This window comes from Nannobrachium achirus, assembly GCF_963921795.1.
Source record: "Nannobrachium achirus genome assembly, chromosome: 9".
Taxonomy (NCBI): domain Eukaryota; kingdom Metazoa; phylum Chordata; class Actinopteri; order Myctophiformes; family Myctophidae; genus Nannobrachium; species Nannobrachium achirus.
Window position 1 is genome coordinate 39,671,290 of NC_137818.1, and position 143,821 is coordinate 39,815,110.

General features: G+C 42.1%; 10 protein-coding genes across 14 annotated transcripts in view; 8 read left to right on the forward strand and 2 right to left on the reverse strand.

The window, feature by feature from the left end:
- Positions 1–4,742: 4,742 nt before the first annotated feature.
- Positions 4,743–10,518, reverse strand: LOC308290841 (isocitrate dehydrogenase [NAD] subunit gamma, mitochondrial-like; the record flags this gene model as incomplete). Its single annotated transcript, XM_080732753.1, has 9 exons — positions 10,427–10,518; positions 10,205–10,320; positions 9,202–9,262; positions 8,786–8,918; positions 8,169–8,302; positions 6,981–7,083; positions 6,602–6,748; positions 5,733–5,888; positions 4,743–4,844 (listed from the first exon to the last, which is right to left on the reverse strand). Exons 2-9 carry the CDS (start codon positions 10,236–10,238, stop codon positions 4,743–4,745), a joined length of 870 nt encoding a protein of 289 aa, XP_080588879.1. The 5' UTR covers positions 10,239–10,320; positions 10,427–10,518.
- Positions 10,519–15,498: 4,980 nt separating this feature from the next.
- fam120c (family with sequence similarity 120 member C) lies at positions 15,499–41,603 on the forward strand. 2 transcript variants are annotated; one of them, XM_080733057.1, is made up of 17 exons: positions 15,499–17,033; positions 19,956–20,202; positions 20,478–20,560; positions 22,767–22,895; positions 23,122–23,224; positions 24,911–24,984; positions 25,850–26,130; positions 27,488–27,650; positions 28,168–28,251; positions 29,159–29,330; positions 31,887–32,136; positions 33,590–33,704; positions 34,064–34,273; positions 34,628–34,865; positions 35,112–35,247; positions 35,380–35,443; positions 35,585–41,603. In XM_080733057.1, the coding sequence occupies exons 1-17, from the start codon at positions 16,518–16,520 to the stop codon at positions 35,840–35,842; spliced, it is 3,123 nt and encodes a 1,040-aa protein (XP_080589183.1). In that variant the 5' UTR covers positions 15,499–16,517; the 3' UTR covers positions 35,843–41,603. The 2 variants fall into 2 exon arrangements, with proteins under 2 accessions (XP_080589183.1, XP_080589184.1); XM_080733058.1 differs by lacking the exon at positions 35,112–35,247 and having other exon boundaries at positions 35,585–35,723.
- Positions 41,604–44,949: 3,346 nt separating this feature from the next.
- On the forward strand, positions 44,950–51,558 carry LOC308290582 (3-hydroxyacyl-CoA dehydrogenase type-2-like). Its single transcript, XM_080732486.1, has 6 exons — positions 44,950–45,022; positions 45,715–45,879; positions 46,662–46,826; positions 46,942–47,070; positions 48,439–48,547; positions 50,825–51,558. The coding sequence occupies exons 1-6, from the start codon at positions 44,993–44,995 to the stop codon at positions 51,013–51,015; spliced, it is 789 nt and encodes a 262-aa protein (XP_080588612.1). The 5' UTR covers positions 44,950–44,992; the 3' UTR covers positions 51,016–51,558.
- Positions 51,559–53,508: 1,950 nt separating this feature from the next.
- On the forward strand, positions 53,509–58,050 carry LOC308291606 (uncharacterized protein). Its single transcript, XM_080733665.1, has 2 exons — positions 53,509–53,644; positions 54,281–58,050. Exon 2 carries the CDS (start codon positions 54,304–54,306, stop codon positions 56,071–56,073), a length of 1,770 nt encoding a protein of 589 aa, XP_080589791.1. The 5' UTR covers positions 53,509–53,644; positions 54,281–54,303; the 3' UTR covers positions 56,074–58,050.
- Positions 58,051–58,885: 835 nt separating this feature from the next.
- On the forward strand, positions 58,886–62,181 carry snrpg (small nuclear ribonucleoprotein polypeptide G). The gene is made up of 4 exons (XM_080733737.1): positions 58,886–59,008; positions 59,205–59,227; positions 61,307–61,431; positions 61,932–62,181. The coding sequence occupies exons 1-4, from the start codon at positions 58,977–58,979 to the stop codon at positions 61,980–61,982; spliced, it is 231 nt and encodes a 76-aa protein (XP_080589863.1). The 5' UTR covers positions 58,886–58,976; the 3' UTR covers positions 61,983–62,181.
- An 860-nt stretch (positions 62,182–63,041) lies between these two features.
- Positions 63,042–66,513, forward strand: plpbp (pyridoxal phosphate binding protein). Its single transcript, XM_080733497.1, has 8 exons — positions 63,042–63,167; positions 63,978–64,085; positions 64,210–64,245; positions 64,336–64,411; positions 64,520–64,660; positions 64,769–64,911; positions 65,037–65,135; positions 65,423–66,513. The coding sequence occupies exons 1-8, from the start codon at positions 63,078–63,080 to the stop codon at positions 65,579–65,581; spliced, it is 852 nt and encodes a 283-aa protein (XP_080589623.1). The 5' UTR covers positions 63,042–63,077; the 3' UTR covers positions 65,582–66,513.
- Positions 66,514–66,987: 474 nt separating this feature from the next.
- On the reverse strand, positions 66,988–70,244 carry tmed4 (transmembrane p24 trafficking protein 4). Its single transcript, XM_080733095.1, has 5 exons — positions 70,082–70,244; positions 69,417–69,517; positions 69,204–69,329; positions 68,964–69,110; positions 66,988–68,317 (listed from the first exon to the last, which is right to left on the reverse strand). The coding sequence occupies exons 1-5, from the start codon at positions 70,218–70,220 to the stop codon at positions 68,168–68,170; spliced, it is 663 nt and encodes a 220-aa protein (XP_080589221.1). The 5' UTR covers positions 70,221–70,244; the 3' UTR covers positions 66,988–68,167.
- A 468-nt stretch (positions 70,245–70,712) lies between these two features.
- Positions 70,713–84,278, forward strand: ikbkg (inhibitor of nuclear factor kappa B kinase regulatory subunit gamma). Of its 2 annotated transcripts, XM_080733325.1 has the most exons (15): positions 70,713–71,041; positions 72,204–72,338; positions 72,486–72,745; positions 72,885–72,959; positions 73,097–73,198; positions 74,053–74,238; positions 74,774–74,835; positions 76,593–76,695; positions 78,144–78,259; positions 78,896–79,048; positions 79,473–79,545; positions 80,403–80,537; positions 81,132–81,268; positions 82,088–82,170; positions 82,903–84,278. In XM_080733325.1, the coding sequence occupies exons 2-15, from the start codon at positions 72,206–72,208 to the stop codon at positions 83,064–83,066; spliced, it is 1,782 nt and encodes a 593-aa protein (XP_080589451.1). In that variant the 5' UTR covers positions 70,713–71,041; positions 72,204–72,205; the 3' UTR covers positions 83,067–84,278. The 2 variants fall into 2 exon arrangements, with proteins under 2 accessions (XP_080589451.1, XP_080589452.1); XM_080733326.1 differs by lacking the exon at positions 73,097–73,198.
- A 786-nt stretch (positions 84,279–85,064) lies between these two features.
- Positions 85,065–92,891, forward strand: sephs3 (selenophosphate synthetase 3). The gene is made up of 8 exons (XM_080733557.1): positions 85,065–85,518; positions 86,440–86,543; positions 87,561–87,668; positions 88,491–88,645; positions 90,131–90,221; positions 90,372–90,471; positions 90,883–91,095; positions 91,635–92,891. Exons 1-8 carry the CDS (start codon positions 85,233–85,235, stop codon positions 91,889–91,891), a joined length of 1,314 nt encoding a protein of 437 aa, XP_080589683.1. The 5' UTR covers positions 85,065–85,232; the 3' UTR covers positions 91,892–92,891.
- Positions 92,892–98,438: 5,547 nt separating this feature from the next.
- Positions 98,439–143,821, forward strand: part of ap4b1 (adaptor related protein complex 4 subunit beta 1) — a 50,011-nt gene continuing 4,628 nt past the window's right edge. The window contains exons 1-10 of one of the 3 annotated variants that reach the window (XM_080733408.1): positions 98,439–98,578; positions 99,660–99,789; positions 136,105–136,329; positions 137,196–137,326; positions 137,600–137,747; positions 139,646–139,931; positions 140,629–140,727; positions 141,131–141,242; positions 143,110–143,193; positions 143,581–143,684. In XM_080733408.1, coding sequence (XP_080589534.1) covers positions 99,665–99,789; positions 136,105–136,329; positions 137,196–137,326; positions 137,600–137,747; positions 139,646–139,931; positions 140,629–140,727; positions 141,131–141,242; positions 143,110–143,193; positions 143,581–143,684 — 1,314 coding nt within the window. In that variant the 5' untranslated portion in view covers positions 98,439–98,578; positions 99,660–99,664. Of the gene's footprint in view, positions 98,579–99,659; positions 99,790–135,305; positions 135,373–135,824; positions 135,953–136,104; positions 136,330–137,195; positions 137,327–137,599; positions 137,748–139,645; positions 139,932–140,628; positions 140,728–141,130; positions 141,243–143,109; positions 143,194–143,580; positions 143,685–143,821 lie in introns of those variants that run through there. The other 2 variants (XM_080733409.1, XM_080733410.1) reach the window with 2 other exon arrangements.

A 143,821-nucleotide genomic window follows, 5' to 3' on the forward strand; every position in this document is an offset into this window, starting at 1 on the left:
GTTTCTTCGTGGAGGATTCATATCCGGCCACCCCTTGCTAGATCGGAGGAAGGAAGGAACTGCAAACTCTACATCCCTCAGCTTGTACTCTGGCCGCCCCGTGAAAGCCAACTTTCCGCTCCGGCCACCCCTAGAGGAACTGTTTGATTTCCCTGAGTCCTGATGTCTGCCACATCTTGCTAAGTTGAAAATATCTTCGGTCTCGATAAACCCCATCTTCGTCTTGCTGTCCTGGCCGTCTGCCAGACAAATGCCTCGGCTGCGGCCGCCACGTCTCGGCCTCCTGGCCGCATGCCTGACACGCTGGCTTATATACACAAGGTTTCTACGTGTGACATGGCCAATTGGCCATGACACGTTCTCTTAGCAACCACTCCTTATACGGTCACTGCCATTGTACGGTTTATAATGTCGGCCCGGGAATGCATGCTGTCTATGACGCTAGTCTCAAGTGACAATGCCGTCTATGACGACAGTCCCTGAGACATGAGGGGTCCTCTCCATATATCTCCATACTGTACATAGGGTTCTCCAAGTCTCCATGTTTAGGCCAAACGGGTTCTCCAATTCTCCATGTATGGGCCAAAATGCCTAACGATGAGGTTAACACTGAAACGTTCTTAACACCCCCACTGATTCCGGATCCATCCAAAATCAATGGGGGTAAATTTATTGTTATCAAATTATTGTCTTAGGAATGCAACAGGAACTCAAGTCTCCATAGCAAGAGTAGTAATCAATATAGGAAACTACTCCTTAAAAGGACAACTTTGTTTTTTTTTACAACAAGGGTTCATATTTTAGATTGTAATAAGAAAAGATGAGTGTTAAAATGTTTTCATTTACTTCTTTCTATCGTTTTATCCATTTTAGAGAGTTTGATTTCAGTGGGTGGGGACATGCGTGCAAGTGGCTAAATATGTCTTTTTAGACACAATGAGCCGACACATTTTTTATTATTTACAGCAACACTACTACCGGTAGCTCCCATAAATCACACCTGACCATAAAAGGGAACCATATGGTGCATGTAGGGGATGTGTCTAAAAAGACACTTAGCCACTTGCACGCATGCCCCCAACCACTGAAATCAAACTCGCTAAATTGGTTAAAACGATAAAAAGAAGTAAATGAAAACATTTTAACACTCATCTTTTCTTTTCTCTAATTACAATCTAAAATATGAAACGTTGTTGTAAAAAACAAGGTTGTCCTTTAAGCCCTATTTTATACTACGGCTATACACTCACAATGCGACAATTTTTTTACTTGCAGATTGGCTGCAAGTAAAAAGTAGTTCACCCCCAGTAGTTCACCCCCAAAATGGAAAATGTTCAATTGATTACTCATGCCATGTAGCCTTGAGTTCAACATTTTTTTTTTGTATTTGTTCCTAAGCCAATAGTTTCATTACAATAAAATTACCCCCATTGATTCCGGATGGGGACCCAAATGTATGTGTCTTAGGAATACGACAAATACAAAAAATATTATTGAACTCAAATCTGCATGGCATGAGTAATCAATTGAACAAATTTCATTTAGGGGGTGAACTACTCCTTTAAGTAAAAAAAATCAGGGTACTCTTTAACAACTGCCCTTGCCCTGTACCCGCGTTCTGGCTTACCCCTTCTCCCCCCCCCCAACCTCTCTACATCTGAGAATGCAGTAATCTGTTCATTTCCCCTCGATCACACTCTCGTTAGGAAGAACCTCTAATTATGAAGGGGCCCCAGTGACCCCTGCACGCACTCTCTCTCTCTCTCTCTCTCTATCTCTCTCTCTCTCTCTCTCTCTCACACGCACGCGCGCACGCACGCACGCACGCACGCACGCACGCACGCACGCACGCACGCACGCACGCACGCACGCACACACGCACACACGCACACACAGCTGGGTGTCATGAAGTTCAGGCTTAACAGCCAAAACATTGCCAAAAAATACCAAGGCTCAGATGCTATAAGCAGAATGGGGTTCTCACAATTGGTACTTTATATCTCACAATTACAAGTCATGTTCTCACAGTATCCTGTCACACATTTATGAGCAAAAACCCTCTGCAGAGCTATAAACTTTGTGATGAGAAAAGTGGTGGAAATGGGCTTCCATATCCACATTCCAAAAATCTGTCAGGAATTGGGTCTGAGTGTGCGTGTGCGTGTGTGTGTGTGTGTGTGTGTGTGCGTGCGTGCGTGCGTGCGTGCGTGCGTGCGCGCGTGTGTGTGTGTGTGTGTGTGTGTGTGTGTGTGTGTGTACCAAGACATCGGGGACACATACTTCCCACAGATCATGACCACCCATGGAGACATGACCTATGATAAAAAAAAAACTCCCATATCTGCTGAGTGAAGTACAACAATGTGCAAACATCTCTGTGTGAGGGGTGAATGGTTGCAAGTTGTGTTTGTTTGTTATTCGGTGTATTCTTTGCCCTGCCTAATTGTCAATCTATTCATTCTTCAATAATGATAATAATAAAAATGATGATTAAAAAACAGAAATTAAGATAAGTCAAAAATAAAAAAAGCCTTCAGTAGTGCCCTCATCAGCATAAAATAAGGGCAAAAAAAAGAGATCTTTCAAGATTTCTATTTCTGTTAATCTTTAATTAGCTAATGTTTTTCTGTGTGCTCCCTGCCAGATTATTTCCTGTTTGCCTCTGCGCCAGTCTCCCGTGTGTTCTGTGTTGTGCCTGCCAATTTGGATTTGGTCACCGGGGGTTCTTTTTGAGGATTTGTTTCATGGACTTTAAGAGCTGTATTTTTGATCATTGTGATTGAAATGCTATCTCTGACTGAGAATTCATCTGTGATTCACAATTATTTGTATACATTCTCTTAAGAAGTGACTAAACTGAAACCGTAATAAATTAAAACCCTGTTCAAAGATCCTTCTGTCTTACTGCTTTTGGATCTAAAGCTTTGCTACACAGCTCATTTCAATAACATGTTTCTGAAGTCTAGAGCAGGCTATTTCTGATTATATAATTCTATTCATAATATGAACTATCCTATCTATCTGTACACCAAATCAGTATTGTTGGGAAAGACGGGGTAAAGGCAAAAAACTCTATTGCTTTTTTTGCACCCTCTTTATTTTTTATTTTATTTACAGTTTTATCATTATTAGTGTTGTTATATTATCTTTGCTGCTGCATTGTCTGAATGAAGAGACACAAAAATATGTTTTACTCTTATGTACCAGTACACAAGATGTAACAATATGAGATTCAGACCCCTGAAAACAGGAAGCTATTCTGTAAATGATATGTACAGGCCTAAGAAGCACAGGACACTGACTGCACAGGGCTTTCTGCCAGAAGAAAACAGACGTGGCCAAGTTCTTCCTTGTACTTACTTCCATCATGTGTTGGTCCAACTTCTTCCTTGAGCTTTTGCAACTATGCCTAAACCATAACATTAAACCTAACCTTAACCTTGCAAAAAAAAAAAAACTATGCCTAAAGGCAGAAAGCCTTTCTATCAGAAAGTCTTTCTTTCCTTTCTGTCAGGGGAGAGTGTCGCAGGTCTTTCAGTCCGATTGTATCAAAAAAGCAACTGGGTTAAGCACCGTTGGTCCGACCAGTTTAACATTCACCAGGACAGGTTAGCATTCACCAGCGTCGGCAGGTTAGCATTTCACCAGGTTAGAATTCACCAGCGTCGGCAGGTTAGCATTTCACCAGGTTAGATAGAATTCACCAGCGTCGGCAGGTTAGCATTCACCAACATTAGTTTTACTGAGGTTAGGGTTAAGGTTAGGTTTAGGTGTATCTCCGTCCCCCCGACTTTCGTCACCTCCGCGCAGCCAATCACAAGCTCCTCTGCCTTAACTCAGTTGCTTTTTTGATACACTCGGACTGAAAGACCTGCAAAAAACACTCTCCCTTTCTGTCAGAAAGCCCCTGATGGAAAGGGGGCAGCCCCGGAGACCTCAGGGTCAGACTTCTCCCTTCTGCCAGGACACTTGCCCCTATTACAGAGGACACTGTGGCCTCCTGGTGGTCTACCTAGGCTATTGCAATGTTAATGTGTGCAGGAACATGTGAGAACAAGACAGTGATGACAAAAATAGAGGTAATAAAGAGGTTTTATTCAGTGCACGGACCAGAATGTGTTACATTCAATAGTATAATGGTTATGTGGTTCAAAGTGGAACTTGAACAAAATAATTTACATTTCAATACACCTGAAAGAAAACCATGAATAAATATGTTGTTTATTATGAAGAAATACACACAGAATTAATGGGTGAATGAATAAAAGGGGAAACAGAAACAGGTGCATAACAAGAGGCGCATTAGCTTCTTTGGGAATTAATAATTCAACACATATTCAGAAAATGAATATTTTTCGCTGCTCACATCAAATACTTGGGGCATTGAGGGATATATAATCAACAGGTGGAGCTCTCAACATAGTTAATTTGCATTTCTATGTAATTGTTTTCAATAGATATTTAAAGAACTCAACACTATCAAACTGTTACATTAATATACAATCTTGAATATCAGTATTGCCATCAAGATGTCTGCTCTTAGTTTAACACTATGTTAATGATTAAATTGCATAGGTTAGTTAGTAATGAGAGGTATTGTAGAATACCTTTAATACACTTGCTCTGTGTGTGTGTGTGTGTGTGTGTGTGTGTGTGTGTGTGTGTGTGTGTGTGTGTGTGTGTGTGTGTGTGCGTGCGTGCGTGCATGCGTGCGTGCATGCTTGTGTGTGAGTGTGTGCATTCTAGACGCTCTGTGTCAGGGGCCCAGTGCTCTGGATGGTGCTCATGATGAACTTGACCACGTCATTTGTGCTGCCTTGTCCTCCCAGGTCAGCCGTGTGGAGCTGGGGACAAAGCAGTAAGGACGACACACAGGACAGCATGATAAATCATCCCCAAATGCATTCTCTGCAGCCCCTGTGACATATTTCATCACATAGTACTTTGCTCCTTGATGCTGCCAATCCATCTCAGATGTACAAGCTCAAACGTGGGCTTGTAGCGGGGGTACAGTAGCGGGGGCCCCACCCCCTGCAAGGAGGGGGTGGGGGGCCCTTGTAAATGATTATGGACACCTCCCCCCGCACGCGAATTGTCCGTGGAAATGTCGCGGAAATGTCAGCAAAATTTGTGGTGTTTTCCGAGTTTTGCACGCTGTAACACTGTGTAACAGCAACCATGATCACATCATAACATATATCTGACAGCACAGCACAATAACATCACTGCCAAAGTTGATATTCCATAGTTGTTTTCCAACTAAGACATGAATCAGTTGCAACTAAATATGAATCAGTCAGAGCTGCATGGGCAGGGATAAGTTAATTAATTCACAAGGTGGAAAATGTTGATTCTTACTTTATATATCAGATCAGTCTATGACCTTCGAATCTCCCCCATCGCAAAATATTTTGTTCCAGGGACCCCCAGAAGCAAAGATTTAAGTTAAAAATGTTACATTTTGGCCTATGAGGCCTTAAGCTAGATGCAGAATAGACTATATTCTATATTGCTCATTGACAAACGGCAGGTTGCGTCTGTGAGTGAGTGGGTGAGTGAGTCGGGACTGCGGAGGGCCCCTCCCCGCGGAGGCCCCCCCGCATCGTGTCGCTTGCTAACCCTCCCCTACGCCACTGGGCTTGTACATCTGCTATTTTCTGTGTGCGACACTGAAATTAGCAGTATACATCATGCTACAGACAGATAAGACATTGGACAAAAAAGTAAGATACCTGTGTCTCAGTGACGGTAGAGATGATAGCTCTGCGGATCATGCTTGCGTATCCGTGCAGCTTGAGGTGGTCCAGCAGCAGGCAGGAGGCCAGCAGCATGGCCGTGGGGTTAGCAGTGTTGCGGTTAGCGATGCTCTTCCCGGTGTTTCTGGTGCCCTGCAAGCAGCAGCAGTTCACAACATGAGTAGAGGTTGAAAGATATCACAGCACGACAAGACAGAATCATGTGTGGGCCCAGTTCGATCATTATGTCAATTCGCGATTCTGTGTATTCTAGTCCCTTTTACATGTCCTTTGATATGTGTGACATCAAAGCCGTTTATTTTCACTTGACAAAGAGTTTCACAGGGAGGACGAAATGTATGCAGATAAAAGCAATTTGACGGCCTCTAGCTACTTTGACGTCATACTTTGTACAATGCTGCTACGCTTCTGCTTCACTCCTAAGAGGAAGTATTGAGAAACCCCTGTGGTAGAAATGCAACATACAGTACATTTGGTTAGAATTAGCATATTGCCCATTTGGCACCTATTGCATGCCTGCCTGCCCAGGGGGAGGGTTCCCTGTGTTGTGATCATTCCTTGGAGTGTTTTACTTGGGAGATTTTCCTCTCCCCAACTGTGGGACAAAGGGCGAGATGTCGTTTTGTTCCTTAAAATCTGGTCCTGTAAAGCCCTTTGAGACTGTAACAGTGATTAAGGGCAATACAAATACATGCAAAATGACTTGACATGGGGAGGTTCTTCTATGGGAAAGTGTATGACACTGTATGAGGGGTTTACTATTATTATGGTTAGACTTTTCCAAGCAATCTGGACTAAAGCCAGACCCGGAGGATTACTGAAAATGCGAATGAATTCTCCCTCACCGTTTCAAACACAGCATAGTCCTCTCCGTAGTTGGCTCCAGGTACCAGGCCCGGTCCGCCCACTAGACCGGCACACACATTGCTCACCACATTCCCATACAGGTTGGGCATCACCATCACATCAAACTGCTGGGGCTTGGAAACCAACTAACAGGCATACATGCACACAGTTTTAAAATATTTGTATTTCTTGTTTGTATTATTATTATTTCCTTATGAATGCAAACATGAACGCTTTTGAGAACCAGTAGTTTGGAGAACATAGTCAAGATGTCTTGACTAGAGATATACAACTATGAAATGGTGCAATCATGGAATTGTCACAAAATGAAATAAACCATGGCATTAAGCAGTGTGTGGACTGCCACATATACAGTACCTGCATGGTGGTGTTATCCACAATCATGCTGTCAAATGCAATGTCAGTGTAACCACTTGCAACCTCCTTACAGCACTCCAGAAAGAGGCCATCAGCCAGCTTCCTACACACACACACACACACACACACACACACACACACACACACACACACACACACACACACACACACACACACACACACACACACACACACACACACAAGATTGTAGTCACAGTATCAGAAATGGCAAATGCACTAAGAGACATAATTAATTTCAGCTCTGAATGCTTCAACTTGAAAATTAATAAAGAATGGTTTGAATGTGCCTCATGTCTATAAGCCCAGTTATGCATCCTTACTTTTAAAACAAGCTATACATCATTGAACAGACATATTATTTTCTTTTATTTGTTTTGGTATCACTGGTAAATGATTGTGTGTCGCCGCGCAAGTTTTCTGGCACATACAAATGTCTAAAATGCAGATGTGAGTGCTTTGTGTAACAACAAACACATTTAGCTAAGAAGAATGATGAATCACATTAAGCTTGTGGAAATGCTTGCATTAATGTTTGAAGATAAAATATGATTGTAAGAACATTTCGTGAATGAGGCTAAATGTGTGTAAAAGTTTATTATGCCTGCCTGTGCTGCCTATTAATTGATAATTAAATACAATATCTCAGGGGTCTTCAACGTTTTCAGGCCAAGGACCCCTTAGTTGAAAAAGAGATGAAGCAGGGACCCCCACAAACTTTTCATAGATTCCATATCGTTTCATTGTTTGACAGCACAAACATCAGTGTATTTTGGATTCATGTAAATTGGTGTTTGAGATATTTAACCACTTGAACCGTCAATACTTAATAAACTTGACCTTTCACTCTGTACTTAGTCTGCTCTTTTTCACCTCTACACCAGAGCTCTTTGCCGAAAATAGTCAATCTACAAGCTCACAACGCTTCGCAGCGTGAGGCGTTGTGAGCTTGTAGAGCTGCTATTTTTTGCTAAAGTTCTCAGAATTTGGACACTAGGATTCAAATATAAAACAGGAGATAAAAAGGTTTCTATCACACAAAGATTTGGAGGACCCCCTGTAGTAACTCTGAGGATCGCCTATGGGTCCTGGTGGACCCCCTGTTGAAGACCCCTGCATTATCTCATTACCCACACACAGAACCAGGACTTGGAAAATCGAGACACTTACATGATGTTGGCTTTGTGGACGGCTGTGACTCTGCGGCGGCCTTTCTCCCGTGCCATTTTAAAGGCGTATTCAGCGATACGCAGAGATTTGGACCTGGTGATAATCTTCAGAGACTCCACAACACCAGGTACACTCTGTAGAAAGGAACAGATGGACAGAGAGGGGGAGAAAGGGGGCAGAGAACATGGGAGGAGAATTGGGAGCACGCTAATCAATCAGGTATTTTCAATCACATACAACATAACCTTAAAACAGCCCCTTGATAAGTAAGGAACAAGGTTATTATAGTTTTGCATTTTTCACTAGTTTACTTCCAGTTTCAGTTTAGTTTTTATTCGTTTTTTAAAGTGGGTTGGCTAGTTTATTTTATTTTATTTTAAAAGGACTTAAATCCGGCACAGCTTTCACTTATGTATTTAAAAGGTTTTGTTATTTTTAATTTGTATTTTGTATTCGTTTGACTACAATAACCCAGACACCCGCACACAAGCATGCACGCACGCACGCGCGCGCACACACACACACACACACACACACACACACACACACACACACACACACACACACACACACACACACACACACACACACACACACACACACACACACACACACACCTCATGCTCCAGGTTGCTGTACTCGCCCTCTGTGTTCTCTCTGATGATGATGATGTCAATGTTCTTGTGGCGAGACCTCACGCCTGGCAGAGACTGGCAGTGCATCACGTTGGCATACAGGTCCAGAGTGGTGCTGTGGAGTGGACAAACGTCATCACTGTTTCCATGTTGAAATGTTCATACTGTACATTTCATAAAACATTTGTAATAATTGTGGAAATAGCAGATCTACAAGCTCACAACACGTCACAATGTGATACTAACATTTTGATTATTGGTACTGTAACAGTCATTGTCAGTCAGTTCTTTGTATACGCTATTCCAGTCATATCTACCCTTTGCAATCTTTGTTTACAATCTATGTGTTACATTGTTCAATGTCAATGACACAATTAAATGAAACTTTAGGGACTCACCGCAGTAGGTTGTTCCTCGACAAGTAGGAGGCAGGCAGGTTGTGGTTGGTCTCAATATTACCTGGAAAAAAACAGAGAGAAAAAGAGAGAGACTAGAACTAAAACGTATGAATTCTTAAAGGGATATTATCACAATTACTAGTAGGACGCCTCAGAGCAACATGCAAGCAACAATTCTTGGCCATCTGGCCAGTGATGTATATCAGACCAGTTGATGTAATAGTGACCACTAGGCTGGTGCTTTCCCACAAATTGTGGGAATAAAAAGAAGGGCTAAAACAGACAGAAAAGGGACCTATCACTGTCAGTATGCGTTTAATTATAATTATTGTTGTTTCAATATACTATGATAATCATCAACAATTAACTGAAATGCACCTCAAAAGTGTCATAACGTCCCTTTGAGGCACATGCAGAAAGATACAAGTGCACATGGTCTCTATTTCCTTCCAATGATGAACTTTTTAATATGAAGGCGCTGAGTGCTGAGTCTTTGCAGGGCGACTGTGTCACAAACTCACCTGCAGGGCAACATAGCAGCCGGGCAGAAATTGGCATATTTGATTAAATCTTAATGTTCCATAGATCAGTGGTTCTCAAACTTTTTCATGTCAAGTACCCTGAATTTTATACTTATTAGCCTTATTTGAAAAGGTCCCCATATAAGAGAAGATTTTTATGACTCTAGCGCTGATTCTCAACCATTTAATTTCATGGACCCATGCATTAGTCTACCGACCCACATTTAATGACATTTCTATCTCTGGGACTCCCAATTTATATTGTAAAATCAACGTTAATTTAACTCTGAGAGTGAACAAATGGTACCCTAACGGGTCCTTTTGGTTCCATTTGTATACTCTCTGAGTTACAGACCCATAAGGGTCCATTAGCTGGGGAGCCCCTGGAAATCCCTAAAGGACCCCACTTTGAGAACCAATGCTATAGATTTCCAATCTGTTGTCTCTCTCTGTCCCTCTTTCTTACACATACCAAGACGTACCTTTGAGGGCTACTCCATTGCGTCTGATAGACATAATAGCGTTGTTGATGTCATCTTCTGTGGCCAGAGTGGAGTCCACATTCGTCACCTCAAAATCCACCGGGACACAACAGAACCTGAGAATATATCATTGATACAATTCATAGCTGGTACTGAGGAAGTGAGTGACCGAGTGAATGACCCACATAATGCTATACAAAGTCATATTGTGTGTTTTCTGACCTGAACAGCTCACGAACATAGTTGGCCAGCTCAGGCCCAATTCCATCCCCAGGAATTAGAGTGACAGTGTGTCTGCCTCCATACTTTGCAGGTGGAGGCTGCAAGATAAAGGCACACACTCAGGTATGTGCATGTAACAACACACTGCCACAAACATTATGTACACACATGTAATATAACATCTATCTATCTATCTATCTATCTATCTATCTATCTATCTATCTATCTACAAAACTGCTCAAAGAAATGAAGGGAACAAAATGTTCACTTAATTCTTTGAGCTTTCTTTGAGCAGTACTACAGTATACTATACTCAAATAATTTCAAATAAATTAAGGGAACATTTTGTTCCCTTCATTTCTTTGAGCAGTATATTTTAATGACTAATATCAACTAGGCCTGACCTTGATTAGTCGAATAGTCAACTAATCTATCAAGGGAGTCTTAGTCGACTACCTATCTTAGTCGAATATTTAATATTTTTTTACATGATTCGACTGATATACTGTAGTAAACAAAGGATATATATCATGATTTTTTGGGAGAAACCAAGCAAGTATAATATAAATCAGACATTAAACCCCCACCCCCGTGATCGTCTATGCTGCATAACATTATTTATGTTATGCAATCAGACTGATTTAATCATATAGTCAACTGCCAATCAGATTCGACTATACAAATCCTTAATCGGGGACAGGCCTACTATTAACTAAATGAAACATATCTATCAGCTATTCATAGATTAACTTTATATAAACATAGTCTCTATGTTTGAAAGTGGTGATACTCACTATGGTCTGGATGTGGGTGGACAAGGATAGGAGAGAGAATAGGGAAGGTTTAGTGGTCTAAAGAGAAGAGGAAGTCACACACGGATCACCGTCCGGAGATGCTAGGTGTCACCACCGCTAGAAAGGCCATCCACTCACTGGTCTTCAATACATGATACAGCACAGAGCATTAATTAAACATGAAGGTTCAGCTTTTTTTTAATTGTGTGGTTGCCTATAGGGCAACACACTATTGTTCTATTCCAACTTTATAGAGTAACACTTTATAGAGTATAGGCTAAACCCCATAACCATTTTATAGTCAACGCCAAAAACACAAAAGTCCATTGTGTTCAATGGAGGAGTGGTGCAAGCTTGAGGATTGGTCAAGCTTCACGTGACATTTTGGCCATCCAGAAATAGGCAACCACACTTGCAATTTCCCAGAATTGCATCTGTCTATTTTTGTTTTGTTTTTGTTTCTCTAGTTCTAAGAGGGATAAAACAGTAGGTTTGGCAGGGTGGGGTGAGGTGGGTGGTCACTTGACAAAGTGAGTGATGTATGTGATCATCATCTTTAAACGTATAGGCTGCTACAAATCTCTCATCCTTCACTGTTTTCTGAGACACAGTTAACGAAGAAAGGGTAGATATATCATATACATATTACATATGCATGAACTGTAGCCATGATCTGGGAACTATCGTATTTATTATTAGTATTTTGTCTTTTTTGTTGTTGTCTTGAATTGTCTTGGATCACTCACGGTGTAGGTGGACTTTTGTCTCTGGTGGCGACACGAAGTTGCACCAACCACCTGTGGTAGAATATATAAAGTGTTCGTTAAAGCCCAATAAATGGAAAGATTCTGCATGGACCTGTCAACAAAAAGGCGATATTTTTGCATTTACATTGCGTTCGGCTTAGTTATGTCAAAAGATGTCAAAGTAAAAAGATCAACTTCACAACAAATCGACCTTGTTTGTGGTCCTGAAAGGACAGCGACATTACCACGGGCTTGATGAATGCTAGCTTGGCTAACTAAGTTAGCCAACTAATCCTTTTTAGCCGCAAATTAATTAACCTGACAAACCAACAGAACTAGAAAACAATAGTAAAATAGACAGATCCCTGCGTGTTTATCAAGCTGATAATAACCAAAGTAAACAAGTCTTACTGCCCTGGAAGAGTGGGTCGACGCTGCTTTCAGCACTCTGGACAGAGACAACACAGACCTGCCCGTCATCTTTAAACTCTCTCTACAGAGGACTGCATACGGGGACGCGCTGCGCGTTCAATGGACGCGTGTGTATCGATCGGTATCGATTCGTGTACATACAGTGTAATGAGATCGAGATGAGTGGTGGAAAACGTATTTTTTTTATTTAAATAAAGGTAGACCTATCAATACAGTAGCCTACAGCAATTTAAAAAATACTCAAAAAGTCAGGAATTCTAAATGTAGGCTACTTAAAGGTACAAAGGTATTGGTGTCAAATGTAGGCTACTTAAAGTATACAAAAGTAGAAAGCTCACAATGTCATGATCAGCTATTTTCAAGTGGTTTATTTATGTTTTGTAATAATAATCAATCTACAAAGTAAGTAATAAATAGTGGAGTAAAAGTATAATATTTGGATCTGAGAAGGAGTAAGTAAAAGTAAAAGTATTTCCCGGAAATTGGAAATACTCAGTAGGCCTAGTCCTTCTTATTATAACTCTATGGCCTAGTCACATACGTCTACAGGCAAGCAGGCCAGGGACTGACCTCACCAACCACATGTCACTGCTGGTTAGTTATAGGCTAATAATTAATATGAATAACAGGTAGGCCTACTCCCATACAGACTGGTTAATATAACGTGGCCTACGTTTTTACTGAAGAAGGGCTCACACACAGATCCAATATCATTTTGGAATACCCAACAACCATTTTTATGCCTTTTTACAAGTAGGCCTATGTCACACAAACTGGTGTTCCCCCTGGCGGGATAGTTAGAACATGCCTAAAGGTTTTATTTCATATTTCTCAGTTTATGGATATCTGGAACAAGCATAACATAGACAATGTAATATCAAACTGGGAGAAGGATCTGAAAACTAAATATGAAATGGCTGACTGGAAGGCAAGCATGCTTTCCTGCCACAAAACATTTTGCTGTAATATAGACTCAAGGAAACTCAGTACAAAATTCTATAGACAGCATATAGGACGCCCTACATCTTAAATAAGTTTGAACCCTCAAGATCTCCATTATGCTCAAAATGTAAAGATAAAACTGGTGCATATATACTATTTGACTCTGACTGTCCCACAATCTCCAAATTCTGATCCTCAATTTTCAAAGAGATAAATAATATTTTTTAAATGTAAAATCAAGAAGAAACCAGGTATTTTTCTTCTTAGCCTTCCAGGCCGGACCATATCCCTGAGCTTATCCAATGTTATGCTTCTCCAAAAATTATTAGTTCTGGCCAGGAAATCCATTTAGCTTAATTGGATTATGGAAAAACCACCAGTGGCACAGTGGTACCGGGATCTATAACATCTTACCCATGGAGAGAATGAGTGCTACACTGCTAGGTCTAAAGGCAGAGAAAATGTCTTTACCAAAATATGTAAACCTCTACTTGATCACTTACCATCTGATACGGTTGCCCCCCCGATAGTTAGTGAATAGTGATTGAAGTGACATGTCTGTCTGTCTGTCTGTCTGTCTGTCTGTCTGTCTGTCTGTCTGTCTGTCTGTCTGTCTGTCTGACTGACTGACTGACTGACTGACTGACTGACTGACTGACTGACTGACTGACTGACTGACTGACTGACTGACTGACTGACTGACTGACAGACAGACAGACAGACAGACAGACAGACAGACAGACAGACAGACAGACAGACAGACAGACAGACAGACAACCTATATGTTGGCAGTGATCCATGCCGTTCTGTCTTTGTAGACCACTGTATAGCTGATGTGACCCCTTTTTGTTTTGTCTATTATAGTTGATTTACATTTATTTATTTTACATTCTGTAGCAATTGTTTTTGTGCTTGTTGTGTCCACCTTTGTTTTATGTGTAGGTATTTCTTTTAGTTGTTTGTCAAGAAAAGGGAAACAAGGGATACACATTATCTTGCTTAATATATTGATGTATTACCTACTTATTGTAAATTGCTTTGGATTAAAAGCGTCTGCTGAATGCCTAAACTGTAACAAAGGGACACAGGGATCACATTTTGATGCAAATGCAAGTGCTATTATGATATATCATAATATTTAACCTGCTGTACCCAAATAAATACACACACACGTCTCTTTCTCTCTCTCTCTCTCTCTCTCTCTCTCTCACACACACTGACACACACACACACACACACACACACACACACACACACACACACACACACACACACACACACACACACACACACACACACACACACACACACACACACACACACACACACATATAAAATACATTTCAAATAGGCCTATAGGCCTATGTCCGGATTGCAGCTATAATAACACTGAGGAGTGGCTGTGTAGAGACAGAGAGACAGAGATAGATAGAGACGATATCTTTGCTTATTGGACTTTTTTTAATGTAGAGAAAATGTGAGATTGCTCGACTTGCTTCTTCCCACATGTTCGTGTCACCATGGCGACGCGGTGACAGTGACAGTGCACTCAGGCTCAGCAGCAGGCCACGGTTGGCCTAATTTCTGTTTTTGCACTTTTCCCTCCAGGGATCACTGTGTACCTGTCGTGCTGAAAACCACCACCGAGAGGCGACATTACATACAGAAATCAACGTGACCGAGACCTACGGTTCTACCTGTTACACTTACTACAGTGAAAATATGTCATTGCAAAGAAATCCGTAACTCTAGTACGGTTTATTGGCTTGCATTCAGTATATCAACGCAAAAGGTTTGCTGAGATGGTAGAGAATGTCACATACCATAATGAGAAGATTAGTCAAAAGTTAATGATCATAGTCTCCATGTCAGTAAGTGTACAATATCAAATACTTTTATCAGTTTAGCTTCTGTAAAATGTAAAAAATAGCTATATTTATGCTGGAAAATCACTTATTTGTGCTGGACCAAAGCAACTCTCCAGCACCCCCCCATCCAAACCGTTCATCACCTGTAGCTGGTAGTTAGAGTCTTTTCAGTTTCTCGGAAGCATCTTCCTGGGAGAGGACAGTGGAGTCTTTGAACTACATTTCCCAGCCGGGCCAATCGTCTCCTCCCTCCACTCCCTTCGCTTTCCTCCCACTCTGTCGGTCCGCGAGGAAGTCGCAAGATGGCCGATGTCGCCTGGAAGTACGCTCCCCTCCGCAACATGAAGTCGTGAGCGTGGAAGAAAGCGAGGGAGGCACCATCGGGCTTTTGTTTTTTGTTTTATTATTTTAGTTACTTTTCTTTTTCTTTCTTCCAAACATCCATTTCATTCCGCGTCGTGTCGGACCCCGGACTTGTCTTGGCGAGTTGACGCGTCAATCACGCCGGGGACCCTGCCAGCAGCTAACACCAGCTAGCCACTGTTAGCTCGACACTTTAGCTTTATTTGACATCACAGCACATGCAAGCTGACAAACTGCCACGACATACTTGCTGACATTTGTGCTAGATTGTGCAATATTTACGTCGGATCATTAAACCGTCACGTAAAAATAGCGAGCTTACTAAGGTGCTGGATTTACTATCATGTCCGCTAGCTAGCCAGCCAGTTTATAGGTTGCTCTCTAATGCGCAGTATTGCATCTCATGTGCATCACTCACTTAGGATTATTATTTTTCAAGCATTGGTTTATAACAGCCACTAAGCTACCTGCGTCATAGTTACCGGTTGTCAGCTGCATTTCATGATTTGATTTGCAAAACCAGTTCACTAACAGCCAAGTTATGGGGGTGGGCAATTTGGTCAACTTTTTCTAGCTGTAGCAGGCCAGACTGGCCTTGCTGGCACTTCACCAAAAATCTCCAGGGATGGACACTAGATTCTCAACTCACGACCAAATCTGAAAGATCCAACGTTGGGAACCTGGGGGTCTAAAACGTTACATCTTCAAAATTCAATAGTATTTGAAAAGGCAGCGCATGATCGATCCGTTTGCGTGTCTAGGGGTAGCAACTAAGTTTTAACAAGGTTATATAGTCCTACAGTTAAGTCATTATTTCAGAGACAAGTTAGCTTGCCGACAGTGCACAGCTAGCTCTCGTCTCTGACCACATCACGTTACAACCACGGCGTACAGAACGTATCCAGAGCCTGCTCCCGGCCAGACCCACCGGCTCAATAACACCGTCATGGGAGTTCAGGGTTTCCAAGAGTACCTAGAGAAGCGGTGTCCCGGGGCCGCGGTCCCCGTGGACCTGCTGAAGCTCGCCCGCACCGCGGGTCGCCACCAGCTCCCTCACCACCATCACCCCCACCACCCACATCACCCCGGGCCCATGCCTCCCCCGCCGCCGCCCGCCCGGATCCTCATCGACGCGGACTCCGGCCTGCAGCGCCTCTACGGCGGCTACCAGACGGATTGGGTGTGCGGGGGCGAGTGGAACGCCATGCTGGGCTACCTGGCCGCCCTGTCGCAGGCCTGCCTGTACCAGGGTGGCCTGGAGCTCGTCGTGGTGTTCAACGGCACCCTGGGGAAGGAGCGCTGGCCCGAGTGGGCGCGGCGAGCTCAGGGCCAGCGACAGACAGCGCAGCTCATAGTCAACCACGTCGGCAGCAAGGCCACCCCGCCTCCACGGGCATGGTTCCTGCCCCCGGCTTGCCTCAGCCACTGCGTCCGGCTAGCCATGTTCCGCTTCCGAGTGAGGGTGAGTAATCCTGCATGGGGTTACTTACTTACTTGGTGAGGTTATCAAAATGATCATTATTCGACGCGGCTTTCATGCTAATCGTGTAATGTTGCACGTCCACTCACCAGTCTACTGCAATGAGTGCTTTGTGTGTGTGTTTTGCCTCATAGGAGTTGTGACTGTGTCCAAGTGCAACGCGTTTTTCCCCCGTAGCTACGCGGCCCCAATTAGTCATAATATTCCACGCAGTCACTGTATCTCTAGTGATTTTAGTCAGCTATGCACGTATGCACGTATTTGTTCTCCCTTCTAGCTGTCCACACTGATCCGATGATCATAGATGCATGCATGTATGCAACTATGCATGCCATGCATGTGTGCATCTGTGTGGCTTCTCTCGGTGCTCACTGCTCAGTCTTCACTCCTTTCACATGTGACATGGATTTCACGAAGGTGACATGCCTCCATTGCAGTTTGATGAGCAACAGTGGCTACTGGCCAATCAAGTCAATGGCCATGAGAGGATGAGAAAAATGTGCATTGTACAGCATGGTCTGGCCTATATATTACATAACATGAACTCAGTGAACCTTTTCATATTGTCACACAAGCACCGAGCTGTCAGACTAATAATAGCCTGCTTGTGCATGGTAATGGTGCATTTGTTAACTTTTTTTGTATGTGCATTACTAGTAGTCAAGTGCCTTGTGATGGACTATTGATATTTTGCAATATTAGCTTGTTTGATTCATTGACCATTAGACATGTTCCTGCCGAATGCCTCCAGTGTATATCCATTCATTGCATGCTACAATATAACATCCTCCTACTACTGTAAGGGGATCTCTGTTCATAGTATACACAAGACAAGCAAAGTCCCACCCAGATCCTGTTACAAAATGCTCCCGGTTTCCATACTACCTGCTGAGCTCCCATGTGCACTTGGACCATGTCTTACTCGCGTTCATAGAAATAAATGCCTGTCACATTCCTGTCGAGTCATAGATCTCACCTCTGTCTCAGCTACACCTTTCTTAAATGCCAAACTACTCCTTACACCACCCCTAACTCCTTCAACCTTTGGAAAGGTTAGCTTTCTTAGTTTTGTAGGGTTCTGTTCTTCATGACCACATAATGATATATTATTTTTCCAATGGTTACTCAAAACTTTATTGGAAAAGCACACCAAATTAATGTTTCAAAATGTCCCGCAGAGCTTTGCAAAAGAAGTAATTCACCTTTGCACCTAGTCCAAATTAATTATGTTTCTTGAAGGACAAACTTAGACCATGAGCAGTTTATTATGTCAACTGTTATTAATTGATTAACTAAATGCAATATTTATGTTTTTCACTTTGCATTGATAGGATTAAAACAACATTTGAGTAGAACCTAGCTGAGCTCAATCTGTGACAGTCATACTGCATGTAAACCTATGCTACACTACTAGGTTTCAGATATACTTGTCTAAACTTTCATCAAGAATGCCACCAACAATATGCTTTACCTGAACTCCATGGTAGTTTTTCAAGAAGAGTAGGGATGGATGCTATCAAATTTTTATCTCATTTCATGATAAACAGATTAAACACCCAGATGATTTATTTTATTGGGATAATCGTGATCCTCACGAGTCACGATTGCTACTTGTGTTCCTTCCGAGACATCAACAACATCTAGAAAAGGAATGTCACACTCTAGGCCACATGTCAAGGTGTGTGGTTTGATGACAGAAAAGTGCCACAGTGGTTTTCTTTTTCTTGTATTCTTTTTTTTTTACTAAAACGGGTTTTAAGTACAGTTTGACTATACCACAATTACAATTGACTTGTATGTTTTTTATTTATCATTTATTTATGATAGCCTAATTATTTATCATTACAGTATGTAAGATTCTATAATTTCTTTTGCATAAATTCTGCAGTCTTCGTTCTAGTTGTATCTCTTGAAAACGAAACAAGCTAAAAGACTAAAAAACTAAAAGACTCACTCAATCATGTAAATGCGTGCTGCATATCACTTTGATAGGTAGATTGTTTTAATGAATGGAATTTGTTTCTCTTAATGTGATTGTCTTGCTGGGTGTGAGTGCTACGTTAGTCTGAATCTGCCCTTTTTATTTTTCACTAAAAAGGATGTTCCCAAAAGTATTGTATGTTTTATGCCATTGTAAGAGTTTTCAGTATAGTTTGATGATTGAGAAAATATGTTAAATCACAATCATTTTCACCTGGATAATTGTGACATAGTATCGTCACATCATGCCTATTCAACAGTCGGCTACAGAGAAACATTTGCATGTGTTTTGGGGGAATTGGGATTTGACTATTTACTGATAGTCGTTTCATGGGCCACTTACTTCTCAAGCCAGATTCATACTTAGTTTTATAATTGTTGTGCGACCCTGCACGCAAAAATGCCAAATGGGGCCCTGGGAGCATTACATTGTAAAATACTGTATAACTCTTGTTTACACATTTATCAGTCTATTTGGTTAAATAAATTGATGTACAATCAGTTACAAATGGATAAATTAACAGTAACACCTGAAAACCTGCTAGTGGCCTGTTAATATGAAGTGCTTTAGCGACAGATTACTGTAGCCTGGGGTGGTCTATTCTGTCCAAGTGTGTCATCTACTGAAGCAGCCACTCCACATCACAATTTGCCTGGTTCCAGCCCATAGACCCCGCCCAGGCTACATCACAATTGAAATTATACAACATGAACATACCACAAACATATTTGACAAACAAGGTTTTAAACATAAAGGACACTTACTTTCAGACTTGGGAAGGAGAATCACTGACACATTCTTTTAATTTAGAGAGCCTGTCAAGCTTCCCCTGTCCTTTCAAAAAGTGGAAATGTCAAAACACTTGAAAGAGGTGGGAGCAGCAGAAGAGACCTTAATGTCCCTTTCCTCCCCTGTGTCTTCAGGTTGTTCAGACTCTGGAGGACCACCACCAGGAGGTGCTGTCTCTCTACAGGGACTTTGGCTTTGCCGGCCTCATCGCTCAGGACTCAGAGTTTGCTCTCTGCAACGTACCCGCCTACTACTCATCGCACGCGCTAAAACTGAGCTGGAATGGCAAGAACCTGACCACACACCAGTATCTGCTGTCTGAGGCTGCCAGGCAGCTCGGGCTGAAGACACAGCACCTGCCCTGCTTTGCTGCTCTGCTGGGTAACTAGCAACACACACCCTGGCAATATTACTAACTTAGCGCGCGCGCACACACACACACACACACACACACACACACACACACACACACACACACACACACACACACACACACACACACACACACACACACATTTCATAGGAGTGGGTTTCCCCTGACTCCAGTACACACATACTGTACTGCACAATCTGGTAAACATATTTTCTAACTCCTCTTCATTCATAGCTACCTTTGTTTACATGGCAAATCTTTGAAAGACAGTCTCTCTTCCCAGGGAACCATATTCTGCCTGATGAGGACCTGGCCGCCTTCCACTGGAGTCTGCTGGGACCAGAACATCCACTAGCTTCTCTCAAGGTATGCCTACTTTCCCTGCTGGCCTAATTCCAGAATCCCTGTGCACCCTAGAACATGGGGGTGTTTACAGACTTGAGGAAAATAATATAATAATATACAGTTGCACGCCCAACTGCTGGTTTCATGTAATCAATTCCCAACAGATCTGCAAATCCCCTCCTCTTGTGTTTGCTGATTAGGGGCTCCCTATTGAGATACGTATGCTTCATCGCGCAATGGTGTTGCACGCCGAGAATAGCTGGCATACAAGCACACACTAGCTGCGTTTACATGGACACTTTTAATCAGGTTAATACAAGATTTAAAATAAACCTGATGAACTCTCCATGTATACACCTAAATAAAGTAAACCCGATCAAGCCCAACCCGATTTAAATTCTAATCGGTGCAGAGGGCTGGTCTACACCTTTTTACATACAACCCAACCAAACACCAAATGGGATTGATCTCACCACATGTAAACACTTAATCCAAAACCTCCAATCTGTTTTTTTAATCAGATTAGAAGAAGGGTGTCCCTGTAAACGTGGCTAATGTGTTGTGGATGCGACCGCTGTGAGAGCTTGGAGGTCTGCTATTCTCTGCTTTGAATTGCTATTATTGTTAAAACACAACAGAAACCAAAGATTATATATTTCTAGATCAAGTGATCACAAGTCTGATGGAATGCATTTTTACATGTGATTGCAATGACAACTTTTCCATGACATCTTGTGAGCGGCGGGGTTCTGCTTTTGGAGAGTGTGACGTTGTTTCAGCAACACGTAAACAACAATTTAACTAATCACTAGTATGAACAGACATGAGTAGGAATTGGCTGGACTGGTTGATCCTGCCAGTAGTAAAAACTTTTGGCGACGCAATTATCGGTGCTTACTGTAGGTGGCGGTGGCGCAGTGGTAAAGTGCCTGCCCACCACCACGGAGGTTGTGGGTTCGAGTCCACCGTGGTGCACCCGGCTTTGTCGAGTGTCTAAACTAGTGGTCCAAATTGTCAAATATTAGAGGCATAAATTGTGAAAATTGCTGATCTACATGCTCACAACGCCTTGCAACGCATGTAGAACGTCTATTTTCTCAATGGAATGGATAAAGTCAAACTAAGCGTAATGACAACTCTTACAATTCCAAGTGCTTGTGCAGGGTGGGGTGTCCCCAGTTCAAATATGATTATTTGGGGGGGTCACGGCTTGAAAAGGTTGAGAACCACTGGTCTACAGGAAATCAGACGGGGAAGGTGATAATTGTCACTCCTATGGGCTGGGTCGGCACCGCAGTGAGGGTTGGGCGGGAGGAGTAGGACGAAGGTTCTATGTCCTCCCAGTGGGGGCTCCTCACTAGTAGGGGACAGCAGTGACAACACAGAAATGTGTGTGGGGAGGAATCAGTTGGCAGAACAACTTAATTGGGGAGAAAAAGATAAAAAGAAGAGGAAAAAAGTAATTTGCAGAAAGGTTTTCACAAATGGAACCGTGAACTTACTGATCTGCTACTTTGAAAACATTTGAATAGGGCTTAAGTGGTTAAATAAATGTTCAAATTTGTGTGTATTTTATATTTACTTGCTTGTTCGGCTCAATATCGTCGCTGTCAGGTGGAAACTTGACCATTACTTTTTCAGGAAATGGAAAAGAAAAAATAGCAGATACAAGCTCGCAGCGCGTGCTGCGAGCTTGTAGGTCTGCTATTTTTGAAAAATCGTGAAAATTGGAATTTTGACCCGATTCTATTAAGTGTCTTTTGAATCCTTCGAAAGGTTTTTTGAAAAATGTTTCCATGTCAGCAATCTGGCCAGCCATCGTCAAAGAAAAGGTCCTTTTCACTTAACTGGAGCTCAGTTAGTCTGTTCTTGAGAGACTACCATGTCAGTGGTGCTCAAACCTTTTCATGTGAAGGACCCCCAAAATGATATGTATTTGGCCACGGACCCGCATCTCAAAATATTTATATTCAGGGACCCCCCAGAAGCAAAATTTGAGTTACAAACGTTCGCTTTGAAAATACATATATTAAAGATTTGCACACATTTTCACGACTTTTTCAAAAATAGCAGATCTACAAGCTCGCAGCTTGTATATCTGCTATTTTTCACTGGTTAAAGCATTCAATAATTCTAGGCCTAAATGGGTTAACAAGCTCATATAATAGGACATTAATGTACTGTATGAGGCCCCGATGTCAGACCCTCTGTATCTCCCATGTCCTAGGTGCGAGCCCACCAGCTGGTCCTCCCACCCTGCGAGGTGGTCATCAAGGCAGTGTCAGAATACGTGTCCTCCATCAAAGACCTGGGAAACCTTGACGCCATCGCCAGAGATGTGTTCAAACAGTCACAGGTAGACATGTGCCCGCTAATGTATTAATCTTGCACTCCCTAGTTTTCTTAAGTTCATTGTGGATTATGTTATAGTTATGTTATGAAGAAGTAGTTAATACGATTATTATTGTTAATCACATGCAAATGACCCACACCTTCAAGACTCAGACACACATGTATGTCACACCCAAACCATGCTCACGCGGTATTAAAGTTGTTGGCGTGTTGCTGTGTTCCCATTGCAGTCTCGCATGGAGGACAAGGTGGAGAGATTTAAGAAAGCTGTGGAATATTTCTCAGCTGCCTCCAAACCACGCCCACTCAGCATGGGGCCCTCCTCCTTCATTTGTGAGTAGCAAAACCCTTTTTACGGCAGTGTCGGCTTGTAAGGAATCAACGCTTATTCTACAGTTGCACTTGCTTTAACCTACTCTGGATAAAAAGCATCACTTGAATCCTGAAATTTACAGAAATAGATGTCAGGGAACGGTCAGTTAGTAGAGATTATTTACACACACAGGCACACACGCGCACACACACACACGCACACACACACAGTCACACACACACACAAATCTAACTTTAAATTAAGTTGGGGATGAAACTTCGGATTCACAAGCAGCTGCTCTACCTCCTTGAGCCATTAACAAGAAAAAGAAAGTTAAACATTAAAGTATTTTGGAGTGCGTGCCTTTTTTCCGTTGTGAAGGGTGTCTTTTCGAAAGTTTTTAAAAATGAAATCAAATGGCTTGGCCGATAAACATCATGGACCAGTCAACTGTGACCTCATCGTTGGTATTAATTTATCCCCTGTCACAGATGAGTAAGAGTTTCACCAACAGCAGACATACAATGCGGTGTCTTATGCTGAAAAGAAAAACAAAGCTTTGGATAGAGCTCACTTAAATCAAGAGTAAATATAGAAGCCAGCAGCAGAAGTTGGCAAGATTGTATTGAGCGTGAGGGGCTGAAGACTAACAGGGAGATTGCAATGTTTACTAGACACAACCACCTATGTTTTGAAAACATAGCAACCATTAAAATTGGATGTAAAACATTTAAATACCAATGATGCGAAGTTACTTAAAAAAAGTAACTAGTTAGTTATAGCTACTATTTACTGTTCTCAAAAGTAACGTTACCTTTGCATTACTTCTTCATGTTGCTAAACTTTGATCTATTGTCACTATGATGAAAACTAGTTGATCTAGGAATCATGTCTTCAACAACAACATTTAATCCAGTCATCTTGAACAAGCCTCTGTGTTAAATGTGCATGCACGGGTTGCCCGCTGGCCTACTGGTCCGGGCGCATACCACTTAGGCGTTGCCACATGGCATGGATGCCTGGCGGCGTCGCCGGTTCCATTCCCAATCCGGACAACCTTTGCCGCATGTCACTCCCCGCCTCTCCCCCCATTTCCTGTCAGTCTACTGTCCTATCAATAAAGGCATAAAAGCCCCAAAACCCATTGATTAGATTATATGGTCAGAACGACATATGTAGCATATCGGGACTACCTTTCCTTTTTGATACGATACAGAAAAAGGTTAGAATTGATGGAGCCTTAGACTCCTCTTAACATTCTCAACACTGAGCGAGTAGTCCTGCTGTTCCGCAGCTGCAGCCGTGTAGTAGGAAGGTGCTAGTGTGAGAGTAGAAGTCAGATCAGAATGACCACTGGCATTGCCACAGAGATATAAAAAGCTAGATACCTCATCCGCCGCTGCAGTTCATTGGCGTGACTGGTAAAACAGGACTGGCGGAACAGTGGAAAGCACTCTGCCCCCTGCAGTGGGAAAGAGGGAGTCCCGCATCTGATTGGCCTACCGAGCATCTGTCCTTCAGAATTTTGGAAGCTTGCCAGTCCTCTTTTTCCAACCTTTATATGTCTATGGGCATCACCAGGAATTTGGCTGTTAATGATGACGTTGCCAGAAATGCTGTTCCCTGATTGTACTATAGGCTTAAACACACACAGACACCGACATACATACAAGTAATAACCTATTTTACTTTGCCTTCTCTTTCAGTACCTGGGTTTGGACCCAATCCATTCGGGGGACCACCTGGTCACATGGGACCGATGCAGCCTGGAAAGAATCAGGTAGATTCCTTGGCCTTTCCTCCACCATGCTAATCCCCACCCACCGGGTGTGTTGCTCTCTGCTCATGATGAGCACTCATCAGTCTACATGTACGGGATGGCATTACGTTTGGGATCTCTCTCTGAAAATCTTTCTGTGGCTTGTGTTTAGTTTTGGGGGAAAATGGCGTAGGCAACAGCGCACAGTAATTTCCAACCTAAATCCTCCTATCTTGACTAGACTAGTGCTTCCAAAAGACCTGGTTTAAAATGGGTCACCCTTAAGGGTGATTTATACTCGGTTGCGTGCTGTGACACATTTTGAGCTTGTAGATATGCTATTTTTGATGTGCGACACGGCATGCAGTTAAATATAACTCTCAGACTTTAGTTCCTATCCCTGATACATCTTTTTGCCCTTTCACACTTTTTGAGTGGTGGTAAACCGCTCCTATAAGTGCCTGTGCGTGTGTCTGTAGCCACTTTTCCTCAGCGTTTTGCCATAGCAATGTGTTTTCCTCAGCGTTTTGCCATAGCAATATGTGTGTGTGCGCAGCCATATTACATCATATTACATCATATTACAAAATCCTAGACCTATCTGTAGCCACTTTTCCTCAGCGTTTTGCTATAGCAATGTGTTTTCCTCAGCGTTTTGCCATAGCAATATGTGTGTGTGTGTGTGTGTGTAGCCAGATTACATCACTAATTACATCCTAGACTTATATCCTAGTCTTTTTCCTTAGCGTTTTGCCATAGCAATGCGTTATGCTCACTTCACATTGGGTGTGATTATTTTTCCCTCCCACTGACATTTTTAATTTTCCTTCCTTTTCCACTCTTCATCCCCCTCCACCCCTGCTATTCTCCTCTCCTGTCCGTGTAGTTTCCTCCTCCCCAGGTTCCAGGGTTAAAGCCACCTTTTCAGAATACTCCGTATGGACCTGGCTCCAACCCTCTGTTCCAGAACCCGCCACCACCCATGCAGGACTGCAACGATTCGCTGACGGGGAAAATGGGCTTTGCTGACTGGTCGGCTCCATATGATTCCTCACAGGGGGGAAGTAGGTTACCCAATCACCACGCCCACGCCGGCGCCCAGTCCGGTCCATCCCCTTCCCCCTCCTCATCCTCCGACGGTGATGAACCCAACGACAGCAACGCAAAGTAAGAAAACGCAAAAGAAAAGATGGGACGCCGATTCTCAAACTGTGTATTGCAAGTGTGCGTCCAAATAACTGAATCAGGAAAAGATCCATCTTTTTGTTTACACCATTTGCGGTTCTTCATCGATGTGGGTTTGTGGTGGGTTTAAAATTGTTGTTTATGCGAGGATCTATAGGGCAGCCATAGCTGAATGGTTAGTGAGCCCGCCTAGGACTCCGGAGGTTCCAAGTACGATTCCAGCTCTCTGCAATGTGTCGAAGTGTCCATGAGCAAGACACGTAACCCCCCCCCCCTCCTCTGTGGGCACGAGCACTATCAGGCTAGGGCTCCACCAAAAAGACGGCGTTGGCCGTCGTCAAAAAATGAACCGGGGCGAATTTGAGCATCCGGCGTTGACGTCGGCAGTGGAGCACCCTTCATTGATTAAAACGGGAGTGTTCTCACCGTTGGCGTTGACGTGACGCTCGATGCACCCGGTGGAGCCGGGGCTAAGCTTTGTTAAGCTAAAACCCCCCTGTGGAATATGATGGGTAGCTATAAGCTATCCTTTTCAGTTCCCACCATTTTTTGTTCATCATTGATGTGGGATTTTGCAGGGTTTAAATAGTTTTTATTTATGCTGGCGTCTTGTGTAGCGAGACCTGTCTTGCTCTTGTAGCATTGCAGAAGTTGGAAAATTTAGTAGGCCAGCTGCCCCACATTAAAATCAGCCATTTCTTTTCTTTTATTTATTAATTATTTTTTCTTTTCTAAGTTTAAGAACAAAGTAAGACCTGGGATCCACTGTTGTGTCAGGTAAAGTGTTCTATATGAGCTAAGCTTAGAGTTTTTGAGTGGAGAACAGGGACTCATGGCCTTTTCTGGCTACAACCGAGCCCTGTGCTTATTCTTCAAGGTATCCCAGTGTGGAAAAATCTATACTGCATGACATCACTGAATGCATGGTCAGGGACCACATGAAATACCTTCACAGACCACCAGTTGAAACCCATTGGAGTATTCTTGCTGGGGTCAAACGGTACAATAAAAAAAAGTCAATTTGCAATTGAAAATGGTATAGACATTCACACAATAAGACAAAACAACAATTATCCTGAGACAAACAACAATTATCCTGAGACTTGATATGATGGTGTCGTTTTCTCTGGAATCTTGATTCCATTTTTAGAACACTTTGTGTGCCTGACTGCATGTTAATGCAGCCGAAAAGTGAAAACTCCTCCGTGCGTCAAATATCGTAGCTCTATAAATAACATTAAAGGTCTAAACTAAGATTCTCGTGCTTCCCACACCTTCACATAAGTTTCATTTAGGAAATGGTGTCGTTCAAAGCGCTCTCTCTCTCTCCTGTCCTCAGTCATTTGACGGACAAGTCCTCCAGGTGGGAGGATCCCACTGGTAGGGGGGGCTCGGCCTCTGGAAACGGTTCCCACGGCAACGGGAGCGGGTCAAACATTCCGTCGCTGCTGTCCATGGCGACACGGAGTCACATGGACATAACCACACCCCCTCTGCCTCAGGTCTGTGTGAGAGAGAGAGAGAGAGAGATTGGTCGTTAGGGCTGTCACGATTATGTCATTTTACATGACGATTAATTGTTACTCAAATATTTGCGATTAACGACTTGATTGTGTTTTTGTAGTTGACAATTACATTTCTGTTTGGCCTGTAGGCTTTGAAGTTGCACATGGCACATATGACACATAACCCTCAATATACGAAGACATCACTGACACATTTGACAACTTTATACGTGTCGTGATGCGACGCGTTGTGAGCTTGTAGATCTGCCATTTACACTAGTTTTGAAAATGTTTGAAACTATTATGAAAATCTTTCGAAAGATTATGACAAAACGATTATGACAAATAATTGCAATTAGACGATTATGTAATGATTGTGACAGGCCTAGTGGTTGTGTGTGTGTGTTTATGAAGCAGAGAGAAAAACGAGATGCCTTATACAGTATATGGCAACAACATTGTCCTGTTTTGTAACACAAGCCTTTCCTTCGGCCTTGACTTTCTTTCTCCCCAGGTGAGCGCAGAGGTGCTTCGTGTGGCTGAACACAGACACAGAAGAGGACTGATGTATCCCCAGATTTACCACATACTGACCAAGGTACACAGCCAGTAGTGATGTGTCGTTCATAAGAATCAAATCATTAGCGAGACTTGTGAACGATTCGTTCAAATCCTTAACCCATTCAGAACGGGTACACATTATTGTGTATCATTATTTCATGCTTTAACTATTGAAAAATAGCGGCACCGAGTGCCGCACTGTGAGCTTGTAGATCTGCTATTTTTGAAAAATCGTGAAAATTAGAATTTTGACCCGATTCTGTCTTTTGAATCCTTCTAAGGTTTTTCTTTGAAAAAACTGTTTCTATGTCAGCAATCTGGCTTGCCATCGTCAAAGAAAAGGTCCTTTTCACTTAACTGGAGCTCAGTTAGTCTGTTCTTGAGAGACTACTATGTCAGTGGTTCTCAAACTTTTTCATGTGAAGGACCCCCAAAATTATATGTATTTGGCCACGGACCCCCATCTCAAAATATTTAGTTCCAGGGACCCCCAGAAGCAAAAACGTTATAGTGTCTTGTACAGGTATGTAACTGACCATTTAGCTTATACTAGAGAAAAGCAGGGCATTTGCACCCTTCCTACTGGGGAAAAAGTGACCGGTCAAGTGGTGTAATAGGTCCTAACCTGGAATGAAATGGACATATCCCTAACAGGCAGAAATAACAAGCCTTCATTTCCTTTTTGGGGGGTATTTGACACATGCCTGTGACAACTTACACCAAGTCCCACTTCAGCTATAATGCTAACCCTAACCCTTTATTGGTTTGTAAAGCTTCAGAATACGCAGGTTTTCTAGAAGCAGGGTGAGAGAAAAGATATCTTGGCTGCTCCGTTGCTCTTCAGCTTGGTTCAGCGTTGCCTCCTGTTCATCTTTTACCATCTGTCCCTCTCTCTCTCTCTCTCCTGTCCCCTTCCCCTCCTCTCTACTCTCCTCTCCTCCCAGGGGGAGATGAAGATGCCAGTGTGTATAGAGGATGAGTGTAACTCTGAGCTGCCCCCTGCCTCCCTGCTGTTCCGAGCTGCCAGACAGTATGCCTACGGTGTGCTCTTCAGCCTGGCAGAGACACACCGCCGCATGGAGAGACTGGCCATGCGGAAGAGGGGACCCCTGGAAGGTAGGGCCTTGGTGGGGGGTTGAGGCTGGGAGCAAGGAGGGCAAACAGAATACAGGGTTCCCACGGTCATGAAATTCCTGGAAATATTTTGAAATTAGAAAAATATTTTCCAGTACTGGAAAAGTTTTGGAATTGATCAAGGGTCCTGGAAGGTCCTGGAAAAAATAGCTATGCATTGTCTTTGGTTATTGATTTTGTTAATACCTCTGAAATGACAAATTAAACATGGGCCAAATTGTCAAATATTAGAGGCAGAAATTGTGAAAATAGCAGATCGTTGCGAGGCGTTGTGAGCATGTAGATCGGCTATTTTCACAATAAAACCGTGTTATACAAAATTCCTCAACTCTTAGTGCTCGTCAGGGTGCCGGGGTTCCCAGTTCAAATATGATTATTTTGGTGGTCACAGCCTGAAAAGGTTGAGAACCACTGGCATACACTGCCTGTCTTTGGGCATTGCACATAGGAGTAAGCGACTCGTTATTGAGCTGAATTATTGTTATATAGTCCTGGAAATTGGGTTCAATATTCTGGAAAAGTTTTGGAAATTAATTGGTAAAAATGTGTGGGAACCCTGAAGGAGGGCAAACAGAATAGATCATGGGTCTTCAACAGGGGGTCCGGGACCCCTAGGGGGTCCTCAGAATTACTACAGGGGGTCCTCCAAATCTTTGTGTGATAGAACCTTTTATATTTTTATATTAACCACTTGCCAAAAATAGCAGATCTACAAGATCTACGCGAGGCGTTGTGAGCTTGTAGATCAGCTATTTTCGGCAAAGAGGTTTGGTGTATAGGGGAAAAAGAGAAGACTAGTACAGAGTGAAAGGTACATTTATTAAGTATCGACGGTTCAAGTGGTTAAATATCTGAAAACACAAATTGACATGAATCCAAAATGCACTGATGATTGTGCTGTCAAACAATAAAACTATATGGAAACTATGCAAAAGGTTGTGGGGATCCCTGCTTCATCTTTCTCAATTAAGTGGTCCTTGGCCTGAAAACGTTGAGGATCCCTGGAATAGATAGCTTGTTTACTGAGTTCTCCTACTGGGAAGTGTGACCAAAGATATCAGCTTGATTATTACTCTCGGCTGCTTGAGAGACATGGGGCCCTATTTTCGTCCATGCCTTAACCCAAGCCATTTTTTTTTACTATTTTGAAAAATGTTTTTAAATAGTTAAAATAGCTGATCAGATCTACAATCTCAAAACATGTCAATGTAGATCGGCCATTTGAAGTAAGGATAAAGGGTTAAGGCATGGACGAAAATAGGTCCTGTTGTCTTTTCATATCCGTGGCTACATGCTTTCCGTAGTTGAACTGATTTAAACTCATGGGTGATGCAAGTGCAAATGAACTGTCATTGTTTGAGTTATTGCTTACATAGCTTATCCTCTGAACACAGACGACACATGATATTGTCATACTGTATTGTCAAGCAATCCCTGGGGGGACTTTCATCCCTATTCAAGGAGTAAACCAGCTCCAGCTACTGTTTAGAGTAGCTACAGCCTACAGTGCTAATTTATGCCTCTTGCACTGGAGACACATTTTTTTTCTTTTTTTTTATCAGACAAGGGAGGTACTGTCCTGGGTGTTCTCTTACCTCTGCCTCATAAGTGATAGCAACATTTCTTTCAAAATGCTTAATGATGTCAGTCAGTTACACATATAGTCGGATCTGTCTGATTTTTCATATTCTATCATGATTGGCTAAGATTGCCTGGTTTGCACTGGAGGTGTGGTCTGTTTTGTACAAAATGCCTCAAATCATGAATGCAGTGTCCAATTGCAGTTAAACTTTGCTCGCACATTTCCACTACGTTGATAGCCCACTCACCCAGAATGTGAGATGACCTGTGATGCCATGCCGTACTTTTTATTTCTGCTTTATCTTTTAGTTTGGTCATTAAGGTCCACAGAATGAGAGGTCTGCTCTGCTGGAAACATCACGAAAAAAAGTTATGGCCATTTGTATATTCACTGTCCCATTGACTCCACTATGCAGGAAATGAAAAATATTAAGAAAATAAACAAATATGCTTTAAGTAGCATGTGAGGGGTCAAACTACGGGTTCTTCATGATTCTGAATCCATTGCAAGCATTTGTTTTGCATGAAGAACATTCCTTGGGCTACATTTCGGCCCCACAAAACTCTGAAAAGTGATGAGTCATCAAAAAAAAAAGTGATGACTCATCACAGAGCAGACCTCTCATTCTGTGGACCTTAATGATCAAACTAATAGATAAAACAGAAATAAAAAGTACGGCATGACATCACAGGTCCAACCCTATTCCTTGGGCTTTTGGGCTTGACTGACTATGAGGAACAAATGCGACCCTTTTAAATTGTCCTATTATGGCACAACATTCCTGACCTGGTGGAGAACTGTGCTCGGAAGAACCCTTTTTCTAGTTACTTAGTAGAATGACTCATTGGCGCTGCCGGTGAGCTGTGAATGTTGTGCCATACATTTCAATTCACTCAAATGGTATTGTCGCTCCTTTTGGATAACAACGCTCTTTTCTCATCTCTTCTACATCACAGTTCCTCCAGTGATTGTCAAAGAGTGGAGCAGTGGCAAAGCCAAGTCAGCACTGACCCCAGAGCTGGTTCCGGCCCTGTGCTTCCGGGAGTGGACCTGCCCCAACCTGCGGCGCCTATGGTTGGGACGTGCCAGTGAGGACCGTTCCAGGAGGACCAGGGCCTTCCTGGCTTGCCTGCGCTCCGACTGCCCTGCCCTGCTCAACCCAGCACAGGTGCCTCAACACCTGCTGCTCATGTGCTGTGTGCTCAGGTAGGTACTCATTCCAGTTTAAGAGGGAGAAGCTTGCACACCGTCTTTACTGCTCCCAGGTAAGTTTTATTTAGCAACGTTTTGACCCTATGTGGGTTTTCATCAGGCATCAACTGGGAGCAGTAAAGACGGTGTGCGAGCTTCTTCCTCTTAAACTGTACGTATTTTTGTTCAGAACCCGGATAATTCTTTGTTAGATGTGCGTGCTACTTGGTACTCATTGCACCCACTGCTGATTCTTGCTCTTGTTTTCTTTTTGTGAAGAGATACTTCAGGAGGTTGACACTGACAGCATAAAAAGTTTTAAGGGTGATTGATTGACTTGACTTGTGATAAAGGAGAGCACAATAGCATTTCCAAACACATCATATCACGAGGAGAAAGCCCCAAGGCTTATTTCCATTATGTTCCTCTCATTGAAATGCATTGGCGGAATTGGGAATCCACTCTCGTGGGTAGTTTAGTGTGACCATACCCTAACAGAGTATTTCTACATTGCAGTATTGATACTTTTTGTGACCGTCAGGTCGAAGTTTCTATGAAAAGCTCCACCGGCTGTCTCTCCGTCCCTCCGTCTGTCACACTTTTGCCCCTACTCTTATCTCCGCCACCGTTGGCCCTATTTGTGTCAAACTTCGCACACACACTCCTTGGATGGCAAATCACTACCTCCGCCCCTCATTTCTCACATGCCCCTCTTCTAACGCCACCATCAGGCCGATTTCTGCAAAACACACTTTTGGACACTGCTCCTACAGATTATGGCCTAAAATCACACAAAGCGGTACACAGTATCTCTCAAGCCATGTCATCAACATGGATCTGTCCAATTTACCATATTCCCCCCTGATTGGCTACGATTGCCTTCTAAAGTTTGTGGCGGTCGCTTATCTCCAGATTGGGGAGTCTTACTGGTACTTAAAGATGGGGTGCCATGATTTTCACCCCTATAAAACATGATTATCTACTATTATGATTATACTAGGAGGAAGAATTTTTCCAAAAAAGTTTGCAGAGAGTTAAAATTATCTTTTTATGTGGCCACACCCACCAGTTCATTGGTATGCGTGGTTGTCATGGTGGGTGGTGACCCAGCTGAAGTTAGCCACACCCACGTACGTGTGTTGGGTGAATGGTAATTAGAACGGCACGTCTGACCCAGCAGGTGGCATCCTCCAGCTAAAAACCCAAATAAAAAGAGAATGCATAATTGCTCATAACAACCACACAATGAACTACTGTCAACCTCCTAGACACATGAAAACCAGAAAAAGTACAAAACTATGGCACCACCTCTTAAAGTAAATCATTTGTGTAGTTTTTCCACCACTGCTCACATGGTATGTTCCCTACCAGGTATATGATGCTCACATGACATGTTCCCTATCAGGTATACGATGCTCACATGTTCCCTATCAGGTATATGATGCTCACATGACATGTTCCCTACCAGGTATATGATGCAGTGGCCTGGCGGGAGGATCCTCCAGAGACATGAACTGGATGCCTTCCTGGCCCAGGCCGTCTCCAACCAGCTGTATGAACCAGACCAATTACAGGAACTCAAGGTAGGACACCCAAGAAGCCATGTTACCCTCTCAGTGTTCATTTAACTCCAAAGACAAATGGAACCAAATGGACCCTGTGCCCAACAGTACTGTAATTCAGCACCATATGCTGTCTATACCAGTGGCTCTAAACCCTTTCAGGCCTCGGCCCCCAAAAGAATCATATTTGAACTGGGGACCCCCACCCTGACGAGCATTTAGAGGCATTACATTTTGTTTAACACGGTTCTATTGTGAAAATAGCAGATCTACATGCTCACAACGCCTCGTGTTGTATAATGACTAATACAGATATAACCATTGAATGTGTGAGTTACTGGAACTCATTGCTGTATAACAAAGTGTGTTTGTGTGTCCAGGTGGAAAAGGTGGATGCCCGCGGTGTACAGTTGGCTTCTCTGTTCATGGCCGGTGTCGACACTGCGCTGTTTGTCAACGACGTGTGTGGCCAGCCGTTGCCGTGGGAACACTGCTGCCCCTGGGGCTTCTTTGATGGCAAACTGTTCCAGAGCAAACTGGCTCGGGCTGCCCGTGACAGGGCTGCCCTGCTGGACATGTGTGAGGGGCAGGTATGAACCAGGGAGTGTTTCGTGTGGGTGTGTATGTGCACTTGTAATTCTGTAACCACGAAGCAGGTCCTCACTGTTGGAAATGTTGGAGGGAGAGTTGTGAACCAAAGCAAATTAGAGCGTGTTGAACTTGAATGACACGAAAGATTGAAAAAACAAAGAAGAAAAATACTGACTCTTATAATGGTAGCTTCCCTATCCACTGTCGCAAAACTGCACTATACAGGCTGGCTGCTAGTGTTCTGACAGTCAAGGCCTAACTTAAGACAGTATTTCCCATTTTCAGCTATGATTCAAATATGTGTGTACTGTTCAGGCATGCATGACCAATGTGTCTCTCGCTATCTGCTGCAGGAGGAGTTGGTGTCCAGGGTGGAAAAGATGCGCCAGGCGATCCTCGAAGGCATCAACCTGTCCCGCCCTCCTCCTCCACCCCCACCTCTCCCTCCTCCTGCCTTCCTGCCCCCCACCATGGTGCCCCCATTCTACCCCATGCATCACCTCTACCCGCCCCGCCCCATGGGCAACATGGGCAACATGCACCATCACCATCCTCATCATCCTGCCCAACACAGGCCCAGAGCCTTCCCAGGTAAACACACTACCATCACTACTTCTCCCCTATTTCTGCTCTTAACGCACTCAGACCTGAACCCTGAGTTATATTTAGTTGCACTTGTGTGTCGTACACCCGAACTGCCCATCTGCTACTGCGCGACAGGTTGTGAGCTTGCTATTTTTGACGCACGACACCCTTGCGCAACCAAGTGTAAATCAGGCATAACGTTTAGTCTTTCATCATCATTGGTTGTCCAACTTTTTAATTTGTCTCCTCAAGGCCTTCAGTCCATCCCCCCTCAGGGAGGGAAGCTGGAGATAGCCGGCATGGTTGTGGGCCAGTGGGCTGGGAACAAACCAATCCGTGGACGAGGGGGTTTCAACATGCAGGTGGTCTCAGTGGGAGCAGGGAAAGGGTAAATTCTACATTAACGCGCTTACTGCTCTATGATCCTGAGACGTGCTGTTCTCAGTGTTTTGTAGTAAACTTGTATAGATCATCAAGCAAGTTATCCTTTGCTTCCTTTTGCGTCTTCATTGCAATACAGGAGGGGTAAGGAGATTCCATCAAAAATGAGGGGAGGGAAGAAGCCTACCGTCAACCGAACACAGGTATGACAACAGAGCAATGGCTCATAGCTATCGTTTAAACGTGGATTATTTTTCCTCATTGTTTTAACTTGTCTTTATCTAAGACTTCCGTCTTGTCTTTCCTTCACTTCCTTGATCCATTTCATCACCTCCCCTCTCCAGTCATCGTCATCCCCCCCATCCAGCAGTCCCCCAAAGCCCTCAGAGGAGGTGACCTCTACCACAGAGGTTGCGACTCAACAGCTGAACGGCAGCTCAGCAGCCTCCGCCATCGGCCAGCCTCTGGAACTGGCCCCCCTGGCCCAGCCAATCCCGTGTGCCTTAGCCAGCAGAGACAACCAATCAGAGGGGGTGGAAGTGGAGGCCCCCTGTTGCCTTGACGACTGCCCATCAGACGGAGCCCTACAGAAGGAGGAGTGACTGCATCCTCCCAGGATGCACTGCTCTGAGAGTGATCTGTGTTCGACTGCCTTTCCCTGTTTTGTAGCTCTATTGCCCGCTAGCTGCCCGCCCATCATGCGGACCAGGAAGTGAAGAGGGGAGGGCCCTGCTTAAAGGCCCTCCCCCCATCTCCTCTTCTTCGGTGTGATAGGCCAGTGCAGTTAGCTGTTGCTCCCTTTTTAGTTTCTCATGTGGTTTTACATTCTTTTATCGAAGAGAAGTTTTCTCCATGAGTCTGTAAGCGCCGCCCCCCCCTCTCAAAATCACAATTGCCTCCCTCACTCAGAGTAACTTAAAGCTCCCCCCCTGCCCCCACAATAGTCCTCAATTCCCCTCCTCAGCAGAGGTCCGCACGGTTTGAGTTTTCTATTTTCTGTGTTTTTAGTGTCCTCACAGTTTGAATCTCTGCACGCACAGACGTTCTAAGCTTGCGGTTACGGTGACAGATTGGATGTGGTTTCCATGGTTAGAGCGTTTAGGCTCGGTCGCCATGGATTGGTTGCTAGGTGCTAATGTAGTTTGTTGCCATTGCCATCTCATGTAAGTCGTCTTACATGAGTTCAGAGGGATCATCAGAGTTTGACTCTGGATGTGTGGCAGAGGAAGATTTGGACGTTGGGAAAAGCCTGTTTTCAAAGGAACAAACTACTTGTGCTGTTTTTGTTTTGTTCTTTTTGTAATTTACCTGTGCAGCGTCCTATCCCCCCACCTCCCCCAAAAAGATATATATCTGCAGTTTCCCCCACAAGTGTTTGCCACGCCACTAAAGCGCTAGCATGCCCCTTAGCAGCAACAACCCCTCGCCCTATTGATTGGCTATCTGTCACTGGAGCACTTCTGCACCACCATGGTTTTAGCGTGCTAATTTACCTTGACCTACGTAGCATAGCCTAGTGCTTAGCTGTACTAAAGAGACCCCCATGGATTTATGCACCTTAAGCCCTAAAGTATGCAAGGTCTTGCCCCCACCCCTAAAAGAAAGTGCATTACTATTATCTTCCCATTCCCTTGCCCCTATTTCCAAAAGCTTTGATTGTATATCCCGACAAAGAGCACTTATTGTTGTATTTTATTATGTAATGGATTAGAACAAACCCCTAATGCAGACATATTGACAGTCTGTGAGGGGGTGTCCCCTGCGCCTGAGTAAATCATTATGACTTATAGAACTAAGTTTTATGGTAGATATATTTGAGAGACGTCAGAATGTGAACAGAGTGGTTTCAGACGAAGAAGCACTTTGTTTTAAAAGCATAAAACCACACTGGACAGTTCTCTACCAGGTAAAAGAAAAAAAGAAACTCGAGTTGCACCTTCTGGAGTTGAGGCCAAAAAGAAAAAAATCATTCTGCCCACTCAAAAGATGGATATGAATGGTATGGGTAACTGCTAGTATGCAGCTTCTTCCCTAAGATTGGCCTCATGAAATCAAACAAGAATCTACTAACACTTTGCAATGGATTTTAAATGACTCCCTATTCTGTGTAAAGGATTATTGGGAATCATTTGAGGTTTCGATCAAGTTAATTCCCAAAGCAAGTTTTAATCAGGCCAGCCCTGTGAGCTGGCCAATAAGAAAAGGGGGATTGGTAGGTTGACACCTTCAAGAACCCCCTGTTCCCACCTTTGGTGGTGATAGACTGACCGTTGTCACGGTTGTAGCCCAGCACCTAGGAGCTTCTGCCCATGAGAGCTCTGGTGTGTCACTTTAGACCAACAACAAGCACTTCCCCTGTCCAGCCATACATTGAGGTTTGTGAGCTGGAACACGGGTCACATGATGGGGAAGAGAGGCCATGCGGTGGCCTCAAGTGTTCTGCTCTCAATTCTGAGGCTTTATAAGATTGTTTTGTTTAGAGCGCTTATTTTGTTAATTAAGATGTGCCCCCCCCAAAAAAAAGGATTTAAGTTTCATCTGGCTAAGGAAAAGTAATGATAATTGCTTATTATCAATTGTTTGTAGCACAATTATAAATTTCAAAGCGGTAGATGACCAGATATTGCCTGAGAGCTGCTGGCCATATACATTCTCTTTTTCTATAACTTTTATTATCAGAGAGAGGTCGAAATGAACTCAAAAAAAGAAAGGCAAGTCAACAAGAAGCACCTTATTTTCTTAACTATGTTGATGACATATACTCTATATCGTGCCACAAAATCAACATGGGAAAAAAAAAAGCTAATAAAATGATGTTTTGAAGGAAAGGAAAAACAAAACAAAACCCTGACTATATATAAGTGTTAATGTAGTCGTGTCAGACATCCCCTCCGTTTAACGAAATCAACCGTTTACAGAGTGAAACGCCGCCAGTTGACTGGCAACAAGTTAGGGCTCCCGCCCCTCATCGGGCCGGGAGCCTCGCCACTGTCTCTTATACCAACACCAAATGGAATCGGAAGGTTCGGAAATTCTTAGCCGTTATTGGTAGGAGTTAAACATAAAATGCAGAGCACCGTAGGTGTTTTTAGGGTAAGAGTAGGTAATGGCGTCATATTCTACACAGGACCGTAACATGCGAACACCAAGACTAGGCTAGAGAATATAGTAACCACTGGCCGAAAACGCTAAGTCTAGATTTTACTAGGAGTCATATACTTAACTGCTTTCAACTTTTGACATTAGTATATCGCAACAGTACATTGTTAGAAAAAAAAGGCTTTTCTGCGGCGAGCCAGAGTGCAGTCTGGTTTACGATGCCCTCTTTTGATTCGCTCGCCAGATAACAGAATTATAAAAACATGCATACACAACGCACACATCGACTCGCACCTACATGTGACATGCACACAAACTACAGATAGTCAGACATGTATTCAGTCGCATTTGTTACCAGCAGCATTCTCTCTGCTTTTGTGCTGAAGTGATTTGTGCAGTTTCAGTTCCCAGTGGAGTGGTTGTCAGTTCATCAGAGATCATATGGTAACACATTCTACTGACCCACATTTAAATTGCATGGACAGATAAACTAATTTTAGCATCACACAAAGAAACAACACACATAAACACCAATACATACATACATACATACATACATACATACATACACACCAATACATAGATGTTATACCCTGAGTTACTCGCTAGATAGTACGGAAAAGAAGTCAACACAATACATGATGTAGTGACCCTCTTTTGTCCTCGTCTGTTTTAGTTATTTTAGATATTTGATCAGTGATTTTTATGCTTGTTATCCTAACCTCCTGCTCTATGACACTCTTTTCTTCCCTCTCTCCTACCCCACTGTTCCTTCAGCTCTTCTCTCTGCCCTTCTTTATTCATTACTCCCTGTCCCTTATAGAATACACGCCAACACAGAGAAACACACATGCATTTGAACTCACACAGACTGGACTGTCTAATCTAGTCCATGATCACAGAATCAGTTTGCACATTAAAAGGCTATTGCACTCAAATACTCAGATATACACACAGATAACCCTCCCCTTGACCCCCTGTCTTTCAAGTTTCAGTTTCATTCTTGTCATCCCTCTCTTTGCCTGTCCTTTAGCCCTAAGACCATTTCTATCGGCCGTTTTTCTCTCTTTGGGCTGCCCCGCCCCTTAATCAACCCAACTAACAGTAAAGGTTATATTAACGTTGATAATCAGTTTCTGTATGTATCTAGCCAGAGTCTGGAGAAAAAAAATTGAAAAAAATCAAAACTGTTTTATTCAATTGTGCAAATGTGTTTTCTTACTATTTTTAAATGTTATTACATCTTCTAATCTAATCCTTCTACCATTGCTTCAGTTAGTACTGAAATACGCTTAGCCAACCTAGAGATTTGAACTGTAATGATTGCGATTTTCCTTACCTGTATTTTATATGGCATCTTTAGACCATTTTCACCATTATGTACGCAAGTAAGTGTTGCCCGTTTTAAAGAAAAAAAATCGTCTGCACTACGTTTCGATTTCTCATATATCCCTTATAACTTGGTCCATTCATTCGCGATGGAAGCTGAACTCTGCGCCCTTGCACAAAGCAGCTAAACGTCTCATCTGAAACACCTGAGAACCAAAGTACACATAGCATCCCTTATATCCCTATAATGCCCTTCTATTGCTCCTCCCAACACTTGATGGTCTGCCCCAAGTAACACGTTTTTCTGATGAGTATGATTATATATATTATGACATTACAGCACGTGTGATATATCTGACAAGTATGTGAGGTTACCGTATATGTATATTTACACTGTGGCGGTCGTAGAGACGAAGACAGACAGGGAAGAGGAGGAAGTGTGTTTGTGGACAGAGCGAGTGGCCTGGTTTTGGTCACATGGTTGGGTGTCAGAGGTCAGTAAGGTATTAGTGGTGGATCCACCTTTCCTATTGATTGCTCACCCTGTCTTGACAAGATCCTCTTTGAACGATTCTTCAGGTTGTGTGAAACGCTGCACTTGAATCTGTGCTAGAACGAATACACAGGAAGGAATAACACTCACCAACATGCTTCCTATCACGGGATGTTTTGGTCCCTTGTTTTGCATTCCAATACAAGTGTGATTGTTGTACTTTCCTCCCCATATTTACTTTTAACTCCAAGATGGACAGTGCAGCGATGTTCTGTTCATCTATCACTATGTGGGAGTATTGCCTGGTGAAGTTGAAAATGATGTGGGCTGAATTTCCCCCAATGGACGGATTTGAGTCTGGTTTACCTCCTTCCAGTCCTTACATTTAAAGGTTCACTCCAAGCAAGAAATTCTGAGCCCATAAGTAGTGTACTGAAAGCCATCTGAGGCAAGGAACACCACTGACATTTTGCCAGTCAATTCCAACACTACACTGCACGAGTGCTTTTTGTTTTGAGCTGCATCTCAACACCCATAGGAATCTATCCTCTACTGCTAAGTGTATGTCTAAACAAAGTGGATGGTAAAGCTGATCTTAAGTGAAGTGTCTTGGGGCAAATTCACACTTTGATGATACTGATGAAAGTATAGTGTTGTGTCCAGTGGTTCAAAACACACTGCCTCCCTGTCCAGCCTAAAGAGCGTTATCAGAAGAGCTCTACGATGTTACAGAACCAAATGTTCCAGAATAGAAATGTATTATGTTGTACTTAAGAAGTATACTTAAGAGAAAAAAAAAAGATATTGTTTGTCATACAGACTATGGAATGGAATTGTCAGATCTGTGTTGTAACTGTTCTGTTCTCTATCTGCAACGTTCTTAAAAAGATGTGTCCCGTTTTGAACAGGGATCCCTTATACTGTCTGTCTCTCTCTACACTGCCACGCCACCCCCCTCTCAACAGCCCCCCAAAGTTCAAGTCTAAACCCCAACCCCACCCCCTGCCGGGCTGTACCCACCACAGGGCTCAAAAGTTGATCATTGTTGAGCTGTTCAATATTATATTGGTCCATCGAACCTTCAAACAGGTGTACTGCATGTACTTCAATATCAAGGGCCACCCAAAACTACCTGTGCAGTGTGAAGGGTTAAAAAAAAAGATCCATATTATTATATAATTATTATCATCATCATTATTGCTGTTATGATTATGGTTGGTATAATTTGTCATCATTGTTAGCATTATGGAAGCACCAGACTGTTTGTGGAAAGACAAGAAAAGGAAGCTTTTTTTACTCGTCTGGCTGTTGGTGGTCTGATCTCACAGAGGGAGGGGAGGAATGGCTCAGAAAGAGACAAAGATGGCAGTCATGTTTGTACCGGTTGGGAAATGACTTACAGTGCTGAAATAAAATTTATTCTTTTAGTAAAAAAAAGAAAAGTTGTCGATTGTCTGATTTTTTTTAATGTAAAATGTAAGGATAAGAGAGGGTTTGTGCGAGTCATTCACGCCATGTCGTCCTTTATTACTTTGCAATGTTACTGACACGAAACACCATTCTTAAAAGTAATGACAAGCACATAATCAAACTGAAAACCCAGAGTCATCAGCTGAACACGTTTGAATATGTCCATCTTCTGCTGCAGTGGTTCTCGTGGATTTCAGGGACTCTAACCACGCCCACCAGGCTTACAGGGACTCTAGGTTCCTTTATATCATTAGGGCATAAATTGACCCTTCCTTACAAGTGAAGTTTAACATTGACACTTTGACAGTGTCCTTAACGGGTCCACTTGGTTCCATTTATTTTGTACACCGTCAAAGTTAAGGGGATACATTCATATTTCAAAGTTTGAGAACCACTGTTCTGGGGTGACAGACAGACAGTCAAATATATAACCTGTGTCTGCTTGGGCTACACTGCCTACACACAGAAATCAGATGAAAGTCAAGTCTCGTTCTAGGCGCGCTCCACAGACCCGTTAATCTCGAGATACTTTGTGCAGCAGGCAGCCACCCACCACCCACCCGCTCCAACAGGAAAGATGGCGAGGTTGATATGGGAGCCACCTGGGGTGGTGGATGGAAGGCTACAGGAAAACATGCTGCTTTACTCGGCATCCAAGGGGACTTGAGACATCCGCAGGTAGCAGGTGATTTTGATCAACCCGGGTCCATATTATGTTGAATAGTAGGTCTACTAGCGGGGTGGTAGTTGCAAGTTTATGGAGTGCGGGGTCGAGAACCGCCAATTCCAGCTAGCTGTCAGCTAACACTGGCTTGCTAACTCGTTAGCTCGCCTGATGACTAGTTAACTGCCTGGCTAGACAGACAGCCAGGTGCTGCAGTGCTATGGCGTCTCCAAATAAGTTGATAAGACTAGACTGCAAAATCACCAATTCTGCTCATTCTTATAAATGGAGAAGATCTCGGAGCTAGTGGTGGAAACTCGTTCAAGTAAATCATACATCATGCAGCTAGCTAACTTGCAAGGCTGTGTCGAACTGTCGATACCTGAGCTAACGTAGCTTAACTGCTTTGATTTTTTCATGCCTGCTGCAGCAATGGTTTATGATTTTGTTTGATTAAGCTTGGTTGGTTACTTTGGTGTCTGTCTGTCGTGTTCTTGCCTACACATTGAATATACATGCATTGACTTTTGGGTTTTCCCTTTCTTCCAGGTTTACAGCTGGCAGACTCGATCATCAATCATAAACATACACCTCCGGGAGAAGATAGATGGAACACAATTCTAGGCGCTGACTGTCTTTATAATTTCTGTTCTGCCACCTGTCCTTTCTTATATCTCCACTCTTACTAATTTCTCCATGTTCCTTGTCATTCAATATTCTCTTTACCATTTCTTTCCCTGCCAGTGTGTTTTTCTCTATCTTGCTGTCATTTGGCTACAGACTGGACTGGAGTCTACTCTAGTCTCCAAACTTTGAAGGAGTCATGGATACATTACACTCTTGAGTGGTGGTTGGTTTAGGGACTAAAGCAGGATATATGGAGGGATATGTGTATTACAATAGACCCTTGGATAACAAGGGGGACCTGAGTTCAACATTGGGATGCAATGTCAATGTTCAGTTGTGCAAAAACAATTTGGAAATCGTCTTTATCTAATTTGTGACATGGACACCAGAGGAGGGGGCTGTGGGGTGAGGTAGTAGTTTGTATAGTTTTAGGATCACACCAGATCTGGGAGATAACTATACAGCCTACTGTCTTTCTCACGGCAACCAGACCATCACCTGTGTTACCAAGACTACTGGTCAATCATCATTGTGTGTTCAACTGCAAAGGGTTGATGTTGACATTGTTTGAAGTCATGTCAAAGTGCTTAAATGTATTATTTTGTTTTCAGTTTTTTATGCTAAATGCCTTATAAAAATGCTCTGCTCTTGGCAATGTATGCGTTGGTGCGTTGTCGTTCCAGCAATCGAAGTGTGGTACATCAACACCCTCCAGAGACCACAGACTACATTTTTGCATTGTAGATTTTCAGTGAAATAAAGATACTTCTGTACTTGTAGCTGTGCTGTGGTGAGGTAGTAAGTTGTGTTGTTGTGGGGTGTGGGATATTGCAACCCCTGTTCTGGAGATACAACTATACAACTTACTGCCTTCCACAATGTGGCAGCATAACATCTGTTTTCACACATGATTTATTGTAACATGCATAATGCTATCCTTTTGTGGTTAGAAGTTCGGAGGTCTATACAGTGTGTTTGTGTGCGCTCCATCTATTTTGTTATTTGGACAAATGCCAGGTTCATTTGTTGACCTGGCATCTTATAGTTTGTATAGTTTCAAGTTTTTTTTTTTATCCTAGATTACTTAGACACCGTCTATGCATTTGATGTCTTACAGTACCTTGCTAACTGTCTTAGTGTCGCTCTGGATGGCAAGCTTACTGTAAATGTGTATTGATTGAATACTTTATGTTTGAAAACAGTACTGAGTAGTAGTAACAAAGTAGTAGTAACAGAACTTTTTTGTAGTAACAAAACTAGTAAAACTATCCCTCAACACAATAGCAATGTTTTCCAATAGAAGGTGGGTTGGTAGGAAGGAAGTGGAGGGTGTAAGATATTCAGCGGAGACCCTTCTGCAGTGAAAACAATAATACATGTTTAGCTGTTCAAATACAGTTTGGCCTGTGTCTGACAATGCTTGTAATGTATCTTATTTACATGCATGCACACACACACACACATGTCTGATAATGCTTGTAATGTATCTTATAATAATGAACATTATGTAATAAATGTCTCCAAGAACTTGATGCATTTTTTATTTGTCCTCTGGTCAGTTTCCCCCCATTTCAAGGACAGGCTGACCTCACCTGCTTATCTAAACTAGTACGTGTCTGGTTACTGTTTATTTAGTTCTGTCTTCAAGTAGCCTACTCAGCTAATAAGTGTTAGTGTGATCATTTCAATTCCATATTTTTTATATAAGATTTGATGCATTGGGCCCAAGAATAACGACATTTTGTTCCTGATAAGGTTTTACCATCTACTTGTCAAGATCCATGTGGCATTGTTGAATTAAACAGAGGCTAGTATCTTATTCTATCAACATTGAAATTGGTTTGAATCATTCAAAGCAATATTATGAAGCATCAGTTGGTTGCCTAAATTGACCTTGGTCAGTCTGTGATTGAACAACAGCCCTAATGATTATTCCGCATCACAGCCAATGAGCAGGCGGGGCGTTCCCTTAGCGCTCCCCTACTGGATGACAAACATCTAGTGGGCGTGGTTGCAAACTCTCAACCGGATGATCTCAGACGCAACGTCCTGCTGACCGACTGCAAGTGAATGAACATGGCGAACCTTAGGAGTATCAAGGTGAGAAAATGAAAGAAAACTTGTAAAAGACCTTTAATTTAATTGCATCAATCCCGCTTTCTTTGACACACTGTGCATCTCTGAACAGCCGGCACATTGTGTCTGCTGCATGGTTTGTTTACTAGCAGCATGTCAGTGTGTAACGATATATACATGCCAACAACATGGGAACGAATATAGCGCCCTCAGTTGGTGGTATTAGCTAACCTAGCTGTTACGTTGATGATATGATACTGTTTCAAATTTTGAGTTTGAAGAGGGCATTGTCACATTTGTCAGAAGGAGTCAATATATCAATCGGGTGCTGCAGTATCCTGCAGGTTTGACAGCTCATATGCAATAATCAATATGATCTTCTATCTATCTGTGTTTTGCCTTTATGTTACAACCACCATTAGTGTAATATCCCATTCTGCTCTTTGATGACCTACTTTTGGTTTTCCCTTCATTAGAAGTTAGAAGTGTATATGAGATACTTAAATGGTTTCCTGTGGGCTTAGTGAGTCTTTTCATGGATCTCCTTTTAGTAGACCTTATACCAGTAAACTGTACCGTCATGAAACTGTACCTTTTCCTATGCAAACTTCTAATAAAGTCTTCAATCAATCAATCAATCAGTGTCTCCTGGTAATGGCCTGGATGCAGAGCATCCATGTGCGTGGCCTGACCTGTCTAACCTTGTGTGTATGCAGGGTATGGTGGGGCTGGTGACAGGTGGGGCATCTGGACTGGGACGGGCCACTGTAGAACGACTAGTGCAGCATGGGGCAGCTGCTGTGATCCTTGACCTCCCCTCTTCTGATGGACAAGCCCTGGCAGCCAGCCTTGGAGACCGCTGTGTCTTTGCACCTGCAGATGTGAGTTTATTGCAACCGTAAAATTACCATATTTGGTAATGCCCACATATGGGCATGTTCTGACATCACATTGTTGACTATCATGCAGGTGTCTCCATATATGGGTAACTGGTCCGATATACATCACTGGCCAGATGGCAGAGAATTGGCGCTACCCCGTCCTTCAGGGCGTGGTCGCATGTCGCCCTGAGGCGTCTTACTAGTTGTTATTATTTATTTTGATATAGAACATTGTATGTGTTGTGTTGTGCCATGCACCACATACTGTATACCTTCAGGACATGGTCCAACCCCACACCCCTCCCACTCACTTCAGTGGGAGGGATCAGCTAACACAGGAAACATTGTTTAAAACACTGGTTCTCAAACCTTTTCAGGCCGTGACCCTCAAAATAATCATAAGCTAGAGTTGAGGCATCATCGGTTCTATTGTGAACATAGCAGATCTACATGCTCACAACTCCGCTGTGTGTTAATTTGTCATTTTAGAGTTATTTAAAAGTCCTCAAATTGTCACTTTAGAAATGTGCGTAAACCCTCTATACACTTAAACGTTATGTTGGTTTGTTTGCTGTTGAGTGAGAAAACAATATTGTACATTAAGTTAGTCATCTGGGGACCCCTCAACATAATTTGGGGACCCCGGCCCACAGGTTGAGAACTACTGGTTTAAAACATCCTGATCGCACACGTCCTACACTACAGTATGTAGTTCCATGATTCCATCCAGTCATTGCAATGTTGTAATTGCACTGGTCTTTGGTGATCTTCTTGCTGCCTAGGTGACTTCAGAAGCAGACGTGGCATCAGCTGTTGCTCTGGCCAAGGAGAAGTTTGGAAAGCTGGACTTGGCAGTTAACTGTGCCGGCATCGCCGTGGCTGTCAAGACGTACAACCAGAAGAAGGACATCCCTCATTCCCTGGAGGACTTTCAGCGTGTCATCACTGTAAGACCGACAGATGCATATAAAATCCCAGGTTGTCTCGCATCAGTGTAATTGGACCAGGCTAAAGGTGTGTCTTTGTGTGTGTGTGCGTGTGTGTGCGTGTGCGTTCGTGCAGGTGAATATCGGAGGGACCTTTAATGTGATTCGCCTAGCAGTTGGGTTGATGGGAAAGAACGAGCCAGATGCAGACGGACACAGAGGCTGCATCATCAACACTGCAAGTGTAGCAGCATTCGATGGACAGGTACACTGTTACAACTATGTATTTATAATTGTGTTATAGCTCCATTCACGATTGTATTTGTTTGGTTTCTCCTGTTGTACTAATTTATATTGTACTGGGTTGTCATATTCAAAAGAGAGGGATTCGGTTTAGTCAAGCACATAATGGAATCTGGTTATTCTATCATGAATGTGTTATTAATTTCCCCATAATCACACAATGGCCATTTTGCTCTTTGGAAATAGAAAAATTAGGGTAGAATAGACCAAGGCCTACAGTATATAATACTACAGCAAGATGAGTGTAATAGCGTTAGGTAATTTTGCTCTTGTGTGTCATGTCATGTCATGTCATATCATAGCCATAGAATTTTACTGTAACTAACTACATAGGTTTCCCTCTCCCCAAGCATAAGACCCAAATGGCCAATGTGTGAATATGGTCAATTAGATGTCAAACAGGTTGATCTCAGTGTTTCAGAAACTGTTGAAGTTTTGGGATTTTCACGCACAACCGTCTCTAGTGTTATCAGAAAACGGTGTGTGAAGTGTGTGAACAGTTTTCGGAAAATCAAAAGTGTCCGTTTTCAAGATGTTTTGGACATTATCTAAGGAAGGTCCAATCTGCTCAGTTCAAACCTTGTTGGATACGTGACTTTGAGAACATTAAGCACATAATGACACCCTTTCGGTTTTTGGGCCTAAAAATATGGTAATTGTTCGGGACAAGCCGAGCCTCGGGCCGGCCCAGTTAGTGCCGGGCCTTAATTTTCAGGCCTGTTGAGAACTCTAGCTACAACGGCAGAAGACCACTTTGGGTGCCACATCTGTCAGCTAAAAACAGGAAAATGAGGCTATAATTTGCATAGCCAAAATAGAATGGAAAAGAAAATAGCCTTGTGTGATGCATTCTCTGTAAACCCTAGAGATGATTGTCTATAAATCAGGTCTAGCCTGATTACAGAGGCTCAGAGGCACAGAGGCTGTCCACCCAGTGAGTGGTTGGAGTCTATAGTCTGGAGCCAGGCTAGCTTAGAACAGGAGAGTTGACTGGCCAATCAAGCACAGTAATGCCATGGTTATACTAGTGGGTTTTAGCACTGTGGAGAGGTGCCAAGACCTGCTGCATAAGAAAATCATGTGCCTCTCCACTTTACCTCCAGACTCTCGGACTTTGATTTCCAAATGAAATGCAAAATGTACTATCATCTAAAAAGAGGCAGTAATTTGTGTGCTCTGCTTTTTATTTTCATGAGCTGTATACTGTAATCATCTTAAAACTTTATGTGCAATGAATCTAGAATATATGAAAGTTTCACTCTTTGTGTGTGTGTGTTTACTGTGTATATAGATTGATAACCTGCACCTTTTTCTCCATTTTCACTTTTAGGTTGGTCAGGCAGCATATTCGGCCTCCAAGGGTGGAATTGTTGGAATGACCCTACCCATAGCAAGAGATCTAGCACCCATGGGCATCAGAGTGGTCACTATAGCACCCGGTAGGTATCAATGGCTTACAGTTCATTTTCCAATTAGCACCATCATTTATTTAACAGTCTCTACGTGAGGCAAGGACTGAGGTCGATAGCTTGGCTGCTATGGAACATAACTCAGCCCTAAACTTGAAAAACAGGATGTAATTAAGAATTTACTTTACCTCGCTTGAAATACTGTGGAAGACTTATCTTAATCATTAAAGAAGGAAAAGGGCTTTGAAGTAAATGAAAACTCCATGCATACCTACAATCCTACAAAGTTCTCAAAGTTTGAGATATGAATTGGTGAACTTTCTCATTGTTTCCTTCCTTTCACAAGGTTGCCTGCAGAGGGCACCAGCAGTTATAACAATTTCAGCCGTGATGTTATAGTTCTATTATTAATAAAACAAATATTGTTAATTTATTATGATTTTATTTTTCAATTAACAGCTTGGCTAAAAAGGTCTGAGGCAGTTGCAAGGAGTTAACAAACTATAGTGGAGAACAGTATTCTAGAATTGCTGTTGATTATAGAAAAATAAGCCCTCCCGCAGTGTGTACAGTGTTATTATAGGTAACTGTATTGTACAGTGGTGGACCAGTTATTATTAATTACAGTTTAAATTGTTCAATAAAAATAATTTGTTTGCTAGAAATCTTAACATTGCACAGAATAAGGTTTATACCAGCTGTGTCTAAAACAGATAATGGCTGACGGGGAAAATATGAAGTTGCAGTACTCACAACAGGAATGGTTAAAGGCCCTGAAATTGGATCTCTTGGTGATTATGGGGAGCCAGCTGTATTTTGTCCTGGGTCTAAGGTTACAGCGGAGAAATGTACTGCAGCAGGGTCCCTGAAAATATCAGTTGTTGTTTTTTTTTTGCAGTGCCATGTTCAATCATTGTGCCATAGACTCTGGGGGGTGTTGGTTGTGGTGGTTTTTGGGGAGGTCCCGAGGCGTGAAATGGGTTGAGGCAGTGGTGTAGTGTAGTCTAGGTTTTTTCAGAGGGTAACCGGGTATATCAAAATTATTCCCTCCCACACACGCATGCACGAGTATATGGTATGAATTAAATAACTATAATGATAGGCCTATACAGTATGTAAGTAGTAAGTAAGCCTTACCAAGCCATGAGGCCCATAGGGAAGTAGCTATTGATGTACAAGTATAGGGGTGGGCAATATAATCGATACAGCAATACATCGCGATAGTTTATTTGCCAATACTGTACCGATACTTCAGGCTGTAGTATCGCTACACTTTGAGGAAAATAAGATATGTTCCCATGCATAGGAACCAATGGTAGAAGTCCCGTCCTGACACTCCGCTGCCTCTGGATGTCGCTGTACTATAGTAGCTACTTCCCCTTCTCACGGTTCAGTGAGTGAGGTCCCTCTCGGTAAAATGGCTGCGAACGACGAAAACAACAACATTAGAGCAGCGCCTTTAGATTTTAAAGCTGATATATCGCAATAGTATCAGAATAGTATCATATCGCAAAGATTCGCAATATATTGTGATACTATTGCATCGTGACCCAAGTATCGTGATACGTATTGCATCGCGAGATTCTTGCCAATATCCACCCCTAAGTATGTAATGTAAATGGAAAAATAATAATACCCACTTTCACCCTATCACAAGTACACCACCTGGACATGACGCAGGCCCCCATAGACCCACCCCTTGGTGCTGAGCGCCAAGCAGGGAGGCACTGGGTCCCATTTTTCAGAGTCTTTGGTATGACCCGGCCAGGGATGGAACGCAGACCTCCCAGTCTTAGGGCAGACACTCTAACCATAAGGCCACTGAGCTGGTATATATTTGATAGGCATATAATACATGCAATAATCTTTTAACAAAGGACGTTTGTTAGCACAGGCCCACAGGCCTTCCTCAGCGTGAATGAACACTGAGGCTGAAACGTCTGTTTGATCTGCTGGGGGTGAACCCTGAATAAACAAGAATCGTACTTGGATCTAACTTTTAAGATTATTGCTGCCAGAACTGTGCACCCGACACACAAGTATTGTGAACAACTCGTTGACGAGTGCTCCTCTTTCTCTCTTTCAAGTTATCCTATAATACAGGCATCCACAGACCACACACATAAGTGAGAGCATGCAGAAAGACTGGGAACAATTACTATATGCTTTGTTCTGGTTTTCTATTGTTTCTTATGTTTCACACACCATGGCATGAAGAAAGCTTTAGAATTGTCCTGAGTATACCATTGTATACATTAGAATGTGTTATACATACTTACATTATTCAATATGTCTCTGTTACTTCAGGTCTGTTCTCCACACCTCTCCTGGCTGGCCTTCCAGAAAAGGTTCGTTCATTCCTGGCTCGCCAAGTGCCCTTCCCTTCACGCTTGGGAGACCCCGCAGAGTTTGCCCACATGGTGACATCATTGGCAGAGAATCCCATGATCAATGGAGAGGTCATCAGACTAGATGGCGCTATCCGCATGCAACCCTGAGTGTGTGTGTTTGTGGCCTTATGAAAAGTTGGTTTTACAAGTTCATTATCTACTGCCCTTAATTGATTAGGAAAACTGTGAGCGTGAGTGAAAGAGACAGACTGACAAAGATGTATATTTGAATGTAAGTGAATGGATGTATGCTACTGGGTTATAAAATCATAAACTAAGTTACTGTAAATTGTAAGGAATCATTGCTGTGTGTACTGTATGTGTGCATTGCTGTGTGTCAAAATGCACATGTGAGAACCTCAATGTATTAGCATGTGCAGTAGTCAGAGCATTGCAGTTCTTCACAATCTCCAAGGTTGTTGTTTTGTAAACAAATGCTGATAATAAACTACAGATGAGTTGGATTCTCAACTTAATTTAATTGTTTTTCCCCTACGAAGGAGATATATTGGATGATGCAAGGGGATCTTATCCATTAAAATAAGGGTAAAGCATGAAGTACTGTTGTTGGAACTTCAACCTGGACAGATTTGTATATTCTAAAGGTGGAAATGTTTGCCCTAGATATTTATGGATAAATCATAGATGGAATAGTAACTAGCCTTATTGAACCATTATGCTGATTTCACACAAGTAGCCACAAATTAGCTAAATGCAATAAATTGGGCATGTCCGGGGTTATGAGGGACACTGACACTATGGATTAAGCCGATCTACAAGCTTGTAGATCTGCTATTTATAATAATGGATGCTACACCTGAAAAAACAGAGCTCAGACAGGATGCTCCATACTCGTTTCTGGCAGCTTGTTTGTAAATTTGTTGATAACATTTTATTTAAGAAATAGGCCATGTAATTGCTCGATCTTGATTTCTCACCTATAACTGCTCGTTTAAAAACAGATCTACACTACTTGCATACCGCAGTCTTTTTTGAAGTGTTAAAGTGGAACTTTTCTCAACTTCTACACCTTCGCTGGTGGTCACTTGGCCTTGCCACATTCATATGTTGCACAGCTTGTCAAATACGCATCTATGAATATATTTACTTGATAAGTGTTGACAACTTTACAGGAAAGCGTGGTGCAGAATGCCTTTAGCATTCTGTCAATGTGTTAAATCACTTATTGTAGCACAGTTAGGAGTGTCTTTGTGCAAAGTAAGTAGACTTCAGCTTGCTTATTGAATAGCCAGGCAGTTAAGCAGGGTGGAATAAAATGTGGACTGTTGGGGAAATAGAATTTACAGCCTCAAATACAAAACTGTCTCCAAACTGAAAGCCAGTTCTTAGTGCCTTTTGTCTTCTAATGAATCCCATTAATAAATACAAATTAAAGAACGAAGAACCTGATAGTCATTCCATGTGTATTCATTAAGATATAACTGGTATATATGATAACATATCTGCAATTCAAGTGCAATATAAATAAAGGAGTGCACAGGTAGTAATGTAGGGCAGGCTACAGGTATTAGAAATGAGGAGCAAAAAGTACCCTCTGCACTTGGACTGACTGGATTATGGTATGTTATTAAAAGGTGGAAATACTGTGCATATATGAACAATCTATCCTCAGTTGTATGGAAATAGACACTCATTCTATAAGAGAAATGCGTATTTACTGTTTAAATCTTGTATGAGCTGTAGTGCTGGCTGTGACAAGATCACAATGGCTCACATTTTGACGCGTTGTGAGCTTGTATCCGCTTTTTCGAACAGATTAAGTATAAAATAAGGCTTAATTGGTTAATATATATTTTGTGTTCATCTAAATGTACTAAATATCCATAATTGAAGTGAAGTAAAAACACATCAAACTACATCATTACAAAATAGAAATAGGCTACTCCAGTAAAGTACTTGAATAAATGTAGGCTACTTTTGGCCATGAGACAGTTCTCTCTGGTCCACAGGTAAATTGACCTTTACATTTCTGGTGTGATTTTCCCCCATGTTTCACAGGGAAAAATAAAAAAGTGTAGGCTACCATAAATAATCATAGCAGTAAACTCAGAATATTCTCTGTTATTATTATCCTTTTCATGCAAGCTCCATCATCATCAGGAATAGCCGATATAGAGAGGAAGAGCAATGGGAGAAACACTGGATAGAAACAATTTGTCATTAGATTAGCTAGATTAACTGAAAACACACGTCCCTGCTTTGGGTGACTGTAATTGTCTAACAATGTGCATTTAAAATAAGGTGGAAAAGGCCCCTCATGTATTAGAAGGACAAATTATCATTCACAAGAAGCAGACATGTGTTTTCAATGAGTAACACAAACACAACATGGTTAAAATGTACAGGAGAGCCTCTCCTGAAGAAAAACATAAATATCAAATAGGAAAATGTTATCAATATCAAGCAAAAACTGTCTGGGTCTGGGTGCACACAAAATCCAGAGTAGACGTTACAATGACATTAGAGGTGTTTTAGGTTGAAATACCCCTTTAATAGCCGTCTCACCCTATTACTTTTATTTTGAAGTTTTCGAGCGGATGTCTTCGCTTTCTTCTGTTTTTTAAAACCATGGATGAGATTGACGGAGTACACAAACTTTGGTTCCACTTTCGCTGCCATGCTGATGGGGGTTGGGTTGGCTTACCCTGCAATTTAAACATTTCGTGTTTAGTTCGCAGGCAGTTTATCTGAAGTGTCGCATTGTTGGATTGTTAAGGTAAGTTGACTTGGCAATATGAATCGAGTGCACTTTGGAATCTTAGCGTAGCTGTCAGGTGTTAGCAACCGTGATCCATTCCCCAGTCTCCGTGATCGTTGTGTAGCGTTAGCACTCGGAGGTTGTGTTATCGAGCCAGTTAGTGGCTGGCTAGTTATTTACTTATTTTATGGCAATGTTAGGATCTGTTCCAGATATCGAATTGAGCTACATAGGAAATACAATATTCGTTAACAAGATGGAGGGGGTAGCTAACAACTAGGTAGCTTGTTAGTTTCACATTGCAGCTTCCTTGTTGTGGTTACTGAACACGCAGTGTTGGCAACTTGGCTCTCAAATGGTTTATTTTGCAGATATAAAACGACGTAGGGGACATTATTAGATAAATCATACTTCTGTTATTTACAAGAATTATGACAATGCAAGCATAGCATGGACTTGACAATATAGGATGTTCAATATAATGAATTGTTTCAATTATGTTATTGTTTTTCTAGATTGATTTTCCTATGTATTTGTTGTATTGCTCTTGATGTACTGACATATTATCTTGCTTATTATATTGATATATTCTGCTTTAGTAAGTCGCTTTAGATTAAAAGCGTTTGCTAAATGCCTAAATTGTAATTAAAACAGGTGGGGAAGCCTGGTTAAAGAGGATGGATGGAGTCCCTTGCAGTTGGAGCGCTGCAGGCACACCGGAGTCGTTCAGTCGCTCTAAACCAGACCGAGCAGACACCTTGTCCAAACTGGCCAAACTGGTGGCACGGGCTGAACCCCATCGACAGCACCCGCTGAACCTGAGTGAACCGCATCGACCGCAGCCACCACCTGTCCCCTCATGTGTTTGTCCAGAGTGTGACGAGGAATTCCCTGACATGAGAGAACTCCTGCACCACCAAGCGATAAAACATGCTTTACCCAAACCTCACCAATGCCTGTCCTGCGGGAAAGAGTTCTCGCTTCTGTCTTCCTTACAACTGCACAAATGTCCACACGAATCCTTTGCCTGTAAGGTGTGTCTAGGACAACCCCAACTTGGTGTTCCGTGTCCTGCCTGTATGGCTGGGACCTCAGAAACAGACATTCACCAGGATAAGTCACCTCACAGTCAGCCGCACCTCCATGACAGCAGCCCCTATGCCTGTGCACCGTGTGGGAAAGGCTTCAGTCAGAAGCAGACTCTGCTGTACCATCAGCAGGCTGGTTGTAGTGAACCGTCGTCTCCTGTATTAGATGTTAGCTGCCCTCCAGCTGACTCTCCCCCATCGTCGTCTGAGCCGGGGTCGCCCCCCTCGGACATCTCTGATGCCCCGGGGCCCAGCACCGTGGGGGTCTATCCTTGTCAAAGCTGTTCCAGGACATTCTGCAAAGAGCGTGGACTTCTGCTCCATCAGCGGCACCTCCACCCGGAGGAGTATCTTGCAGCTCTTGCAGCTCGAGCAACAAAGAAAACTCTTGCAGCTGCTCTTGCAGCTTTAACAAAGAAAACCAAAAAAGTACCGGTATACATAAAGAAAAACGTGAAAAGGCTTGGTAGGCCGCCTGGTAGGCTGCTTGGTAGGCCACCTGGTAGGCCGGTTGACAAGCCGCCTGATACGCCCGTTGGCAGTCTACCTGATAGGCCGGTTGTCAGTCCGCCTGGTAGGCAGATTGGCAGGCAGCGTGGTAAATCGCCAAAATCCAAATCCAAAAAGAAGAAGCTACTGAGCTGTCGTTCCTGCGACATGGTGTTTAAGAACACCGCCAAGCTATACTTGCACAGGAATGAGCAACACAGCAGGGAGAAGAGTGTTTGGAAAGACCCAAAACCAGTCATCAACAAACGTAGAAAGGGGGAGACCTACCCATGCCAGGTATGTGGAAGGGTCTTCCTCCATCATCTGTCATTCATGACACATTCCAAAAAGCATGGTGGTGCCCCAGCTGTCAGCATCACCCCGGGACAGAATGCCACCAAAGACTCAAAGCTGCCAGAAAAGAAACCAAAAAAACTCCAAAATGGCCCAAGAAGTAGCAACACTGTAGAGGCTGGCTCAGGGACTCCTGGCATGAAAGGAGTCAGGCTAAAAGAGCCGTTAAATCATTCAGGGAGACCCAGGAAAGTGCCTGAAGTTGAAGAGGAGGCGGATGGGGAGTTCCATTTCCCATGTCCATCCTGTGCTGAGGAGTTCTCTTCCCAGTCAGAGCTGAAAGACCACGTGGAGCTCCACCAGTCCTCAGTCCGCAGGAAGCAGTGCAGTGTGTGTACCCAGGAAATGGCCTTCTCCAAAGGGCCTGGGTCAAGGAAACAGAGGCTGTACCATTGTTTGCCCTGTCAGCAGGCTTTCACAGCACTTGACACTTTCCTAGAACACTGCCAGGACCACCTCCGACTAAAGGTGGAGGAAGACAGCATCACTGAAGCCTACTATGGCAACAAAAACTAAGATTCCTATATTTAATAGCAATATGTAAATAACCCTGTGCACTGCTATGCACCTCCTCCTGCCTGTTGTGGCAAGAATCATCAACTCTGTAGTCTGTAAATAGATAAATAATCCAGCACCAGGATTATAGACCCTGACTTGATTTAGAAAAAGTGGACAATTCATTTAGCAAACATGGTGAAACGGGAAGAGAAACACATTATTTGCTCTCTTTCAAGTTTGAAAGTTCTGTACTCCTGGTGTGCATAGGATTATTTGTCTCTTCCCATAGATCTTCATCAGCATAACATCTTGCCTTACTGAGGGAACAGAAAGGAATAAATGAAGGAATTGGGTGAAATTGATTATCTTTTTGTTAATGGCCAACCTAACTTGTTTAATCGATTTAGTCAATTATAAGTAAACTCGCTTCTCAATAATTCGAAAAAGTAATCAATAGAATAATTACTAAGAAGGTGATCAATAGTTGCTGATCTAATGGCCTGGTGAAGTTTTAGCTTCACTTTTGGTTGAATGTAATTCTGTAGGAACACATCAAATGGCAAACAAAGTTAATTCAAGTATATAGTATACATGGCAAATACAGTCTGGAGATTATCTGTCTGGTTAAATGTATTTTATGCTTTAAATATAAAAACATAGCAGATATACAAGCTCACAGCGTGGCACCGAGTGCCGCGCTGCGAGCTTGTGTGATGACACCGCTATTTTTGAAAAATCGTGAAAATTAGAATTTTGACCCGATTCTAAGTGTCTTTTGAATCCTAAGATTTTTGGGAAAAAAAAACTATGTTTCTATGTCAGCAATCTGGCCAGCCATCGTCAAAGAAAAGGTCCTTTTCACTTAACTGGAGTTCAGTTAGTCTGTTCTTGAGAGACTACTATGTCAGTGGTGCTCAAACCTTTTCATGTGAAGGACCCCCAAAATGATATTTATTTGGCCACGGACCCCCATTTCAAAATATCTAGTTCCATGGACCACCCAGAAGCAAAATTTGAGTTACAAACGGTCGCTTTGAAAATACATATATTCAAAGATTTGCATACATTTTCACGACTTTTTCAAAAATAGCAGATCTACAGGCTCGCAGCGTGGCACTTTTCACTGGTTAAAGCATTCAATAATTCTAGGCCTAAATGGGTTAATGCCCACAGTAAGAACACCAGGTTGAAAGTGGTTACACATTGTTCAATGAGCCCTCTGTCAGTCATCAAATGTTTTTCTCCCCTCACATCATTGACAAAAAAGCAGCAAATGGCCAAGCAGGATATGTTTATCTACAGAGATTACAACAAATACAAATAAGAGCTTAATTTGTGAGAGCTTTTGGGAGATCATTAATTATTCCAAAATGCAAGCTTAACCGCATGAACCCTTGCCTCTATTCCGCGTGAACAATCAGCGAAAATAGCAGATCTATAAGCTCACAAGTCACATTGCCATGACCACGTGTGAACTTGTAGATGGGTGATTTTCCACATATATTTTTTGCAATGATATTTGGTGTACTCTAGACAGAAACTATTTTACAATTAAAAAAGGGGTGGTTTAAATGGATCTCTGGAGGACCCTGGTCAACTAAGTATTTAGGGTTTAAGTGGTTAATGCACAGTACCAATTTGCAACTTTTAAGGGCCACAATGCCTTTAAAACATTTTGGGGGAGCCAATGTAATTTAACGATGACCTTGACACACATCCCCCCCCTCTCTATGGTAAAGTGTGTTTGGCACAACCATAGTGATTACTGACTGATGTGATGACACTGTTAAAGAGCAAGCCAGTGCACTGACATGCCTATTTTACAAAAGGATATTTCAAATGCTTTGAAGTTGCCCATGTGTCCTCAGTTGATTTTTTTTTTTTTTTTTCATTCTGTATGCCTCCATCCATGATACGGATACGGTAGAGTTTTGTTATTAACTTAGATTGGCATATCTTTGTCTACTTGTTAAATAGAAAATGTATTAAAAGTGAATTTGCAAATTTGGTCTAGATTTCACAAATTGACAAATGTCTACACCTTACTAAGAATCTGACGTCTCAATATGTTTTTTAGCATTTAACAAACTGCTGTCATGGATGAGATCGGGTAAAGATACTTTTTTGTTGGCCTTTGATTTATGTGTGATTGGGAAAGATTTCTAGTTATGCAAATAGATACAGTAATGGTAACCCTCCAGTATGTCTGGGATTATTGTGCTATGGAGAATGACCCAGGATCACATGGACATAGTAGTGATACAACACAGCCTCTTGCTATGTGCTTGACTGGGATCTTGTACATAAAAAGAGCCCCACACCATTATTGCTGTTCCATAGCCTAATTTAGTGTGATGTTTCGATCATGTTTGGATCTTTTTGAGTCCAAAGGATTGGCATGATTGTTCATCATGACTTGTCTGCTACTGTGTTAAAAATTATCCTGTGATTTCTTTTTCTTTTTTTTTACTTTTCACTTTTGAAAAGCTCCTTTGTAAATTCTTTTTAGAGTGCCTCATTAAAAAATGTTATCTCGTAAGATGTTTGTGTTAATTTTACTGACCTTATAACTACAGCCATAAAACGTTAAGTTTAGGTTTTTGCATTAAAAACATTTGTCTTCTGAATTGCCAATTTTTACGAATTCTTAATATTCATAACGTTTATTAACATGCATATTACTGTAACAAAACGGTTATTCATAATATGTATATTATATATTCATGATTCATAAAATCATGTAGGTCACAATATGTCTTTCTCCTCCTGGTCAGAAGGTGTCGCTGTGCACAGACATCGCTACAAAGGAAGTAATATTAAGTCCGTTTGGCTTCTTCCGGTACTACGACGCATGCTTTACGCGCTTTGTGAAACGAATACATTACGAATCGTCCTGTGTCAAAATCATAAAATAACTAAAAATGAGCAAAGCACACCCACCAGAGCTGAAAAAGTAAGTTATGCACATTGTTATACATGGGGGGCGCTCATGTAATTTGTTTATTTTTCCCATACCTAGCTTGGATTGTGGCTTATGTGATTGAATGAACTAACATTAACGTTAGCTAGCTAGCTAGCATACGAGGAAGACTTGCATCTTTTGACGTTAATAAAACTACACGCTGCAACTCTTGTGTGTCTTGTTTCAGATTCATGGACAAGAAGCTTTCGTGTAAGTACTGTTGATTTAATTAAGTCATGTTCAACAGCATTTCTGGATGTTTTTGAATCAAAACGCTTTAATAACTTTTACTCCCTTGTTTTCTATGTTGGATGAGGTCGTCATGTCAGTTTGCTTGTCGAAGTTTTTGATTGTTAGATTGAATATTTAAACAGTTTGCAGTTGCAAAGATGGGTACAGGGCAGTATGGTACTATACAATGTCTGGTAAAATAATTTTCCAAGTAGCCTATCCTGTGGCTTGTTTCCATTGGGTCCTGTGTATTGATTGATTTTTATTATTGGAAAAGGTACATGACAGTACAGTTCACTGGTACAAGGTCAACCAAAAGGATAGACACCACAAAAAAGTGTTGTCTTGGCTTTTACATTGGGCTCCCTATTTAAACTGAAGTTGAACATTGATTTACAGACAAATAAAACACAGTAATATACAGAAGAATATCATAGGAAAATAAACAGTAGTTAAAAAAATCTATTTAACAATTTAGCGTACACAATTCAGAAGATGTTTGGAGCGTTGTTTTTAAGGCCTTTGAGGTACTACGGTACCATAAGGTGCATGTTAGTAACATTGGATGAGTGCTCCTGATAGTCCTCAATGTATTCCTAGTTCCTACTGATCAGTGTACAAACATTTCAATTATAATGCCAGGAAAAGTTTCCTTGTTATTATAATTGACATCGAATTGTAGGATAGGTACAATGCATAGAGTTATAATGTAGAAAGAGAACATGATGTTACCCCATTGAAAGCAAAAACCTCACAATATGGTGCCACCTGTCCATTGAAGGTTTTATTTCTAAACATTTATATGTTGGCCAATAATGAAAAACGGATTCAGGTTTGATCTCATGACAATACCTTTAGTAAAAACACTTTAAACATCCATCCATCCATCTTCAACCGCTTATCTGGAATCGGGTCACAGGGGTAACTGTTCTAACAGAGATTTCCAGTGTTCCCTCTCCTGCGCAACAATAGGGACTTTAAGCTAGATGATTTTCAGGACGGCAACGCCAGGCAGACTTTGGCTGCTATGACGTAATCGCCGTAGCGATCAAAATGGTAAAGCAAAGCCTCGTCAGCAACGGGTTTCCACCCCTTTCACTGAATGCTTTGGTTCCCATGGCAACGCGTACACGCAGCAGACGGAGTAGGCGCTACGTGGGAAGGGACCTTCTGCCGTAGTAGAGACGGCTGCGGCGACGGCAGGTTTATCTATCGAGCGCGGATCATTTCCGGTTACCGTTGTCATCTGCCGTTGCCGTAGCGTTGCTTAAGGTCGCTATTATCCACTTCCTCCAGGGGGATCCCGTGGTGTTCCTCGGCCAGTGTGGAGATGTACTTCCTCCATCTGATCTTTGGTCTAGCACCAGGTCTCCTCCCAGTAGAATTTGCATAAGAGGACCTTCCTAGGGAGGCGCTCGGGAGGCATCCGTACTAGATGCCCGAGCCACATAAGCTTAAATGATAGGGAGGTTTTTTAGATTATGTGACTGTATTCCATAATCTAGTTATTGTGGTTGCTGTTTGGGGAATGAAGCATGCATTTGTTTTGCTAACAGGGTCTCAAAACCAATGTGTATAAAATATAAAGCAGTTCGAACCATGCATCTACACCAGGGGTCTTCAACAGGGTGTCTGTGACCCCTAGGGGGTCCTCAGAGTTACTACAGGGGGTCCTCCAAATCTTTGTGTGATAGAAACCCTTTTTCTCCTTTTTAATATTAACCACTCGAACCCTAGCGTCCATATTTGGAGAATTCTTTAGCCAAAAATAGCAGATCTACAAGCTCACAACACCTTGTGGTTTGGTGTAGAGGGGGAAAAGAGTGAAAGTTCATTTTTTTAAAGTATTGACGGTTCAAGTGGTTAAATATCTGAAAACACAAATTGGCATGAATCCAAAATACACTGATGATCTTGCTGTCAAACGATGTAACTATGGAATCTATGAACAGGTTGTGGGGGTCCCTGCTTTCATCTTTCTCTAAACTAAGGGATCCTTGGCCTGAAAACGTTGAAGACCCCTGACCGACACATTGTATTGTCTTGTCTATCTTTCAGTGAAGCTGAATGGAGGCAGGCATGTGCAGGGCATTCTACGAGGATTTGACCCCTTCATGAACATGGTGATGGATGACTGTCTGGAGATGGGACCAGGAGGAAACCAGAACACCATTGGCATGGTGGTCCGTACCTCTTAGCCTTATCCATTGTTGTTAACATTGCCTTGTCTGGTTTGTCTTAAATTCACACTCGTATTCCAGATTTTAGGATTGATTTTTGGTCTTTTGTGCGTTGTGCCCCAGGATTATGTGGGTATACAGTACTGATTATATCAAATAATAACGTTGGTTACTTAAACTTATACCCCATTTAAAATACATGCATGAGACATGACTCCATGGTCTACTCTAGTGCCGCTGATTCCTAAGTTACTAAGGCTTAGTAGGATTGTAAAGACACTTTGTATGTACTACTATCTCCCCACTGTACATTATCCTTACAAGAATGCAAAACAAAACAAAAAATAAATAACCACTTGTCAATGCATGTTTGACAAGCTGGTTTAGTTTGGTTTTAGTCATGAGTTTTACCCCACCCCCATTAATTGTACTGTATAGTGTTTGTTTGTTTGTTTTAAATATATTGTTGGCTATAACTGATCATGTGTTCTGGTTTTCTGCAGGTCATCAGAGGAAATAGTATCATCATGTTGGAGGCCTTGGAGAGAGTATGAGAGATGACGATGCTACTGGAGAATACATTAATTTGACCAACTTTTTACCATCTGCTATTTTTGTTGCAAAAATGTTTGTTTGAACATGATGGATGAAGTCTTTTCTTTGAGTCATGGGCCTGTATGTTTTGTTGTTTTGTGAAACAATGTTGTTTTGTTTGTGAAACCTTGTGAATAAACTGACTTGTTTTTTTCTGTATCATGTTGTCCGTTTAGACTGGCATCAACATTGTTGAAGGAATGGAAAGGCAATCAGCTTTAAAACATAATGGCAGGGTTAACACTCAAAATGAAACTAGTTTTAAAATGCTAGTGTCTGTCCAATATGCATAAGCGGCAAACAGGATTATTTTCCATGGAATATTGCCATTTGGAAATGCTATTAATCATTAGTTCATAATTCAAATAGCATAATGTATTTGTAAATTGCATTTTCAGCATTGAAATGTTCAAACAACCTGTATATTGAATGTTGAGGGTGCGCCGGTATAAAATAATCCCTTTAGAGCAGTCAGCAGTGGTTCTCAAGCAGTGGTCCAGGACTCCAGGGTCCACTGAGGGGGTTGCAGGTGGTCCCCAGCTAAATGATGGAGAGTTGGTAACCAAATGGTCCCTTATAACTTTTGAGTTAAAGATCTATAAGGGTGTAAAAGCGATCTATAAGAGCGTAAAATGAAACCAAATGGGCCCTTATGGAGTCCATTTGGTTTAATTTTACGCTCAAGAGTTCTGTGGTTTAATTTTACTCTCAAGAGTTATTTACAACAAGTACACTACTAAAGAATGTAGAATAATTGTTTTGATTTGTAATCAGTCGTATTGAAACACATCAAAACAGCATGGAATTGTGAACAAAATCGTATCCAATGACAACAAAATATTCTTGGGTCTGAGAGGCTAAATCTCAAATGCTGAATAAATAATGGACCTTGACATGAAAAGGGTTGGAAAAACCACTGCTTTAGAGGGCACCAGCTGACTAAACACGCTTTCTTGTAGGCTAGAGGCAGCTTTTATTTTGACATCGCTCTGACGTCATTGGATGTCGTCGGTGCAACGTCCATCGCTTACGCACAGTCGTGCTCGTTTGACGGTATGTGGAAAGTAACAATGTCGGAGGAGGTTGGAAAGGCGCTGCAGTCCGTGGTGGACAGGGTGAACCAGGCGGCGGCACGTCGACCCAAGGTAAAAGTTGCCCGCTGGACTTTTAAGAGGCTGTGTAGTAGTGTACAAATTTGAGAATGGAAGGAGGCTTTGTGGAGTCGTGTTGTTAAGAGAAGTACGTCTTGTTATGTAAGGTTTCCAAACATCTCAACCTTTGGATGGACACCAGTCTATGATGGACACTGGCTGGTGCTAGCATGCATAACCAGGCAGTAACACTCGTGTGCACTGTGCAGTGAATTCGTTACGGAAGCTCAAATAATGCATGCACAGCACTGACATTTCAGGCCCAAAACAAATTAATCGACAATCTGCACGCTTGTCTTGATCACGCTTTTTACACAACCTCCCACATTCTCTGACTCAACACTGCTATTAAAGAAATATGTCAGTTTGCACGATGTACATAATACAGACAAACGAGCAGCTTTGAAAGTCATGGAAATTAACATGGTTTGCTCTATCTGTGTCAGTGGCAAAGTGGCTTATTTTACAGCTGACAATGTTGACCAACAATAAAGCAATCAGCATAATATTCTATATTTATGTAGCACTGGTTCTCAAACGTTTTAATTTCAATAGTCTTCTGTAGTGGTTGTCAAACATTTTAATTTCAAGGACCCCCGGCCAAAACTCAAGAGTGTACACATGGAATCAAATAACTCTGTAAACTCAGATTACAGACCTGTTATTGTGGTTGCTAGACTGAATGCCATTGTGATTGATGTTTTGCATGAACATTTGACACGACTACTGACCTTATCATTCATGCACAGACATTAATTCACTGAATATGTTTTAACATCATTTGTTTTCCCTCCCTCTTACCAGGCGTTGCCAACTGTGGCGCCCCGCCTGGTAGCAGTCAGCAAGACAAAACCCCCAGAGATGGTTATAGAAGCCTACAGACAAGGACAGCGTAACTTTGGTGAAAACTATGTCAGTGGGAGAGAGAGAGAAAAACACTGTGATATGCAATAGAAACAACATAATGTTTGATTGTCTAATAAAACAAGGGCACTATTAACTAGAGACTGACTAGTTCCCTGTTTCCTCATACTAGGTAAATGAACTTGTGGACAAAGCAACAAATCCTGAGGTTGGTTGAAGTGTTAATCCCAGAATTGCTTTAAAAAAAATACATGTTTTATAGACAGCCTTAAAGATAATTAATTTCTTCCCAATACAGATTCTACGATCTTGCCCAGATATTAAGTGGCATTTTATCGGACATTTACAGAAGAATAACGTCAACAAACTACTGGGTGAGTGTCATGTTCTGTCACCATCTCCATTTGATTCCAGGGTTATCAGACGTGTTCTCTTAAGATGTGTTTCGCCATAATCTCATCCTCTATGGCCTCCTGCATCAGGTGTGCCAAACCTTTTCATGGTGGAGACGGTGGACTCGGCGAAGCTAGCTGACAGGGTCAACAGCTCCTGGCAGAGAATCAGAGCGGCAAACACCGAGAAGTTAAATATCATGGTGCAGATCAACACTAGTGGAGAACAGAGTTAGTCTTTTCATTTGCACATGGTCACTCAAGTGTCTTATCTCAGTGTTTCTCAACCTTTTCGGCGCACACTTGCAGTAATTATATGTGAATTAATGTGTGTTCTAGGTAAGCATGGCCTCCCGCCAAATGAAACGACGAACACAGTCAAACACATACTGTCGCAGTGTACTGCCCTACAGTTGGCTGGGCTAATGACCATCGGCCGCTATGGCTATGACATCAGTGAAGGTCCTAATCCAGACTTTCAGGTATTTTTTTTTCTTTTTTCCTGAAAATAAAAAATTATAACTGCAGAGGTTTTGTAGTTGTATTATGCAGCGTGATAATAATTGTATTCATCACTAACGACTGTGTAAATGTTCATCCTATATAGATGCTTCTGAGCAGGAGACAGGAGGTTTGCGACACGCTAAAGCTTCCTGTAGAGGAGGTAGAAATGAGTATGGGGATGTCTAATGATTTTGAGCATGCGGTAAGTACCACTTATTCTGTTCTCTCTATTAGTGAGATTGACTAAGATCAAAGATGTAAAACACACACACACACACACACACACACACACACACACACACACACACACACACACACACACACACACACACACACACACACACCTTACATAAGCAATGAAATATCAGTAAGTGCTGGCTTTTGTTCTCATAGCTCATATTTTAAAGTGTTACTGTTTAACCATATATCTTTGCACACTTGCATTTTAAGCACTTTACTTAACATTGTGCTCTGGCCTTTCTCTTATAGATCGAGGTGGGTGCTACCAGCGTGCGAGTGGGAAGTGTTATTTTTGGCAACAGAGATTATCCCAATAGTGCAGCGAACACACCCACCCCAAGCCCAGAGAAAAAGTCAAAGGTCGTTTCGGAGGAGGCGGCTAAGAAAATGGAGCTCCTCACTGTGTAACTGAACACTGAAAAACATTTTCTTTTAAGAAAAAACAACTCTCCACATGCACACACTGCACAGAGAAATTGCAGGAGCAGGAGGATTTCCACAAAGTAAAGTGGGGTTAGGATGACAAAGTTGTGCATTACATTTTAAAATCCATTTAGACCTGAGGCCGAATGTCTTCTAAATCCTAACAGTTTTCTGACAAACTGTTGCTAAATCAGTGCTGCCCAAATGTTTTTCACGTTAAGGACCCCTGGACCCCCATCTCTAAAATATTTTGTTCCAAGGAACAAAGATTACAAAGATTGAGTTGGAAATGTCTGCTTTAAAAAAAGAAAATTGCTTTCCCGGTTTTGAGGGTTAAAATGACCCTCGAAATATATTTGGTGGATCATGTTTTTGTTTGTTGTGCACTGTACTTGTTATATTTTTTAAAATCTTTTTAAAAGTAGTATAAGCACAGTAAAATCTGGGTCCTAATTTAACAATAAAAATGGGTCTGTAAGAGTCACTTTTTAGACTCAAGTTGAATTAAAACTCAGAACTTTGCTGTGTATAGATGCAGTATGATTAAACCTGCAGTGTTCTTCTATCATCATCAGAGGACCTATCTTTATATACTAAACATGCCAACAGCAGGGATATTGACTACCACACTATTCTCATGTACAGTACATCAGTCAATACAGTTCATGTATTAATTTCCTGCCAGAAATAGAACTTCTGAAACCCTAGTGTCTTGAACTAATAACTGTAAGGAATTTAATTAATTTTATTGTTTTACTGATGTGATATTTTGTACCCAACTTCTCATTTACAAGCCAAGATGTGACTGTGCTGAAATGTGCTTGATTGTGTGATCCCGGGGCTTTCGCACAGGGAAGTATTCCGGGAGGGGACAAAAAAACGTGAATGAATAAAATGTATTTCTCCCTTTATGATGACACATTGTATTGAGTCAATGAAGTGGTTTTGTATGGTGTGTGTGTGTGTGGGGTCACGTTTCTATTGATATTAATGATGGGCATTCATAATAAATCAGTGTTTTTAGTTAATGTAATTATGGTGTGAGCAAAAATATGCACCTATGCAAATACATTTTGTTTAATACTTTCCAGTAAATATTTAAGACTGCAATTCAGAAAATGTGGATGTTACAGATGTCACAAATTGGTGTGGTTTTCTGTATCATTGAAATATGCTTTCACAAACACAAAAATGCATTTCAATGAGTGTCAGAAACTTGCAGTTGGATAGTCATTGTTTTTACACAGCATATTTAGCATTAACTGGAATTCTGCCAATGATTGATAACAAGCAATAAACTAATTGAAAATAGCTGCCATTCACTGTCTTGTTTTCATATTCAGTAATAATCAAGCGAGACACATTGATCAATGTTTTATTTAAGCCCATGGAGAGGATACATTCCAAACAATTGTAGAAAGTTAAACATCAGTTATAATGTATTTATTCATTTGAGCAGGCTTTAGCTTCATATACTGTAGTCTCATGTAAAACAATGACCTAAGGTAAGAAACCAGACTGACCTTTGCATTGCCTTCAAGTTATGAGTTGACATTTTGAGAAAATCTATTACCTCTACTCTGATCACAAGATTAACAAACAACTCCAGCTTGGGTAAAATACTGTATGATCTAATGGCAACAGAATAGTAAATTTGGCATGAGCTCTGCAATGAAACAAACCATGCCTGTTCAATAAATAATAGTTTTCTGACACTGCTGAAACACCAAACTTATACCTTTAAAAAACAAATGGCTAAAGACTTGTATAACATTTATTGTGGTTGTAAACTTTTATAAAAAATGAACAGGTATGCCAATCTTTACTCACTATGTACAACAAATAGCCCTGTCATTAGACTAATAACACAAACATACTGTATCTACAGAATGCATACAGCAATTGAGATTCTGGCCATGAATATAGTACAGCAGGCTAAATAACTGATATCTAAGGAATAAGGCCAGTATGGGAATGACATGTGACCACTTATACAGAAAATTACTTATTTTCAACTGAAAAATCCCAACATAATCAACATTCGAACGACAAAAGTAGTTCAAAATTTACGTGTATGGCCCATCCCCAGAAACCACCCCACCCTCCAAATAATTTAGTATCCACAGTAGCCTGAACAGTGTTCACCATTAATACAAGAATTCAAATAAGCCATATGTATGACCACGGAACGGAAATCACAATTTAAAAGTAACACATACTGCTTTTTCTCACATATGGAAATGGAAAATTTCTGTCACCCAAAAAAAGAAAGAAAACAACAAAGGCAAATTGGAATGTGTTGCTGTGTTGTTTGTATTGAAAAAAGTTGCATCTTGGGGGAAAATAAAAATAGAAATTCACACACAATTGATAAATGTCTCAATTCAATTTACTCCTGTTGGGTTGGTTTTAGCTGCGTTCCCGTTATGGCTGGCCACACACACCACCACAGCTCTCATCCTGTGTTCTCTGTGCCATGGTGGGTGGCTCTCCATTTCATTTGACAAAGTCTTTCCATGTGGGTCCCTGGTATTGCTACAACCCTGATGCCGGTGTCACTCGAAAAGGAAATTACACCAACTTCTTGGCCTCAAAGAAGCTCTTAAGGTGTTTCATCTGCCAGATGCCGGTGACGATGAGGATGAGTGTCTGGGCGATGGACCACCACAGAACACGCTGGTTGGTGCTCTCGCTCGTCATACGGAAGCGCTCCTCTCGATACTACAGGTCAAGAGGACACAAACACATCATGTTCACAAGCTGTGAAACTGCTAGAGGCCAACTGATACCAGGAGGACCAATGCCGATCCCAACACCTATTCAAAAACATTAAAAAATAGCCGATCTGCAAACTTACATAGCATTTGTAGGATCTGCTATATTGATTTGAAAATTACATGCCCAAAGTAGGTAAGCCAGATTAAAAGTGGTTATAAAACTGGTTATAAAACAGGATCATAGCAAACAAGCCAAGGGGAGCGTATCAGAGAGAGTGAACTAAGGAGCAAGGGACCCAGGTTACCGACTTCCAAATACAAAAAAAGGTAAACTGGGTCGCGAAAGGGGCTAGCCCTGGGCTACATCTGTGCAAAATCTGGCGCTTTTAGACTGATTAGCAAGAAATATCCCTAACGCCCCCGACTATTGGCAACACAGTAACAATAGCTCCTCCAGTACTGCCTCACATTGAGATCTCATGTGATTTTTACTGGTTAAATAAAGGTAAGAAAGAAACGTTTTATATTGATACATTTTACATAGGTTTGAAGTTTACAATAAATTTAAATAACTGCAGAACAACATATGCTGTATACCAGACATTGAAAATAAACTACCATACATACTTCTATGTCTTTCAGCCACTCACCCGCTGATAGTTTTGCTCCTTCTGGATCTGTTCAACTTGGTCCAGCAGCTGCCGTACTCTTAGCTGTAGCTCAGTGAGTTTGTCTTTTGCCGCAATCTCTGGGTAGTTGTTGGTATGTTCTCCAACCTGAATATCTAGATGCACTCTCTGCAACAAAACAAGCTCCTTTCATGTAGCTTAAATTTGTCAGAATAATACAACAATAGTAACATTAAGGTAGGATAGAAATGTCACTCATACCAACTTTCCTCCTGCAAACAGAGCCATCTTGGTGGAGTTTGAATGCAGACAAATCTGATGTTCTCCAGGGGTGTGGGAGGTGAAGGTGAACCGCCCATCTGATCCATACTGACGAGAAAGAATGATCTGTAAAGGGAGTAAGACAGGAAGCCATTATAAAACAATAATCTTTAAAAAGTCATTTTATTGTCTGTTTTGTACATTTATTATCACCTTGGCATCTGGGTCTTTAATCTCGACATGCATCCCAAGACCAGGGGTGGCTGGGAGGAAGGAACCAGTCTGCTTGTCCCACAGCTGGGTTCTGTACTTCCCTATGAGACACAGATGGAAGTTCATGGAACCACACAAATGCATGCCATTATATGAGGCAATAAAGAAACAATAAGGAGATCATGTGGGAACATATTGTATTACTTTTTAATGCCAGGAAGATCTCAATAACAAATTTAACATAACAACTTTCAAGCAAAGTCGCATAGAATGAAAAAATAATTACTGGCTTGAGCAATAATTTGTTAAGCCTCTTTAACTAAGCATATGGAACAAAAGTCTTCTTTGCACCTGTCCCCTTATTACTGAGCAGGATGTGTGGGCGGATGCACACACACCGGTTCCATTACGTAGGCCCTATCTGACTTTCTTCTTGACTGTTTATCCTAGGCTAGCTAACCAACTAGCTAGCTTGGTGTACTCATTCTTAAATCGCACAAACATAGCAGATCTACAAGCTCAAAACGCGTCGCAACGGCGGCAACACGTTAATTGTGCTCTTGGAGATCGACTACTTTCGACACACGACACCGGCACGCAACGAACTATAAATCAGGCTTTAGCTTCGTGAAGATAGCTTGGCTTCCTCATTGTAAATCACTTACCAATGACCATGGTCTCATCTGGAATTTCCTCAATGAAGCATTTCTTCTCTGTCTCTCCTATGTGGAAATATAGAGCGTGACTTGGACATATCCAAGCGAACGTTAAGAAGATCAACCCCGCAGAGATCATCATCATCATGAAGCCTGCTGGTGGTGTTCTCTGGTCCGCTCTAACCTCGCGTCACCACCAGACCCGGTGGAAAGACTGCCTGGTTTCTATTTACTGCCCAGTGCTCAGATCCGGTCTACAGCCCACTTACTGTATCCGCTGATTTTTGCATACCTCACAATTCATGCACGCAATTCAATTGAATTCAAGATAAAGGGGCTTTATTGGCTTGAGAAAATGTAATAAAAACTGTTGAAAAAGGGGAACATTACATAATGTATACAGTGGGAGCATTGTGTAAACAAAGCTATGTCACACTTTTGTAGTTATATACAGGGTATAACGTTTTAATTAAAAAAAACATAGCAATCTTGCTGCTGCGTTCGCACTGTTTCCGTATCCTCTCTACAGACCGGAACTGCAAACCACAACATCAACTGATCCCAGTCATCCCAGTCTGGTCAACTCTCACATCAGCGGAGGGAAGGGCTGCGCGAGTGACGTCGTTCACCCACTGCGGAAGAAGGAAGGAAGGGGAATTCCTGAGCTCACAACAAACTGAAACAGGCTTGTTTGTTTCTCCAAAAGGCTAGCACACAGACACACACAGAGGAATGTCTCTGTGACATGATGAGTGAAATGCCCGCCGGAGAGAACCCACATTTCGTTCACTTGGACCGCAGTTCGTGACACTTCGCCGTGGGTTCTCAAAATCAGCTTATAGAGTGCTAACTTGCTAGCTGAGCGGCTAGGTGACGTTAGCTGGCTAGGTAGCTAAGCTAACTAAAGTGGATTGTGGTTGTGGGGGACTGACTGCTACTCAACCAGGTCGTTTGAAAGAAGCGGAAAGGGTAAGGGGCTGTTTGTACATAGTCTAATTGCCTAGTTGTTTTTTGTTGACAGATTATTTATTTATATATATTTTTTTTACGTCGTTCTGATTAACGTTAACAGTTCCAGCGATGTCAGATTTGATTTTGACAGCTGCTGACATTACATCAGCTGTCCTACAATCAGGATCAGCGGACGTTTAAAAAAAAAAAAAAGATGTGGGAACACGGTTTGTGCCGTGTTGTGGAGACTGAGAACAGGCCTTTGTGTGAAGAAGACTGTTCCAGTGCTGAGCCTCATGGTATCTGGAGTGGATGACGTCATGTTTTTTTCCTTCCACTGATAAGCAGCTCCTTTGGATTCATGCTGTTGTGTCAGCAGACAGTTCTGAGGAGTCCAGTAGCTTAACTTAAAGATGGCATGCATTGTCTATCTAAACTGAAAGTGAAAGTAACATTGATTGGTGGGCCTATACATGGACTGTAGTAATAACACTCATGTCAGAGACTTAAGCCTCGATCAGAGTCTGCGGTGAAGTGCTATCCACCGCAAATTTTAATTGGAAAGCTTTCCACCTCAAGTCAGAAAATAAGTGAAGGCCATCATAGTCAGTCACGGTGAAGTCCTATTCACCATGACTGACTGGTCCAGGTCGACCAATCAGTGAACGGGGTGAAGAGCCTATCTGTCTGAAAGTAAAAACAGAGAGATGTGTCGGGACTCGTGGTGGAAAGCTCTTCACCGCGAGGAATGACGTAACGTAGTTTCATGACCCAAAAAGACGCCACCGCGGAGCCGACTCTGATCGAGGCTTAAGCCTCTATCAGAGTCCAAGGTAAAGAGCTATGCACTGCAAATTTCAGGTGTAAAGCTATCCACCTAAAGTGAGAAAACAAGTGGAGGCCATCATAGTCAGTCACGGTGAATCCTATAACTGACTGACTGGTCTAGATCGACCAATCAGTGAACGGGGTGATGGGCCGATCTGTCTGATAGTAAAAACAGAGAGATGTGTCGGGGTTCGCGGTGGATAGCTCTTTACCACGAGTAATGACGTAATGTTGTAGTTTTATGACTTAAAAAGACTACACCGCGGTGGATAGCTTATCACCGCGGTGCCTACTATGATAGGGGCTTAATAATGGTGATGTGTGTGTGTGTGTGTGTGTATGCGTGTTATAGGGATGGTGCAGCCCCAACCAGATGGCCCATGGGACATGGCTGGAGAGGAGGGTGGAGGGGCCCTTAGGGTACCACCAGAGCTGGCTGCCAATGAAGTGGTGACCAGATTACTGGACGATAACCAGCAACTTAGAGGTAAGTAACGCACATTCACGTTGGGTCAAAAGTGGCAATTAATTTGAATTATTTGTGTGTAAATGCACTTTGTTAACTCTAAAATGATCTCTTTCCCATCTACCTATCTCATCACTTTCCCCTCGCCTCCCTCCTGCGCCACCCCAGAGGCTCTGCGTCGCAGCAACCTTGCACTGCGTCAGCGCTGTGAAGAGATGGAGGGATGGCAGCGCAGGATAAGAGAAGAGAGGGAGTTTCTCAGCTGTCGCTTCCAGGATGCCAGGGCACTGGTGGAGAGGCTTTCCCTGGAGAACCACTCCCTCCAGGGGCTGGTGAATGGGCCCAGCTCCTCTTCGAGCCACAGCTCCAGCCAGACTGAAGAGCAACACGGGCGCCTGGCAAGGAACGGCCCTGTCGAACCACCACAGGTTACACTGTCCCCATATCAGTTCACTATCAATCATGACCACTTTTCTTCTCATCTTTCTGTCTTTCTTCCTTCACCTGTTACACATATGATATGGATTGGATTTAACTTAGTTTTGTCTTTGTTATTCTTTCTTGCAGACTCTAGATCAGCGGGAGAGGAAGCGAGTGGAGGAGATGGATCAACACACACAGACCATGCCACCACGAAGCCTGGTAAGACAAGTGTCCTGTCCATCTTTTAAGATCGTGGATCATGTCTCACTCACGCAGTACTTTGTGTTTGTTTGTATTTCATAATTCAGTGATTAGTTTATTTGGGTGTTATGTAACTGGCATGTTTGTGTGTCTAGGGTGATGCGAGCATGCATAGCTCCATGAATAGTCCCCTCCCCACTCCCCCCACCTCACTCACAGAGGCCTGGGGAGAGGGGAGGGACAGGGAAACCAGCCAGGTGAGGCCTCCTCCTCAATACCAATTAACACCAATCACCATCCTACCTCTTAATAGTCAGAGCCTTGACCCCTGATGATTCTTCCTGAGCCGCGTCTCAAGTCCTTAAATCAATCCTATTTCCTATTTCCTTGCTTGTATGTTAGTCCCTCCCATTGAGGAAATAGAGAAGAGGAGACGTCCCATTGGCCATTTCTGATGACAACATCACAGGTGATAGGCCAACTCCCAGTGGGTAGGACTATCATACAAGGAAATAGGAAACAAGTGAAGGAAATAGGAAATATTTAAGGACTTGAGACGCGACTCGGTATTTCCTGGTCCATACAGCCTACCTGTTCATTTCACTTGAGGGCCCAGCTTTCACTTTTCATTACCTTGGTTTGTATCCTCACTGCCCTCTCTAATATACTACTGGCACCCTCTTCACTGTTCTTTGGTGTTTGTCCTCCAGGTCAGGGAATGTCAATAAAAGATCACCAGCACTCACTCGAGTCCTTATTAGGTTATTTTGTTGTTTGGCACAGACGTTTTGGCTGGAGCCTTTGTCAGTGTAATGATTACACTGAGAGTTCCCTTTGAAGTTACAGGGGGAGTCCATCCCTTCGTGGCAACACTTCTGGCTCAAGTTTAAAAAAAATGTTTTGAAAGCCTGAATCTCTGTTTTCAACCACCATTATCTGCAGTAGGTTTTGAAAGGTTGAAAGTTGAACTCTGAATTTATTCTCATGCTAAAGCGGTTCATTAATTACCTTTTTACAATGATACCATGATACAATGATGACGTTTTACAGATTCAATGTCATGGCTGCCTCAGCGCATCCAATATTTATTTTATGCTCCCCTTCCCCAAAGCCCACTGAAGGAGCAAACGAATTCCTGCAGCTGCTGAAGAGCCACAAAGAAAAGATGGAAGAGGGCATGAGGGACATGAGGAGGAAGAATGAGGAACTGGAGAAAGAAAGGGAGGAAGGAGAGCGAGACAAAGAGTTACTGCGTCGTAGCATTGACCAGCTCAGAGCCAAACTGGTCCAGGCACAGGTAGCCCTTCATTCTAAACATGTCCATAAATGGTAAATGGTGCATGTGGCCATCATACTTGTATCACTCTTTCTATCCACCCTGCAGTGTTCAAAGAACTACCTGTAGTTGTCTAGTAAGGGAGTGTGAGCTTGTAGATTTGGTATTTTAAAAATTATTCAGATTTGATTTTGTGTTAAGTGTAGATCCCAACTGATGCTAACCCTGATTTTGGAGAGTCCTATTAGCACCCTGATAACCGATGTTTTGACCAATATTTCCCCCCTTTTTTTCCTTCTTCAAATTAACACATTTGCAAAACGTAAATATTAACCACTTTCAATCAAACTAATTATACTTCTAAAATCTAAAAACCGGGACACATCAGCTGCATACTGTAACTGATGTAATCAAAAAGTCAAATAATGGCTGCTATATCGGCTAAACTGATATATCGCTCTGGCTCTAGTTAAGGAATTATAACATTATTTTAAAACTGTAAGACCAGCTGAAAGTCTGTAATCATAGTTTATTTTATATAAATCTGTTTTTTTAGGCATGCAGTGTTACAGAAGAGGCAGTTCAACATCGTTCAGAGGCGCAGCACTCTTCCGACAGGTATGACACGATTTACTCCCAAATGCTGAATGCTGCCAACTGTTTGTGTCATGCTAACTGCACTAATCTGCTTTCTTTTCTTTCACTACTTCAGCGGCCACGGCAAACAGTACTGCTTTTTAAATCTCAATTATGTGGATATCTACAGACTTTTGCCTCTCTGTCAACTAAGTACAACAGCATGCTTTTTTCTTATTTGTTTGTGTTTCTTTTCACGTAGTAAATCTTGAGATGTTTCTCCCCTTCTGTCTTCCTCTTTCCTCCTCCCAGCTCTAACCTGGCTAAACTCACAGAACAGCTCCAGGCCACGCAGGGCAGGTGAGCCCGTGGCTCTCTGTTGCTGCCTGTCTCTTATCTCACTGTCTTAAGTGTCTGCCTGCTTTCACTCTAGTGCCATTTTGTGCTTCCTGCTCTGTTGCATTCTGGCTGTGTCTAATTTTACACTTTTCTTTTAAAATGTCTGTTTTGTGTTTGTTAAAAGCTTTGCCGGGCCCCAGGGTGTCAGACTATAATATTCAGTGAGGATTTACTCTCCATTGGTGAAACACCTAGAGCACGGACCAATTTTTATGGGTCAGGACTCGTAAGGAGTAAAAATCGAGATTTATTTTCCTACAAAAGATTTAATATATATCGTATTATTTGGGTCACAGGCTAAAAAGTTTGGGAACCACTGACCTAAAGTATGTGCAACATAATTTTTCCCTGCTGCAAACTGCCAGCGATGGGTCTGGGATTGTGTTTTTTTCGTTCAGCTTTTCGGTGGCTGTAATTCACCATGAAATGTGTACACGTATGCGTCTCCATTATCCTACAGTGATATTGCATATTTCACTGGGAAAGTTCATTCTAATCAAGTAGTCTAACTGGACGAAAAGTTGCCATGCTTTTATAACTGACAAAACAGAGACATGTTCATTTGGACCAATTTAGTGCTGTCTTCACAGAGTGATGTCAGTGTAATATTTAATTAGTTCCCCCCTACTGCTCTGTTGCCTCCATAAATCCTTATGAATTAACTATTATGTTTTGGTATTTATTTTGAAGCCATCCACTCACCTGGAATTAGCCAATTTGAGTGCATTCGATTTTGTGTCAATATACAGTATGTCCTAATTTAGTTATCGCACCCAGACCTACTAAAGTCCTTAAATTCCACTCTGACCGTGCAGGATATCATCCACAATTGCTCCAACACAGTATCCAATACATGCATCTTAAATGACGATACATCTCCAGGGTCCGGCTGAAAGCTTGCCTAATGTGACTAGTTTCCACCCTGTGCATGGTTTGACATTATGTTAACCAGTTATGCTTTGCTTGTGTAGAATATGATGTTGAATTAATTGATAAACGTTCACTGATGATTATCAACGTTTTTTGCTCCAGAAGTCTACAGTTGAGGGTTATTGAAATTTGGAATACTTGGTCATCTTAACTCCAGGCCAAGCCAATCTAAACAGGGTTTCTCTGTTATGTATTTCTGTATCTCCCCACAAAAGGAGACCAATCATCATTAAACCGAAATGATGCCCGCACTGTCTGGTGCACACCACAAAACGGCACTGATGTAAAGAACTCATTGCGTCCCTGGTTTATAACGCTGCTAAACGCGCGGCAGTAGAGAACAGACACAACCCAACAATTATTTGTTCACAAAGTTCACACCTAGTAACTTAATAGTGATCAGATCTTAGTTTCATTTGTATAGTTTGAAATGCAGTTCACGTTCCTGACATATATGTGTGTGTGTGTAGGTATCGGGAGCTGGAGGAGAAGCTGGATTACCTCCAGAAGAGCTCGGCTCAGCGTAACCAAACTGAAGCTCTACTCAAACAGAAGGACAAAGACTGTGCCCAGGCATGTATATGAATTAAAGGACTTAAGTCCAGGACTTATTTCAATGTATGGTATAAAACGTTATTTTAAATTATTTGTATGATAATACGAAATAACTAGCACATCTGCAGTGGTTTGAAGCCTGTTGGCTTTCATTACGTCTATGCACCAGATTGATAGTTTTCTTCTTATGAACCAGTTCAATCGTTCATATCAACATATAAAATGTACAGAACCCAAATAAAACCCTTGACGTAAATTTCTGAGGCCGAACACAGAATACAAAAAACAATTAAATACATTTTTGTGATATTGAAGGGACTCCTCCTCCTAGTGTCGTTGCATGTGCCTGGGACCTATGGTTCCACATTTTATTGTTCCACTGGCAATCGCCTACTATAGGTCAGAGTGACTTGGTCAAAATAACCTTATCTGAAAGTTCTCAATAATACTAATAAGAAGGACGGGATATTCAGAAATAGCTAGATTATACTAATAAAAGGACAGGGTATTCAGACATGGCTAGATTATAATGTCTCCATGATTAAATTCATGGTCAATATGTCTCAGTCTAGTATAAACAGGATTTTCATGTCCCTGAAGTCATGATATGTGTATGTGTGTGAGAGCGAGGTGAAACAATTGTAAAAAGGAACTAAAGAAAATGTCATAGAAACATAAACAACTCTATAACAGATGCTCTGCCATCTTTATTGTAATTTGAACATCATTACAATTCTCTCTTTCTCCATCAGTAGAAGGACACTTCAGCTTTAAAAGCTCATTTCAGATGGACACTCAAAATATTTTAGTTTTTCCGTTTTAGTTTTTCCTCAGACCCAAAACAAATTGTTTCTGAGTTGTCCATCAGTCCCAACATTGTGAACGCGATTATCTCAGGAATACTTGGCACAAACGTCTACTTGGACTAAGGGATGTACTGATTAGAATTAAGTGGTCAAAGGTCAAGTTCACTGTCATGTCTGTAACAACCTTGTGAATGCAATATCTTAGTACCGTGAGGGAATTTCATCACATTTAGCACAAACATCCACTTGGACTGAAGGATGAACTTATTAGAAGTAAGTGCGAAGTGGTCACTGGGACCTCATAAAACAATACATTCTTTCAAAGTCTTCATTCACTACATATATGCTGTGTAGACACAGATATGAATTTCTTTTTTCCAAATAACTACAATCATCTTTTTTATAGCTGTGAAATGTGCCGCTGCTACCTACAAGCTATAAAATGTATATTTAGACTTTTTAGAATGAATGACATTCTGTCGGACAGGATATCAGTTCCTAATAGGCAACACAGAGGCAATTTGAATCACCTTTTGAATCTCCTTTCGAAAACATCCATGGCATGAAGAAACATGCAAATAGAAGGCAATCCTGGATACAGTCGAGAGGGAAGTCTTGGGTAGCTGTGTGATTTAACTCTTCACCCTTTATTTACTGCAGCTGGCCAAGGACTGTGATGCTCTGAAAGCCCAAGCAACATCTTTATTGGGAGAGCTTAAAGAGAGACAGAGTTGCCTGGAGAAGAGTGAGCATGAACGCAAAATAATGGAGGAAAAGTGAGTATCTCTGGAGGTCTATTGAAGTACAGCTCTCGGAATGTGCACATTAAATTTATCTTGTTAGTTTATCCGTTTGTAACGCTGAGAGAGTTCAAATGTAACCATACACTCTCAGATTTAAATAAACACTTGTTATTTGATATTGTGTAGATCTACGGGCTACGCCATTCAGCTTCATCGTGTATGAAGTGTTTTGCTGTCGGGAATACGCTCTGATAATCTGTTCCTATTTCAGAGCGCTCTGGTTTTGGCATCATAGAATGCTCTGATATCAGTTAATTAAATGAACGTTCTGAGGAGATACTCATTAACTCATTAATATTGGCACCTTAATTAATTCAATTGGTATTTGTTTTATTACATGCATGTTGAATACTGTCTAAACTCTAGAACACTCTAGCCTTTCTCCTCCATTGGTCAGATGCTCGGGATAACCCAGCTTTTTTAAGTCATAGTGGTCAGTGTGTGGGATCACAGAATTCTGAATCTTCAATGGCAACACACCGACCGCTCTTCTTTTCCTAACGACCACAGAGCACCCCAGTATTTCCAAACACACCCTATAGTATTTGCCAGTGAATATGTCACTATATGTCTATTTTATATACTGTATATATGTTGTTTTGTATGCAGGCTGTGTAGTAAGATGGAGGCCCTACAGATCGCAGAACGGGAGCTGGAACAGCAGCGGAAGCAGCATAACGTGGCTGTGGACAAACTGCTTCTGCAGACTCAGAGCTTAGAGACTGCACTCAAAACAGAACGGCATGTCGTCACAGAGGAGCGGTGAGCTCTCTGAGACACACAAACGCACTGTGTCCTATTTCACAAAACGATTAGCTCTAGTACACATATTGAAAATATCATTTGGCATCTCTATAAGCTTGTACAATTTCCAATGTGCGAACTCTGCATTGTACCTAACTGCGTACACACATACACTGTCTGATGTCACACACACACACACACACACACACACACACACACACGCACACACACACACACACACACACACACACACACACACACACACACACACACACACTCTGAGCTCCTATATACAGTACTGTATACTGCATATAACACACAACTTGTTACCTACTGCCAGATTATAGATAGATTTGTGTGTGTTCTGTAAATACATTATTTATGTATAATATTTTGCTAAGTCTTGTGCCTATTTCTTTTCTCTCTTCCATCTCTCTTCCAGGAAAAAGCTGACACAGTTGCAGCATGCATACACGTGTTTGTTTAGGGACTATGACCAAAGAATAAAGAATGAGGTAAAACAAACAATACTACTCTCATATTGCTGTATGCAGCAATATGAGACATATTTGACTCCTATAATTGTGTGTTCTGAGGGCTAGGCATAGCAAGTGCATGACCCATTAACAAATTGGCTGCCCTATTGTTTTTAGAATTACCGTAATTGCGACCGTAGTATCAAAGCGTCCGCCTCATGTCTGTCCGTCAGTTTGTGAGTCACACTAATACAGCACGTCGCTGATTGCCTCACATGGGTCTGTGCGAACACTGCTCAGTCAGCTGTCACTGCTTAACACGCTGATTCACAGAACGCACCTCTGGCAGCTGGGGCGCTCCTGTCACAGTTGGATAACTTACAGTTCAACAGACCCCTGTGTGTCTCTGTGTGCGTTGCCACTCGTCTTCTACTTTCGGGGGAATTGTTATGTATTAACACAATTTAACGGATGCATTTCAGCATGACCTGACGGCCGCTTCTAGCCCTCATGTCGTGTTACTTGTTTTCTAAAGCTACAGTCTGAACGTTTCATGTCTGTTTGTCTTACTCATCTGATTAAGATGGGTACAGTATTTGCAGTGATGTCCAAACTTAGATTAAATATGTTTATGTGTAGGGCTGCAACTATTCTATTTGTCACTTTTTCAATTAATTGAAAATCAAGATCACATGCATTGTTTTATAATTGACTAATTCGATTTTTCTGATTAGCCACTTATCCCTAGTTTATACTTTGTTCCACAACGGTGTCATCCAAAAATAGCTGCTGTTCTGCTACAGTATATTTACAAAATGTTAAAAGAGAAAAGGTGATTATTTCCCCCCAAAATCGAGTTTGGTTAACTGTTCCACGCCTATTTGTGTGTGATTCAGGGGGGAGACCTGTGCAGCAGACTAGAGGAGGCAGAGAGAGCGCTGGCTCTAAAACAGGATCTGATTGATAAACTGAAGGAGAAGGTGGAGCAGCAGAGCGGCTCCCTCGAGACCGTTCCTGTACTCACTGCACAGGTACACAGCTACACACACACATTACTGTATTCACTGCACAGGTACACAACTACACACACACACACATTACTGTACTCACTGCACAGGTACACAGCTACACGCACACACATAACTGTACTCACTGCACAGGTACACAGCTACACGCACACACAATACTGTACTCACTGCACAGGTACACAACTACACACACACACACATTACTGTACTCACTGCACAGGTACACAACTACACGCACACACATTACTGTACTCACTGCACAGGTACACAACTACACACACACACATTACTGTACTCGCTGCACAGGTACACAGCTACACGCACACACATTACTGTACTCACTGCACAGGTACACAACTACACACACACACACACACATTACTGTACTCACTGCACAGGTACACAACTACACGCACACACATTACTGTACTCACTGCCTTCGGCTCGTGGCACAACCCTGAAACAGTGGTAAATCAGCCAACAACCCACTCCCTCTCATGGTAAATGGCTTACTTAACATGTTGATGTCCTCACAAGTATAGTTATACAGTGTGTGTGTGTGTGTGTGTGTGTGTGTGTGTGTGTGTATGTACTCAGGCTGAGATCTACAAGGCAGATTTCTTAGCGGAGCGCGAAGCAAGGGAGAAGCTTCACCAGAAGAAGGAGGAGCTGCAGGATCAGCTGAACCAGGCCCTGGCTGAGATTGATAGGCTCAAACAAGAAGGAACGTCTCGGTAAGTGCCGCCTAGATGTATCATTCACACTAAAGATAATTGAACTCAGCTTATGATTTTAAGCTTAGAAGGATGCACATGTGTACATGTGTCAGTCAGTGTGTTAATAGGACTACTTTGCTGATTGTAAAACTCAGAATCGGTTTACTTGTCATGTGGAATATTACATAGCATGTGAAATCTTTTTCACAGGGTGCCTGTTGGCTCAGCCAATTAGTGCACTTGACCGTATGCGCTTTACAGTCACGAGAACCTGAATTAGAATTCGTCATGTCTCCCCTAATTTCCTGTCTCTGCAGTCTCCTATCTAAATAAAGTGTAAGACAGATAGATACCTTTTATTTATCCCGCTGGGGGAAATTCAATCGCCTAGAAGCGGCACAGCAGTTAAAGGTTACAAAGTTGCAGGTAAAGAGTATGGAGAAGAAGTACTGTTGTCGGTCACGGACACATTTTGATGGGTCACGACTAAAGTACCTTTGTTAAAAGGGTGCACATCACTACATTTAACAGATGAAACAAACCCCTTTCACTCATGTACATACTTAAGCCTGATTATACTTCATTACTTGCCGGTGTGTGTTCTGAAAATTGTCAGTCGGCTATTTTTGGCATTCATCACTGTTGTAAAATGCAATATAAATCAGGCTTTAAATGGAACATCAATGTCTGCCAACATTGATGTTTCCTCCATTAAGTTGATGAAATGTGTGTGTGTGTGTGTGTGTGTGTGTGTGTGTGTGTGTGTGTGTGTGTGTGTGTGTGTGTGTGTGTGTGTGTGTGTGTGTGTGTGTGTGTGTGTGTGTGTGTGTGTGTTAGTGCGCGTATGGAGGAGATGCAGCAGAGACACATGGAGGACTTCAGAGGCGGTGCACGGCCACCCCACATTGCTCCTCCACAAGGTACAACGCTAAACCCAAATGCACACAAATTTGTATATATATATATAAATGTATTTTTATGCAAACAGAAAACAACTGGCACAGAACCCTTCATTCACTGTATACAAATGGAAATTGATGGCTTTTTAACTGCATTTCATGTTTATTGGACATTTAATATTTGACTGTTTCCCAAGATTAGGGGTAAATAATCAGTTGACATAAAATGTATAAAAAAAAAGGTTTAATCAAATCTGTTTAGTGATGTAACATGCCATCTTTTCTAATATGTGCTACTTACAACTTCACCAAAAGGTAAATGCTTGTCTGTTCCATTATTATATGTGATTCAGATTACTTGTGATCAGTAAACATCTTATGTTTAATTTAATGTATGGTCTAAATTAATTAATAATTAATAGTGGGTATGTTTGATTTAGGTGTGACAGTTGGCAAGCATTGACAGTATAATTACTTTTGCCAGTGCTTACTCTTCAGTTACAACTAACATACTGAAGAGTATCAAACAGGCTTATTATAATTTACTTAGCTGCAGCCGTCATTACCCTGCTATTACACACAACTATGAAATGGGTCCATCGATTACAAAAAAATAATCATTCAATGATTATTCTTTACCGTTGGTTTACTGTAAGAACATCAGAAAAGGACAGTTTTATGTGTTAATCACATCTCTCTGTATTTCTCTGTCTCTCCCCACATTACCTTTAACCTGTGTGTTCCCTGGAGCAGCGTTCAACACGGCGCCCCCTCCCTCATCGTTTCGCAGTCAGCCGGGTCTTCCCCAAGGCGGGGCTGGGGCTGAGGAGCTACCCGACTATCGCTGTCCCAAGTGCCAATACCAGGCTCCAGATATGGACACACTTCAGATACATGTCATGGACTGCATAAAGTAGCACTCAAGCATGGTGCAGCCCATGTTCACACACACACACACACACACACACACACACACACACACACACACACACACACACACACACACATACATACACACACACACACACACACACACACACACACACACACACACGCGGATAAATACACGTTCATTGTCCAATGTGTGACCTCAAAGCTCATGGCACAAACAGACGTTATTTCTTCCTTACAGAACAACTCACAAAAGGATGGAATCGATACAAATGGTAATCAGATGGAAAACAGAGGCGACAACACGCAAAATAAAGTCAATCAATCAGTCAATCCATATGACAATGTTATGTTATCATAGAACTGCTCCGTACAGTATATTCTTCACCCACGTTTTTTTTTCCATGTGTCAACTTTCCATTTTGGTCTGTATCCTTCCTATCATCGCTCCTCTCCTCCTATATTGCCTTCCCCACACCATCACCATCCTTTTGCCCACATTTATTTGTTTCCATGTCCCGCCCTGTCCTGAGATGGCAGACTATAGGCTGCCAGTGTGAATGTGTCTTCACTATTGGTGTATATACATTAGTCAACCACTTGCCTGAGACTGAGCACCTTTACTTGGCTCTCTCCTCTCCAGTTATGTAGTGGCAGTTTATATGGGGGGGGGGTATATATACTGGAGAGTAGATGGGTATACTGTGACCCCACTGTTCATAGTATATGACAATATTGAGCTTAAGTTGATTACATGATTATTTTTGAGTCCATTCAGAGGTGCACTATTGCCTGCAACAGGGTTCGGGACTGATAAATGCTAAAGAAAATGTGAATGATCTTAGAAGGCTTCATAAAAAAAGGATATGGAACAAATACTGCTGGTTGTAATCATTGCCATTTACATTACCTCAGTATCGTGTGTGTTATTTTGATGGCCTTTAGAGATGGGTATACTCTATATAAGTAGAGAAAAAAGTAGGAGTTATGTGTTCTGTGCCTGTGTACACCCTGGCAACACCACTGCTTTAATCCCCGAAAGACCTTTTCCCCACACAAACCCATATTCTGTCTATCTTTAACCTTGGCACCTGTTTTTCAGAATGTTTAATAATAGCACATTGAGTTTACATCTGTGTGTGTGAATATTGTCTGTAATTATAGATTCTTTCGTGCAGAGCATATTGTTTAAAATTGTTGTATTATTCGAGATTTATTAAATATAAATATGAAGCCGATAGATGGTGCAATGTTGTGCTTTAATGTCTGTCTGTTTAATGACACGGATCTAGGCGCTAGGGGGCATTAACGCTACACCAATGACCAGTAGTCTGCTATCACAGGGAAGAGACCATTCTCGACGACGTAGGGGAGCGTGTAGGCATAGTTCCCCCCATTACTTAACGTAATGCCTCGTCGTACCATCAAAATGTAATCAACATAAAATGCAGCGAGGAAAATGTGTGACACGTTTGCAAGTAAACTGTACTTGTGCTGATTAATGGGATGATCGTGACAACAGTAGACCACTCCACCTGCCCGCTTTGGGACAGACATGTCAGATGATGGCGTCGCTCACCACAAATAGCAAATCTACAAGCTCACAACGCTTGAGTAATTCCAATTTCCAATACTTGTACTTCTGCTCCACTATATCTCGGATCCAAATATTTTACTTGTAGTACTCCACTAGCTTGTAGATCTGCTATTTTCAAAATATTTGCATACGTTTGAAAACTTGAAATGGGACATTCTGCACGAGCACTTTTGGTTCTTTAAGTAGGCTACATTTATTACTTTTGTATTTTTACTCAAGTACATTTTGAATTCCGGACTTCTACTTGTGTAACAGTATTTCTAAATTGCAGCATTGATACTTTTACTCGAGTAAAACTTTTGAGTACTTATCCCACCACTGTACAAGCTCACAACGCGTCGCACCAGCCACGCAATGTGAGCTTGTAGATCTGCTTTGTGTGGTGCGCGGCAACGTCGCACGACGAATGCCATAACCCAGGGCTTGTACAAGTGGTCAGTGTGTCTTCCTGCCAGCATTGTGAGTGCAGCGCGTCAAGCCAAACTGCCACTCCATTCATCTGGCTGAGGCTCCGCTAGCCTTTTCATCTCGCATCCTCCTGCTCATCCCGACCGGCGCTGTCCATTCATTCAGGGAGCTCTTTCTTTAACGGGCAATGTCGGGCGCAACGCCCCCAACCCCACCAGCCGAGGCTGTTCCCCTGCCTCCGGTATACAAGCCGTTCAAGCCGGAGGACCACGGCCTGGAGCGCGGATTCCGACTCACGGGCTTCTCCGATCTGAAAGGATGAGGCTGCAAGGTCCCCCAGGAGGCTCTGCTCAAACTCCTGGAGGGACTGGAGCCCGACCGCTCCTCCGCCGGCGAGGATGGAGGGAAGGCCGGAGACCAAGCCTCAGAGCTCGGCCAAGTTCAGCTGCCCGCCGGTGGTGGTCCTCGGCTAGGTAAAGGGAGAATAGTATTGAACAAGCCGCATGCTGCTGTCAGATGAAAGGCTATCCTGAGATTAGCATCGCTAGCTTTGAAACATATGTCATGTTTTCATGAGACTGCCTGCCCGTGTTAGCCAGCTGCTGTAGCAACACATGCTATCCCTTGCTCTCCTTACATCAGTGGTTCTCAAACTTTCACATTTCAAGGTCTCCCCCTAACTTTGACTGTGTAAAAATGGAACCAAATTTGGTTCCATTTGTACTCTTTCAGAGTTAAAGAGTTGTATGGGTCCTTTTAGAGGAAAGGAACCCCTCTGTCCCTGGAATCCACTTTGATAACCACTGCCTAACATCATAGGAGCTGGAGCAGCATGAATGATGAAGGTTTACATCATGTGGTCACTAAGTTGTTCCCAGACAGTTGTTGTGTGAATGAATACAAATCTCAAAAGACATTGTTAAGTTTACTCTCGTTTGTTTACAGCTGTTCAATACAGCAAGTTTTCATCATGTGAGCTATAAAACCTGTGAAGTTAATGAGTAACAAGCCTGCTGAAGTGTCAAAAGTCATGGGTACGGATGACTAAGCAGGATCTCTGTCTTTGATCATTTTGCCAAATAATTTGTACTGTAAAATCTCCTTTGGCTCTACTTTCCCAACCATAGCAACCATACAACGTGACCGTGGCACCCTATTAATCCCCTTTTCATATGGTGAAATTTATAGAAAAGATCATACAATATAATTTCTGTTTTTATTCATCATCTTTGCATTTATTGTTTTGGTGCAATGCAGGCAGTTGAATTGTGGAAAGTAGGCCAATATTATTAACATAGTTAATGAACAAAGGGTTGGTGTATATAAGGTATGGAGTATGGACCGATCATTGTCAAACTCTAAATGTTTTGTAAACTTGTAAATGTTGTCATCAGGTATAGGGATGGACTCCTGTGTGATACCCCTAAGGCATGGTGGGCTCTCACTGGTCCAAACTACAGACTTCTTCTACCCTCTAGTGGAAGATCCCTACATGATGGTGAGTATTACTGGGGTTTAGGCCTACTCACATACCATGTTTTAGATGTCTCATTAAACTGAGAGACATCGAGAATCTCCAAAATATCAAACAATTTAATGCATGTGTTTGTTTCATTGTAATATACAGTATTATGATCTGGGTTTTAAGTGGGCTAATGTTAAAGATAGGCGGAGTCAGTATGTTTGTTTCATTTCCGTATTGTTTCTCAATGGGTTGTTGTGCAAAGTTTCACCTCATTTGTCCTGAGTGGTCATTATCACAAGGCAATAAAATCCAGGAAGCTAAGCCACCAATCTGTCTTGTGAAATAACTGAACCATGATTCTCGATGTCCACACATGTTTACACAATGAAACGATTTATATTTTATTTTGACATAACTTTCTCTATAAGCTTTTATAAATGTGTAACTACTGCAATACTCCTCTACCAGGAGGAGATGGCTGCTATTTCAGATCTGGCATCTGGATTTTTCTGATTAAATACATTCTTATCAAGACAGAAGACTAATACTGTAACTGATTTTATTTTTGGATTAGTTCAATTGAGCAAAGACAAATGTAGCAACCTGTCTTAGAATGGCTAATTTTTCCTACCTGCTAAATGATGCACAGTAAATACTGGATCCTGGAAAAATGGACCCATAAGGGTTGAATATGTACCTAATGGTCCCATAATTGTCCAGTGTAAAAACGGACCCAACGGAGCATGTTGTAGAAGTTGTAACCAGTACATTTACTAGCCATTCAATACAACTTCAACAACTTTGCTGAGCGCAGGGTGGAAAAGATGCTAATTGCTGCACCTGTCCAATCATTTGCTTGATTTTCAAATGTACAAAAGCAGCTTAAAAGGCACATTAATCAAGCAGTTAACAGGATGTGTCTTAACTTGTATCTGTACACAAGGAAGCAATTAAAATGTGGATTCACACATTAATTTCCCTTTCTCCCCTTCCCCCTCCTGGTTGTTTCCTTTCTTTTCTCTATTTTGTACCTCTGTCTTTTTCTTTCAGGGTAGGATTGCGTGTGCGAACGTCCTCAGTGATCTCTACGCCATGGGCATCACAGATTGTGACAACATGCTGATGCTGCTCAGTGTCAGTCAGAAGATGAATGAAAAGGTAGATTTTTGAAATAGAATTCATTGTTTGAATTGTTTTCACATTAAACATCGTTAAACTCCACTCAGTCTGCAGCAGCTGTGTGAGTGTGTTATTTCTTTAACCAACACACAGACGTAAAGGGTGTTCAATAGTGTTGATTTATGAAAAAATAATAAAAAAAATCGAGTTAACCGGACAGTTTGCATGAGAGTGACCACAGATATAAAAAGCTAGATAACTCATCCGCTGCTGTAGTTCATTTGTGCGACTGGTAAAACGGGACTGGCGAAAGTGCGGAACTGTGATAGATAGTTAGATACCATTTTTCTTTTTTTAACAGTCGCCCAGAAGCAGCACAGCAGTATAAGGATATTTACAAAGTTACAGAGAAGTATGAAAAGAATGAAAAAGAACAGTACAGTAAAGAGCAAGGTACATCAAAGAAAGGGAATGTATATATGTGGAACTGTGGAAGGCACGTTGCCGCCTACTAGCATCCCATTCTGTGACGCACAAGGAAGTGTCCTTAAGAAATTCCGGAAGCTTGCCAGTCCTCTTTTACCAACTCCCCAGAGCCGGAGGAGGCATGAGAGTGAGAATGTGAATGTTGCTAGTGGTTGACCAAATACAGTATGTTTTATTCAGTACCAGGGCATAGATTAAGTCCATATACATCCCAACGCTTGAACTAATTATGCAAATAGAGGTGGACTTTCCGCAATTAGTTAATTCATAGATTTAAATTTTTCACAATTAGTAACATCTAGCATTCATATTTTAATTCCTTTGTTGGTATCAATCACCTTGTTTTAACCCATTTCTTCTGCATGTGTGAACCAGGAGCGCGAGCATGTCATGCCGTTGATAATGCGAGGGTTCCGTGATGCAGCGGAGGAGGGTGGAACTTCAGTGACTGGCGGCCAGACAGTGGTCAATCCATGGATCATTGTTGGAGGCGTGGCCTCAGTTGTCTGCCAGCCCAACGAGTTCATTATGTGAGTTTAGACAGTTGTGTGTACTGTAGGACACAGTGTTTATTTTGTCGACTAAGACAAGATTTTGATATTTTGTCGATAAGACTAGACTAAAGATGGATAGATAGATAGATAGATAGACACCTTTATTATCCCACAGGGGAAATTCAGTTGCCCAGAGGCAGCACAGCAGTTAAGGTTATAAGTTACAGAGAAGAAAGAAAAAGAGTACTGTAGTGTACAGTCCAAAGAGCAAGCACAAAAAAAGATGAATAAAACATAAAGTGTCGAAAGCTATTGCAAAAAAAAGAAAAGAAAAAAAAAGAAGAAGAATATACATAAAGTGACCACGAAACGCTCATAAGTGACACCTCACACACCCAAAAAAGCTATACTCAAAGCATAACTTAACAAACAGTGTCACACACCCAAAAACGCTATACTCAAAGCATAACTTAACAAACAGTTTCAAACAAAAAAAACGTGCACATAACAGTCACTGCTAGTCAATGCAGTCATGCAACACAAGTATCACACCGCCATATCAACACCGCAATAGTACACAGTACAACCAACACAACCCAATAGTGCAGGGCCAGAAACAATCTTTTAAGACTAATATGTGTGTTATTCAAAAGACTAAGACTAATGGCTGTAAAGATTAACACTGGTATGTAACTGTGCAATGAAGTCAAATACATATTTTATCTTTACATTTGAGAATGGCAATCGTCTATTCTTTTCAAATCTTGTTGATTTAGCACAGAGAGTAGCAGACAGTGTCAGATGTGATTGATACAGTTTCTATATCATATATAAGACAATAACTTTTTCAGAGTTATGTGGTTATATTTAGACTAAAAGACTAAAATATTTTTATATTTAGTCAACTAAGACTAGACTAGACTAAAACAATTTCAGAAGACTAAGACAGGACTAAGACTAAATGGTGTTATTCAAAAGACTAAGACTAAATCTAAATTTGCTGAAAAAAAATGAACACTGGTAGGACAGGACAAATCTTTCATTCCATCTTTGAATAATCTTTTTAAATAGAAAAGTAAAGAAGAATTTAGTTTTATGGGTATATAACTATATTCCCATTTCTTGCATTTGATGACAGTGTGCAGGTTTATTTTCTTTCATTGCGCTTGGACCTCTTCTGGTCTGTGCAAAAGACGTATTTTTTATTAATTATAACGTTGACTAAAAGCACAAAGACACTTTGGTAGAGATTTGGGGTTGTGTCGTTACTGGAGATGTTGCGATACCATCTTTTCCTTCCTGATTCTGATACCCACAACTTGTGTATCAGCTGATACAGAGTTACGATCCGATACCAATGCTTAATTAAAATAATCTTGGCATAAATAACACATTTATTAATAACTGTTGAAGTTAAACTTGCAGCCACAATAATAATGTAAATGGTACTGTAAAGAGTATAAAACGGTAAAACACAGTTTCCAAGGAAGCTCCTATAAAATGTGTCTTGTGTGTTTGTAGGCCAAACGGAGCAGTACCAGGTGATGTCTTGGTTCTGACCAAACCTCTGGGGACACAGGTGGCTGTCAATGCTCACCAGTGGCTGGACCAGGTCAGTCAATAATTACGCTTTGCTCACACAAACATCTCAACTAGATTGACATTTTATTGTTACACTAAAGATTGTGCCCTCTGCTCCTCACAAACTATAACCTTTCTTTGTGTCTCTCTTAAACTGTATTTTCTTACGCCTTCATTGCAGCCGGAAAGGTGGAACAAGATAAAGCTGGTAGTCTCCAAGGAAGACGTTAAAGAAGCGTACCAGGAGGCCATGTTCTCCATGGCAACACTAAATCGCACAGGTAAATCATGGATGAAAAGTGTATGAAGACAGTTGTGTCTTATTCCACTACCCAGAGATGAGAATAATTTGAAAATGCTGAGATTCCCAGTCATAGATTTTGGTGCAAAGATTTTTATTATCTTGAAGCTCTTCCTCATTCAAATATTTTGGTAGCAGCTCCTGAAACTGCAATATTACCTGCTTGATCAACTTGATTAAAAATGGTTTACGCATGATGTTATAGATGATACAATTTAGCTATACGGTTGAAAGATTGTTTAGTTTGTATTGTAGGTGGGTTTTGGTGGGCTTCAGTTCAGGGTAAGGATCTGGGAGGGCGGGTTAGCCAATGAGCTTGTAGAAATCAGTTACCAGTAACGGTTCAGGTGCCACAACCCAAAAAGTTTCTAATGCATTTTTGTGTTGGCAGCGGCGGGCCTTATGCACCGATTCCAGGCCCATGCGGCAACAGATGTGACAGGCTTCGGGTTGTTAGGCCATGCCAACAACTTGGCAGCGCAGCAGCAGAATGAGGTGGCCTTTGTTATCCACAACCTACCCGTCATCGCCAAGATGGCTGCTATCAGCAAAGCCTGCGGAAACCTGTTCAACCTGGTTCAGGGGACATCGGCAGAGACATCTGGTATGAACACATAGACAATAAATTGGTGGACTAGTGTGTTTTCTTTCCTTACACCAAGGGTCTTCAACAAGGGGTCCAGGACGCCTCGCAACGCCTCGCGCTGCGAGGCGTTGTGAGCTTGTAGATCTGCTATTTTAGGCAAAGAGGTTTGGTGTAGAGGGGAAAAAGAGCATGCCAAGTACAAGTAAAAGGTCAAGTTTATTAGGTAATGACAGCTCAGGTGGTTAAATATCTGAAAACACAAATTGACATGAATTGTGAATTGTGCCTTGCTTTTTTCTTTTTTTTACTGTACACTACAGTACTCCTTTTCTCTCTCTTTTTCTCTCTCTCTCTCTTTTTCTCTCTCTCTCTCTTTTTCTCTCTCTCTCTGTCTGTTGTGAGGGTCCCTGCTTCATCTCTCTCTCTCAACTAAGGGGTCCTTGGCCTGAAAACGTTGAAGACCCCTGCCTTACACCCTCAAACCAAATTGACTTATTGAACGATAAATCTGTTTTCAGGGTGTTGGTGTGTTGATCTCCTCTTGTTTCTTCCTACAGGTGGTCTTTTGGTGTGTCTTCCCAGAGAGCAGGCAGCCAAGTTTTGTTCTGAGATGAAAAGCCAGGGCTCGGGGTTCGGAAGTCAGGGCTCAGTGTGCGGAGCATGGATCATCGGGATCGTAGAGAAAGGCGACCGCCGTGCTCGCATCATAGACAAGCCCCGCGTCATCGAGGTCCCTCCCCGAGGAAGCCAAGCAGCCGGTCAGGACAACACCTCCACCACTAGCCCCGCCGCCCCCGCCCCCAGCCTGTCATAGAGACTACCCACCCCTCTTAACACACTGGTGTGTGCGTTTGTGTGCGTATGTGTGCGCACGTTCAAATTGTGCGTGCATGTCGCTCTTTCTGTCCATCTCACCCCAAGGGTTGAGATTGAATAGACCAAAACCACAATGATCTTCTTCTGGTGGTAGGGGCATAGACCCATCTACATGCTCCTCCATCTTTGGTTTGGTGTACAAGAACCAGACCCAGATCGGTGCCCACGTCTCATTGTTTTCTGTGACTAAAATGGAAGAATCTCAACTGTTCTCACAGTTGTACTGTTTTTAATCTCTACCCTCAACACACAGACAACTTCCATTGTTCTCTCACACTAGTGCAGTGCCCATTTGCTGGGCTCGCTCTATGGTAGCGTTCTCGGATTGACTTCGCACTTGGCACTGCACTCCATTGGGTCCTCAGCAGTACACCTGCCAAATACATACAGTACCGTGATTCCTTGACTTTATAGATATATAAATAATGTATTCCCATTCGCAAAGAAGAAACATCCCTAAAGGTACTTGACCAAATTCAGTGAAAGGAAAATGTGGGCCTGTACACAGTAAAATCTAATTGAATTAATGATGTGAGGATTTTACTCTGTAAGAATGTTTGTCATTGTGTTATAGGGGGTTATGGCTGTGGGGGTGATAAGGGACATTTTTTAAGAGGTTGATGATATTGTGATGTTGGTGAATGTATTTGTTGGAGACCTGGTTCCACCCAATGGCCTCAGAGGAAGAGTTGAGCAGCTTTCTCTAGGACAACAGGTGGCGCCAAAACGCTGTCTCTTTCAGCTCTCTGGCTGTCCAGGACCAAGTCCCGTCCCTCACCTGTGTATGATGCTTTGCCTTTTAAACCCCAGCCAATGGGGGTAGGTGGAGTGGATGTTTGCATTAAGATGTGGTGTTCGGCCTTGTGTGCTGACAGTCAGAAGCTGTATGTGTTGTAGATTCATGCTTTTGCAATCGAATAAATCCTTCATCAACTGTCTGTCTGTCTGTCTGTCTCCCTGCTGTTTATTTTAGAGGATGGGAAGAGATCATTGGGTTACTCAAGTACAGGTTTGTCAGCTCCTATGGCAATGCTTACCAAAATTCATGTGTTACTAATCGATTAGCCTCGGAAACCCAGACTTTTGATTAATACAGTATACTTGCATTTTTATGGCTTTACACAGTCAATGAGAGGGACGTCTTGGGCATGATGTAATATACACCACTATGAATCACATGCAGGTCTTGCTCAGACTGTAAAATATAGGTCTTGCTCTAATGGTCTGCCCTGAATGCAATAATAGTATGAAGTTTAAGTGTTTATACTCTTTCTGGCCAGTAGATGGCTCCAAACATTGATCCAGATTCATTCATCAGTTATAGAAGAAGAATTGCGGAAGTGTGCGGTGGCTAAATGTAAATAGGTCCGTGAACTGAGCAAATATAGAACTTCCGGTGTCAGAGCTACCAAATATAAGACTTCCGGTTTGAAGCATTCGCCTTCAAAATAAAATGCTCGTAATTAATTCCATTGAAAAACGTTGAATTTGCAAATGATATGCTCATTAAAAATATAAATTAGGCATTTGAACAAAGCCATATAACAAAAAATATGTTTATGTGTAAAAAAAAAGTTTTAATAACAAAAAATATATCTAAATAGATAAATGCTGTTCACTGGAGTGCATAGCCTTTACAAATTGGACACTGGAGAGCAGACGGCTTGCTGCGTCGGCACTTTGAACACACGCACGCGTTCGGGGAGACCTCCTCTACCACACCACACTCTCCGCTAAGCAGGAGAGGTGTAAAATAAAAATTTGATGGCTTTCCAGTGCAGCCACCCGCTTAAAAAAGTGACATTTTCAGACATTTTCAAACTCTAGTTGGCGCTGGAGAGCAGACGGCTCGCTGCGTCGGCACTTTGAAGACACGCACGCGTTCGGGGAGACCTCCTCTACCACACCACACTCTCCGCTAAGCGGGAGAGGTGTAAAATAAAAATTTGATGGCCTTCCAGTGTGGCTAGACATAGAAAAAGTACAATTTTCAGACATTTTCAAACTCTAGTTGGCGCTGGAGAGCAGACGGCTCGCTGCGTCGGCACTTTGAACACACGCACGCGTTCATGGAGACCTCCTCTACCACACCACACTCTCCGCTAAGCAGGAGAGGTGTAAAATAAAAATTTGATGGCTTTCCAGTGCAGCCACCCGCTCAAAAAAGTGTAATTTTCAGACATTTTCAAACTCTAGTTTGCGCTGGAGAGCAGACGGCTCGCTGCGTCGGCACTTTGAACACACGCACGCGTTCGGGGAGACCTCCTCTACCACACCACACTCTCCGCTAAGCGGGAGAGGTGTAAAATAAAAATGTGATGGCCTTCCAGTGTGGCTAGACATAGAAAAAGTAAAATTTTCAGACATTTTCAAACTCTAGTTGGCGCTGGAGAGCAGACGGCTCGCTGCGTCGGCACTTTGAACACACGCACGCGTTCGGGGAGACCTCCTCTACCACACCACACTCTCCGCTAAGCGGGAGAGGTGTAAAATTAAAATTTGATGGCTTTCCAGTGCAGCCACCCGCTCAAAAAAGTGTAATTTTCAGACATTTTCCAACTCTAGTTGGCGCTGGAGAGCAGACGGCTCGCTGCGTCGGCACTTTGAACACACGCACGCGTTCGGGGAGACCTCCTCTACCACACCACACTCTCCGCTAAGCGGGAGAGGTGTAAAATAAAAATGTGATGGCCTTCCAGTGTGGCTAGACATAGAAAAAGTACAATTTTCAGACATTTTCAAACTCTAGTTGGCGCTGGAGAGCAGACGGCTCGCTGCGTCGGCACTTTGAACACACGCACGCGTTTGGGGAGACCTCCTCTACCACACCACACTCTCCGCTAAGCGGGAGAGGTGTAAAATAAAAATTTGATGGCCTTCCAGTGTGGCTAGACCACTTTAATAACTACCGGTAGTAACTGTGGATCTTCCATCATGGGAGAGTATTCGAAGATGAGTATGCCCCACACAGAAAGAAAAATAAGAAAGATGTCACATATAGTATACCATATTCAGGGTTTATAGGCCTATATGTGTATATAAGTAGTACAGTATATGCAACCTAATAAAGCCCTTATATATTGGCATATATGCCAATATATGCCAACTAGATTTTGCTTCTATCCCCAACCAGAAAATTAATGTAGAAATAATACAATAAACCTCCTATATCCACATACAGTTTAATACATTTTCATTATGCACATGTGAGCTTGTAGATCTTCTATTTTCAAAAAATATTTATTTATCCACAAGTTTCCCCGGGGGTTTACTGGAGACTATCAGGACCAAACTTCCGGGTTTAACAGCAGACATACAAGCTCATGTCGCGTCGCAGATGCAACCCGTTGTGAGCTTGTAAATCGGCGGCGGAACCTCGATGCAGACGTTTGCGCAATGCACTATGGGGCGTTGGAAACTCGTGGATACATTTGAAAACTTGAAATGGGACATTCTGCACAATGAGTAATTTTACTTTTGATTCTACAGTAGTAGTAAAATGTCTGAAAATGTCACTTTTTTGAGCGGGTGGCTGCACTGGAAAGCCATCAAATTTGTATTTTACACCTCTCCCGCTTAGCGGAGAGTGTGGTGTGGTAGAGGAGGTCTCCCCGAACGCGTGTGTGTGTTCAAAGTGCCGACGCAGCGAGCCGTCTGCTCTTCAGCGCCAACTAGAGTTTGAAAATGTCTGGAAATGTCACTTTTTTGAGCGGGTGGCTGCACTGGAAAGCCATCAAATTTTTATTTTACACCTCTCCCGCTTAGCGGAGAGTGTGGTGTGGTAGAGGAGGTCTCCCCGAACGCATACGTGTGTTCAAAGTGCCGACGCAGCGAGCCGTCTGCTCTCCAGCGCCAACTAGAGTTTGAAAATGTCTGAAAATTGTACTTTTTCTATGTCTAGCCACACTGGAAGGCCATCAAATTTTTATTTTACACCTCTCCCGCTTAGCGGAGAGTGTGGTGTGGTAGAGGAGGTCTCCCCGAACGCATACGTGTGTTCAAAGTGCCGACGCAGCGAGCCGTCTGCTCTCCAGCGCCAACTACAGTTTGAAAATGTCTGAAAATTGTACTTTTTCTATGTCTAGCCACACTGGAAGGCCATCAAATTTTTATTTTACACCTCTCCCGCTTAGCGGAGAGTGTGGTGTGGTAGAGGAGGTCTCCCCGAACGCGTGCGTGTGTTCAAAGTGCCGACGCAGCGAGCCGTCTGCTCTCCAGCGCCAACTAGAGTTGGAAAATGTCTGAAAATGTCACATTTTTGAGCGGGTGGCTGCACTGGAAAGCCATCAAATTTTTATTTTACACCTCTCCCGCTTAGCGGAGAGTGTGGTGTGGTAGAGGAGGTCTCCCCGAACACGTACGTGTGTTCAAAGTGCCGACGCAGCGAGCCGTCTGCTCTACAGCGCCAACTAGAGTTGGAAAATGTCTGAAAATGTCACATTTTTGAGCGGGTGGCTGCACTGGAAAGCCATCAAATTTTTATTTTACACCTCTCCCGCTTAGCGGAGAGTTTGGTGTGGTAGAGGAGGTCTCCCCGAACACGTACGTGTGTTCAAAGTGCCGACGCAGCGAGCCGTCTGCTCTACAGCGCCAACTAGAGTTGGAAAATGTCTGAAAATTTCACATTTTTGAGCGGGTGGCTGCACTGGAAAGCCATCAAATTTTTATTTTACACCTCTCCCGCTTAGCGGAGAGTGTGGTGTGGTAGAGGAGGTCTCCCCGAACGCGTGCGTGTGTTCAAAGTGCCGACGCAGCGAGCCGTCTACTGTCCAGTGTCCAATTTGTAAAGGCTATGCACTTCAGTGAGCGGCATTTATCTATTAGATGTAAAAAAAAAAAATGTCATTAAAACTTTATTTTTACACAGAATCATTATTTTCGTTGTACAGCTATAATTAAATGGTTAATCTATATTTTTAATGTGTATATCATATACAAATTATTCGTTTTTCAATTACGTTAGGGGTACTCTTATTCTGAAGAGATCGCCACCGGAAGTCTTATATTTGCTGACACTAAATTTGTTCACGGAACATAGCCAATGTAAATGGTAAACAAACGAATCATCCTCAAAATGCCTTAAATAGAATCTTCCCAGTGGATTTAACGGTAAAATATATATATTAATATATATTTACTTTCACAATATTGCATTGTTATCTTGACCTGCTGCCAGGCTGCCACATACTGTCTTAAGGAGGAGTGAAAGTTTCATATTTTAGCCCTGAAACATGAGAACATGAAACATGACTGTTTCAGGGCTACCTCTAATTATTTGTTGGTTTATCTTCTAAAAGAAACATTTGTAAACATATGTCTCCCCTTTTGTCATGTATCAGTCAAATTATGATAATCATGAATGTTGTGTTGTGTTCATACCAGTAAGGCAATATAGTATAGTAAAGTTGTACCAAATGACTATAGTAATCATTCTGGAGTTATATTCACACTGAGGATTTTGCTGTGTATTCATATCATAAATTGTAGTTACAAAATATTTGTAATTGTACGTGTGTGTGTATCTGTCTGTGTGTCAGAGCACTAAAGCCAACATGCCTTACCTGGGAAGTGAGGAGACGGTCAAGGATCTTAAGAGAGCCCTGTCCAACCCTAATGTCCAGTCTGACCCTCTGCGATACAGGAACACCATCCTCAAGGTCATTAGGTAGGCTGAAGGTTGGCCAGGGTTTACTGTATATTTAAATACTGGAGACAGATGGATGTTTTCTTTCACTCTGAAGCTTGGCACTCATCAGTTCGGCCTGGCTAAGACAAGTTTGTAGCAATGCCGATTCACTGTTCAAAATGCTTGTCAGTCCGTGTCAATCCCCAAATCCTGAACAAAAATTGTATGCAGGATGTATGGACACATACTGTAGGTCAGGGTTACCCAATTAGTTTTCCCCAAGGGCCGAATTATGTCTAGGGTACCAAGCGAGGGCCACAACATTGCAGGGGACGACAGCGGCGTTCCTGCTACTCCAGCGACAGTTCAGATATCGTCGTTGTTGGATGAAAATATTGTATGTCCAAAACCGTTCTTTTTGAATTTATATATTTTTAAATTATTTAAACTAGTGAAAACAGCCGATCTACAAGCACACAACGTTGTGTGCTTGTAGATCTGCTGTTTTCACTACTTTTGTGCGACGGCCTTGTATGATTTGCGAAAGAACGTACAAATTTGGAGATACGAGATTTCCAGCCGAAAACGACGATATACTAGTGTTGTTGCTGCTCTTATACCACCATTATTACTTGGGTTGGTTTGGGCCAGACAGTAGCCCCCCGCGGGCCGCCTATTGGGGAACCCTGCTGTAGATATAGACAGTATCATGTTATTTACGGTATTTATTCCTCCCCCCCCCTCTCTCTCTTTCTCTCTCCCTCTCCCACTCAGGGTGATGTCCCAGGGCTTGGACGTTTCGGGTCTGTTCAGTGAGATGGTGAAGGCATGTGCAACAGTAGACGTGGTCCAGAAGAAACTGGTGTATGTCTTCCTGTGTTCCTATGCCAGCCTGAACCCAGAGCTGTCCCTGCTGGTCATCAACACTCTGAGGAAAGACTGCCAGGATCCTAACCCCATGGTCCGCAGCCTGGCACTCAGGAACATGACCAACCTAAGGTAAGCAGTGGTGTGGTGCAGTGGTGATTCAATGTTTGGGGGGTCGCGGACGTCGCTCGACACCTACTATACAGGTCTATTGATATGCAAATAGGCCAGTTTCTTTGCTAAACAGTTGCCGAGGTGTGAACTTCGGGGGGTGCGAGACCCCGGCTCAGAAAAGGTGCAACTGCAACACTGAAGGTAAGGTACTGTGTAGATCAGGGGTGCCCGAAAGGTAGATCGTGATCTACTAGTAGATCACAAAGGCTGTGCTGGTAGACCACATGACATGCCCCTAAAAAAATATAATTACAAATATAAAGAAATGTAAGGTGACTTGATTAATTGACATCAGGAAGGTGGCTTCTAAAGTAGGCAAACAAACTCCCAATCCAATGCTTTGTTTTCAAGAGTCAGTAGCATTACAAAGAACCCCAAAACATACAGAATGGGATGACTTTTTCCCCACACTATTTCCCATTTCAAGTGTGTTTGTTTTATTATATATAACGCCAGTGCCGCTATTCCAAAGACATTTTTGAGTGAGTAGATCATGTTGAGCTGGTCATTTTAAAAGTAGCTCTCAAGTAAAACAAGGTGTGGGCACCCCTGGTGTAGATCTTATAGTAACTCTTTTATCAAGAATGAGAAGGTGACCTCAAACGCCTTTTTAGTTTAAATTATTTTAGTGTGAATATAGAATATCAAATAGTTCAAGGAACAGTTTTTCAACCTTATTTCCATATATGGGTCACTAGTTACTAGTGAAGGCAACCAGACTATAGTACTTTTCCGAAGTTATTCCATCTTTCCAGATAAACTTTATTTTGCAGTTAATTTGTTACGTTATATATGTTTAATTTGACTTAGACTTGAATGGGAAAATGCAAAAATTAAGCTTTCCAAAATGGAGATGTGGTGATGGGTGTTTTCTTCTGTTCTACTGTCATTCATATTTTGTGAAAAAACTAAGTATGGTCTGTGTGTGTGTGTGTGTGTGTGTGTGTGTGTGTGTGTGTGTGTGTGTGTGTGTGTGTGTGTGTGTGTGTGTGTGTGTGTGTTGCATGTGTGTTGCATGTGTATTGTGTATTTGTCGCAGGATATATGTGCAGTCCCTCTGTACTGGACAAAGATGGAGTGAGTGCGGCAGCCATAGCAGGAGAGATGACTTCCTATCTGGCTACTAAAAACACAAGCCTCTCCCAGCAACTAACTGCCATCTATGAAGAGTAAGATACACGACTGACATCCCCCCACACTGTTCTTTTGGCAGTCCCCTGCCACACTGTGTCTCTATTAGATAGGCTGTTGGGCAAAGTTTGCTCTGGAGGAACGCTGAAGATGTCCATTGGGTTTATGAGCGGTGGTCACACCGTCTCCTATACGTGGCCGTGTGTGTGGGTATGCGTGCGTGTCTGTCTGTCTGTATGTAGCCTGAGTCTGTATGTAGCCTGCAATACCTTTTCTGACCACACATGTTAAGGGAGGGCCACTTTTGTTCAGGCCAGGCACACTCACACTCACACAGCCTCCACCGCTCAGTTCACACGCGTGCGATTTTTGTTTTCAGCATGCTGTTTGGTTATTTAGCGTTTCCTTTTTTTCCCCAGCTGCCGTTTGTCTTTCTGTTTCCATTTTTTCTCCAGCTGCTGTTGTATGGCTGCCAGTTCCCACCTGATGTTGTGCGGGAGTTCTGACCGCTCCAGACCATACTGAATAACTGCTAGCTTGCATAACGTCTTGAGACTAGGACTTAAGGCTAAGACATGCAGGTCACGTTTGACACGTGCTCTTAGGAAGATACGAGCTCCCACCACGTAACAGCTATACTTTGGAGACGGGACGTTCCCCTTGGGCTCAATCTTCTTACAGGTCGGCGTAAATTTCCACAGATCGGTGAAGTTCTGGTCGAAGCTCTTGGGGATGCCGCAACCAAACATGTGCAGCCCTCCATTGTAGGTTATAGCTACACCACTAATGGGTTCCTTTGGTCGAATATTTGTAGAAGGCTTGTTGAGCCAGCGTTCTTTCTCTTTGCCAAACATGGTGATGGTGTTGATCAGATGGTCCCCTGCACCTTCAAATGTAAACCTTAAAGGTCTGATGGTAGCAAAGTAATCTTCTTCTGGGCTGATGGTGAAAAAGTAATCCTCTTCCTCTGAAGCCGATGGTGGAGTGCTTCTGGTGTTAATTGAAGACTTTTTCCTTCTCTTTCCATAGAACTCCACGTCGCATCCCCATACAAAAACCGAATACATTAGCTCCGGGGGATCCTTTAGATTCAGCCCCTTCAGATGCCCCGTCCAATCAAACATGTTCAACATGTTAAGTCGAAATAAATGGGTTTGGTGTCTTGTTGCTCTGGAGAAGAATGAAGAAAAGAGACAAAGAAGTATGTTTCTAGATTCTAGAATCTTGGTTGAAAGAGTCCTGATGAAAACAGTCTTGAAGATGTGTTGGAGAACTGTGTCTGCTGAAGATTATTGGGAGCTGTTTTTATCCTGCTGGCTAGATGTTTGTGTCATACTGGTGAGGTCACATCTAAGTATGACATCAGTGACAGTTTGTGGAAGAAAAAAAAAAGTTTGTGGAAAAACTAAGAACAAGTATAGAAATACTGTGTAGTGTGTACCGATTTCAGTGAAACACACATTCACACTACATTGAGGAACAAATGCCAACCTTCTAAGAAGATGTCCCTATTATGTCACCAACAGGAGTCAGATTTTTGCAAAACTTTTAACATTGCTAGCTGCTCCAATACTTTGTGCCACCTTTTTCTGATTAGGAAGATGTCATGTGGGTCTATCCTGTGACGTCATGTATGACAGCATGTCTAGGGTTTCACAGCACACGGCTGTTTACGGACATTGCACATACTGCTCAGTACTCTGGCAAGGTTCTGAATATGTTCCCCAACATGAATGTGCTTACATATTGTACAGTTCATATAAACTATATAAATACATTATTCAGGCAAACTTTAGACTCATTTTTTACCGCAAGGCCCACCACCCAATTGCGCATCTGGAACTCAGAGCCACTCAGAGCCTGCCCATAGAGGTAATAGAGCAGACACGTAGCTGCTGCTGATTGGTGCGGACAGGGACTTTGCGGTGATATCAACTCTCCTTGAGCGATCCCAGATGTATGTGCAGCTTGCATACGCAATGCTGCCACCTTCTGGCGGAGTTAGGCTGTTTCCACTCTCCCAACCGGATCAGAAGCCCTAAATTGAAATGAGAAATGTGAGAAAAGTATAGTCGTTTATTATGCAATGCAGGGAAGAGGAACCTATTTGAAGGGACCAGCAAAACATGAACGTGACTGATGATGTGAACAATATTGTGTAGCAAGGTCAAAATACAAGGCACACTGTGTGTGTGTGTGTGTGTGTGTGTGTCTGTGTGTGTACACACACACACACACACAGACACGTGCACGCACAACACACACAGCCAGCTGCTCATTCATATTCCTTTACATTGGGATCGTTTTCTATCCCAAACACAACACAATGCTTTAACTGTTATTATTGGCTCCTTTCAGCACCTGCTTGTCAAAAAAACTTTCAAAAATCACGGTATGCGTTTTCACTGCAGGGAAATTTGTATTCTCCCGGGACTTTCAGCAAGAATTACTAGGTAGTTTGCCATGACATTTCGGACGCCAAAACTTCCGGCACACAAAATAAGTGGCCGTTTTCACACAGCGTGAACCGTGAATTTCAAAATTGCCATAATCTTTGAAAAAACTTCCAGAGGTTTGGCTCTGTGAAGATGGGACATAAGTGAGATAAATGTAAACGATTTCAAGGTCAAAGTTGATGACACAGTAATCTCTAGCAAGGAAGAGATTACCTATTTGGGCTGTATTCTTGACAAATACCTGTCTGGGGATAGCATGGCAACAATGCTGATCAAAAAAGTAAATCAAAGAACAAGATTCCTTGGCAGAATCTCCACTTTTGTCAACAAAAGTGCCCTCAGGACTCTTGCTGGGGCCCTCATTCAGTCCCTCTTTGACTATGCTTGCACCTCCTGGTACTCAACATCAAAAAAGCCACTAAAAATTAAGCTCCAAACCTGCCAAAACAAACTGATTTGACCTGGGGCCCATGAACCCACGTTTCTCCCAGACATTTTGCTTGGCTCAGCGTTGAAGACAGGGTTAAACAACAAAAATCGGATTGACTTTCAAAATAGTCAATGCAAATCTGCCCTATATGACCAAACATCTCCAAAACTTTAGCGACACCCACATCCACAACACCAGAGGGAGCGCACACAACGATCTGATAACACAAACCCATAAGACAGACACACATGGGTAAATTCTCCTTCTACAACACCCAGGTGTGGAATTCCTTGACTACCCTTAAAAATGTTGCTCGCTGGCCTCCTTCAAAACTGCCTTGATAACTCACCTTTCAGGAGGCCAGAGGCGGAGGTAGTTATCTCTTCTCCCATAGACAGGCAAGAAGTGAGCACCCCCCGTTACCTTAGCACCACCCCCTTTTTTCACCTATCCTGTACATAGTGTTTTTATAACTGCGATGATATTGAATGACATTTTTTATAGAGGTGTGTACCTGTAGCACATTTTCATGACCGAGTCAGTATGTTTTCCTCCTTTAATTAGCATAGACTTATCCTAAAATGATCTTGCTCATGGCTTTTGTATCTTTTGTTTGCCTGCAGAGACAAAGACCGCTTTGCATCGGCCGGCTTCACTGATGCAAAGTACAAGTATTTTAACCTGGTATTGACCCAGTAACAGTATTTGTGCACCACTGCACCCCTAACTTGATAAATAATACAATTTTCATTTAGGAATGTTGACACTACATACGTAATTACAGTGTATCTTTAAGATGGGTAATAGAGTACTGAAGTCCTGACTTGTTCATCCTCTTGGTCATGGAAGTCATTTATCTATGGAGAATGACATTGGATCATCTTGGAATCTGTGGTCCAAAGATAACAATTTGTCCCGGTGCTATTTGTCAGGAACAGGGATTGTGTTACATTTTTGAATTTGGAGCTAATCTCTCACTTTGACTCTGTCCTTATTTTCCCAGGTATGGCTACCACATCACAAAGAACTCCTATTTCATCTGCCATGACCAGGAGGTGATACGCAGTCTGTTTGAGCGCCTCCGTAACCACGGCGATGAGAAGGGTTCCTACCCGACTGAATGTGGACGATTTGCCATCACTGCTGTACGAGACCTCACCACAGGCTATGACAGCAACCATGCCAACAAGAAGGCGGTAAGGATATGCACAGACTCAGACATTTGAAATGCTCAATGATGTGTTGTTGTTTATCCATGATATTGGGTATTACCGGTAAGTATCCTTTTTTTTTTACATTTACACAATTTGTATTTAATAGCCTTAATCGCCTTTCTGACGAGAGGTGGTTGACGCTCTCCCCGCTGATCCAAGCAAGAAAGCCTGCATTAACCGCACTCTGTTTGTAAGGCGCTTTAGTCTTCCAGCAGAGGCTTTGAGATAGATACAATGATTTTTAATGTTGTGTCTTTTCCTCTCTTCTTTCCAGGTTCTCCCCACTTCCAGTTCCAGTCAGATGATCACCTTTTCCTTCTCCAATGGGGGCGTGGCCACCATGAGAACCAGTGGCACTGAGCCAAAGATAAAATACTACACAGAGCTCTGTGCAGCCCCTGGTAACAGGTAGGTCACCATCAAGACCAGCCCATGGCTCCTCAGTGATGCAGTGGACTGCCTATTTACATTTTATATGTTTAATATCACTGCCTCGCTTACAGTTTCTGTTTCTCTATTGCTTTCTCTTTCTCTGTCCTGCTCTTAGTGATGTGGCACAGTTGCAGAAGGAGTTGGATGAGTTGGTGGAAGCCATTATTGAAAACTTCTTCCAGCCACAAAAGAACAAATTGCAACCTAAGCCAGAGTAACCTTAACATACAGTTTATACAGTTACAGTTCATACACTCGGTGGCACACACACGTGAGCACTCGCTCACACACACACACACGCACACGCACACACACACACACACACACACACACACACACACACACACACACACACACACACACACACACACACACACACACAGTGATGATGTTACTGTGGGTATGCATCTTGCCTGTGTCTCTGACAAACTAAAATCCAAAAGGACGCTTTAAACTCACTTTAGGCGTCTTGGGGACAATCCATATTTTCACCCTGGTAATGCTATTGCTTCAAGTCAAACCAGTCAATGCCTCTTTATATATATATATATATATATATATATATATATATATATATATATATATATATATATACAGTATATAAGATTGCGTTAGACCAGAAATTGCCGGATTTGACCGATTTCTATTGACAAAGACCGGAAAATATAAACGTCATCAGACATATGGACCGGTTGAAAATGACACAGCAATTCATTAATATCGCCGCAAATCCCTCTCTCTCTCTTTCTCAATGTCTCTCGATCGCTCTCTCTCTCTCTCTCTCTCCCCCAAAGTTGCACAAATACACACGGGTTAAGTTAGACTTATTATTTCCTGTTACTGATAACCTGTGTAAAACCAGTAAGACTCCCTAATCGGGAGATAAGCGACCGTAGGTCACTTATCTCCACAAATAGGGCAAAATTTTGTTTTTCCAAAATCTTCCTGATCCATGTTAATGACATGAGTGTAGACATAGTGTGTAGTGATTTTTGTGATTTTAGGGCAAAATCTGTAGGAGCAGTGTCCAAAAATGTGTTTTAAAAATCGGCCTGAAGGTGGCGTTAGAAGAGGGGCATGTGAGAAATGAGGGGTGGGGTCTCCGCGTTGCCTTGGCGGACGAATAGGTACCGGGCCCGGCTCTCCCGGACGCTCCTAGCCCGAGTTACGGCATTTTATGTGAGCTGCAGTGGAGGGGGGGGCGCCACCACTTTTGCATCCGTTCTGGAGCAGCAGGAGTGGGTGGTCCCCAGGAATTCCCCGTGAGCAGCCCCGTTGGGGTGGTCATTTGGTCATTTTTGCACATGTGGTCATTTTTTACACCTGGGGGCCCCCCAGGGACCGGGGGGTCCCTGGAGCATCTCCCTACTGTACATGCCTGCTCACCTCTCGTTGAACATTAATTGCAATCTGCGTTAGTCTGCCCTGTCTGAAAATACCTTTATGCAGCAAGAAGTTTGTTTGACATGTCTACACATCAGTGATTTTCCATGAACATAGAACATTCCATAGAACATCAAGTAGTATGAGAGTAAGCTTTTGAATTCTGTTGGCTGACTTCAAAATAAGAGCAACTTGTTATCTGGTATGTGTTTGATGAATAACAAAGATCATCATGAACAACATGAACGTACAAATTGATCCGGAATATGTTGTAGACAATAATCGTAATAAAATCAATTAACCAGTTTTGTTTAGTTGAGGCTTTATTTACTAAAGCATAATAGACATTCATCAAATGATCTGAAAAATGGGAAACAGGGAAATGCATACATTTGTGCATACTGTAGATTTCTTCAAACAAGGTAATAGGCTTCGATTTCTGACAGCGTGTCGTGCGTTCAAATCCTGATCCCTTTGCTGCATGTCACTCCCTCAGTTTTCTGTCTACCTACTGTACTATTAAGAAAAGGGCAATGCATACTCATTTTATTTGCCTTTACTGTTGCGCGTATTCAGGACTCAGTCCAATCATGCATTGTGTGTTATCACTGCAAACTGGCCCATTCTGAGAGCCTTGTTGATTTTTTTAGCTTACTACATAAATCATGATGTGACAAAAATCCTAAATGTGTTGGGGCCCACTTAAATTTACTGCCAATTAAAAATGCCCTCGGGTGGCATTATTGCCATTAAATCTCCATATTTATTATAGCACGCCCATGCACAGATCATGCACCATGTTTGTGCAGGCTGTTCACAGCTTTCAAACAAAAAAAAAGATTGGAAATCCGTTCAGGCATTCTTGAGATAATAGCCATTATGTTTTACATGTAAATGTAAACAAAGATGGCTGCCCTGTATAAAGATGGGGTTGTATGGGGGTGGAACATGCAAAATCGCGATTGAAATCATGTTTACTAGATTTAATTGGGTCCAAAAAAAAAAGAAAAAAAAGAATTTAACCCTTTCTAAGTAAAAGTCGCCCAAAGTCGCTTGGCAGGGAACTCCATAGTGAGAAAGTTGCTCTAAAAGTCGCCTGGCAGAGATAAGAAGGAGTTAAAGGGATATTCCACTTTAAAAAAAAAAAAAAAAAACACTTTGGTCATTTTATCATCTACTCAGGCTTTTGTGAACACCCTGTACAGTTTTTCATTTGCTTGATTTAGATATTTGATATTCATTTTATCAGACACTCGCCATCCAGGGCCCATTCCTATACAAACCCATCGTAACTTCAAATATTTTAACCATGATCAAAAACACATGCCTTGTTCTGGTGAATCATACTATCCTCCTAATATGTGAGCTGCCTATGTTTTTTCGATAACTTTTCAAAAATATGAAAAAAATGAAAGTGGAATTTAAATGACCACTTGTGGTTCCTGTGGAGGGGACTCACCACACTAAAGGCTACAGTAAGATCATCACAGCCTGCTCACAGGCATGCTCACACACACACACACACACACACACACACACACACACACACACACACACACGTGCACGCACAACACACACGGCCAGCTATTACCAGGCTAGTTATATTTTCACACATGTCTTAACTACTGTAAATGGGCTTGTTGATTTAATAAGCAGTTTGAAGTTTAACTATTTGTCTTAATTTATTTTTTACACACTGTTGTTTAGATGTGCCAGTTACCGTTGGGAAACATAATGCTGTTACAGTACTTAAATTAGTCTTAATAACCACTTGATTGTACACTTAATTAGTGGGTTTGTTAACAGTACAGGTTGTACAGTCAAAGGTTATGCTTGAAGGAAAACATAAAAGGTTTGTTGATTTATGGTATCCTCTGCCCATGTTGTTGTACCCATATATTAAGTATTTACAGTACTTGTTAATGTTTGGGTTACCACATATAAAACATTTTTTTTAAAAAGTCTAACATTTCACTTGCATTTCTATTGCAGTTACTGTTCTTTGGTAATGGTATTGTGAAAAGATATCTAGAAACCATTTATTGTATGTCACCTTACATACACCATACGTTCCGTAGGTTTGAGATACAGAAAATTATAACTGATAACTGAGATAATCGTTAAAAATTGAAAGATTGAGAGAGAATTGTATGAAGATAAATTAGGTTAAATTTCCCTACTGCTGTGTCATTTCCATGTTTGTTTAATACAAGGACGCAGTGCCACCAAGTGGAAACACCTTCCTCAGAGCCTTGTATTCTGACCTTGCTACACAATATTGTTCACATCATCGGTCAAGTTCATGTTTTGCTGATTCCTTAAGTTCCTCTTCCCAGCATTGCATAATAAACGACTATACATTTCTCACATTTCTCATTTCAATTTAGGGCTTTTATCAGGTCCGGAGAGTGGAAACAGCCTAACATGACTTCGCCAGATGGTAGCAGCATTGCGCGTCTGCAAGCTGCACATACATCTGGGATTGCTCAAGGAGAGTTGATATCACTGCAAAGTCCCTGTCCGCACCAATCAGCAGCAGCTACGTGTGGGCTCTATTACCTCGGGCTCTGAGCAGCTCTGAGTTCCAGATGTGCAATTGGGTGGTGGGCCTTGCGGTAAAAGAATTGTCTAAAGTTTGCCTGAATAATTGATATCGTTTATATGAATGTAAGCACATACTGAGCAGTACTGAGCAGTATGTGCAAAAGTTGGGGTCCGTAGAACAGCCATGTGCTGTGGACACTAGACATGCTGTCATACATGATGACGTCTTACATGACATCACAGGATAGACCCCCATGACTTCTCATCATTATATATTTCATAATCAGAAGTATTGGAGCGGCTAGCAGTGTTAAAAGTTTTTCAAAAATCTGGCTCCTGTTGGCACTATAATAGGGACATCTTAAAAGGGTGGCATTTGTTCCTCAACGTAGTGTGAATGTGCAAAGTTTCACTGAAATCGGTACACACTACACAGTATCTCTATAGGTGTACATTTTTCACCAACTGTCTGTCACACGTCACACTTTTGCCCTGCTCATATTGGAGGGTTCGGGGGGATGAAAGCAAACCTTTCCATGAGACCTGGTAGGTCCGGTCCGACAGGTAGGAGGCGAACCACTTTAGTGCCGTCCAGGTGATGCCTAGGTCAGCAAGGGCGTCCAGGAGCAGCTGATGATTCACTGTGTCGAATGCCGCTGATAGATCCAGAAGAATCAAGACTGCAGAGTGGGAGGCAGCCTGGGCAGCATGGAGTGCTTCTGTGACTGCTAGGAATGCCGTTTCTGTGGAATGGGCCGGTTTAAAACTTGACTGGTTGGGATCCAGCAGGTTGTTCTGAGAGAGATGGAGAGAAAGCTGGTTAGAGACCACACGTTCAAGGGTTTTTGAAAGAAAGGATAGGAGGGATACCGGTCGGTAGTTCTTGACGTCTGAGGGGTCAAGAGTTGGTTTCTTGAGGAGTGGTGGGGGATGTGGGATATGTGACGTAACGAGGAAGCGAGATACAGTTTGGAAAAAGGTGCTAAATGTTCACAGATAAATTAATGATACTTAACGGCATCGCCGATTTGCGCTGCTTCACACGTTTCCTCGCTCTCCTAGTGCAGTTCGGGGTATCTTTAAAGAATCTCAACAACATCTGAGCGACGCTGTATTCGTCCAAGATCAGACAGTGGTAGCGTTGCGTATCAGAGAGAGTGAACTAAGGAGCAAGTGACCGCATAATTACCGACGTCAAAATACAAAAAGAGGTGATTTTGGGGTCCTGAGAGGGGCTAGAGGTAAGGCTTGAACAGGGGACCTCTGGAATGATAGACAAAGGCCTTACCAGGTGAACTATGCACAGCTCTGCACAGCTCTGCACAGTGAGAAAATATTACTTTGAATGTTTGTTTTAGAGGCAGAAGAATAATTTGCATAAAACCTGCAATATTCATTGAATTATTAAAAAAGCATGTTTCAATAAAAAAGATCTGACAGATCTTTAGATATTGGTCCAAAGTACAAAAGAGTTCTGTGCACGTGACGCGAAAATTCCGGAATAAAAGCGGGTTTAAGCGTTTTACAAACTGCTCAAAATGGCGGAAAATCGAAGGGCGGAGCTTACTTTACAAAGACACAGATGTCTTCTGCTTGAGTCAAGGCCCGCGTGTAAGCAAGTGGCATGACTTATGCCCCTTTAAAGTTTGAGTTTTCAAACGCTTCGTATAGCGCCCCCTTTGGCCAATTGGAGTAAGATTGCTTTCAGTGATATTTGGACTAACCCTCTACATATTTGCCAAATGCCATGAACGTGTCACTTTGCATGTATGATTTAGAGGCAGAAGAATAATTTGCATAAACTGCAACATTCATTGAATTATTAAAGAATAATGTTTCGCTTTAAAAGAAATCCAACCAGACAGTTTGACCGTATTGGTCCAAAGTTCATGTAAAAAAAGTTTCATATAATTCAAAATGGTGGGAGCATAAGTGTATACAGGTTTCATTGCTGTACCTGAAACAGGGCATGAGCTATACCTGTTCAAAGTTGGCATTTTTCAAAGGCTTCCTACAGCGTCACCCTTTGGCCGATTGTTGAGAGCTTCGCGTTTTTGGCATAGTCCTCTGCCATACTGCCGAATAATACACACCACCACCAGGGCTCCAGAGTGTACCCATTTGGGTAGAACACCCAAAAACTGTCCAGTGCAACTGTTATGACCTTAGGGTCATGCATTTGCCCTGTGTATATCTTTTCCCCTCAGTGTGTGGGTGTGCAAAATTCTGCAAATGAGTGAAAAGTGTCTGAGTAAAACTAGTGTGAATGGTGAGAGTGGTGGCTGAGTGTGATTGGATAACTTCTAGGTGGATGTAGCTGGTGATTGGCTCCTGTGGTCTCTAAAGATGGCTGACTCCAGTTCCTCAGATGTCTTCCTAGTGCAGCGGCTAACAGCAGTATTTTGGGAGAATCATTCACTTGGTGATACAAGCCTGAAAATTGGTACACATCATCACTTGAAAATCAAAGATGGCGGCCCCCGAAATCCAAGATTCCAAGTGTTTTTTCCTTTATAACTCCAATTGCATTGATTTCAAAACCCATAAATGTATTAAGGTTGAATATAAAATTGGGCATTGTGGATATTTTGGTACCAAGTACAGGTCTGTATTTATTTCATATAGGTACACCTAATTCTATAAAAGTACCTATATGCTGTATCTCAAGAACTTTAATAGATACAGACATACCTTGGTACCATAGTATTGCAATGCCCAACTTTATATTCAACTTTAATACATCTATGGGTCTTAAAATCAATGCATTTAGAGTTATAAAGGAAAAGACATGTTTTGGACAGACATCTTGGATTTCAGGGTCATCTTGGAATTTCGCGTGGCCAGCGGTATTTTTGAAAAGTGGGATTTGAAGAGTAGGCTACATGTACCAAATTTCATGCTTGCATTAAGTGAACGGTTTCTTCACTTAAAAACAAACAAAGTTGATTTATTGCACTCCTCCACCTTCCATTTGAGGATGCCCCACAGATGCTCAATAGGGTTTAGGTCAGGAGACATTCTTGACCAGTCCATCACCTATACCCCCAGCTCCTTTATTAAGGCAGCGTCATCTTGGAGGTGTGTTTGGAGTCGTTATCATGTTGGAATACTGCCTTGCGGCCCAGTTTCCTAAGGGAGAGGATCATGCTCTGCTTCAGTATGTCCCAGAACATTATTGCCTTTCATGGTTCCCTCAATGAACTGTAGCTTCCCAGTCCCGGCAGCACTCATACAGCCCCAGACCATAACACTCCCACCACTATGCTTTACTGTATAGGCAATACACAATTGTCTTTGTACTCCTCACCTGGTTGCCGCCACACATGCTTAACACCATCTGAACAAAATAAGTAATCGTCATAACTCATCAGAACACATGACAGGGTTCCAGTAATCCATGTCCTTAGTCTGCTTGTCTTCAGCCAATTGTTTGAGCTTTCTTGTGCATCATCATTAGAAGAGGCTTTCTTCTGGGACGTGAGCCATAAAGACCAATTTGATGCAGTGTGCTCAGACCAGACCGTACAAAAGAAATGTGGAACGCCTTACAGAAGGCCTTGAAGGAGAGTGCCAGTGGATCAATAGCATCCTTTAAAATCGCCCTGAAAAACCACTTACAGGCAGCACGCAGCAGTCGTTCGCAACTGGTAAAAACAAACATGACCCTTCTTTGTATTCACCTACTGTATGTTTTTCACCCTTTTTTTCTCCTGACTATACTGCATAGTACTGTGTTCTATCCATCTGTCATTCAATGTTATATGAGATACTTCAATGGTTTCCTATCGAAATAAGCTTAGTCTTTTCTAGGATCTCCTTTTAGTAGACCTTGTACCAATGAACTGTACCGTAATTAAAGTGTACCTTTTCCTATGCAAACTTCTAATAAAGTATTTGTTGTGGCCTATAGGCTCCCCTAGGGCGGCCTAAACTCATCTTGATTCTTGTTCCTTAAAATCCAAACTTTTTTCCTATTTATGTGATAAAGAATACGTTTTAGATTGCAACAAACGTTTTATTATTTGCCCAGACAGTTGCCCTTCAACATAACTATATCAACATAACTATATCTTGGACCAGTTTCTTTTGAAACTGATATTATCCTAGATAAAGTATGTTCTATCCGTCTGTCTTTCAATGTTATATGAGATACTTAAAGTGTGGCTCCTGTGGAAATAAGCCGCGGCTTTCTAGGATCTCCTTTTAGTTGACCTTGTACTGTCATGAAACTGTACTTTTTTCTATTGCAAACTTAAATAAATTCTTCCATCAATCAACCAACCAGAGGTATTTCTCCCAGCAGAAAGCCTGATGACGCGAGGTTAGACCAGAGGCAGTAAGCATCCAGTAGGTGGCGGTACTGATTTATTGGTTAACACTAACCCACCTCGAATACACTCCTTGCGAATCCACGATTGTCCTCGGTAGGGAATTGACAGAAGTTCAGAACTGTGTGTTTCTCTAGGAGCCTACGAAACAAGTGAAGGGAAACTATACAAGTGACGGTCAGGATGTCGAAATTGAATAAGACGTTAACTGAGCAACTCCCAGGTGGTATTTGGGATCTACTTTGTTGTCGGACGGTGAGTATTATATCTTATATTTAACCACTAAGGGATATTGTGTGCGTACGCTGTACTCAGCGACCATTAAACCCGACAAATCACCGACATGTCGCGGGAGTGGCTAATCATCGTGAAAGCATTTGTTGACACACATTACCCCGCTTAATACACGACCCAAAAGTAAAAACAAAACGAATTATTTCCGTCCCTGCTCAGTGCAACACGGTTGTCTCGGAAAACAAGGACGTGGTTTTTGGTTGTGGTCGCATTGTGATCTGACCGTTGCCTGCTTTGTGCGTTCATGCGTTGTTTGATATAATTCATTCAAGTCACCAACGAAGTTGGCCAACGCCATTTATTGACTGTTGTCGTATATAATCGTTCATGAAATCGGTCTATAAAGAGACATAGCCAACAGGCACAATCAGGAACAGCGCAGCTTTACGACACTGCATCAACACGTGTCTTTCCGAAGGTAGACTGGGTGGGGATGGGGAAGGGGTTCACCCCCCCAGGTCTGCAGGGGCCTAGGTGTACGTGACTACAGACACAAAGGGTTCACTCCCCAAGTTTGCAGGGGAAAGTCCCGAAAGCGCGAAGCCCGAAAGCGCGAAGTGGTGAAATGTCTCCTACCGCACCGTTAGCGCGAAGTGGGGAAACGACACTGCAAGCGGCGCGAAGGCCAGCGGACCTTGGTCCTGCTCTTCGCCCCCGAGCGCCGCAGGCGCGAGTGGCCGCGAAGAGCGGGCCAGGGCCGCGCGGCCGGCGGAGCGCCGCGCGAGTTACGAAGCCGTGGTGAATGCAATCGTTATATTTATGCCCAGGCCGTAAGGCCTGGGCAAGCGCACGATAAACGCCCTGTCCAGAAGACGTTCGCCAGATCGCTACGGTATCGGACATTTCCCCACTTCGCGCTTTCGGGCTTCGCGCAAAAGGTACGCACCCGTTTGCAGGGGCGTCTGTCTGTGTTTAAACTATGGTCCCCGAGGCACTATGATTCACACCACCGAGCTGGGCGGTGGTGTAAAGTGACCAAGTACATTTATTTAAGTAGGCACCTTATTATAACTCTATGGTAGGCACACAGTAGTTCTACTTAAAGTGATAGTTCACCTATTTTGACAAAGCTGTGTGAAATACTTGACATTAAAATAGTTGTTACAAATGTATTAATTCATTACCAGAGTCCCGTGGTCAGAGTTCTGGTCAGTTTTAGATGAACATAAAGTAGTTACGGTGATTTGGCAGGGGCTCATGGCCCAATCATTAAAAATTGATGAATCCACAAAACTAGCGTACTTTGTATTGTTGACCTATTTCTACCAAATAGACCAACTTTCGTTCAACTTTGACCCCTTTGTCACATGTATAATTTGTTGTGTCCAGTATCACTACGCCGCTGCAACGTATTTCCCCAAAACAAGGTGCTTTGCAGTCAGCTGATCAGAACGAAACCTCGCTCTATTATGGTAAAAATAGGCCAACAATGCAAATGACGCTATTTTTGTGTATTCGTCTATTTTCAATGATTGGGCCACGCCAAATGGCCTTCATTTATGGACTTAAATTACTTTAAGTAGCCTACAGTTTTGAGGTATCTGTACACCGGTAGTGTCACCCGGCCGGGACATCTCACAACATCGCCCACAGCTTCTCCGATCTCGTCCCGCGACCGTTTTTAGTGTGAGGCCGACAATAGGATATCAAATCAACAATGTAAATATTTTGTAAGTTGTCTAAACATATGAGGTCTGCACAATGTTGAGTTTTGCACCTTCAATGCAAATGTTGGCAGTGCAGTTGTGGAAAAAGTACTCGGATGTTTAAATTTAAACTTAAATTTAAACATCCGATTACTTTTTCCACAACTAGCCTACTTAAGTACTCTAGTGAACGTACAAAATGTTTGAAAATAGCAGATACAAGCTCAGTAGCTCAAAACGGTGAGCTTGTAGATGTCGCTGGCTATTTTCAAATAGCCACGGTCTATGAAATAGGGCTAATTGGCTAAAGTGGATTAATGTATGTTTTATAACACTAAAGTTTGGTGGAGTAAAAGTACTGAAAACTGGAAATACGAAGTAAAGTACACATACCTCAAAACTGTACTTGAGTACAGTAGCCTACTTAAGTAAATGTACTTAGTTATTTACACCACTGAGTGCTGTGCTGGCTTGAAGTTGACACTACCACATATATAATGAACTGCACTGACTGTACTTAAAGGACAATTTCACCTCTGGGACAACCAGATCCTATTTTATTGTTGTTTGGGACACGATCAACACAATCGTTATAGAGTTATTTTTTGGGTTCAATCTGTGTTTTTAGATATTTTATATCAGCATGCTACAAAGCTTGTAGCATGCTGAAACTAGGGATGTTAATCGACGCATTATTTGCAAATCGACGCGTCGCGGCCGAAAATCATTGACGCTTATAACGAACAAGCGATTAAAACATTTTTGGGGGGGAAACTTTAGAAGAAAAAACAAATTATAATAAAAAAAATTCGACTCGTACTTTTTGAGTCGCGGTGAGCACAAGTCGATCGACGCGTCGATTTTTGATTATTTTTTTTTACACCCCTAGCTGAAACATTAAGACAAGCCATAAAATATAAGATCTGGTTGTCCCAGAGGTTAAATGGGCCTTTTAAGTAAATGTACTGATATACATGACAGTTGTTTAAAAATAAAATGTATTATTATTATTTATTTAGCCTACAATTTCTAGATAGTACTGTATCTCTCACCCATTCATCCACTCAATTCAATTCTTAAGCCTTTGTTGGCATGAGAAAACATGAGTTTACATTGCCAAAGCACTCACTCAATCTGGTTGTAGGCTTCCAGACTTTAATGGCTTCAGAATCGGATGAATATGCCTGGGCTTGGCAAAAAAAGAATGTTGTTCATGATGTCTGGATGTTTAATAGAATGCAGAACGCAGAGTATTCGGGTCATCGTTGGGCAGAGACAAAGGGGCCAGCTTCTACGGTTAAAGCTTATAGTTTCTCTAAATAGCACATGTGTATGTAGTACTAGCCTAGCCTGGTATAACCAGCCTAGATAATGCATCTAGCTAACTAACTGCAGTATCTATCATCCCTACCTTGTTTTAACATGGCTGGGATGTCTAGCTCAGCTACTAACTATTATTTTAGGGTAATTGATCTATAGAAGTACCCGGAAGTCCACTACATCTCAGATACAAATATTGTTCATTTAATCCAATACATTTATTTGGAAACTTTATGGTTTTGGTTACTTTGTAGATTTTGATTAGGCCTATTACAAAACATACATTATTAACCACATAGCTCTATCCCTATATATAAACATTTCAGACATTTGAAAATAGGCTTCGCATCGCAACGCATTGTGAGCTTGTATATCTGCTATTTTCCAAAGACAATTGCACAATGAGTGTACTTTCTACTTTGAGTACCCTACATTTTGATGCCAATACTTTTGTACTTTTACCCAGGATTTCTACTTGTAACAGTCTTTCTTTATTGCAATATTGATATTTGAGTACTATTTGAGAGATACAGATTGTTTTGTTGTTGTAATAATCTGTTGTTTTGTATGGAATTAACATCATTCTAATAGACCACCAGGTGTGGATAGAATGTGCAAATTTGCCTTACCTGTGTATTTTTTGTTACTTCCTGAAAGCTGAAAGCCTGAGTAAAAAAGCGCCAACTGAAAAACACTGATTTAATGACATCATATCCCCTCCCCTTTTACCATACATCCACACAGAGCTAGAAAGGAACACCCATAAACGTCACATCTGGTTTGAGGGTGGGGGAAAACAAAGCTTTCCCCCATATAGTGGGAGAAATATGTGAAAAAGATGTTCACTTCCGGCAGAAAGCATGAAAATTTGCACCTAGATGTATTTTTGGGCGCTGAATTCAAAAATTGCCGGATCCAAGAACCTTCCCATGGGATCTGGCAGCAAAATGAGAAGATGTCTCTAATTCACTTACTATACACGGAAAAAGGACCCCCCCAAAAAAATCTTTAAGTAGCATGTGAGGGGTCTATCTAGGTTTTTTTTCATGATTCTGAATCCATTGCAAGCATTTGTTTGGCACAAAAAACATTCCTTGGGCTAAAAATGGACCCCATGAAACTATGGTTTAGTATTGTTTAGTGATGAGTCATCACTTTTCACAGTTTTGTAGGGTCCATTTTTAGCCCAAGGAATGTTTTTCGTGCAAAACAAATGCTTGCAATGGATTCAGAATCATGAAAAACCCCTAGATAGACCTCTCACATGCTACTTAAAGAAGATTTTTTGGGCTGGTCTTCCCTGTATAGTAAGTGAATTAGAGACATCTTTAATTCTCATTTTACGGCCAGAACCCATGGTGCTTGGATCCGTCAGTTTTTGAATTCAGCGCACAAAAATACCCCTAGGTGCAAATTTTCACGCTTTCTGCCGGAAGTGAACATCTTAGCCTATTTTTGTTACATATAGACGGGTTTCTTGTTTACAAACATTGAGACTAAATGCACAGGTGACTGTGTCGTGTAATCAATTCCGTCCAATCCCCAAACCTGTTGTTTTGGGGAGCGCTGGTTTCATTGGCTAATAATTTTGGTACCGACCCTGCGCACGCATCTAGTTCTTATCAGTGTAACGTGGACCAGAAACCCATCTATTTCTCCCACTAATACAGATCCTGATCATAAAATTAGAATATTGTGTAAAAGGCAATCTCATTTTCTTCTGTAATTTTTTTTTTACTTTCATATACTTTAGTTTCATTGTGCATGCAGTGAAATATTCAAAAGCATTTTACTTTGTTTAAATTTAGATTTTTATGGCATACAGCTCACAAAAATCCATATCTCAATATTAGCATATTCCACTCGACTATTCAACAGAAGGATTTATAATACAGAAATGTCAAACTTCTGAAAGGTTATGATAATGTATGCACTCAGTACTTGGTCTGGAATACTTTTGAACAAATGTCTTCATCAACGGGGCGTGGCATGAAGGTGGTCAGCCCAGGTTTGCTTTGATAGAGGCATTAAGCTCATCTGTGTGGTTGAGTCTGGTGTCTCATCTTCCTCTTGACAACACAACACAGATTCTTTGTGGGGTTCAGGTCAATTTGCTGGTCAATTAAGCCCAGTAATACCATGGCCAATACACCAGTTACTAGTAGTTTTGGCTCTGTGGGCAAGAGCTTCTGGCTAAAGAAATCATCTCCATAAAGCTTGTCAACCTACAGAAGCACAAAATGTCCCAAAATCCCCGGGTAAATGGCTGTGTTGATTCTGAACTTGATAAAACACAGTGGACCAACACCAGCAATACAATGCAATGCTGGTTTTGCCCACACTGCTTTTTGTCAAGTTTAGAGTCAACACAGCCATTTATCCGAACAGTTACAGTGATTACAGTGATCTTACGCAGCTGTTTATTTTTACACACGTGTCTTAATCCCACGGGGGAACTTCTACTATACTTTATTATTATTGGTATTGCAACAAGCTATTTTGTGCATATCAAATATATTTTGAATACCATTTAAAAACATTTGTTTCCCTGCTAGTATTACTTTTTCATGTTTATCACTAGGGATGTGAAAAAATCGACTCGAAAATCGACTCTTGCTCACCGCGACTCAAAAAGTATGAGTCGAAAAATATATATATTTTTTTAGATGTGAAAAAATCTACTCGAAAATCGACTCTTGCTCACCGCGACTCAAAAAGTATGAGTCGAAAAATATATATATTTTTTTAAAGTGTTTCCCCCCAAAAATGTTTTAATCGCTTGTTCAAACATGTTATAAGCGTTAATGTTTTCCAAATGTGAGAGGACCTGTGTGTGTGTGTGTGTGTGTGTGTGTGTGTGTGTGTGTGTGTGTGTGTGTGTGTGTGTGTGTGTGTGTGTGTGTGTGTGTGTGTGTGTGTGTGTGTGTGTGTGTGTGTGTGTGTGTGTGTGTGTGTGTGTGTGTGTGTGTGTGTGTGTGTGTGTGTGTGTGTGTGTGTGTGTGTGTGTGTCGGAGACGCATGTGTTGTGCATGCATGCATCGCAGATTCGCATGCATGCGGCGCTAGTCGCATGCATAAAGAAATGACATTAATATGGGTGCAAGATGCAAATGTTGAATAAAGTTCATATCTCAATAATTTAAAATATATTTAATAGTGGGCGGTGGCGGAGATATGGGGGTAAACTGTGACGTGACGGACAGACTGACAGACAGCCGGTGGAGGTTTAATAACAATAATAGTATTAATATAATGTGACAGCCGTGCATGTTTGGATCGAGCAAGCCATTCTGCCTCTAAATATTTCCGTGTCTTGAATAGCCTGGATCAGCTGCGAGCCTTTGAAGGGGGCGAGCCTACTCAGCCTAGAAATTCTAGTCTATACTGTATATATATTATGCTATGAGAAATGGTTGATTAGAGAGTTTGTGTGATTTAATGGATATTTTTCTGAATTGTTTTTCAGATTTGCACATGCGCTGCACGAATGAGGAGTGCGGCAAGGAGGGCTGCAGTCAGTTTGGAGCAGCGATACAGAAATGCGGCAGCCCGGGGGCAGTTATATCAGCCCAGAGCCAGGACTTTGGATTCTGCATCACCAGAGGCCCAGTGGCAGGCCGACTGTAATTGCCACTGGCGCCTCTTGGTTTCAGTCGAAGTTCCTGAGACCCAATCGTGGATGGGACAGATGAAGCCCCGTCGGAACGCACGCGTCCAAGTGCTGCTAGCAAAGAATTCTGCGTCCATCGGACGGTTCATGCAGTTGGTTGAGGCAGTAAGTGATATTTTTTTAATTAAAGTGCAAAACTTTTGCAAAAAAAAAATAAAGAAATAAAGCTTTGTATTATATTATGTATAATGTTTGTCAACAGGGGTCTCCCCGTCTATCCAGCACTTTCATGAACAGTCGGGTTAAGGCGGCCATACACTAGCAGATACTCGGGCGCGATTGAATCGGGTAGCATTAAACACTACAGGATCATTTTTTCAGATTCTCTGACCGGATAATCGAAACGGGCTCACACTAGCCGTTTTGATTTGATTTGATTTTGATTTTATTTGGATCTCTTTTAGCCCATCGGGCTAATCTTCCAAGAGTCCATAAGAACATAACATTACATTACATACATTACATACAAGACATTACATTATAAAACAACACAGAATATAACAGCATGAATTATTAAAACCCATCTACATAAGGACTATGCATGGCAGGGGGTCCTCCTCCCTGAGCCAGCCATACATCTGGCCGCATACCAATTTACTAAAAAAGCTAAAAACTAAACAAAATAGAAAAGAAAACTAAATAGTAAATGACACAAAAGTAATTGTAGCTATGATAGCGCATTCCATAATAGTTTTGAAAAGTCAGGCGCTCCACACGCTACAGGATTCTATTCAGATTGAGTTGGGCCTGAACAAAGCAATTATAGGCCTACATAATATAATGAATAGAAAATGTCACGGGGACTGTTCTTCGCCTTGCAACACACGCACACAAACACATTGTTATCCACACAACACACATCGCTTCGCGCAATAAGGAATTTGTGTCCCATTTTGATGATAATATGAGTTCACTTTGACACGTTTCATGTGCATCCATGCATCTTTCAACTCTGACTTTTACCCTCTCTCTATCACTGCTAAACTTGTCAAGTGCTGCATGCTGTCTGCTTCTCCTGGTGCCTGCATGATTTATGATTAGTCGTATGACTGTGTGGCGCACAGAAAATTAGATTTCCAAGATCAAACTGTGTCCCTCCGCGCTACGTTGTAGGGTTTGTAGATCAGGCAGTGGGCGTGTAATTGCAAGAGCAAAGCAAGATGTGTCGTGTCACTCGTGTGCTGTTCCCAGTCTGTGACTGGTAGGACTATTTCTGCTGATATAAAACAAACCCGCTACCATTGAGTTTTAATTCCCATCGCAAGCAATCTAGCCGGGGAGCCACAGGCCCAAAAGCTAAAAGAATAGGGTTTTACCTGTGACGTCATGACATACTTTTTATTTTAGTTTTTTCTATTAATTTGGTCATTAAGGTACACAGAATGAGAGGCCTGCTCTGTCGGAAACATTGGGGAAAAAGTTATGGCCATTTGTATCACTGTCCCATCGACTTCACTATACAGGAAAGAAACACACCAAAATAAATATGCTTTAAGTAACATGTGAGGGGTCAAACTAGGGGTTCTTGATTATTCTGAATCCATTGCAAGCATTTGTTTTGCATGAAAAACATTCCTTGGGCTAGAGAACGGAAAAGTGATGACTCATCACTTTTTACAGGTTTGTGAGGCTGAAATCTAGCCCAAGGAATGTTTTTCATGCAAAACAAATGCTTGCAATGGATTCAGAATCATAAGAACCCCTAGTTTGACCCCTCACATGCTACTTAAAGCATATTCTTTTGGTGTTTGTTTTTTTCCAGTATAGTGAAGTCAATGGGAATCTTTTTTTAGCAGGCCTCTCATTCTGTGTACCTTATTGACCAAATTAATAGGAAAAACTAAAATTTGGACTATGTCATAACATCACAGGTCTTCTCTCATTTTGATACAACCTGGATGGATGGATGTGGACGGTATGAAAAGTGTCTGCGTGCACGCCAGTGTTGCCAGACGTACGATAATTATCGTATTTGTACGATAATTTGACCCTCTGTACGATGTACGATCAATAATTCCAAAAATGCCCAAATGTACGATAATTTCGGCATATCATCAAAAAGAGCGTGAATTCACTATTTTCCCTGGCTGCTGATCTGGGATCTGGTTTGGCTTCTCAAAATAAGCCAGGAAATCAGTCAATCTGACCCTAGATCAGTACTTGGAGACATTAAAAACACTGGTTGCATGAACCTACAGCCCATGCTTGGGAAGGGAGTGTATAGGGGGCGGAGACTGTGTCTTAGCAACACTGTGTTAATAAGCCAATCAGCTGCTTACAAACAGCGCAGCGCCTCTCACAGCAATGGGATGCAGCACTTGTCTCAGAGGAGAGCAGAGTGGAAGTGGAAGCTCTTAGCTCTCTGACAGGCAGAATCGCTGTCATTTCTCAATTAAATCATCCCGTCATTCATATTTATCCCCCAACCTTAAAATACGGGACAAAGAGCGTCCCGTTTCAGTTCAATACGGGACACGTCTTTTAGTTTCCAAAAAAGGGACGATCCCGTATTTTACGGGACGGTTGGTAATTAACCCTAGTTGCATCTTTCCAGACCAGTTTCAGGCTTTTATTTGTGTAAGCTCCAAGAAGTTGCCTGCCTCCACACAGCATATCTGATGCGTTTTTGTCACGCAGTTGTCTAAAACGAGGTCGTTTCTTACACTAAAGACGCATTTTTTGGTGAAATTACGTTTTTACGCGAGTGATTTCTCTTTTTTGGCCGTGTACGATAGTTTCATGTCAAATACGATAATTCTGAGCCTCCGGTACGATAATTCAACATTTCCCATCTGGTAACACTGGTGCACGCGCATGTGCATGCATGCGAGTGAGTGAGTGGGAGGGAGGGAGGGAGGGAGCGAGGGAGAGAGAAAAAGAGAGAGAGATCTGTCGATCAGCAGCTGTCTTTCTCTCGGTCACCCGCTGCTGTTCCAGACGAGTAGGGCTCCCAGAAAAATATCAAACATGTTTGAAAAGAGTCGGGCTGGCCCTGATCACCCTCCGAGCCACTCGGCTGGGCTCAGATTGAATCTGTGAGCCCTCGCGCTAGACGATATTTATTCCCGATTGTCAGGCCCGTTTCAGTCGGAGGCAGCCCGACTGTCGGGAGGGTAATTAAATGCCCCGATTATCGTGTAGTGTACGGCCGCCTTTAGTTGGGTCAGAGAGAAAACCAGTAGGCTATATCAGCTTAAATTTTAAGTTCAATTTCCAAATTTGTCTGCTATTTTTCTTTGTTTCCTGATTAGAAGAAATTGGTTTCCTGACCTGAGCTGGAGAAATGTGGAGACCCCTGTTACAGAACACACTATAGCAATGCTTATAGGATATATTATACTAGTAAGACACCTCAGGGTGACTTGCGACCTCAGGGTGACAGGGCGAGGTCGCGCAAATTCTTGGCCATCTGGCCAGTGATGTAAATGGGACCAGTTACTCATATATGGAGACCCCATCATGATAGTTATGTTATGTCATACATGTCCATATATGGACATTACCAAATATGGGCATTCCCATATATGTCCTTAATATTGATAACATAATATCCTTAATAATGTCCTTTAATATTGACAACATAGGAATCTCCATATATGTGCATAAAACGTAAGATAATTAGTAATGCCAAGCAGGGCGGGCCTTGGTGAGATAGGGCCTTGGTTTGATGCCAGTGGATCTCCATATATGGGCATAAGGGGGTACCCTAGCATTCTCATTTTCGGCCTGGGATTTATGACATCAGAAATCTCCGTGTATGGGCAAATTGGGCATAAAAGCTTTTTTCTTTTTCTGGGAATGACTGACCATGGACTTTTATACCCTGAGAAATCTCGTAGCTTGTCTGACTGTCAGTACAGGAAGTGATGTCATGTGACATCCTTTTTATGCCCATATATGAGTACCACATCACTGTAACTCACTGACATCACGTGACATCACTTCCTGTACTGACAATACTGACAGTCAGACAAGCTACAAGATTTCTCAGGGGAGTAAATGCGACCTTGGGTCGCATACAAACAAGATTTGTTGGTGGTGATGTCACCAAAAACGTTGCTCCTCATTGGCTAAGGGCCCTGCTTTTGTACTGTTGGTAATTTTTTTGAGGAGAATAAACTTAACTTAAGATTTGGTATAACATACTGGTCTCGCCTTTCAGCGAGGCCACAACTAGAAAGGTGTAATTCAGGAAAATTGCAAGTGTGGTTGCCTATATATTATGATGTCACATGAAGCTTGACCAATCCTCAAATGCATTATATTGTCCAATCAGAAAAGGGACAGAAAAAGTCCATTAAACTCGATGGATGTTTGAGTTTTTGGTCACTCTGGATCTGCATTCAAATCAATTAATGGGAAAACATTAATTAACGTTTTTGTATTTTCCCATAAGTCAATGTAGCAGCACAAATGTCATGTGAAGATTGACCAATCCTCTGACAAAACAACAAAAAACGATTTTTGCCAAGGAGGAATGCTGGTTCCTCATTGGCTAAATGTTACACCGTAACCTCAAGCTGATAACATTAGTGTCAGGGTTTCCTGCAGGAAAAAGTCTTTCGCGCGTGCGCCAATTTTTTTTGATAATTAATTAATGAATTCGAGTAATTAATTCATTTAATTTTTAATATTAATTCTTATTTTTGCCCTATAAAAAACACATGAATGTGCCCATGATGACGGAAAATACAACTACATGCTATCATCCACATTTATTCAACATTGAATAACTACGTTATTCACAGGACAGTGTAACTTGTTTTTTTCCCCCAGGTTAATCAACCAGCACTCGTGCCATATAAATAGAAGTCTACAGCACAGTAAAAAAACAACAACATTGGTGTAAAGTAACTAAGTAGATTTACTTAAGTAGCCTACTGTACTTATACTGTACAAAGGAGATTTTCAGGTATTTGTACTTTACTTGTGAGTAAATGAGAAGAGGAGGGTCTCTCTCTCTCTCGACGCAATCTACGACTCGCTGTGCAGCTGTGTCACTGTCAGTGTCAGGTTGACCTAGGCTCGCCTCAGAGAACTTCAAAAGAAGTTAACGACCATCAATTAACAGCTGCATGCTGCTGCTCTACTCCTGCCAGTGAGGCAAAAGTAACGAGTACCCTTATGTTTTCTTCACATGGCTGCCATGTTTGAAAGATAGGGTTGGTATGGGGGTTTAACATGCAATTTCGCGATCGCGATCATGCCTAGTACATTGTTGGATGTCCCAAATTTTTTTTTTTTTTTTTTTTTTTCAAACCCTTGGGGGGGCGGGGGGGGGGTTTTCAGGCCAGGCGGGGCGCCTGGCCTGTAAAGTGCTGCAGGAAACCCTGAGTGTGTTGTCCTCAGGGGTCTAGTTGTCCCTATTTAAAATGAATCAAACACGGAACTGAACGTACCTATGATTAGCCGCTAGTTGCGCTGTTCTGGCAGCAGAAGCAACATGTTCTCCAGTCCCCCGAACTTTTACATTAGATTTTCTTACCTTAATATTGTCATGAATACGTTATTGTTCCTGTGGCTAGTTTAAAGGGATATTACACTTTGAAAAAAACTTTTGGTCATTTTATCGTCTAATCAGGCTTTTATGAACACCTGAACAGTTTTTAATTTGCTTCATTCAATATGTAGATATTTGATGTAAATGTTAACAGGCCCTCCAGGCCCAGGGCCTCTCCCCAGACACACCCATTGTAACTTCAAACTACATTTTAACCATGATAAATTCATTAACTCAGTTAGCGCCGGGCGACTTTACGAGCGACTAGTTCACTATGGCGTTTGGTGCCGAGCGACTCGGAGCGACTTTTATATAAAAGCATTGTTTAAGCTTTTAATATGTGTTTATAGACGGAGCGAAATGGTTAGCTTACCTCAGCTAATGTCCACACGTAAACCGTGAAAAAAAAGGATACGATTATGACGTCACCTTTAAACCAGGGCTTCCTGTTGACAACAGGCCTCTGCTAGCGTTAGCCTCAATGCAACCATCCGACCCTCACGTAGCTTCACTAGGTCGGATTTTGATTCTGAAACTTTCTGTGTGGCATCTATATACGTCCCGATGCCCATACCAATGGTGGTTTGAGACGATCAAGCACGAATTGAACAGTATTGAGCTGAAATGGTGACCGGCGGCCCGTCCATGTTAAGTCAATGAGGACCAAGTCAGCGTCTCATCCTGTTATGTGGATTTAAACAGGCTTAACATGGGACCATGTCAGTGTATGGTGTATGGTGGTCTCTAGTGGTCATCTGGTGGTATGGTATGCTGGACGTGCATTCGTTAAGGTGGTCTGGTTAAGGTGGTCTGGGGGGATACAAAATAGCTATTTCCTGGCGTTATAAGCGCACATTCATATTCATATTTTGGAAATCTGGCCCTGTATGAGTTAAAAACAACCATTATTTTTTCTGGTGACTCAAACTACCCTCCTAATACGTGAGCAGGCCGTGTTTTTTCGAGAACTTTTTTCATTTATTTTTAATAATCAATTTTTGTATTAAATATTTTTCATTTTCCCAAATAATTATTAAAAATAAATGAAAAAGTTATCGAAAAAACACGGCCTGCTCACGTATTAGGAGGGTAGTATGAGTCACTAGAAAAAAATAACGGGTGTTTTTAATGAATCTATCATGGTTAAAATGGAGTTTGGAGTTACAATGTGTGTGTATGGGGCCCTCTTCCTGGAGGACGACTGATAACATTTACATCAAATATCTAAATATTGAATCAAGCAAATTAAAAACTGTTCAGGGTGTTCATAAAAGCCTGATTAGACGATAAATTGATCAAAAGTCTTTTTGAAAGTGAAATATCCCTTTAAAGCCTCGTTTCAATCACCATGACATGCGATTTGTGAAAATATGGTCCAATTTATGTTATAATTCATGTTAAAGCAGGATATGCTGTAGGAGGGGTTTGTGATTAGGGATGGCCAAATGGAGATTTTTTCTTAACAGATAACCGAAAGGCCAGTTAATTAACCGTTAACCGTTAAGGAAATGTGTTCAAAAATGCGCTATTTTAGCGCATTACACCCGTTTTTTATCCCATAATAAAGTGCCATATTTACACATTAAAAAACAATACAACTAGGAGAAACAAGAATACAAATGTTTTCTAAAAGAAATGTGTTTTTGCAAAGAAACGGTGGGATTGAAATGATCAGTCTGTAATGTGATGCGCTCTCGCCAGGCACGTGCGGCGTGCGCACATACATTAAAGGGGGCTGGAGCCCTTAACTTTTATCAACAGAATTGTCCACCAAAAGGCCCTTCGGCCCATGCCTCTCTAAAATTCTGTGCACTCCCTGCAGCAAAGAGATGCTCGCATGTAGAGCAATAACTTTCAATCGTATGACTTTTGGAATGGTTGGATCGGCTAAATGTGATGTCCATTTCATTAATTTTCTTCTCTCTCGCCCGTGTTTTGTGTGTGCTGATGCAGCGATCATTGAATTTGCGACTCTGAGCTTTGTTATTTTCGCATATCCTAGCTACTCATAACCAAGACGACTTTAACGTTCCTCACGTCATCAACATGTAACATTGGAAAGTTGTGTTTTAAGCTCTTTTTAAACGGGATTCAATGTGACGGGGGTCTGTTTTGTAAAATCCAATCCCCGACGGAGCATTTGTTTCCTGATGAACAAGTCAGCGTGTACGACTCCAAAACAAGCAGCGTCGCAGCCTCGCACAGTTGCGTGAATGCATGGATGTTACACAGACATTGGTGTCCAGAAATGTGTGACCGCGGCGCGTATAGTTGCATGGTTGATGACTTGATGTTGCGTAGATATTGGTGTAAGGGGCTTTTGGTGTGACACATGGGTTGATTTCCTTTTTCTTTTCTTTTTTATCGGTCAAAATTAACCGTTCGTGCTTACCGGTAACCAATTTCTTATCGGTTTAACAGTAACGGTTAACCGTTGGCCATCCCTACTTGTGATCATAAGCTTGTGATGATTCTTCTTTGTGTGCTTTATTTTCGGCATGCTCAAGACAATGTCCCATGTATCCCTGCGGTGGCGCGTGACCGTTGGCAGGCAATATAATTCCTTTGGTAGCATTAAAACAATGATGGCGGCACCCGTACAACGGCCAAAAAAGCTTCATTTGCGCAGCATAGACACCAATGGCTTTCCACTGTCCATATCTTTTTACAGTCTATGGTTGCCCTTCAGATATCCACACTAATCAGCCAATATAATTGGACTGACTGGCACTGGTCTGTGTCTCTCTCTCTCTCACTCTCTCTGATGTATTATGATATACTGTATGTATAACCAGTTTTAGCAACATTTTTGCCAGGATAACATGACATTTTCATATCTTGCAGGCCATGAAAGAGAAGTATGTTGGCAAAGTCCGGTACGGGATGAAGATCCGTGAAGAGGATTATGACTTGCCAAGCATACGATCGGGGATAAAACACGTACATGACAAGAGAAGGCATTATTGGCCCGTCCGTTGGGAAGACGATCGCCACATTCAGATGGCCACTGGAGATCTCAGCAATGGCTGCAGAGTTATGGTTACCCAGTGGCTGGTGAGTCACAGCTTAACCCATTCAGGCCGGGAACACATTTTAGTGTATGGGGAGGGGCTCTCTCTCTCTCTCACACACACACACACACACACACACACACACACACACACACACACACACACACAGTCCTCTCCCACACACAGGGGTATAGAGTAGAACAGTGTTTCTCAAATGGGGGTACGCGAAGGTACTGCAGGGGGTACATTACCCCCAAAAGAAAAATAGAATACAATATAAATCATGCTAATATTGTTCATAGTTAAATAATTGACTACAATTGAATTAGGAGGGTAAAAACATGTACTGTCATGTTTAATGATGACACATGGAGAAACTTGATATGAGCCTGAGTTGCTAACCCAAATTACATGGTACCAGGCTACTGGGATGTGTTTTATATTCTTTGAATGGGGGCTTAAATATCGTCATATACCAGTCTATTTATTTAAACTGTAATCAGTTTTATTAGCAAAATGGTGCCGGGTAAAGGGGATACTTGGATTCAGAAATCAGTGAAAGGGGATACTCAAGCCAAAAAAGATTAAGAAACACTGGTGTAGAAAGCTCACATCCACCGCTCCCTTCAAACTGGGGTTTGTTTTTTTTATTAAAATGTTACTTAATATACTGTATCTCTGCTTTCAGGACAAAACCAGCTAACTAAAAAGAAAAAAAATTAAAAACATCCATTTTAAGATGAGGGTTTGGCCGAAGCAACACACAGATGTAAAGGGTGTTCATTAGAACTGATTTATGGGGGGAAAAGAAGAAAGATAAGTGTTATGCTGATGTGAAAGGCTAGTCTTTACATTCATTCTTTACGCATACAGTGCATATGCCGTTTTGATTCTGTTAGAGAGGGGGAAAGCACAATTTAGACCCTGAATACCTTATTGATTTACCTTGGAATGAAATATCTCTGTTTTTAGTTTGTGAATATTTTGCGGTTTTACGCAAATAGGTTTTAAGTTTAGTTTGTTTAGTTTATTTATTTATTTTTTCCATGTAAAAGACGCATTGAATTTCATAAACACACTTCAAAAACCCATTTCATACATTTCCTTTCCCTGGAAAAAAAAAGGAATAGACTGAAGCCTAAGCTTATTACGTCTACCCTACCCTAAAGTCTACCCTAAAGTTGTTTCACAATGGGCAATTAAGCCACTTATATAACTGTGTGTCATCTTCTTCCTGATTAGGACGAGGATGACGAAGGGACCCCTGGTCCCAGACTGCGAGCCCTATTGAGGGGATTTGGTGAGTAAAATACATTGTACTGTATTCCTCTTTTGTTACTTTGCGTTTGGCTGCATATGTTTGTCGGTGTCCTTTGTTTAAGCCCATAGCCCAATCGGGGACCAGCATTCTTGGCAACGTCATCATTGACAGCCAATGAGGGAACAGCATTCCTGGTGATGCCAGTGGTGATGTCACTGGCATCGCCAGTGGTGATGCCAGTGGTGACTGTGAGCACACCTAGCGCACAAATAGGCCATGCATGCCCTACTTGTGCATGGCGCAAGTTGGCACCGGCTGGGTATGTACATTATGTATGAATGTCGGTGTCCTCTCTTTAAGCCTGTACATAACCCAATCAGGGACCAGCATTTCTGGCAATGTCATCATTAACAGGCAACGAGTGACTTGCATTTCTGGTGATGTCACTGGCATTGCAGCCAGTGGTGAGCACACCTCATGACGTCTCTACTTCAATCCCAATAGGATTAATGATTGAAACAGATTTGGTTATGTCACAATATATCGTTTTTTGGAAGCGGTGATGCCAGTGGTGATCGCACCTCATGGCGCGCTCTGCTTGCGCACAAGTAGGTACTTGTGCACAAGGTGGAACCTCGACAGAGTGCAGTTCTAGTTGATTCTGTTTTAAAGGAGATTTGCTGCACTGTTGTAAACACTGGGTCAGACCTTATAAAGTTGTACATCGGGTCAGACTCGCTGCTGCCGTTGCACCTTATGATGATTATGTAAATACATGAAAATCGCCAAAATGGCAGCCTTTGCGATTCGCTTATAGCGTGGTTCATAACCGTGATTTCGGTTTAAAAGCGATTTATCGTTCAGTCCAACTATAAATGATGTACAGTGGTCTCCAGATGTCTACAGATCACAACAGTGGTCTACAGCAGGGGTTTTCAAAGTGCCATGAGGCAGTCCAGGGGTCCCGCGACCCGCTAGAAGTACAAAGTAATTATAACCAAAATCCTCGCAACATCAACACAACATAATCTTGGGGAGAATAATGGCAAAAATGCACTTATGTTTACCCTTATTAACAGTTGAATTGATTTAAATGCAGCCTACAATGCAAATCTGATTTACTCAATAAATCACAAATTCATTCAGATGTTGTCATCTAATAATAATAATAATAATAATTAACAATTTTGATTTAAAAAATGGTTAGATCATACTGTTATTGATTGATGTTAGGGCTTTGCACACAGATGTGTGTGCGCAACCATTGCATTTTTTTCCGTTTGCTGCATGATTAAAACGCATTGGATTTGGTGTGCAATGCTTTAAGGAATCCGCGCTACGGATCCCAAAAGGAGTCATAAAAGGAGTGATTTGTTTTACCGAATGTGAAAAAATGCACAAATCGAACTGGGTTCGATCGAGAACAAATCGGAGCCGGTGTACATGAGGTTGTAGAGAATCATTGTTTTCTTTTAAAAATGCAATAGCCTGTTTTGTCTGTGCGAGAAAAAAAAACTTGTCTGTGTGCAAAGCCCTTAACAGTTAGACCATACTGTGCAGGAAACCCCCTCCTTGGCACTTGACTAGACTAATTGTGCAAGGGGTGTTCTCGTGCAAAGGTTGCTATTTTGAGACACCTGCCTTTTCCCTATATGAAAATTGAAATGCAATATCACTGTTTTTTGTTGCAGGTTGGTGCCCAACTTGCAACAAGAACACACAGCTGGGGTACTGTCATGGTCAATAAGGCTGAGATGTATGACATCTGAAGTTGCCTTAGAGCACCTTTTGGAAGTAACATGTACGGTCACTTTGAGCCAAGAAGATAAGTGAGGAACTAGCATGGCTGACAGTTGGCTATACCTTCACCTTTGAAGCGGTGTCTTGGAGGTCTTGCTTGAAAAAGTTCTGCGAATAAAACTGTGCCATATAAAGGCGTTTGTTAGGAAAAGGTCTAGCTGAGTTTAAAATCTGTGTTTAAAAAAATAGGTTTTACATTGTGTGAGAGAGAACAATGAAAAGGCCAACAGTATATTCTGAGGCTGTATTGGTTCAATTTAAGAGAATTTGAGGTACAGCAGTTGTGGCAGGCTGCTTAAGAAATGTAAATAGTACTGCACATTTTGATGGCTTTAGGCTAGCGTTTTCTCTGAGTAAAGAAAATAACCCCGCAAGACCCATACCTAAATGTTGTATGTTTAAGGTACTTAGTGCTTTATAAATGTCAGTCATACTGATGGTGTTTCATTCATGACAAGCACTTGACCATATTGTGTTCCAATGGTCCAATTCTACCAAACCTTTGTCAGTTTTATAATACATTTGTGCATGTAAGCATTTGGTAGGTTCGGTTTCTCAATCTGACAATACATTCCCACTGGTTCTGTAAATTGTGGTATCTCATGGACTTAAGTGAGTTATTTTTTGTGTATGTGTTTTATCTTTCTGTTTGTTTTCTCTTCTTCTGGCTAGTACTTTCCTCTGAAGTGTTGGATTACCAAGAGGACCAGGGTTAATGTATTGTGTAGCAAAGAAAGGATTTGGGACCACACTATTTCGTTTTTTGGGATCTTGTGAATCCACCAATATAGTAAAAAATCACAGCTTATCCATCAAGCAAGGTTTGGAAACCCTGGCTCAGCCTGATTGAGAATAAGAGTACCTTCATTACTGTAGGTACCGGTAAAACCTTTCTATATGGATTAAGTTAAGTGTACGCTTTAATTGTATCTTGTTCAAACCAGCCTTGAAGAAGATTGTATGTGTATAAATGACTACATGTTCTCATTGTTGGCTTCATTTTGTCATATTGTGTAAATGGACTGCAAATGTCTGCTTCAATAAAGTTAACTGACTGCCCCAGTGTGTGACATACAGTAACAGGTACCAGTTGTGTAAAGTAACTAAGTACATTTACTGAGGCTATACTATTCTGCTGTATCTGTACTTTTACTTGAGTTTCCAATTCTTCTACTTTTACTCCACTACAGCTCGTATCCAAATATTGTACTTTTACTCCACCCATCCATCTTCAACCGCTTATCCGGAAACGGTTCCCGGGGTTTCTCCGGAACCGAACTTTTCGTCGGATCTGACGTGCAGCTTTCTGAACTCTCTGAGGCTTTCAGCTTTCATCAAGTAAACACAAATACACAGGGAAGACAAATCTGCACATTATAACCCTAATGAGAAAGAAGTAGTCGCCAGCACTCAAGGAATATCCTTTTTACATGATTTTATTTACCTCAACGGACAGTGTACGGACGCGTTTCGGCCCTTCGGCCTTCCTCAGCGTTGCATATAACCCTACCCGGTGGTCTATGAGGCCGGCTACAGACCTAAAGGCACAAAAACAAGTGCGTGTCGTGGGGGGGAGGCGGGGGGCAGACACAGCACAATGCATTGCGGATGGAAGTCGAGTGGTTTGCAGTCGAGTGCGAGTCGTGTGGTGTTGTGTGGTTGCGTCCAACTTGCTCACGACTCGCACTAGACTTCAAACCACTGGACTTCCATCCGCAATGCATTGTGCTGTCTCTGCCCCCCGCCTCCCCCACACAACTCTCACTCAACTTGTGCGTTCCAGTCTGAGTGCAGCCTCAGAGTTAACTTCTTAGGCCGGCTACACACCTACAAGCACAGACAAGCACAAAATGCTTGTGAGAGTTGTGTGGGGGGAGCGGGGGGCAGAGACAGCACAATGCATTCCGGATGGAAGTCACATGATTTTTGTGCTTGTGAGAGTCCTGTGGTGTTGCTTCAAGCACAAGCACACAAGCACACAAGCACACACACAACACGCACAGGGACTGCTGTAGGCAAGCATTAGAGGGCAGACAAGCTGCACTTGATGAGACAGAAGGGCAGGGTTCAACTGCCAACCAATAGGACAGAGAGGCCATGATGCAATCCCACACAGGTGTGTTCACTTGTAGTTTGTACTCCACAGCAGCAGAGCCTGTCTGCACTGCAGTGACATGAAACCTCCATTTCAGAACGAAAAAGAATATTATAAATAAAATGTAAGCTTTATACAGTGGTGGAGAAAATACTCAAATTCATTGCTTAAATAAAAGTATCAATACTGAAAACATACAAATACTTTGTTACAAATAAAAGCCTGGAATTCAAAATGTATTGAGTAAAAGTATTAGTGTTGGCATTAGAATGTACTTCAAGTGCCTAAAGTAACTTTTTAAAATAGCAGATCTACAAGCTCACAACGTGTTGCATGGTGGCACGCTGTGAGCTTGTAAATCAATTTTACGTGTCACCAAAAAGCAGCAGGAGTGCCTTCAAAAGAACTACATGGCCAAATACCATATCTGCTTCCTCCTCAAGCGGAACCGCCCACTTCCGTGAAGCTTTGTGGGAAATGTATTCTTTTTTGGAACAGACTTTGACTGAACACACAACTTGGACAGAACTTTTTTTTTTAAAGTGCGTCTCAGTGTGAGTGCAGCCTTTGACACATACAAAACAGAAAAAGTACAATACTATGGCACCACCTCTTTAACAGTTCCAACTGAGATTTCCAGAGGTCCTTATCCTGAGCTACTTTCTCCACTCCCCCTGGGAGTATACAGAGGTACTCCCAGGCCAGTGTGGAGATATAGTCCTTCCGTCTGGTCTTTGGTCTACCAGTGGGACGTGCATCGAGGACCGTACTAGGAAGGAGCTCTGGAAGCATTCGTAAATGCCCGGATCACCTGATTCCACTGACTCCTTCCAAAGTGTAGGAGCAGCAGTTCTACTCCAAGTAAGTCTCGGGTGACTGAAATTCTCACCCTATCTCTAAGGAGATGCCAGCCACCTGTCTGAGGAAACTCATTTCGGCCGCTTGTACCCACGACCACTATATTTATTTGAAAACATTAGTTATTAGCTTTTTTTTTTTTCTTCTGGTGACTCATACTACCCTCATAATACGTGAGCTGTCCCTGTTTATATATTACTCTTTTATTGTATTACTTTTCCATTTTCCCATATTAAAAATAAATAAAAAAGGTTATCGAATAAAACAGCCAGCTCGTATTAAGTGGGTAGTTTGACTTGAGTTACCAGAAAAGACTTCGATGAATCTATCATGGTTAAAATTGAGTTTGAAGAATGGGTTTGTATAGGAATGGGCCCTGGATGAGCCCATGATTAAAATGACTAATATGATTCAAATATCTAAATATTGAATCAAGCAAATTAAACTGTCCAGGGTGTTCAAAAAGCCTGAGTAGATGATAAAATGACCAAACCTTTATTTTAAGTGAAATATCCATTTAACCCACCCTATAGGCCATTTGAAAACAAATAATATTTGTATAGTTGCGACCGTCAGGTCGCAGTTTAGTCATCAGTATGACATCACACTGCTGACATCAGTATGACATCACACTGTACACAAATGACCCTTCTTCTTCTTTCGTGTATCATCGTCCTTGATGATTGGTTGACAACATTGTATTTCACAAGATTTCTTGTTACTTAGGGGAGGCCCTGACGGCACACTTCAAGCAGTGTGATGTCATACTGATGCGGAGATATGAGCAGGGCAAAGGTGTGACGTGTGACAGACGGACGGCCGGACGTGTGACCGACGGACGGCCTGTGGAGGTTTTGATACTAAACTGCGACCTGACGGTCGCAATCAGTATGACATCACACTGCTTGGTGTGTGCCGTCAGGGTCATTTGTGTACGGTGTGATGTCATACTGATGTCAGCAGTGTGATGTCATACTGATGTCAGCAGCTATGTCTCTATATATGGAGTTATATGTTGTTCGTGTCCAAATATGGGGCTTGTGAGGTCAGACTTAGTGAGATTCGTCGGTTATCTCCATATATGGAGGGAGAACCAGCTTATGAGCCGATGAGTTGTGTCAGAGTCGAGATCCTGCTTGCATCTAATCTGTCGGTAGGAGATCCTGCTTGCATCTAATCTGTCGGACTGCCCTGGATACAATAATAGTATGAACTTTAAGTGTTTATACTCTTTCTGGCCAGTAGATGGCTCCAAACATTGATCCAGATTCATTCATCAGTTATAGAAGAAGAATTGCGGAAGTGTGCGGTGGCTGGATGGTAAACAAACGAATCATCCTCAAAATGCCTTAAATAGAATCATCCCAGTGGATTTAAAGGTAATATATATATATAAAATATATTATAAATTAATGAGTTTACTTTCACAATAGGAGGAGTGAAAGTTTCCTCTTTTAGCCCTGAAATACGAGAACAAGAAACATGACTGTTTCAGGGCTACCTCTAATTATTTGTTGGTTTATCTTTTAAAAGAAACATTTGTAAACGTATGTCTCCTCTTTTGTCATGTATCAGTCAAATTATGATAATTATGAATATTGTGTTGTGTTCATACCAGTAAGGCAATATAGTATAGTTACTATTATGTACTATAGTATAGTACACTTGTACCAAATGACTATAATCATTCTGGAGTTATATTCACACTGAGGATTTTTCTGTGTATTCATATCATAAATTGTTGTTACAAAATATGTGTAATTGTACGTGTGTGTACTGTGTGTCTGTCTGTCTGTCTGTCTGTCTGTCTGTCTGTCTGTCTGTCTGTCAGAGCACTAAAGCCAACATGCCTTACCTGGGAAGCGAGGAGACGGTCAAGGATCTTAAGAGAGCCCTGTCCAACCCTAATGTCCAGTCTGACCCTCTGCGATACAGGAACACCATCCTCAAGGTCATTAGGTATGCTGAAGGTTGGGCAGGGTTTACTGTATATTATATATTATACTGGAGACAGATGGATGGATGTTTCTTTCACTCTGAAGCTTGGCACTCATCAGTTCGGCCTGGCTAAGACAAGAGTTTCTCTCTCTATCTCTCTGTCTCCCTCTCAGGGTGATGTCCCAGGGTTTGGACGTTTCGGGTCTGTTCAGTGAGATGGTGAAGGCATGTGCAACAGTAGACGTGGTCCAGAAGAAACTGGTGTATGTCTTCCTGTGTTCCTATGCCAGCCTGAACCCAGAGCTGTCCCTGCTGGTCATCAACACTCTGAGGAAAGACTGCCAGGATCCTAACCCCATGGTCCGCAGCCTGGCACTCAGGAACATGACCAACCTAAGGTAAGGTACTGTGTAGAATGATCATATAGTAACTCTTTTATCAAGAATGAGAAGGTGACCTCAAACGCTTTAAAAAAAATAATCTTTTAGTGAATATAGAACTGTCATGCACATGTCGGCTTTTATTATTATGTCTTGAAATAAAGTACACTGCTTTTACGTCCGTTCCCCTCCTTTTTACTTTTTGAGTGCTTGGATCCTCCTTCTCTTTTTTCTAGTTCAAGGAACAGTTCAACTTTCAACCTTATTTCCATACGGTGTATATGGGTCACTAGTTAGTGAAGGCAACCAGACTATAGTACTTTTCCGACATTATTCCTTCTTTCTTTGGGATGAAAGTGTACCTGCCGAAAGCGATACTAAAGCACAACTTAACAATGCAGTACCAAACAAAAGTGATCATAACAGTCAATGTCAGTCATGTCAACACAGCAATAGTGCTCAATACTACCAACACAACCCAATAGTGCAGGGCCAAGCAATGAGTGTCCATAGTCAGTGAAAATAAATCAAGAATAAAAAAGCAAGAAAGGGTGAAACAGCAAGACGCCACAAGAAAGATCTGTCTGAATACTGTAAAATACTAAGCAGTGTGTGAATGAATTTGAAACTTTCAGTAGACTGGTAGACATACCTTTGCACAGCAGTTAAATATGGGCAAAGAAGTACAAAATACAGAAGAATAACATCACTATAAAGACACCCTCAAACAAATATGAATACAGTATATAGATGTATACCACATATACAATCACCCTGCCTGGTTCCAGTGATTATATAATTTCAGAGATATTAAGAATATGAATCATGCCAGACATTGTTTTGGCTTATGGCGTATGTTTGGCTGCACATCCTGTCTGTGTCAGGTTACCCAGTCTGGTGGAGTATGTGGAGCAGCCACTGACAGCTGGGCTGAGGGACAGAGCAGCCTGTGTGAGAAGAGTGGCAGTACTGGGCTGGGCCAAACTGCACAACCTCCAACCCAGCTCTGACATAGGTGAGATGGATGGGTGGACGATGGGTGGGTGGTTTGGTTGGACAAACATGTCTTGTTTCTGTTCTTTCTCTTGTTCTTGTTACTTAAGACTCATACTGTTGTGTGTCTGGGCACTCGCGCATGTGCTTGCATGTAACATGCACGTGCGTGCGTGCGTGCGTGCGTGCGTGCGTGCGTGCGTGCGTGTGTGTGTGCGCGCGCGCGCGCGCATGTCTATTACAACATTTTTCTCTAGTCTAAAACACCCACAGTTAAAATACATCTCCTCCCCAGATGCTGCTGTAGTGAATGAGCTGTACAGCCTGCTGAGGGACCCTGATCCCGTGGTGACAGTCAACTGCCTCCGAGCCCTGGAGGAAATACTGAAGGAGGAGGGAGGCGTGGTCATTAACAAACCCATCACTCATCACCTTCTCAACAGGTGGGTTCTAAGTTGGTGTGATGATGCCTTTATCCAAGGCACTTAACATAGATTGTGCATTACATTCATCCATTCACACACGGCGGAGGAAACCATTCAAGGCACCAACCTGCACATCGGGAGCAATTAGGGGTTCAGCGTCTTGCTCAAGGACACTTTGACATTAACTCTGGGGGAGCAGCTAGGATCGAACTGGGAACCTTCCGGTTGCCATTCGGCCACTCTGTGTGTGTGTGTGTGTGTGTGTGTGTGTGTGTGTGTGTGTGTGTGTGTGTGCGTGTGCGTGTGTGTGCGCTATTTGTTATAATCGTTCATCAATCATAATCAAGGCAACAAAATATTTATGGGAGTCACCTGGCTTTGCTTAGAGCAGTGTTTCTCTGCCCCTAGGGGTACACGGAGGTACTGCAGGGGGTACTCAAGATAATGGCCCCCAAAAAGAAAAATAGAAGTATAAACCACGATACTATTATTCATAGTTAAATAATTAACTACAATTGAATTAGATGGAGAAAAACCTTTACTGTTATGTTTAATGACCAGGCAACTGGTATGTGTTTGAACGTTGTTTGAATGTAAGTTACTAGAATTTCCCAGGCGCTTCGCTGTTAAAAGTTGTTATCCTTATGCATAGATTAAAAGCTGCCGTTTCATTTGCCGTGATGTTGAAGGTGAACATGGTAACATGTGCGAAATCAGTGGTGGAAAAAGTACACACGTCACATGTTATACTAAAAGTATCAATGAGCAGAGTGAGATCAGCATGACAGAACAGTTAGCTTAAATGGGACTAATAGTAGTTTGTCAGTAGTCAATGTCAAATTAGGCAAAGTACAAATTGTATTTAAGGCAGGCGTGAGATTCAAGCTAGAAGAGAGGCTTAGCTTACAAAACTGCAGACAAATTGACAGGAAGGGTGTAAATGTTAATGTGTCTGATAGCTGAATGTTTGTGAGACAAAGATTGTGAAAGAAATTGTTTATCTGCAATTGTGTCTGGATTCTTAACCATTGACGAGACAAAAGTTATGAAAGTAGCTGTTTATCTGCACTTGAATCTGCACTTGTGGGCTATGTTTCTCTGTTCTTCCCTATTCTGAGATATTGTAGGTATTTTGCAAAACTCTCCTTCAGAGAAACACCACAATTCTTTCACATTTCACAAGCCCTAGTTGCTTATTTTTGGCTTATTTTTATAGACCTGGTTGCTTGTTGTGTTTTTTTTTGTCTAACTCCCGACTAAGATGTTATGGCCACAGTGTTGAAACTCTCACTCCCTTTTTTATTTTTTGTGATGTTAGATTCTTGAAAAGGGGGTTATACCGTTATATACAGCTAGTATGATTTTTTATGGTTTTAATTGCAGTTGGGAAAATGTTGTTGTTGGGTAAAGGGGGTACTTGGATTCAAAAATCTGCGAAAGGGGGTGCTCTAGCCAAAAAAGATTGAGAAACACTGGCTTAGAGCAAAGGTAGCACGTTTCCAGGAAATCTCTGTTAGTTTTGGCTAAATTATTTTGACTAAATGTTCCATTGAGAAATGGAATTATATAGCGGACATATTTTGCTGTCACAGTGACACACAGAGGCAGCAGTGATCATGCATGATTGAGCCACCCACTACTTGATAAAACATGTGTGATTTGCAACTGTGTAACTGTGTGTGTGTGTGTGTCTGTGTCTAGGTGCATTTTATGTGCAGTTGTTCACCCCTGTGGTGTTTATGCATGCACGCATATAATGATAGGCACAAACGTGTACACGATTGTGTACGTGTAGTCCTCAACACGAGAAGTGAGATGACTCGATCTGGAAAACTCGATCCAGGATCTCGGTTGACCCAAGTTTGTGTGCCCCTCGTAACTGTTGTTTCCTGAACCTCCCCCACCACCACCACCAGACTGAAGGAGTGTGACGTATGGGGCCAGTGTGAGGTCCTCAGGTTCATCCAGCGCTACCGGCCCCAGTCGGAGGATGAGCTCTTCGACATCCTCTCCCTGCTCGACCCGTTACTCCTCAGCCCCCACCCTCCGGTCATGGCCGCCACCCTCAGCCTCTTCCTCAGGCTATGCTCCCACCTCCCTGCGGTGAGCTTGTCGGCCCTGGAGCGAGTGCGGGGACCACTCCTGGCTGCCTGCGGGAGCTCGTCCAGGGAGATGAGGTTCACTGCCCTCTGCCACATACAGGTGACAGGAAGGGGGATAAGAGAGAGTGTGTGCGTGCGTGTGTCTGTCTGTCTTTGCGTGCATGTGTGTACGTGAAGTAGGGCATTCACCAAATATTCGAATATCAAAGTCACTATTCGACGTTGTTCACCGAAGTCGAATATTCGCTTATTTTTTTTTTTTTATTGTTTTGTCTTTAAAAATATATATATTTCTTCATGGTTTATAAAGCTTGGCTAGATAAGAAGTCATAAGAACCCTGACAAGCACTTGAAATTGTAGTCTATTACGTTTAATGTGGCTCGGTTCCGCAGATACATATTTGCGAGGCGTTGTGAGCATGTAGATCGGCTATTTTCACAATGTTCGCCTCTTGCTTACTTAATATTTGACAGTTTGGCCAGTCCTGTCGAATATTCAACTATTCGAATACTTTGAGGTTGAATAATTCGAATACTAAAAATCACTATTCGTGAATGCCCTAACGTGAAGAGATCAGAGTTATGAGGTTCAAATACGAGATGTTCATTGTTGTCCCTGCTTTGCTTGCTTGTTATGTCTATGCAAACACAATTATTAGTATTGTTGTTTTAGGCCATGATGACAGCATGCGCATAACCTCATTTGCAACATGATTTGTTTCCCATTTGGCTCTCAAATCATGAGGAGAGTTCTACAGATGTTTGAGAGAACTGAGAGAACCTTCTTGTTTTCCTAGTTGCTGCTGCGTTCTCTTCCTGGCCTGATGGGGTCCCACTACAAACGTTTCTTCTGTGGCTATGCAGAGCCGGCTTATATCAAGCAGAGGAAGATGCAGGTGGGGTCCTTTTTACCTTGCATTTGATTATAATTGTGCAGAAGCCCTCAAAGACATTCTTGATGGAAATCCCTTAGAAGTGTTGGTTAAAATAGCTATATTGTATGCACATCTGACAACAAAGTACCATAAACCTACACTACACAGTATAATACTGAGTTAATAATACTTTATCCATGTGTAACTGTAACTTGTGCGAGTGTACACATGTACCCAACTACCCATAAGCCGTAAGAGTCAATTTGGTTACTTAACCTTATTTGTAAAAGGTTAAATTAACATGAATGTTTAACTGTGGGGACACACTTATACTTAGTAACCATTGTTGTGGATGACTTTACAGTAGTGATTAGTTTATCCTGTCATTTGCCCATATAGAGGTGAGTAAGTGTCTTGTTTTCAGGTGCTGGTGGAGCTGGTGAATGATGAGAACGTAGCATTGGTGCTGGATGAGCTTAAGGGATACTGTACTGACGTGAACACCGAAACAGCCCAGGCTGCCATCTCGGCAATAGGTAAACACGCACGCACGCACGCAAGCACGCACGCACGCACACACACACACACACACACACACACACACACACACACACACACACACACACACACACACACACACACACACACACACACACACACACAGAAAGCAGTGCAAAGCAGAATGCCTGCTACTCTCTAGGTCAGTGTTTCTCAAATGGGGGTACGTGTACCCCTAGGGTTACGCGGAGGTACTGCAGGGGGTACTCAAGATAATGGTGATGTTGAAAGTGAACACGGTAACACATGTGAAATCAGTGGTGTAAAAAGTACTCACATGTTATACTAAAAGTATCAATGAGCAGAGTGAGATCAGCATGACAGAACAGTTAGCCTAAATGGGACTAATAGTAGTTTGTCAGTAGTCAGTGTCAAATTAGGCAAAGTACAAATTGTATTTAAGGCAGGTGTGAGATTCAAGTTAGAAGAGAGGCTTAGCTTACAAAACTGCAGACAAATTGACAGGAAGGGTGTAAATGTTAATGTGTCTGATAGCTGAATGTTTGTGAGACAAAAATTGTGAAAGAAATTGTTTATCTGCAATTGTGTCTGGATTCTTAACCATTGACGAGACAAAAGTTATGAAAGTAGCTGTTTATCTGCACTTGAATCTGCACTTGTGGTTTCTCTGTTCCCCTTTTCTGAGATATTGTAGGTATTTTGTGAAACTCTCCTCCAGAGAAACACCACAATTCTTTCACATTTCACAAGCCCTAGTTGCTTATTTTTGGCTTATTTTTATAGAGCTGGTTGCTTGTTGTGTTTTTTTTGTCATGTCTAACTCCCGACTAAGATGTTATGGCCACAGTGTTGAAACTCTCACTCCCTTTTTTATTTTTTGTGATGTTAGATTCTTGAAAAGGGGGGTTATACTGTTATATACCGCTAGTTATGATTTCTTTATGGTTTTAACTGCAGTTGGGAAAATGTTGTTGTCGGGTAAAGGGGGTACTTGGATTAAAAAATCTGCGAAAGGGGGTACTCTAGCCAAAAAAGATTGAGAAACACTGCTCTAGGTGCAAGGCCCCGTAATATCATAATATCATAATATCATCACGCGTTTCAACCTAATCAGTCTTTCTCAACATTGACACTGAGTAAGACCGATTAGTATGAAGCGTGTTGTTTGCTCTGTTTGGGTGAGGCATAATAATTGTTAATGCTGGCAGATTGCTGGCAGTTTTCAAAACACAAACACGCCCTGAGTCGTTTCGCTATACGCCCGGTGGCATAAACCTTGTCAGACTAGTTTGTCAGTGTAAATATGTCAGAAGTTGACCTTTCACAATGCCTGTGGTCAGTTTATCCAAAACTGTTACTTTTTTCAGGAAAATGAAAAAAGAACCTACTGTATATTCCAATAAATCCAGTGTAGTTATTATTTAGTCACACACTCTTGTTAATACTTTGCATTGCTTAGATCAAAACCCCACAGACACACTTTAACAAGTTTTAAAACTATGCAATCAACTTGGCAAATGCTTTTAGCAAATGCAGACGCTTGTTTGTGTGTGATGTGCATGTTCACAGAGTGACGTAGTTAACATTTTGTTAAGCTGCTTCATATCGCAATACAAATGCAATAAATTAGATATTATTCACTTGAATAGTATCCCATTTCACTACTGCCTCTTGATCAGCAGTGCATGAAAGCTGCAGTTAGAGTAGTAAAAGTAATGCAGCCTGTGTGTGTGTGTGTGTGTGTGTGTGTGTGTGTGTGTGTGTGTGTGTGTGTGTGTGTGTGTGTGTGTGTGTGTGTGTGTGTGTGTGTGTGTGTGTGTGTGTGTGTGTGTGTGTGTGTGTGTGTGTGTGTGTGTGTGTGTGTGTGCGTGCGTGCATGCGTAGGTCGTATAGGGCGAAGCTACAGTGATAAATGTCTGGACATTCTCACCGGGCTGTTGGGACTCAAACAGGAACACATCACCACTGGTAGGGAAACAGACACACACACCCTCACACACGCAGCTGTAGCCAACAACTCTGTATCATCATATTCTTTCTCTCCACACCCTCGCCCCTTCTCCATCTGACTCTCTCAGTACTTCCTCCTATACTTAGATAATGACTTACTTACTGACATTTTGTCTATTCAGAAATAGCAGACCTACAATCTTACCACGCACAGCAACATGTTGGGAGCTTGTAGTTCTGCTATTTTTGAAAAATCTTGATAAATCTCCACTTATTGGGGTCCCTGGCACAACATATTTTCAATGTGGGTCGGCAGCCCTGACATGAACAGGTTTGAGATTGAGAACCACTCATGTATTTAAAGCCAATACTCATGTGGAATTCCATTGTCCCTCCTCTCTCCAGCGGTGGTCCAGACCATGCGTGACCTGGTGTGGGTGTGTCCCCAGTGCAGCGAGGCTGTGTGTCAGGCTCTGGAGGGCTGCGAGGAGATCCTGCAGGATAGCCAGGTCAGGGGGTAAAGCCAACTCAGGTCTGACTTCGTCACATGGATGTCCAAAACGGTTCCATTTTTATTAATTAAAAAGAAGAATATCTCAGCTGTCGGGCCGAAACATCCTAACTTCCAAATTTTCATTTTCGGGGA

Bases quoted from the DNA above. Each gene is read 5' to 3' on its own strand.
- fam120c (XM_080733057.1), top strand. From the start codon at position 16,518: ATGGGAGTTCAGGGTTTCCAAGAGTACCTAGAGAAGCGGTGTCCCGGG. The intron at 20,203-20,477 runs GTAACTAGCAAC...CTCTCTTCCCAG, and splicing joins CTGCTTTGCTGCTCTGCTGG to GGAACCATATTCTGCCTGAT. The intron at 27,651-28,167 runs GTCTGTGTGAGA...CTTTCTCCCCAG, and splicing joins CCACACCCCCTCTGCCTCAG to GTGAGCGCAGAGGTGCTTCG.
- LOC308290582 (XM_080732486.1), top strand. From the start codon at position 44,993: ATGAACATGGCGAACCTTAGGAGTATCAAG. The intron at 45,023-45,714 runs GTGAGAAAATGA...GTGTGTATGCAG, and splicing joins CGAACCTTAGGAGTATCAAG to GGTATGGTGGGGCTGGTGAC. The intron at 47,071-48,438 runs GTACACTGTTAC...TTTCACTTTTAG, and splicing joins TAGCAGCATTCGATGGACAG to GTTGGTCAGGCAGCATATTC.
- LOC308291606 (XM_080733665.1), top strand. From the start codon at position 54,304: ATGGATGGAGTCCCTTGCAGTTGGAGCGCTGCAGGCACACCGGAGTCG.
- snrpg (XM_080733737.1), top strand. From the start codon at position 58,977: ATGAGCAAAGCACACCCACCAGAGCTGAAAAA. The intron at 59,009-59,204 runs GTAAGTTATGCA...GTCTTGTTTCAG, and splicing joins CACCCACCAGAGCTGAAAAA to ATTCATGGACAAGAAGCTTT. The intron at 59,228-61,306 runs GTAAGTACTGTT...TCTATCTTTCAG, and splicing joins CATGGACAAGAAGCTTTCGT to TGAAGCTGAATGGAGGCAGG.
- plpbp (XM_080733497.1), top strand. From the start codon at position 63,078: ATGTGGAAAGTAACAATGTCGGAGGAGGTTGGAAAGGCGCTGCAGTCC. The intron at 63,168-63,977 runs GTAAAAGTTGCC...CCCTCTTACCAG, and splicing joins CGGCGGCACGTCGACCCAAG to GCGTTGCCAACTGTGGCGCC. The intron at 64,086-64,209 runs GTCAGTGGGAGA...TCCTCATACTAG, and splicing joins GTAACTTTGGTGAAAACTAT to GTAAATGAACTTGTGGACAA.
- tmed4 (XM_080733095.1), bottom strand. From the start codon at position 70,220: ATGATGATGATGATCTCTGCGGGGTTGATCTTCTTAACGTTCGCTTGG. The intron at 69,111-69,203 runs GTATGAGTGACA...GTTTTGTTGCAG, and splicing joins TGTTTGCAGGAGGAAAGTTG to AGAGTGCATCTAGATATTCA. The intron at 68,318-68,963 runs GTGAGTGGCTGA...CTTGACCTGTAG, and splicing joins AGGAGCAAAACTATCAGCGG to TATCGAGAGGAGCGCTTCCG.
- ikbkg (XM_080733325.1), top strand. From the start codon at position 72,206: ATGGTGCAGCCCCAACCAGATGGCCCATGGGACATGGCTGGAGAGGAG. The intron at 72,339-72,485 runs GTAAGTAACGCA...GCGCCACCCCAG, and splicing joins CGATAACCAGCAACTTAGAG to AGGCTCTGCGTCGCAGCAAC. The intron at 74,239-74,773 runs GTAGCCCTTCAT...CTGTTTTTTTAG, and splicing joins CCAAACTGGTCCAGGCACAG to GCATGCAGTGTTACAGAAGA.